This window comes from Bubalus kerabau, chromosome X (assembly GCF_029407905.1).
Source record: "Bubalus kerabau isolate K-KA32 ecotype Philippines breed swamp buffalo chromosome X, PCC_UOA_SB_1v2, whole genome shotgun sequence".
NCBI classification, from domain to species: domain Eukaryota; kingdom Metazoa; phylum Chordata; class Mammalia; order Artiodactyla; family Bovidae; genus Bubalus; species Bubalus kerabau.
In genome coordinates, this window is record NC_073647.1 from 74,998,475 (window position 1) to 75,142,653 (window position 144,179).

Sequence of the window (144,179 nt, forward strand, 5' to 3'; positions counted from 1 at the left end):
CACTATAAAACTGGGCTATGTGCCTTATAGATGGTGGTGCCAATATATAATTTCCCTGGAAGATAAAGATTCTACAGAGCAGACTAAGTCAGATGACCTGAGATATACTGGGTTACATCTAATGGAAGTGCTTAAGTCTTACTTGTGACTTTACTAATACTGCTGGCTATGTTATTTGTATTTCACCTGTTTTACAAAATTGCTATTTCTTACACTGTCAAATGTGTGTCTGAGGCCTCTAATAGAATAATACATAGTCCCATATGAGACCGATGATGGTAACAGTATAACTCTAGATATGGGAAGAAGCAACAAGAGGGAATATTTTCCTGGACCAAGAGGCTAGTAAGACAGGTGGTCCAGAGAATTTTCATACTGTTTTATGGCCTAGTCCAGTAACAGCACATTGAGTGGCCTGTCAACAAAATCTTTGCCAAACCTGAGAATGGACATTATCAGCACCATGGGATAAAATGGTCATGAAAGGCACCCCTCAAAATCATGGTCAAGTTTATGAGCAAAAAGGGGCCCTGCCAACTGAAGACTGACATTTGCCATCTACATCTACAAAGATTAAATCATGGCCGCTGCAACTGCTGACTTTCAATGCCCCTGAAAAGAGTTCAGGGTGAAAATCAGGAATGAGGCACTCTGTGCTCTGGGAAAAACTGGCAGAACAGGCCTTCAGATAGTTAGATCTTTTCAGGAGAAGATTTTATGAGTCCCAATTCTTGCATCTTTTCATACCTAGAGAAACACTGACGTCATTAACGGTGAAATCTGCTTTGGCTATTAAGGAAAAGTTTACAATTAAAAGTCAAAATAGAGTAGCTATGGTTCAGATATCCTGGGAAATAACTAGGTGATGCTATGGGTGTACTTTCAGATTAGACCTTGTATTGCTAAACACTTGAGTTTTCTGAGTCGTGTCAGGCTTGGATGCCACCATTCTCAAAACAAGGTCTGCTGGAAGCTAGTAACTGCAAACTTACTTTTTATAAAACTAGGCACTGGCTACAAGTCTCCCTGAAGTGCCAGGTCCAGACTGGGTTTCAGGCCTATTCTTCTAAAAAGAAATGAGATTTATTTTGTCTACTAAATTCCAGTTATCACTCCTCCAACTACTTCTAATTGGGTCTGTTACACCAAAGTGGCAGACCAAGGGATTGAGATTTTAATCATACAAGACTCAGATCTAGAACTTGGAACTCAGAAATACTTCCAATTCAGTGTCTACACTCCAAGCTGAGGCAGACCTATGCTCCATTTTGACAGGAAGTTATCACAGTCATAGTTGCCTAGTTCCCTAAATTAAAACTGAGTAGAACTCTGTGGGGCTCTGGAGTAGAGATCTGTTCTGTGTTCTCCATTTCTTGTCTGTAGGAATATAGGCTTCATTCAGCCTCCTTGATCTTCCCTGAGTTCCAAAGGGTGGATTCAAACAATTGCTAATCAGGGAAGGGAGGGGATACAGAAACAGGAGAAACAATCAAAGTTTGGTACAGCCTCCAGACAGAGTCCTGGTTCCTACTCAAAGAAATATGCATAACAATGTCTTTGAGCCCCCACCCAGGTGGAGGATGGCAACTTCAGACAGAACACAAGATTCCTGGAGCACAGCTCTGTTCCCTCAGCACCAACCAATCAAAAAGGGTCACAAACCCTGCAATCCTCACCCCAAATGTTGCCTTCTGTTTCCGGGGACCAGAGATGACCATCCTGTTAGGTCTTCTGTTTGGCCCCTGTCTATTTCATCTCTGAGAAGGGCCAACAGTTTCAAACTAAATTGCTGTTATTATAAGGGTGAATGCTGGTTTCAGGCAAAAAAAAATACCTTGACTTAGATCTGGTAGAGAGAGACTTCTGCTCTGCTAGGCAGCAGGAAGAAGTTACAGAAGAAAGAGACCTCCGCCCCAATTCCCAATAAGTATCTTGAGTATGAAGTCTCTCAGGGGGGAGTTGTTAGGGGAAGCACACTGATTGAAACCACCCACCCTGGCCAGGCACCATAGTAACCATTTGCATGAGTTGTTTTATGACAGGAGATCCTGATAAGGAATACGAAACTAATAAGCCACCACCAACCGGAAGAGTTTGGGAAAGGTCGAAAGGAGACACTGCGTGTCCGTCCACTTCCCAGAATCCCTCTCACTAGCATCCATCTTAGCTGAGTGATGCGTGCACCACCAGGAAAGACTCTGAATTAGAATGATTGGCCAAAGACCACCCGGAAACTAATCCCATCACCGTAAAACCCAAGACTGTGAGCCACGCGGCAGAGCAGTTCTCCTGGGTTCCCTTACCCTACTGCTTTCCACCCGGGTGCCCTTTCCCAATATAATCTCTTGCTTTGTCAGCACATGTGTCTCCTCGGACAATTCATTTCCAAGTGTTAGACAAGAGCCCAGTTTCGGGCCCTGGAAGGGGTCCGCCTTCCTACAACAAACTGATTTGAGGTAACAACGGTGGCTAATATCCCCTTCACCAAGCCAAATGGCACTGTCACTGAGAACAGCTCATCGTCACTAGTTAGTCTTGGGTAAAAGATAAATTAGAAGTTTCCACTTCTCAGCTCCAATTGCTGGGTTACAGAAAACTTAGTTCCATCCTCCCTTCCAGACACTTACTAATTTTGGAGAAGATGGAAACCTTTGCTGGTGAGAAACCCCAATTAGAAAGATAAGACAGTCAAGCCAGGAAAGGAGGGAGTAGGGGGAAGAGTGGGACCAGAGCCTGAAAGGAGGAAATCACACCCACACCAGAGTCCAGGCAAGGTTTGTAGTTCCCACAAAGAAATCAGAAAACTCAAAACAGGAAGAAAGAGGTGAGGTGCAATCCAAAAAGCCATCAGTTCACTGACATTTTATTTATTTTTACCTGGGGGAAAGGGGTGTGGGGGAGGGGTTGGAGCGCCCAGGCTGACCCCAAGCAGCTGCAGCTGCTATAAAGGAAGTGGGTGTTTGGGGGAGGGGAAGAGGGGACCGGAGTAGGGCGGCTGGCCAGGTTCCTTGCCCCCAGAGGAGTCCCAGAGCATCTGAAGGAAGGAACCTGAGACTGTGTGAAGCCCAAGAGACTGAGAGATTTTCAAGCCTCGCAGAAAATAAAGCGGCTCTCCACGGACACAGAATCTATCCCAGTCCGAACATGGCATCCCAGAGGAGGCCTCCCCGCCCCCACTGCCTTTTGACTGCACTGTTGGTCTGGGCCATTTAAAGTGCGGATGAAGGCAATGGAGATTCAAAGGGGGAAGGAGACAGAAACTGTGCCAATAAAATATACAAAATTAACTGCAAACAAGACTTTCCTGGGATTTCCCCCCTGGTCTTATAGCATCTGGTTTCATTTCTCCTCCCTGAAGGAATAAAAGAAAAGGAAAGGAAAGGAAAAAGGATTGGGGGGGGTGGGGCGGGGGCCGCGGGAACATAGCACATATGTTTTCAATGGAGCCCTTTAAAACATACACAGGCAGCTGGGAGCCCAAGCCCTGAGGTGGAGCTCTTGTTGCCCCCAGAGCCAATGCCAGCCAGTCAGGAGGATATACAGGACTCTGAGTTGTAAAGAACTTGCCTGCCAACGCAGGAGGCAAAAGAGAGGCAGGTTCCATGCCTGGGTCAGGAAGGTCCCCTGGAGAACAAAATGGCAGCCCACTCCAGTACTCTTGCCTGGAGAATCCCATGGACAGAGGAGCCTGGCGGGCCACAGTCCTTAGTTTTATAAAGAGTTGGACACGGCCGAAGCGATTTAGCATGCATGCACGAGTGGTCCTGAGTAAGTCATTTCACTCTGTGTCCCAGCTTCTGCCTCACAAAATGGACAGTGAGACTTTTAAGAGAAATAACAGGAGAAAATATACTGACAGATATCATAACACTAGCCTTAACATTTTTTCTAGAAGCTTTACCCATGTTTTCTCATTAATCCCTGCAAAATTCAGAGTGATTATCTTCATTATTGTTGTTTAATTTTATAGATGGGGAAACTGGATAATAAACAAATTGACTTGTTAAGGTCAAACAACCAAGTGGAGGGATTTGAACTCAGCTGTACTGACTCCAGAGCTTTTAGCTCCTACCTTATATAAGGTAAGACTGTTGGTATTGTTACTAAACTGTACACTTCATGGTTTCTGCAATTTGTCTGGAGGAAATGTGCAATCTGAGTAAAATTTTCTTATCTAATTTTTGAGCGGTGAGGGGCTGGGGTACTTCTGTCTGTAAAGTGGGAATTGACACCTCCCATAAGGCATCCTGGACTCTGGAGTATCAGCTAGTCAAGGAGTACTTTTGCTAAGTACCCCTGTTCTCAACCTCTCTGTAATCCAGTTTTCTCGTCTATAAAATAGAACAATAGTAGTACTTATTACATCTGTTTTGGGAGGAATTAAATGGAAAAAATGCATGTAAAGTTCAGGAAACTTCTAGACAATGTTAGTGCTGTATTATTGTCTCCTGGCACTCAAGAGTACCATCTACTGGCTGCTTCCAACTACACTCTCCCAAAATCCAGGATGCATGGGAGAAGGAATATGCCCAGTGGGTATGGAAGAGTGGACAGATCTCTAAAGTTGAGGATGAGATCTCTGAGTCCTATCTTTGCCTTTCTCTAGCAGTATGACTATAGGCACGTCACCTGCCTGGAGGTATATGGGGTTAATCATACTTGTCACTCATAGAGTCATAGCCCAAAAGAGAGAGAGTGGTACAAACAGAAAGTTCTAGAGTTGGTGCTGTAGGCCACAGTCTTGACTCTGCCTTGTGATATTAAAGACTGAGGAAAGACTGTGAGAAATTGAAAGCAGTATTTTACCAAAGTGACACCATTATTTTTAATTGGCATGTCACACCATTTTTCAATGAAGAGATTAATTTTCAGCTGAACAGAAATGGGCCCCCTTCACTTCCTAAATTTTAAACATATGTCTGGGTGGTTGCTGAGAGAATATGATGATCAGAGCCTCAGTAGAGGAGAATGTGACCAGCCAGGAAATCACCCTGGAGAGTAAAAATACAACTCTCTCTTCTGGCTACGGGCTTAGCAAGTAAATATGAAAAGGGAGTGAGAAGTGGGAGACAGAAACAGATAAAGGAACAGAGAGGCATAAGGCAGGGTGAAGGACAAGGAGTTGAAGAAATCCAGATGGAGTCTTGGGCTTTAACACATCCTGCAGATGCTTGACCTGGAGCAGACGTGGAAGGGTGTACAAATTTTTAATTTCCTCTGTGAAGAATACAAAATAGGCCTTTGGTTCCCAGGAAGATAGCTTGTGATTTCTTTTGTCATCAGTGTTTGCCTGAGTACAGACACCAAAGGATGTTTGTCTGCCATGAACTGACTCGACTCCTGCTCCAAGGTTTTCCCATTCCCAGTGGGGCTTTGTGTGTGTGTGTGTGTGTGTGTGTGTGTGTGTGTGTGTGGTGGGGGGTGGTCTTAGAAGGTATTGAAAATCCTGGGGCTGGGGGCAGAGAAAGGGAGAGAGATTCAAAATTGAGGTGAGCTGGATAAGAAGGGACTTTCTGGCCTCTGCAGTGATTCCCTGACTGGCCAACAAAGCCAGTATAGTGTAGTTGTGACAAGTATTGGCGCCAAAGTTGGCCAAAGCTGGGCTGGAAGTTTGCTTCTGCCACTGGCCAGATACGTGTCCTTGAACTCTTTGCTTCCTCTCTGTGCCTCAATTTTCTCCCATGTCTTGTAAACATAATAATCACTTCCATCTCCCCATGTTATTGTGAGGATTAAATGGATAAGAACACATCAGAGGCCTGGCGTGGGGCCTGGCACATAGTCGCAGGCACTCCATAAATGTTCAGCATGACTCTCATAATTCGGAACAAGAAAGAGCTGCCACCTGGGCCATATATTTCACAGACATGTCTTGTCTCATGCAGAGTGGTTGCCAGAACTGGACTAGCCCATAACCTCCACGTTTTTTCAAATGCTTTCTCAAAATACTAAAAAGGTTTTTCTTTTATCAGTTCCTCTCTCTCGCGCCCTAGTGCCCTCTCGGGCTCTCTCACGCTCTCTGATGCTCACCCCCTCCCCCACCATCACCAAAGAAGTCCCCAGTGCTCCAAAGAGATATAAAGATGTGACAGTGCACAGGCCTTGTCTCATTTGAAGCTGGGGAGACTTGTCCAAAAAGGATGACAATGTTGCTTTTGTTTCTCAGACCCTAGAATCTCCCAGAAATCCTGAAGTGGACATTCCAGCGCCTCTTCAGCCCACTCCTAGCTACTTGAGCCCCGGCTCTCAGGAATCCAACAGTGCCACCTTTAAGGCCTCACTCACAATTCTGACACCTGCATCCTGGCTCCTATAGAAACTCCTTCCCTCTTCTCAATGTATGTGATGTTGAGAGAACTGCAGGATGAATGGGGAAGGCATAATCATAATGTTAATGGGGCTTTTAGACATGCAAATGTATGTTCCTAGCAGGGATGAGCTGAACAAAGTCAGGATGGACAAGTCTCAGAGCCCCAGATGTGTGATGTTGGGAGGAGGGGGCCAAGAAATGATGAAAGGAAACATAAGGGCTATTTAGAAAAAATGGGACATTTGAAGGACCCAGTGAGAGGTGTGTCAATGGACAGACAGCATGAGAAAGTCGGGAAAGAAGTCTGAGTGCCTGCATAGTTCAGAGAATTCTTGAAAACCAGAGAGCAGGAGAGGAGCCTGGGTGGGGAACTGCTCAAAGCTGGGGGCTTTGTGTGCTCAAAGAGCTTCAGGACAGGAGGCCATGGGAGCCTGGCTGATCAGGCTGTCAGGTAGATTCTAAACAGTTTCAACCTGGGACCTAGCACTCACATAGAAATCAGGCTGAAAGGATCTGGCTTCCCATTAATGAGTTAAGCTGAAATGTGAACCTAGGCTTTTGCTATGTCTAACATTTGAACCTTGCATTTCTTCCCACTGTAATAATGCATTTCACAGAGCTAGCTAAAAATCCTGGCAATGTGAACCCCAGGAGACTCAAAGGACATATGAACAGCCCTGGTTTTGTGTCTAACCTGCATCAGTGTCTACCTAGGCCCCAATAAATTGCTCTTCTCTTAACAGTGTTTTTCAATCTATCTATGGACAAAACCAGAGTATTGTGTCACTGAAGATGAAACAATATGATAGTCTTTCCCCCAAATTTTTTAAGAAAGAGTAATAAGCTGATAGATAGAATATGTTACATAAATTTTGCTGACATCCTTGGTGTCTATACTATAACATAAAAGGTAGCATGGGATTATATTGGTAGATATTTTATAATTTAGATACAAGTATTTTGGATTTTCCACAAAGAGCTCTATAATTTTCAGTGTTATGTTACTAAAACAGCTTTAGAGGCTCTTGAATTAAAGGTTGAGATTGTTGTCTTTATTTTGCATAATAGTGTTTTCCCTTTCATGTTTGCTCCCTTCCAATTCATTCTTCATGAAGTAGTGAGAATGATGTTCCTAACATGTCAACCAGATCATGTTATTTTCCAGCTTTAACTTTTTTAATGGCTTCTCATTGCCCTTAGACTAAAATACAGTCTCCTGACCACAGCCCCACTCTGAGCTGGCCCCTGCCCACCTGTCCACTATTATCTTGCTCCACTGTCCTCTTTGGTCACATTATTCCAGCTACATATGATTTTTAGCTCCTCAAATATGCCATGCTCAATGCCAAGCTCATTGAACTTATGCATGCTATTCCCTCTGCCTGTAATATCCTTTCTATCTGTGGTAGGTAGAATTTGGGCCCCTAGACCCTTCAGCCCCTGATGTCACATCTGTGGTTATGTAATATTACATAACAAGAGGAATTATTCAAATATAATTATGGTTACTAATAAGCTGACCTTAAGATGGAAAGATTATCCTGGATTAATTATCCAAATAGGCCTAATGTGATCACATGAGCCCTTAAAAGCAGACAGATGCAGAAAAGAAAGTCAGAGAGATTGGACGCATGAAGATTGAGATTGGACTCAAGCCACATTTACTGACTTGAAGATGGTGGGAGGCCATGTGGGAAACATGAAAGGGAAATGAGCATGGAAGTGGATTCTTCTCCAGAGTCTCCACTAAGGAATGCAGTTCAGCCTACACCTTGATTTTGATCTTGGAGACCCTGGGCAGAGAACCTAGCTGAGCCACCTGCCTGAGCTACTGACCTCTGGAAATTGTGAGACAATAAATCAGGGTTGTTTTCATTCACTAAGTTTGTGGTGATGTGTTACAACAGTGATATAAGACTAATACATCATCCTTCCCCTTTCATGCTTATCTCTTTCCCATCTTTTGGATCTCAGCTTAAATGTCAGCATATTCAAAGCACGGCCATCCTACTAAAAATTAATCTCTTCTCTGCTTGCCCATTTTTCTCCCTCTCAGTCCTTATTGTTTGCTTCCTGCATGGCCCTTATCATAGTTTTCCCTATTGCACTCCTTTGATGTTTTAACATAAGCACCATGAGAATAGCTTCCCTGGTGGCTCATTGGTAAGGAATCTGCCGGCCAATGCAGGAGACGTGGGTTCAATCCCTGGGTCGGGAAGATCCCCTGGAGAAGGAAGTGGCAACCCACTCCAATATTATTGCCTGGGAAATCCCATGAACAGAGGAACCTGGCAGGCTTATAGTCCATGGAGTCACAAAATAGTCGGACATGACAAAACAATAATAACAGCAACAACCATGAGAATAGGGAGTTTTATTCACTGCTGTAGGTCTGGAACACACAAGAGCAACTGGCACAGAGTAAACATTCAATAAATATTTGTTGAATGATTGAATATTTATTGAGCACCTATTTTGGCAACTCAAATTAGGCACTAGTGTTTTCCCCATTTTATAGATAGGTGATGCTCAGAGTGGGTATGTCCATTGTTCAAGATCTTCCAGCTAGTAAATGGTAGAGCCAGGATTCAAAGCCAGGTCTTGCTGACTCTCAAGCCCATGTCTTCTTCTACTGTGCCACACTGACCCCAAGCATCAGCACAACTGACACTTAGGCCTGATAAGACCTTTGCAAGGGGAAAAAGAAAAATGTGCACACATGCACAGGCAGCTTTGTCTACAATTTCAGGGAATTCAAAGAAGTCATAAACCTCAGGTTAATTTATGTGCTACCTGCTTCGAACAGTCATCACACTTAAATAAAATAAAATACAAATAAAAAAACAATAAATTCACATTGGCTGAACAAATAATTAAGAATGTAAGACATTGAGGCTTGAAGTTACTTTCTTCAAGATGAAGAACTAAGCACTTACGAAATGGAAAAAAAAAATAGAGGTTAGCTGGCTTTGATCAGATGAACTTCAGATGCCCTTCTAGTTTTTAGATGAGTGTTCCTGAAGATGGGAAAAAACTTTAAGACTCAAAAACGTTAAATGCCAATAGTAAGATGACAGACATGGAGGCAGCCAGGAATTTAGGGACTGAAAATCATGTGTCCTACTGCAAGACCTGTAGGACTATAGCAGTTCTTCAGGTGTAACCTCATATTTCAAGTCCTTGTGAAGTCACCAGAGATTTGAAAATAGCCTGAAGCAAGGCTAGGAATGAAAGCTCACCGCAGAGTTGTGAATTTTGAGGGAGGGCAGGATTTCTAACCAGCCAGCTCCTATGGTTCAAAGTCTGGGAGCTGTGACAGCTTTCCTTTCTCCAAAATCCCCCACCCAGCCCTGGCTCTGAGGAGATTTCCAATCCCCCTGTGAGCACTATTTCATCGAAACCAAGTATTGACATTTCATCTCAACTTTGTGCAACACTTGAAATTCCTTCCAGATAAACAACAAGATAGTGGCCAACAAGGAGCCCCAAAAGAAGTGAGATAAGACCGTGAGGTTTGACTGATGATGTTGAGTTTCTGAAGGCTACTCATACCCCGCAGTGATCAGTCAGCAGCCGGCAGACTTCTGTCTTCTAGCTTCACTGCCACCATCCTAGGGTCTTCCAGGGCTCTTCTGGTGCCCACAACCTTGGAACGCCACTCTCCTTTTCCCTACCTCCTGTCCCCTTCCTCATGGTGAGTCATGAAGGCCCTAGACTCTCAGGCTGGGCTTTCTGAGGGCAACTGAAAGTACTCTGGAGCAGGCAGCAAGGAGAGCATCAGTACACCCATTTCACATACAAAGCTTGCTTGTTCTCCACAGAGAGGGGCCACCCACAAAGCCTGTGTTCTCTTTAAGAGTCTGGACATGTTCCGGCTAAATGGCCTTTACTCTTCTAAATGACCTTCTTGACCCCCATAACCTTCCCTAAGGTTTCAGTTTCCAGTTTGGAAGGGGAGAATATGATGGTGAAGAATTCAGGCTCTGGAGCCATGCTGTCTAGCTTCATATCCAGCTCTACTACTGCTTGCTAACTGAATAGTGTGGCCTGATGCCAGTTACCCAATGTTTCTGGGCCTCTTCCTCCTCAGTAGAAAGTATAGTAGAGTTACTATGGAGATAGTAACTATCGCCCTGAACTCTTGGTGTTAAAAGGATTCAATGAGTTAACACAAGTAAAGCACTTAGAACATTGCCTGGCTCATAGTTAGCACTCATCATAATGTTAGCTATTATTCTCTATCTATTCTGGGAGGCAAAGAATCCTCTTGTGTATCCATAGCATGAATAGATACCTTACCTGCTGCTTTCAAGGCCATTGCTATGCATCGTATAGAGCAGGGGTTCCCAACAACCTCCCTTCCCACCCAGGCCACACAGCAGGAGGTGAGAAGCAAGAGAACAAGTGAAGCTTCAACTATATTTACAGCTATTCTCCATCACTCGCATTACCACCTGAGCTCGGCTTCCTGTCAGGATCAGTGGCAGCATTAGATTCTCATAGGAGTGTGAACCCTACCATGAACTGCACATGCGGGGGATCTAGGTTGAGTGCTCCTTATGAGAATCATCCCGATACCATCCTCCATCCCCTATCCATGGAAGAAGTGTCTTCCACAAAACCAGTCCCAAAACCAGTGTCAAAAAGTTTGGGAACCACTGATATAGTGCAATGTGTGATGGCCTTAACCTGGGTCTGTGCATTGCCCCTCCACATTAGTAAAAACAGATACGACTTCCTGAGCACTTACTACATCTCAGGCCCTGCCCTAAACACTTTACATAACGTTATCTGGATGCTGTTGTTGTCCTCACCTACCCCATCCAAGCACAGAGAGATGAAATAGCTATGTAATATAAAATATAAGTGAGATTTGTGCAAGGGGTGATTGTCACAGGCTGGGGCAACAAAGGAATGCTCTATGGAGGATACAGAACTCTGATTTTGGATCACAGATCCCTAGATCATTCAGATGAGCAAAGGGGAAGAGGAGGGAGAAATCCAAGTAGAGGAGATCAATGAAATGGAAAGTGGACACGACCCTGGCGTGTATAAAGGGAAAAGACTGTTCTGACTGGTCCAGAAGCCAGTGATGGACAAAGATAGGAACTCAGGCTGATAGCATTAGCCTTCCCACCTCACAGATTGAGTACCTGAGCCTTGCCAGAAGCAGCAATCTTTTGCTTTTCTGACCTCATCTGTCCACTTTAGATGATCAGACTTTCTAAGTCATCCCTCTGGGCTTCCCCTGCCATGGGATCCATGGCCACATGAGTGTCCAAGGCCAAAATCTCTCCTTCTCAGCAGCTCGACTGAGATTTAGCAAGATGTGTAAGCCAGGTCAGGAGATTCAGCCTTGGGAAGTCAGAGCTAAAGTGGATCTATTCCCTACTTTAGGATCCCAAAGCAATTCAAATCCATGCCAGAACATTACCCCACCCCTATTTCTGCCATCATTTAAATTTCTTGCTTCACTGCTGACCATGGTAGGGAGAACCTTTAAGAAAAATAATAGTTGCTTTTGTTACAAAACCTTGTGAATCATTCATGTCAGACTGTTGGTAGAATCAGGAGACAGGAAGGAGAGTTGGATTTCTAAGAAAGGAGATACAGCCAGAAAAAATTTTTCCAGTCCAGGAAGGGTTAATGGCAGCACAGTGTTTTATATGCAAGCAAAATGCCAATGAAAAGAGAAGCTTCTCCCCTCCTTCCCTCCCTCCCTTCCGTTCTTCCTTCCTTCCCTTCCTTCACCTTTAAAACGGAGGATATTGCAAACTGGAAGAAAAGAGTGTGTCCACCTTCTTATCGCCCCCCAAGCCTGCCCTCCCCCACCCCCAACACTTGACAGTTGGAGGCCCATTTTCTTGGAGTGTTGGATCTCATCTTGATGAGGACAGGCAGTGTGTGAGAATTCTATCTTCTCCCTTGAGCCTGAAATGCATGCCCAGATGTTGCTATGGTAACTTGCTGGTACTCAGGCTCCCATCTACACAAGCATGATGCTTCTCTAGTGACCACCAGTTCCCTAGCTTTTATTTTGGTTTCACCTTCTCTAGATATAAATAACATGTTGGAGTCTTAGCAGATCACAGGCTAGTCTGGGAAACATATGTACCACCAGCAAACACAAAGGGAAGAAAAGTAAGCTGAAATTGGTCTGTAAGGTAGAAGACCTTATGTGAAACTCTGCATTAGTGAGCTATGTAACTTAGCAAGATGTTTCAGCTTTCATGATCCCCTCATTGTCCCTTCCTAGTATACAAGGTAGGGGAGTGGGCTAGCTGATATCCAAAGGCTTTTCTCTCCCCGCAAATGATTCTGTGCATATCTTTTAGTATGCACAGAAATGTCAGTGGTAACTGTTTCTAGAACATCAGCTGGCATCCTGAGAATTTTAAAAAGAGGTTATTTAATGAAAGGTCTGTGAAAGGAGTGGGAGAAGGGAAGTAAGTGGTGGGTTGGGGACAACTGAGAGTAGGAGACAGATTATAACTTTGTACCCTCCAGTTTGGTGGAAGAACACTCAGAGTCAAATACAAGTGGGAAATGGAGCCAGCCCTTCACTCCTTTGTCCTTTTTACCTTCTGGGTAGGTGGTATCTATCACGTAACTTAATCTCCCAAATTTCTAGATTGCACGAACTCAGTCTCATAAACTTTCTAGATCTCACAAACTTTCTTGCCTTTATGTAGTTCACTTTCCCCACCTGAATTCCCCACCATCTCTGCCAACCAAATCCTGTGTGTGTGTGTGTGTTAGTCACTCAGTCATATCTGACTTTTTGCAAACCCATGGACTGTAGCCTTCCAGGCTCCTCTGTCCATGGGGATTCCCCAGATTACTGGAGTGGGTAACCATTCCCTTCTCCACGGCATCTGCCCAACTCAGGAATTGAACCCAGGTCCCCCACATTTTAGGGAGATTCTTTACCGTCTGGGCCACCATGGAAGTCCAACCAAATCCTACATCAATGCAAAGTCTTAAGCTCCTGATATGTCACCTCTTAATTCTTATCATAGACTGCTCCTTCATTTTAGCCATCCTTACTTTTATCATTTTAAATACACTCTTTTAAAATTTCATTACTTTCATATTGATTTTAAATATGGAGAGATGCAAAGAAGAAAACAGGAATGAGCTGTAATCTGTGTTAAATTTTTTTTGGTAAAAGTAGTACCCATATAAAGGTTAGAAAATTCAAACTATGGAAAGGTTTTACCAAATGAAAAGCAAAATTCTTTCCCAAGCTGCCCTGGTCTCTTTCCCCAAGATCACTATAAAATACTCCAAATGATATTGTCCATAAGAAAACCAACATTTGTTGTTGTTCAGTTGCTAAGTCATGTTTGACTCTTTGCAACCCCGTGAACTGCAGTACACTAGGCTTCCCATACAGCATACATATGTATATCTATATTACAGAGCATAATCCTTTATCCTAAACCCTGGAGGCCAGAAGTATGTTGGAATTCAAAAATTTTAAGATTTTTCACATAGTAAGATAGTGCTTGTGACATTTAGCACATCACTCCCACAGTGGGGTTGGGGAGCTCAAAGACCTAGATTAGACGTGTTCAATATTAAACACATTAAAGCTTGTCACACGCTATTTTGAGATAAATGAAGATCACAAATAGCCACATGTCAGTTAATATTAGGTTCTATCCCAAATGAATTTATGCCAAGTTTTGGGGTATGGTGGGGAATGTTCTGTTTTCAGAGGTTTTAGGCTTAACAAAAAGCAGATAAGGGATTGTCTTTTATTTTTTTTTAATTTGGTGGCACTGGGTCTTCCTCATAGCTTAGGGCTTCCCTCATAGCTCAGTTGGTAAAGAATCCACCTGCAATGCAGAAGACCCCAGTTCAATTCCTGGATCAGGAAGATCCTCTGGAGAAGTGATAGGCTACCCACTCCAGTATTCTTGGGCTTCCCTTGTGACTCAGCTGGTAAAGAATCTGTCTGCAATGTGGGAGACCTGGGTTCGATCCCTGGGTTGGGAAGATCCCCTGGAGAAGGGAAAGGCTACCCATTCCAGTATTCTGGCCTAGAGAATTCCATGGACTGTATAGTCCAAGGGGTCGCAAAGAGTCGGACATGACTGAGCAACTTTCAATTTCACTTTCTTTTCCGGATTTTACTTGTGGCATGCAGGGTCTTAGTTGCAGCATGTGGGATCTAGTTCCCTGACCAGGGATTGAACCCAGTGCCCTGCATTGGGAGCACAGAGTCTTAGCCACTGGACCACCAGGGAAGTCTTGGGGATTGTCTTTATATTCATATTCATTCTCTGTCTCTGCCTCTCTCTCATAACACACAAACACACGGTACTATATACATACTATTCTGCCCTTGCCTCCTTTTCTCCTGAATAACTTATATTAGAGGATTTTAAATTTCAGCCGATACAGGTCTAACTTATTATTTTTGTTATCCCTCAATATTCCAAGATATGGTTGCACAAATATTTACTTATCAAGTCCCCTGCCAGTGGACATCTTGGTAATATTCTGCTTTGGGATTTTGATTTTGATTGATTTTTGTTGGTGTTTGAGGGGCATTTATTGCAATTACAAAGTTGCAGGGAATATCCTTCTTCATATTTTTTAATGAACTTTTTGCAGTCTATCTGTAGGGGAGATCCTTACCAATAGAATTCAGTACACTTTTATGTGTTTGGATCTTGGGTTTTTGAATAAACTGCAAGCTCCAAAGAACAGAGTTTGTTTCTTTAAGTTCTTTGTTATCCACCTCAGAGCTCTGACATATAGTGCTAGTAAATATTTTTTTAATAATAAAGATAATGAAAAAAGATGAGATAATGACCATGGACATGAAGGTCCTCGCATAGATCTTAAAAATAAGACAAAAATATGTAGCAAGAACTTGAAAATAGCATACCATTCAACCCTATAGTGCTACCTCTTAGCTGTTTTTTTCCCCCTAAGGAAAGTATTTTAAATGTAGATTTTTATGAATAAAAATATCGGTTGAAACAGTAGTCATAATAGCAAACCTTTAAGAATGTCTAAACACTGAACCCTGCTGAAGTTTGCAAAATGATATAGAGAAAATTTTAAGATCAAGTGGAGAAAAAAGCAAGGTAAAAGTTACATATACAATTCCCAGTTATCTAGAGGTGTTTTAAAGGCACTGGACTAAAGCATGAACAATGTCTACATCTAGATGAAGGGATAATCAGAAATTTTTTTATCTGCTTTGAAACACTTTTCTATATTATGCTTATTATATCTCTATAGGGAGTTTATATTGCTTTGATAATTAGGACCAAGACCTTTGCCCTAAAATTAGCTAGAAGGAAAATATCTTCATCTATTTGGGCTGTTATAACAACATACCATGGACTGGGTAGCTTGTAAATAACAGAAATGTATTTCTCACAGTTCTGGAGGCTGGGAAGTCCAAGATTAAGGTGCTGGCAGATTCAGTGTCTGGTGAGGGCCTACTTTCTAGTTCAATAGACAGTGCCTTCTCTCTGTGTCTTCCACCACATGGTAGAAGGGACCAGGGCTCTCTCTGAGGTCTCTTTTATAAGGCATTAATCCTATTCACGAGTGATCTGACCTCATGACTTTATCACTTCCCAAGGGCTTCACTTCCTAATACCATCACATGGGGCGGGGTAGGATTTCAACATATGAATTAAAAAAATATATATTTATTTGGCTGTATCAGGTATTAGTTGTGGCACTCAGGTTCTTTAGTTGTGGCATCTGGGGTCTAGTTCCTTGAACAGGGATTGAACCTGGGGTCCTTGCATTAGGTGCACCGAGTTTTAGCTGATGGACCACTAGGGAAGTCCCAACATATGAATTTTGAAGGTATGCACACATTTACTCTAAATTGGGAAGGATTGTCATTTTCATCTCCATATGGAAGTATAGGGACATTTCTTGGTACTTGCTCATACTTTCCTCCACTTGATATCCTAGAGAATTCTCTCAAGGTCCCCAGGATGCATTGCTAGCCATATAGTATGCTCTGTCATGTAACTGTTTTATAAGCTCCAGCCCAGGTTGAATCATGCCTTCCTCAGAAAGCCTTTTTCTCCCCATCCCTGGCTCCACACATACCTACCCTTCAGACTCATTCTAGTTTACATTAGTCAGGTTGACTACTTAATGATTTTTAACAGCCTTTTCATTCTTTGTATATTTTTCAGAAGGGTTGGCTGGCATCTCTCTCTCTCTCTCAGATGCTTGCCCACTTGAAGTCCCCTAAGACCTAGGGAAGTGCTTTCCAGGTGGCATGAGTGATGAAGAACCTGCCTGCAATGCAGGAGACATAAGAGATGCAAGTTGAATCCCTAGGTTGCGAAGATCCCCTGGAGGAGGGCATGGCAACTCACTCCAGTATTCTTGCCTGGAGGATCCCATGGACAGAGGAGCCTGGTGGGCCACAGTCCATGGAGTCGCAAAAAAGTTGGATGTGACTGAAGCGACTTAGCATGCACGCACACAAGACCTGGGGAAGAGTCATGCCATTAATCAGGAGGAGGAAAGCCAAAGATGTTAACAAGAGAATCTGCCCAATTTGAGTCATTGTCTGCCACCAGCTTTCTTCTTCCTGAGTGGTTTCAGATGGATATCTCTTTCTGGGTTCTTAATGCTTGCCTTATTTTGGGGACTTCATAGAGTGGAGGCTATTTATAAAGCCAGGTCCAAGTAATATCCCACCTCTATCCATCCAAAATTATGTTCCCAAGCCAGTCTTGTCTTGCTTATGGCCATAACCATATTTTCCCAGCTGATTTGCATGATTACATATTCTGACTGGTGGAAGGGGGCCTCTGATTCACATGCTCCCATCATGTTAAACATTGATTCCTTAGGGCTGGCAGACTACAGCATTTAAGTCTAATCTGCTAAAGCAGCCTGTTTTTGTGTGGCCTGTGAACTGCAAATTTTTAAAAATATTTCCTAATGTTTTAAAAATAAAAAGAATAATATTTCATAACCATAAAAATTATATGATATTCCAATTTTAGAGTCCATATATAAAATTTTATTGGAACACAATCATACCCATCAGTTTACATGAATGCTTTTGCACTATGGTGGCAGAGTTGGGTAATTGATACAGAGACTGCATGACTTGCAAAGCCTAAAATATTTACTATCTGTCCCTGTAGAGAAACATTTGCTACCCCTTCTTGTAGTGCATTCCCATCTATTAATTGCTAGTGTTATCCCCAAATTCTATACCTGGAAAGTACCAGGCTATTGAGATAAAATAATAAACTTGCCTGGACATCAAGTGATAGAGAAGGTTGAGAGCACAGTGTCTATGTCAAGATGACAACCAAGTTTGCAATCATTTATGGTGCAGACTCAGCTTTGCCAAAGATTTTAAGTTTTCAAGAGAAGACAGAAAATCCAGATTTTTATGTGAACTCTACTGGTTTATGTTGGCAAACACTGCTCAGGTCAAATATACGCTATCTGCCAGCTACCACTTTATTATGACTCCTTATAGGACTTCTAACATGCAAGTTTAGGTTGTAAAAGTCAGAGCCCCACATCCCACCATCCTTGCAAACCAAGGATGCAGGCAAGGGACAAGTGAGCTCATGGTGATAGGCTGCTCCACTGCACATGCTTCTCCACTGCACACACTGCAGGACTTGAGGGTGAGGACTAGAAATGAAAACAAGGAGAGAAGTCCAGCATGTCCCTCTACTGCCTTATTTATGTGACTTCTCTGGTGGCCTTAAACATCGACGACCCTTCTCTGCTTGGAACTTTCCACACTTCCTCCTCCATTGCTGGCCTGTTTTACAATTTCTATATCTGGCTCCTCTTCTCTAGTCCACTTTCTCTCTCCCATTAAACCGGGGTCCTCTCTCGCCTATCGCCACTCTTTTAGGCATCTGGGTCACAGAATCTGCCCTTGGCTGTGTTGTTCTTGCAGCATCCTTCAGGTTCTACCAAGAGAGGGATAAGTTCTAGAAGGGGTTGAATTTCTTTCTTTCTTCTTTTTCTTGCATTTGCGTGTATGCTCAGTCATGTCCGACTATTTGCAGCCCCATGGATGGTAGCCCACCAGGCTCCTTTGTCCATGGGATTCTTCAGGCAAGAACACTGGAGTGGGTTGTCATTTCCTCCTCCAGGGGATCTTCCTGACCCACGGATTGAACCTGCATCTCTTATGTCTCCTATATTGGCAGGCGGATTCTTGACCATTAAGCCACCTAGAGATCCCAGGAGTTGGAAGCCCTAGTTAACCCTCTAACCTAAGCTATGTCATTCAACCCAACTTTCCTAGAGAACCAAGCAGTGAATTTTAAGCCTTTTTATTAAAGTGATGTTTTGTTCCCCATTTGCCTACTGTTCTTTCAGATCTTTCCCTGGGAAATCTCATGAGGATAAAGGCTAATTGGCAACAAAGAAATTTCAACATTCGCAGGTACTATAGACATATACCATTTAAATATGAACAAAATTTCACCCCAATTCCTAACAGAAACCTTCTCTCTTCATTCTCTTTCTTTCTCTTAGTCTGTTTTATCCCAGGTTCCATGATGAACACTTTTTCTTATGCCCACCCTTGACATGCTGCTGTGACCTCAAATTCTTTCTTGCTCCTTTTCCATTCACATTCTGTGGTTTCTTCCTACACAATCTCAACCACTCCTGTGGCCTTAAATACAGCATCCAGGCTGATGAATCCAAAAATCTTTATCTTTAGTCTAGATTTCTCTCCTGAGCTTCAGACTCATATATTCATCTTCAGACTCATATATGCATCATCACCTTAGCAAGGATACCCCAAAGGTACCTCAAATCAACATGTCCCAAGTTAGACCTATTATCTCTACTCTTTCCCTTCAAACCTTCTTCTCTTCCTATAGAGAAGAGGGTAGAAGAATAAGGGTGTCTTACTGCATGGCACCCTTGTTCCCCAAGACACTCAAACCAAAAACCTGGGACTCATATCAGATTCCTTCCTCTATACCTCTCTCACATATTCAATCACTCCCTCATGTCCTGTGAATGTCACTTCCTAATTATCTCTGAAACCCACCCCTCCTCTCCATTCATATTTCTAGTATTTGCCCTAGTTCTGGCACTTATTACTCATCAAAAAAGAAAAAAAATTAACTATGGGAATAATCTGCTTCAAGTCTAACCCTTTCAATCCATCCACCAGGCTGCTACCACAGTTATTTTTCTAAATTGCAGAGCAGATCCTGTCCCTTTTCTGCTTTAAAACCTCTAACTCTGTAGAAAGTCGAGTCTAAATCCCTATGTGTGGCATGTAAGACTCCCTGTAAGTGACTTCTGCTTGTGACCTGTGTGTGTGCTCAGTTGTGTCTGACTCTTTGCAACCTCATGTACTGTAGTCCACCAGGCTCTTCTGTCCATGGGATTTCCCAGGCAAGAGGAGTGGATTGGGTTGCCTTTTCCTACTCCAGGGGATCTTCCCGACCCAGGGATCGAACTGGCATCTACTGCATTGGAGGCGGATTCTTTACCACTGAGCCACCTGTGAAGCCCTCTGCTTTGGACATTATTCTTCAAATATGCCCTGCCCTGGGACTTCCCTGATGGTCCAGTGGTTAATAATCCATGTGCCAATGCTGGGAATATGAGTTCAGTCTGTGGTCTGGAGGATTCCACATGCTGCAGAGCAACTAATCCCCTGTGCCACAACTGCTGAGCCCACGCACTGAAACTACTGAAGCTCATATGCCTAGAGCCCATGCTCCACAACCAGAGAAGCCACCCCAATGAGAAGCCCACACACCACAACTAGAGAGTAGTCCCCACTTGCCACAACTGGAGAAAGCCTGTGCAAAGCAACAAAGACTCAGGGCAGCCATAACTAACTAACTAAATAAAAAGTTGAAAAACATTATGTCCTGCCTTAGTTGTTTTGAGCACCTTTCATTCCTCAGTTCCAAATACATCATGCTATTGGATTGGCCAAAAAGTTCATTCAAGTTTTTCTGTGAGATATTATGGAAAAGCCTGAACAAACTTACAGTAAAGCTCAGATGAACTTTTTTGGCCAACCCATTATTTCTGACCTTCGTGCCTTTGCCTAGAATGCCCTACTCCATACTCCCCACCTCAACAAATCCTACAGCACAGCTTGTCAGAGCTTTGCTAGGTGACAGGCTAGTTAACATCTGATAGACATTCATACTGAGATGGCTGGTGGTGACTTCTTGTCAAAAAATAATATTTGTGCTTACCATGTGACAGGCATTCTTCAAAGGGTTTTCTTGTGTTAGCAGATAATCTTCATGACGGCTTTATGAGATAGGTGCTACTGTCATCGTCATTTTCTAGATGCGTCTTAATCAACAGTTACAACAGGTCGTAGGTGGTAGAGATACAAACCCAGGTCTTCTGGCTCCAGAGTGTGTACTCTTAACCACAGCTCTCTTGTTATCAACGCCTTAATTATGTCACAGCATTTGGGAAGGCTGCGTGGGCTCTTCAGTCAGAGCTTGTCGAAGCTCTGCCACTTACTAGCTATTTGACCTTGAACAAGTGAATTAACCTGATTCTCAACTTCCTGTTTGTAAAATAATAATTCTTGTAAAGATTAAACGAGGTAATTAATAGGTGCTAGTGTACAGTAGTACAGAACCGGATCCATACTAAGTCTTTAATAAATACTACGATTGTTGATTGTTCTAGTGAATAAAAACAATGACTCCAGTGGTGGAGATTTCAGACAGCAAAGGGAAGCGTATATAGAAAAGTAGTTAAGAAACGACCTTTGAATTCTAGCTCTCCCTCTTGAGAACTGAGTGATCTTAGGCAAGTTACAAAGTCTTTCTGTGTCTCAGTTTTTTCATCTATTAGATGGGGTAATAATAGTCTCTATTTCTTAAGATTATTTTGAAGATGAAATGAGTTAATAGATATAAAACTTTTGGAACATTGCCTACATGACTGTTGGGTTATGATAACAAATATATTTCCTTGAGGCCCTTGCCTCTTCTTCCCATGTATATGGACCGCCAAATATGCAACTTTGTTTTGGTAACATCTGTGCCAGACGGCTGCTGCCTTTTTTTTTTTTTTTTTTAATCATTAGTGTCCTTAAAGGAAGAGGCTTAACTTCTTCAATATATCCCCAAAGCCAACATAGTTTCTGGAGCATGGTCTGATGAATGAATGAATGGATCTGAATCAAAACATGAATAAATAAACATAAGAATGAAAAATAGGGTTGAAGTTCTGGGGCTGATATCAGCAGGTATGACCAATTTTTCTGACCAAACAGTAGAATGGAAAATTCCTTCCTGCCCACTCTGGGGACTTATTAAATATTTAATAAACGGCACTTAAATAGCAATATGCAAATGGCATATTCCATTTCATTTAACTCAGTGTACTACTTCATAGTCCTTCATCTGAAAGCAAACACGACATATCATTCATTTCGCTTTACTCAGCCAGCATCAGCATGAAATAGCTGCCTTTTTTCAAATCATGGCAGCCTGAGGGTCTGCAACTGATCTAGCTGAGGAAAGCTGAGTTGCCTTTTGTGGTTATGTCCACCTCTTAATTTTGAAGGCCCTCTAAGGCAAGGATTTTCAATCCTGACTGTGCATCAGGGTAACTTCAGAATTGATTAAATGTGTAGCTGCCCAGGTACCCTAAAAGAACTACTTAATCATATCCTCTGGGAACAGATGTCCAGGGCCTTGCACTTTTAAAACTTTGTACCAATTAAGTAGTGCTTTAGAGATAGTCGAGTTTGGCCAGTAGATGTCACTGAATCCTTCCTAGGCTCTGTCACCCACCTGTCTTGTTGTCTTAACCTTTACAAACTTACTTGGAAAACTGTCTAAAGCAAGTAGCTGAGACCATACCCCAAAAGCATCCATAGCTGAGGTCACATGGACCGTAAGAGAGAACAAGGGCCCTGTCATATACAGCATCTGGAAACCAAATGTTTTCCTGGTCAGCTTGGTGAAGCAAGCCTGGTGAAGCCTACACAGGAAGCAGTCTCTAAGCCTGTGGTTTTTCATTCCATCTTGATGCATTGATGGCTAAAGTGATATAGTCTGAAGGAGCCACTGTTACTTTGAATGCCTGGGAAAAAATAGATCCCTGAAACACAGCACAGAATCAGAAGCAGCAACTTCATTTTCTTTTCAAATGGAAGAAAAAGAAAACATGTAATTCCTAAACCTACTTCAATTTTTAATTTTTCTAGTTCTGAAGAAACTGGGCGGAGGGATGGGGAAGTGCAGCAAAAGAAGGTGCAGAAACAACCCCATCTGCTACAGAAGGCCTCTACAGAACTTGAGCACTAAAAAAAGAAACAGACCGTGGCTGGCTTCAACAACTCAGCCTCTCATGGTTCAGTCGAGCCAGTTGTACCACAGAAGGATGCAGGGATTTGCTCAGAAATGTGGCTTTAGTTTAAAACACAAACGACCCCCTGCTGGAAAACAGTTGTAGAGCTCCTTGTCTGGGAAGGCAGGCACCACTCATTCACATACCACGCACTACTGCTCGCTCCCTAAGTTTCAGGGCCTCAGATCAGGGTGGGGTTTCCTCTTGGTTTGTAGTCCTTTCCTTCACAGCCATCATGTGCACATCTGCATGTGCCTGTAGTGTGCTGGCAAGTGTCTTAGTCTGCATGGGGCGCCATAACGAATACCATAGACTGCATGGCCTCGTCAACAGACGTTTATTTTCCCACAGTTCTGGAGGCTGGGAAGTTCAAGATTAAGGTTCAGCAGGGTTTAGTTTCTGGTGAGAGCTCTCTTCCTGGCCTGCAGACAGCCCTCTTCTCACTGGGTGCTCATATGGCCTTTTCCTCAGTGCTCACCCATGGGTAAAAGACATTTCTGCCTCTCTTTCTCTTTTTATAAAGCCAAACACTTTATTAGATTAGGATCCCATTCTTATGACCTCATTCAACTAGAATTACATCCTAAAAGCTCTATCACCAAATATTGGGGGTGAGAGTTTTAACATAGAAATTTGGGGATGGAATGGGGGACACGATTCAGTCCATAGCAAGAAGGCAGTGTAAGAAAACTGAAAACAGACACTTAGACCTCCCTGCAAGCAGCTTCTGGAAAGGTCTACCAGGAAAGAAAAGCACATATCAGATGAGGGAAAGAGCCCATACTCAACTGCCACTGAGTCAGTCTGCATTCCCCAAATTCCACCCTCTACCCCTAACACCACCCTGTTGCCATCTCTAATAGCCAGCTGTATACACTCTGTGAAGGAGTATCTGCTTTAACTCAGTTTTCAACAGGTACACCATTTATACCTCTGAGGCTCAATTTTCTTCCCTCTAAGCAGCAGCCCCCAACCTTTTTTGGCAGCAGGGACTGGTTGCATGGAAGACAATTTTTCCATGGACCAGGAGAGGGATGTGATGGTTTCAGGGTGATTCAAGTGTATTACATTTATTGTGCAGTTTATTTCTATTATTATTACATCAGCTCCACCTCAGACCATCAGGCATTAGATTCCACAGGTTGGGGACCCCTGCTCTAAGGAGAAGAAATTGGATAAATTTGGTACCACTTATCAGCATGATAAGAGAAATGAATATTGATTAGGTATCACAAGTGCAGAGACATGAAATGCTTGCAAAATGATAATCATAATTGCATTTGGACTAAGCACATTCTAGTACATTACCTCATTGGATCAAAGTAAGTCAGGAGTTGTTATTCCTATTTGACAGATGAGGAAACAAATACAAATGAGCTATGACAGTGCCAGGATCACAAACCAAGTTACTGTTGAAATCAATACTGTAGGCTAAAAGAATGTAAGCAGTCATTGATAAATTAACAGGGCCATCCTAGCCCCCTGGGCACAAGAAGTGCTGTTATATAGACAACACCACACAATTTAGCACTCAATTTCTTTCCTTTTGTTTCATATTTCATTCATCTGGTCTTCTTGAATTATTAATTTCACAAAATCAGAGACCTAGGTTTGTATATTATTGAATTACCTGTAAGGCTTTGCCTAGGACTAGGCCAAGAGGGTGAACTCACTGAAAATACTTAAATGTTGGTATAGCACTTTACAGTTTGCCAAGGGCTCTTGCATAGATTATTTTATTTCATCTTTATGACAACTACCAGAATATCATTTTAGGAAAGGTCATTTTGTCTTTTCATTCTCATGATGCTTATTTTAATGCTTTTGTTTTGGGAAATATTCACTGAGAACTTATCATTATTTTATCGTGAATAACTAACACTAATTGAATACCTACTGTGTAACAGGCATTGAACCAGGCACTGAGCCTAAAATGCTGAGAATACAAAAAGTAAATTGTGTGTGTCCCTACCCTAAAGCAGTCTTGTGAATACATAAATGATGAAGTTTATAACAATGTAGAGATAATCTCAGGTGAAAAGCAAAGGGTCTCAGCCATACACATACATGTATCCATTGTCCCCCAAAGCAACTTATCTCATTCTGTTTTCCAGATAGTTGTGATAGAGAAGCTCTTCATCACCTTGTATATTCTTTGCTTCCACTCCTTGCTCTTAGTCGTAGTCCTGGGGTTACATAATATAAAATTTCTTTTCACTTGACATCCCTTCAAATATTTGAAGGCAACTGTTATCGTCAGTCACCCTCTCCTAAGCTTCCCTGTCTCTGGCTCTGCCTACCCTGGATCCCCCAGAGCTGGGCCCACAATTTACCCCAAAGGACTCAGCCCTTCCCTCACGTCCAGAGCAAGGGAGGCTTGAGGTCAGAAGCACTCAGGTGGCCAGCCTGAGCCTCCTCCATTCCAAATTCCAATCCTTGAGGCTCTGCATTAGGGCACACTCCTTGTTTTGTTAGTTTCTGAACCCCAGCCTCTTTCCCACCTGTACCCTTGTTTGTAAAGCAAGAGATGAACCTGCAACTCCAGCATGTTAGAGGAGAGGAGAAACTAAGGAGGAGAGGAAAGGTTGCAGATAAAATAGGGGATCTCATGGGTGGAACAAAGTCCTCAAGGAGATAAGGGTGAAGTCCAGAACAAAGGTGAAGACGATGTATGCATGTGTGCTCAATTGTGTCCGACTCTTTGTAAACCCCATGGACTGTAGCCCTCCAGGCTCCTCTGTCCACGGGATTCTCCAGGCAAGAATACTGGAGTGAGTTGCCATTTCCTTCTCCAGGGGATCTTCCTGACCCAGGGATCGAACCCAGGTCTCCTGCATTGACAGGCAGGTTCTTTACCACTAGCTCCACCTGGGAAGTCCAAGGAGATGATGGGATGGGTCTTAATCTGTAAGAAGGATGCCCTATCTTCAAAGACTTAAGCAAACTAGTGAGTTGAATGGAGCTGTTGGTAAACTTGCTGTTGGAGAGGGCTGGAAGTTGAAATTGTTCCTGAAGCTGATTTTGAGCTGGTTGACACCAACATGAGGGCTTCCCAGGTCCCTCAATGGTAAAGAATCATCTGCAATGAAGGAGATGAGCGTTCCATCCCTAGGTCAGAAAGATCCCCTGGAGAAGGAAATGGCAACCCACTCCAGTATACTTGCTGGGACAATCTCATGGACAAGGTAGCCTGGAGGGCTACAGTCTATGCGGTCTCAAAGAGTCAGACATAACTTAGCGACTACACACACATGCACACACACAGCTCCAACATGACGATATTCCTTGTTAAAGCTGAAGTGCTTTTTGAGTGAGAAAGGGTAGTGCTCTACCTATTGTTATATATTTTCTTCCAGTTTTGCTAAGATATAATTGACACACAGAACTTTGGAGAAGGCAATGGCACCCCACTCCAGTACTCTTGCCTGGAAAATCCCATGGATGGAGGAGCCTGGTGGGCTGCAGTCCATGGGGTCGCTAAGAGTCAGATACGACTGAGCGACGTCACTTTCACTTTTCACTTTTCACTTTCATGCATTGGAGAAGGAAATGGCAACTCCCTCCAGTGCTCTTGCCTGGAGAATCCCAGGGACGGGGGAGCCTGGTGGGCTGCTGTCTATGGGGTCGCACAGAATCAGACATGACTGAAGCGACTTAGCAGCAACAGTATAAGTTTAAGATGTACACCATGATGATTTGACTTATACACATCATGAAATGATTACTACAATAGGTTTAGTGAACATCCATTGTTTCATATAGATACAACATTATGTTTATCATGTTGCAGGACACATCCTTATACCTATTGCTATGTATTTTTAATAATACCCTTGGATTCCCAGTTGAAAACTCATATTTCACACTGAAGTAGAACTTAAGGCTGTGAGGGAGGGAGGCAGGTAATTACACGCTGTGGGAGAAGAGAGCCATAGGTAGAATACTTGCTGAGGTGAATAGGAAACTGGCTGAGGGCAAAAACAGAAGTTCTCAGCTGGAATTTGAGCCTCTAGGTGTATAGTGGCATCAATTTTCTTATCTTTCTTCAGCAGTCACAACAGCTCAGATACATGAATGGAAAATGCAGCTGTTTTCATTCATTTATCAAAAAAACATTTAGTAAGTACCTACTTTATGTCAGGTACTATTCTAGGCTCTAAGAATATAATAATGAACAAAAATAGGATCACTTACAGTATCAATATGTCTGCATATGTCAGCATTTTCCCTTTCACTTGCTAGATTATGCAAGAACAATGAGAAGAATGGAAAAATGCCCTCCAAGCTCCACTTATCTACTAAGACAGATATAATCTCCAGATTCCAAATTGCAGCTGCTAAAAGTATTTGAGATAGGGGCCAAATGGAAAGAAGGCATGGGAAATGAAGAAGCATTGGGAGTGTAGAAAGAACACATAGATCTTAGGAAGCTTAAGAAAAAATATACTTCCTGAAGTTGACTGGTACATTCTGAAGTATGAAAGCTAATTCCATGGTTTACAGCAACAGACCCAAGAACTGGGATGAGTAGAGCAGGGGCAGATACCCACGTAGACTAGGTTTGATTCAGAGAAGCCAATAAAATGGGACTGGACAAAGAACCTCACAGAGGAGCTATATTTGCTGTAAGACAGTGGTCCCCAACCTTTTCAGCACCAGGGACCAGTTTCCCAGAAGACAATTTCCACAGACCAGGGAGGGGGCGGGGAGGGATTGTTTGAGGATGATTCAAGTGCATTACATTTGTTGTGTACTTTATTTCTATTATTATTATACTGTGATATATAGTGAAATAATTATACAACTCACCATAATACAGTCCCAGTGGTGCTAGTGGTAAAGAATCCGCCTGCCAAAGCAGGAAATGTAAGAGATTTGGATTCCATCTCAGGGTTGGGAAGATCCCCTAAAGGAGGGCATGGCAACCCACTCCAGTATTTCTTGCCTGGATAATCCCATGAACAGAGGAGCTTGGCGAGCTATGGCCCATGGAGTCACAAAGAGTCTGACATAACTTAGTGACTGAACACGCACACACACGCATGAGAGGAGCCTGGTGGACTACTGTCCATGGGGTCACAAAGAGTTGGACGTGACTGAAACAACTTGGTACCATAATGCAGAATCTGTGGGAGCCCTGAGCTTGTTTCCTGCAAGACAGTCCCATCTAGGGATGACAGAGAGCAATGGGGAATGGCTGTAAACACAGATGAAGCTTTCTCACTTGCCCACTGTTCACCTCTTGCTGTGCAGCCTAGTTCTTAACAGGTCACGGATCAGTACCAGTCCATGGCCAGGAACCTGCTGTAAGATACCCATCTGTTTACCTGCAAGGGATAGAGCTCTGGGAGTGTGAAATGTGGAGGGCTACCCTGGTCCACTTTCCAACACTGCAATTTCCTGCAAATAACTGAGACTGAATAATCCAAATCATTCAAGGATGGCTAATAAAAAAGGAACTGACACAGTATTGATAAAAGTATACTATCTTTTAAAAGGTGGAAATGTGCGACAGAAACAAAATGCCATAAATAGTTTTACCACTTAGTAGATGAAAATTTTTGCCCCAAATTCCTCCAACTACTTAAAAAAATAATGAGGTAACCAACTCTCTGAATGAAGAATACAAAGCAGAGATGAACAAATTCCAGAAGAGATAGTGATATAACAAGAAAGTGAAACTAGCAGAACTCAGGAGAAGTGATCAGATTATGGATATATTTTGAAGATGGAACTGATGGTATTCACTGATGGGTTAGATGGGGAACATGAATTGCATGAGCCCATTCCAATGACCTCAGAGAGTTTCTAGCAATGTGTTCATATAGTAGTGTGTTTCTATATTTACAGGAGACAAATAGGAAACAAATATATAATAGGAGAGCTTAACCTATTAGTTAACATTGGTTAAAGACTTCTATGATCATTAACTTTATGTGCCAACTTGGCTAATGTGGCCAGTTGTTTGGTCAAACACCAATCTAGAAGTTGCTGTGAAGATATTTTTAGATGTGATTAACATTGAAATAAGTAGACTTTGTTTCAACAGATTACCCTTCATAATATGGGTAGTTCTTATCAATCAGTTGAAGGCCTTATGAGCAAAGACAGGTTTTGCAGAGTAAAAGCAGTTCTGTCCAAATATTTCAAAATTGATAACTTCTTAGTATCTATCTTTCTCTCTGTGTCTCCTTTCCTCCCTCTCCTCCCTCTCTTATATTTTGCTTTTCTGGAGAACCCAAACTAGTATAACTGCTAGCTTGATTACACTCTCATTTCCCTCCCTTACACTTTCTCTCATGTTTGAGATCCAGCAAAGGGAAGTTCGGTGGCAGATATACTTAGTTTGTGTTCAGTGGCATATTTATGTGGTTTTCAGTCAGTCCTGTGTACAGATAAATCACTGCTAAACCATTGTGGTAAAGGAATGACTTCCAGAAATACCTCCACTATTCCTTCTGCTGAGCTATCCAGCATGGTAATACAAAGGGGCAAAGCCAGAGGTCTTATTACTGTATGAAAGTGTCTTATGATACTTGGCACTGAAAGTGTGTGAGTACCGAGGTAAGGTTTGTATGTATGGATTCACAAGCTAATCTGAGGAAATTTTCTTCAGTCCCCTGATGTGCAAAAAAGTAAGCAGGGCATTCAGTTCTCACTAATGCCTGGAGCAGAGGAAGTTTTGTTCTGTTAAAAATGTCCTCAGTAATACAGTGTATACAAGTATGCAACTACTTTTATTTATTCTGTGATGGGATTTGCATAAAATCCAGTTATCAGAATTCTTAAGTGTATAGCACACAAACCTGAATCAGTTCTACAAGCATCAGTTCTGCTTCAAGTGTGTGAAGTCGTGTGCTTTAGCATTCCAACTATCAATCATAATGATACATATTGATCAACCATGCTAGTGGAAAGAGTAAATTATCTTCCTATTTTCTAGATAAGAAATGTTATTACAAAACCACTGTCATATGAAGAAACCAACAAAAATATGAAGCCAAGAGTGTAGGGAAAAAAATATTGTAGACATGTCAGACAGTTAATTCATAAAAATAATATACTGTATTATTTTTCTTTTCTATTGTTATGTATATGGTATTTGTCAGCTTGTAAAACTTAGTAGTTAGTTGTGATTTCTCATTCTAAATAAGTATATTCATATCTGCTGGTACATTTATAATTAAAAAAATTCTTTTTCATAAAGAGGACCTTTCTCTTTCTGACTTACTTCACTCTGTATAATAGGCTCTCGGTTCATCCACCTCATTAGAACTGACTCAGATGAACTCCCTTTTATAGCTGAGTAATGTTCCATTGTGCATATGTAGCACAACTTCCTTATCCATTTATCTGCCAATGAAGAATAGCATTGAAACATATACATTACCATATATAAAATAGATAGCCAGTGCGAGTTTGATGTATGATGCAGGCGTGCACCCAAAGCTGGTGCTCTGTGACAACCTGCAGGGATGGGGTGGGGAGAGAGGTGGGAGGGGGGTTCAGGATCGAGGGGACACATGTATGCCTATGGCCAATTCATATTGATGTATGGCAAAAACCATCACAATATTGTAATTATTCCACCAATTAAAGTTTCAAAATGCACATGATGTGGATTTGCCTCTGGGTGTGAAAGAAAAGAGTTCTAAAAGATACGTTCTTTTTTTTTAATTTAAACTTCTTTTTATATATAATTTATTTATTTATTGACTGTGCTGCCCACGGACTTTCTCTAGTTGTGGTGTGCGGGGTTCTTGTTGCAAAGGCTTTTCTTATTGCAGAGCACAGGCTCTAGAGTGCACAGGGCTCAGTGGTGGTGGGCACACAGGCAGAGTTTCTCTGCAGCATGTGGAATTTTCCCTGACCGGGGATCGAACCCATGTTTCCTGCATTGGTAGGCAGACTCTCAACCACTGGACCACCAGGGAAGTTCTAAAAGATACATTACTTTTTGTTTCTTGGATCTTTTAGCTTTGGTTGTTGGGAAGAATACATATGTTATGTATTTGTCACACAACTAGTTTTTAACACCAAGCCCTGGTGGTTCAGCGGTAAAGAACCTGCCTGCCAGGCAGGAGACACAAGTTTTATCCCTGGGTCAGGAAGATTCCCTGGAGAAGGAAATGGCAACACTCTCCAATATTCTTGTCTGGAGAATCCCATAGACAGAGGAGCCTAGAGGTCTACAGTCCATGTGGTCACAAAGAGTCAGACACAACTTAGCAACTAAACAACAACAAGTTACAAGAAATTTATTTCTCTTTCTTCTTTTCCTAGCTCTAGTTTGTCCCATGGGTGTATCATGGTGGCTTAGCTAATGCCATCCTTCTCTTGGCCGTCTTCTACAACATGACATGTGCCTTGATTACTTCTTCTTTTACTCTCCCTTGTTTGTGCAACTTAGCCCCAACAACTGGATAAATGCAAATTACCTAGATGCATAGCTTGAAAGTAATGTAAACAATCCTACCTTCCCTCTGTTTTGATCTCAGGTTTTTCTAGGAAATTTATTTTTGTGGATATGTCTTCTTTGGAAAATAATATGTGTAGTAAGAGAATGAAGTAGGTATAGGCAAAATGGGGGAATAAAATGTCAAGTGTAGGCAGAACGAGGGGGGATTATTGAAGTCTGATGAATAGATTCTTAGGCCTGTAGTATATTTTCAATATATTTAAAATCTTTTATCTATGCCACATAGCCAATTTTGGATCCATGTGAAAGAATTTATGACCTGGAAGGTAGTATTTAGTCTCATGGAATCAAGGGATAGAAGAATCAAAAGGGACATCAGAGATCAAAATTCAGTGACTTCATAGTATAGAAGTCATTGAGGCTAAAAGAGCTGACCAAGATCATAAATATGGTGGTGGTGGCCTCAAGGACCATAAACCATGTAAACCAATAACAAAAGTAACCAACATGTCTCGTTTGATCAGAGCAATGACTCCAACCACTTAAGAGTTTTATCTGGGGAGAATGGGCAGCTATTTCACCATAGGTGCTAAACGTGAATGAAGAAAGTAAAATGCCTTTAAAAAGAACAAAATAATGCTATTATCAGTAACATGGATGGACCTAGAGATTGCCATGCTGAGTGAAGTAAGTCAGAGGAGAAAAATCGTATGACATCCCTTACATGCAGAAAATAAGAAATGATACAAATGAACTTACTTACAAAACGGAAACAGACTCACAGACTTAGAGAAAGAACTTATGGTTGTCAGGGTGAAGGATGAGGGGAAGGAATATTTAGGGAGTTTGGGAGGGACATGTACACTCTGCTATATTTAAAATGGATAACCAATAAAGACCTACTGTATAGCACATGGAACTCTGCTCAATGTTATGTGGCTGCTTGGACAGGAGGGGAGTTTGAGGGAGAATGGATACATGGATATGTATGGCTGAGTCCCTTTGCTGTGCACCTGAAACTATCACAACATTGTGAATTGGCTATACTCCAATACAAAATAAAAAGTTCAGGAAAAGAAAATGACTGCTTACTGAAGTAGGGGTGTGTGTGATAGCTCATGTTCAAATTGGACTTATTTAACTGTGTGCAGTTGAGAGTCTATTATGTAGCAGAGGAACTGAAGAGGGGAAGGGAAGTAAGATAAATGCCAGGAAATCCTCAGCCAATGTTTCTCAAAGTATGTAGTCTCAGAACAAACTACATCAAAGTCTCCTGGGAAGCTTGTTAAATTGCAAATTCCTGGGTCTTATCCTAAAACTACAAGAGAAGTTCTCTGGGGCAAAGCCAGGGAGAGTGCATTGAATAAACGCCTGCCTGAACTGATTCTGATACAGATGGTTTGGATAGGACTTCAAGAAGTACTCTTCTAGATTAATAGATTAATATCAAAGTAAATAATGATGTGATAGCAGTACTGTCCTATAAGAAAAAGAAAACACTCAGAATAAGGCATGATAATGATTCTACTGGAATAAATGTCCAAGATATCTGAGTTTTAGTTTCACATCTATCAACAATAAAATTTGGGGTTAGTTGTTTAATTCTCACCATCTCATTTTATTCACTTTGCAAAGGGAAGTTTTTGAAAGATTTTTAGCAGGGGAATGACATGATATAAGTTATATTTGTTGCTGAATAAATATAAATATTCATGCTAAATAGATATAATAAAGGGGTAAAACAAGAATGAGCATGACAGATCAGTTAACATTATAAGGCAAGTATACTCCAACAAAAATTAATAAAAAAATAAAATGAACTATATACTTTGAGGAGATATTTGCACTCTATAAAAATAACAACAGATCTCATTAAGAAATTTAAATAATTCCCTAAATTAAGCATGAAAACTAAACTTTTTAAAAACACACACAAAAATTATGCTATTGAACCTTTAGACCATGAAATTTTTTGTACCTTGTTTTATATTCTTTGATATATTCCAGTGTCTCCTGGTTTATAGTCTATGGGAACTTTAGTAGAATTTGTATCCTGCTGTTGTGTGAAAATTGTATAAATCTTAATTATGCTGAATTGATTCATAGTGCTTTTTGGGTTTACTATATCCTACTTTTCTGTCCATTCATTCTATTAATTTTTGAGAGTTTGATATTGAAACCCTAACTAAAAATCTTACTTTACTTTAAAAAAATAATCGTAATATATAGAGGAACTATATGTAACTTTGTTCTGTATTTTCCAAGTCTCCTCTAAATGTGTTATCATACTTTCATAATTTAAAAAATAAATATATAAATTATGCTATTGAAATAGCATGATAATGAAGGATTATGATAGCTTGAAATAGGTTGCTGACAATAGAGTTGGAGCATGGTGAATGAGTTTTGTTATTTGTGAGGATCAGTGATGAACTGGCTATCAGCTGTGAGGGAGAGGGGCTTCCCACGTGGCACTAGTGGTAAAGAACCCACCGCCAATGTAGGAGACTTAAAGAAAGTGGGTTCAACTCCTGGGTCAGGAAGATCCCTTGGAGGAGGGCATGGCAAACCACTCCAGTATTCTTGCCTGGAAAATCCCATGTACAGAGGAGCCTGGAGGGCTACGGTCCATGGGGTCACAGAGTCGGACACGACTGAAGTGACTTAGCACTATGAAGGAGAGAGAGGCTCATGGATGACTCATGAGTTCCAAGCTTGTGATGAATGATTGATATTTTAAGGGGATATGAATGATTTGAGGGTTCAGGTGATTGAGCATGAGGTTCAGATAGGTCAAAGTAGGTCAAGGCTAAAAGCCTAGGAGGAAATAGGGACATCTAAAGACTTTATGGTCTCTTGGAAGTCAAAGGGCAGATAGAGTGGGAGTAGGGCACTGGGAGGATGGGAGACTGTAGCCAGAGAGTGAGGTCCTCATGTATGTGATTTCCACAGTGGAAGAGTTCTGCAGGATGCCAAGGTCTGGGTTAGCGGTAGGCACAGTGGACTCAAGTGGAATGGATGTGGCAATCTGTGGAGCTGGAAAGGACAACTGTGATCCAGGGACTAAAGTCATCATCGCACTTAGGATAGTGACCAAATTGGTAGATGAGAGTAAACAAGGAATAGCTGGATGACAAGGACTGTAAAGAACTGGAGATTTTTCTATGAGTGAAGGAGGAATATTAGCTTAGAACCTGCATTGGGGAGCCTTTAAAGAAAATATCTTCCCTGTGCACTTGAAACTATCACAACATTGTTAATCAGCTATACCCCAATACAAAATAAAAAGTTTAAGAAGTACAAAAACCCCCTCCCCCATTCGATTTGTGAATTGTGGGAGAATGAACCCCTTACTTTTGAGACTTTTAAGTGTCAGTTTGAAGCAGGAATTATGGGATCAAACAGACAAGGTTTGTAAAGCAAAGAAGCACAAATGTCGTATCATTTTGTTTGTTTGGTGGGTTATACACTTTGGTTCCAGGAGTAGCACTTTAAATTTTTCATTATTAAAAATTTCATCTTATGCATATGAAAATATTTTGGGATGAAATGCTATGATGTCTGGGATGTGCTTCAAAATAATATAGGGTGGATGGGTGGGAGTTAAAAATTAAGCAAGATTTGCCACATGTTGATAATTGCTGAAACCCAGTAGTGGTGATGTGGAAGTGCCTTCCACTATTCTGTTTTTGTGTGAGTTTGAATTTGTCTTTGATAAAAGTTAAATAAGCTGCCTCATCTTTATAGATTCAGCCTATCCTTTTGCCTTACCTGTTCCCTATAGTCTCACTTTGTGAAGCTTTTATCCCCTCTCTAGGAGACCCACAGGGACAAGTATTCATCTGCATTTTACTGATAAATTATTGCATTTAACTTCTCTGATCCTGTTAAGGGATTTATCCAAAGGTAAACATCTGTTTAGCAGCAGATTTAGGACTAGAACTCCATGTTCTTTTGACTTCTGAACTAGTATGTTCTACCACCTAATTAAGTAAGTTTTTAAATTTCCATTAAGAGATTGTTAAAATTCAGAGGAGTTCTCTAGGGACTTGGATCTTGGAAACATAGTCTTCACTTGGTTGCAGGTCTGACAAAGTGAGATTGCCTTTGTACATGCTATTTCTTTTGCACTTAATGTTTGTTCCCACCCTCTAGCTCACCAGGTTAACACCTGCACGTCCTTCAAAGCTCAACTTACTTCTTCCCCCACACATATACTCTTTGTTCCATTACAACAATCATTCCCTCCTTTGCACCAATTTTGCATCTTGTTCAGTTTTTGTATTTCATATATCACAATGAATTGTAAATGTGTGTGTGTGGTTTTCTCTAATAAACTAGAATCAGGCAGTGTTTTATGAAACTTTAGGGCCTTGTACATAATGGCAACATCTAACTCATCTCAAACACTAGTAAAGTAATGCTCAAAATTCTCCAAGCCAGGCTTCAGGAATATGTGAACCATGAACTTGCAGATCTTCAAGCTTGTTTTAGAAAAGGCAGAGGGACCAGAGATCAAATTGCCAACATCTGCTGGATCATCGAAAAAGCAAGAGTTCCAGAAAAACATCTATTTTTGCTTTATTAACTATGACAAAGCCTTTGACTGTGTGGATCACCATAAACTGGAAAATTCTGAAAGAGATAGGAATACCAGACCACCTTACCTGCCTCTTGAGAAATCTGTATGCAGCTCAGGAAGCAACAGTTAGAATGGGACATGGAAAAACAGACTGGTTCCAAATAGGAAAAGGAGTACGTCAAGGCTGCATACTGTCACCCTGCTTATTTAACTTATATGTAGAGTACATCATGAGAAATGCTGGGCTGGAGGAAGCACAAGCTGGAATCAAGATTTCCAGGAGAAATATCAATAACCTCAGATATGCAGATGACACCACCCTTATGGCAGAAAGTGAAGAACTAAAGAGCCTCTTGATGAAAGTGAAAGAGGAGAGTGAAAAACTTGGCTTAAAGCTCAACATTCAGAAAACGAAGATCATGGCATCTGGTCCCATCACTTCATGGCAAATAGATGGGGAAACAATGGAAAGAGGGAGAAACTTTATTTTGGGGGGTTCAAAATCACTGCAGATGGTGATTGCAGCCATGAGGTTAAAAGATGCTTACTCCTTGGAAGGAAAGTTATGATCAAGCTAGATAGCATATTAAAAAGCAGAGACATTACTTTGCCAACAAAGGTCCGTCTGGTTAAGGCTATGGTCTTTCCAGTAGTCATGTATGGATGTGAGAGTTGGTCTATAAAGAAAGCTGAGCACCAAAGAATTGATGCTTTTGAACTGTGGTGTTGGAGAAGACTCTTGAGAGTCCCTTGGACTGCAAGGAGATCTAACCAGTCCATCCTAAAGGAGATCAGTCCTGGGTGTTCATTGGAAGGACTGATGCTGAAGCTGAAACTCCAATACTTTGGCCACCTGATGAGAAGAGCTGACTCATTTGAAAAGACCCTGATGCTGGGAAAGACTGAAGGCAGGAGGAGAAGGGGACGACAGAGGATGAGATGGTTGGATGGCATCACCGCCTCAATGGACATGGGTTTGGGTGTACTCCGGGAGTTGGTGATGGACAGGGAGGCCTGGCGTGCTGCAGTCCATGGGGTCACAAAGAGTCGGACACAACTGAGTGACTGAACTGAACTGAATATGTAGTTATTCAGCAACTCCCACATGCCTAAAACCAGTGGTAGAGGCAATAGGCAAATGAATGATACATGGGAGCCAAAATAAATACCCTGGGCTTGGCCAGTTTGTGCATCTGAGGGGTGAGTACTTGGATGTGGTATGAAATGGTGGTGCTGTGGGGAGCATTTTTCTCTTTAGAAACCAAGTCCTGTTATTCAGGGATCTTCATTTAAATATCAGAGTGATTGCCAATCCATGTAGAAACTGTCCCAAGATCCAGTCACTTACACTTTTTTTTCTCCAATAAAAGCCGACCTGTAGGATCAGATGGAGGTGGTCAACGTGAGAAGCAGGTGTTTTCTTCCTGCAATGTGTAACTAATATAGATAAAGCGGATTGCTTATCATGGTGGAGGTGGCCCACAGGATGGAAGGTGCAGTACCACACAGATAAGAGGACTTTATAATACTGGATAATAAAGCTGCTGCGTAGCACAGGGAACTCTGCTTGGTGCTCTGTGATGACCTAAATGGGTGGGATGCGAGGGTTAGGAGGGAGGCTCAAGAGGGAGGGGATATATGTATACTTATAGCTGCTTCACATTTTGGTACAGCAGAAACTAACACAACATTGTAAATCAATTATTCTCCAATTAAAAAAATACTGATATGTATACATACTCCTACAATGTGACCTTAGTCACTTTTGAAGGAACACCTGCTTTTTCTGTCCACAAATGACTGCTCATTAAGAACTAGACGTAATATATTTCTGAAAGGAATGCTTCCCAAAGCTTTGTAAGAAGGTGTGGTTAACTTTAATACTATATTCTTTGTCCTGAAAAAGAGAAGTGGGTTTTCACACATACAGTTAATGATAACCCTGTATGTGAGACAGCAGAAGAGACACAGATGTATAGAACAGTCTTTTGGACTCTGTGGGAGAGGGAGAGGGTGGGATGATTTGGGAGAATCGCATTGAAACTTGTATAATATATATGAAACGAATCACCAGTCCAAGTTCGATGCATGATACTGGATGCTTGGAGCTGGTGCACTGGGACAACCCAGAGGGATGGTATGGGGAGGGAGGAGGGAGTGGGGTTCAGGATGGGGAACACGTGTATACCTGTGGCGGATTCATGTTGATGTATGGCAAAACCAATACAATATTGTAAAGTAATTAACCTCCAATTAAGTAAATAAATTTATATTAAAAAAATAAAGTACTCATCATAAATATAGAGGGAATTCAGCCCAATTTAATAAAAAAATAAAATTTAGAATTGGAATGAATTCTATACCTTCTCCCTATCCATTCTGCACCACTCAACATGCCCAATGTCACTGTGAAAACTGCCATTTCAAAGCCTGTGGGGATCTTATCCTCCCAGGTCAGGCTGGGACTCGACGGTAAACAGGAGGCACAGAGAGAGAAGTGTAAAGGCAGCTTTAACATTTTCAGTGAAAAGAGCCAACTTGTTTGTGGGTTTGATTCGCTTTTAATAACAAGCTCCCTCAACCAAAACTGATGAATTGGCATAAGAACAAGGGTACAAAAGGAACATCAAGGGGCCTTCCAAAATGCTAACCCAAGGATGAATTCTCTGCTTTGGGTGGCCATCACTTTATCCCTTGGAACCAGGAGATAAAAAGATGCAAAGCTTTTAATATATGCTGCCTGAATATATAAAGGAACCAGTTAGACCATGTGGCCCATGGTGATGTTGTCTTAATACTTTATAATCACATTCCATACTTTAAACAAATGCAAAGTCTGCCACATGCTGCCCTTCAAAGGCAATTTCACTGGATACAGAATTGAAAGTAATCACTGATACAGCATAAATAAAGCCTCTTCTGGGTAAACACCAAAGCATTTTCCACACAGTATTACATTTTAAAATAGCTAACTTTATTATCAGTGAAAAGATAGGCACAAAGTGGATTCAAACCTGCTTAACTTTATTGGAACTAGCTCAGTTGATTACAGAACAGGGTCTCCATCATTATGGGGCCACATACATTTTAAATCAAAGGTGATTTCTGTCCAGCCATCTGCCAACCTCAGCTATCCATTCTACAAACACATGCCATCAATCACAAGGGAGGCCAGAAGGAGTTCTGATGGCTCCATGTAACCCATCGTTGCTACCAGAGAAAAATAAACAAACTCCCAACAGTTGTCTAACTGATGATGGATGGTACTTGGAAGATATATTTCCAAGGATCATGGCGGGCTGAAATTGGTGGCAATTAGCCCATAGCTGATGCCTTCCTTTGAAAACATGTTCAACAAGACTGCACACATTTTAAGTAACACATTCCAAATGTGAATGAGCAATTGAGATAATGAGATTGCATGGCTAACAGACAAGAGAATATCATTTATAAAAGTTAGTGCATATGTATACACTTGAAGCTGCCGGATTATGAGTGGTTAGGCTCTTGATAAAAAAGTAGTCTGCACAATCAGTTTGTTCGTTTCTCAACTGGTGTCCCCACCCACTCTGTAACAAGAAAAAGAATGCACGACTGGGCTCTTGGTGTGTTTCCCATGGCAGATGACATCAGATATTTTAGGTTCCCACTATCCTGTCGTCCTGAAGCTCAAAAGCAGCACTGAGAATAAATCCTTCATTAAAACAATAATCCGATACATGGTCTTAAAAGACAGCTCAAGCTAGTTTTATTTAATAAAAAATTGTTAATAGGAATTTTATATCAAGTAATGTTTATTTTAATGAAGTTTTTCTGTACATGGGACACTGGTATACAACTGACTCAGAAGGTCCCCAGAGACCACCAGGCAGTACAAGTTAAGACAACAAGGTCACCCTCCTGTCCTGAGGTGCCAGTAAAATGCATAGATAAGTGGGAGTCCAGAAGAATCCCCCAAATGTTATTACTTCGACACAATCATGAAAAGGTGGCTAACTTGAGATTTCTCTCATAAACCTGAATTTTTAAAATGACACCTATTAGAGATTTTCTGAAAAGGCTGGATCTATCCTCCCAGTAAACAGAAAACACTGACATGGACTTCTTCCATCTCTTAGATGTTCCATATTACTTTAGCAAATTACCTGGGATTAAAAACTGAGCCAAAAGGGACTCCCTCTGGTGTGAGGGGGCAGAGAAGCTGTGAAAAGTTCAAAATAGTAGTTGGCCAAGAACTTCTTCTTTTCCTCAAAAAATAGGAGTCTAAAGAGATGGCTGCCACACAGTGTGGAATGTATGACATTTGTCACCTTACAAAATGTGATTAAAAGGACGGCTCCCAGAGCTAGCAAAAACTTGGCAATGTGTCATAATCATGAAAGGAGTAGATGAAATGTTGGTTTCTTCTTTTTCTTTTCTATTTATCTGAATAGAAAGTAGCAGTCCTGAGGTTTGCTACTTGTTGGTTCTATTATGTGAGGGTTTCCCCCCATGACTAAAGGGTAGTATGAGTGAGTAGTAACACAACTGCACTTTTAATTTCTATTTGGGATTCAGTTGATGACTGAGGACTTGTGTAGGATGATCATTTCATTTTTGAAAATTTCAGTCAAGACTGGCTTAAAAGTTACATCACCTTCCCTCCTGTCTCCCCCTCACCACAGACAAAACAATTCCTTTCAGGAACAATACAAAAATATTGTTAAATATGCCATTCCTACATTAGCAGAGAAACCCTGTAAAATGATCTGATACCCAAACCCATAGCAAGAGAAGAAGTGAGGTTGATTTCTTAGGGGGATGTTTCACGTGACTCTTTTGAAATAAGGATCAGGAAAGCAAAAACCTTGCAAAAGGCACTGCAAGAGAAACAAGGAATTCAAAACGTTGGACAAATTACTCAAACCAGGGACACTGTCCAAAACGCATGTGCCCTGGACTATGTTGGTGTCTCTTCTTAAACGGGAGCATTTTGTATAGAAAAAATGTTTCCCAAAATAAGCATGGTAACTGGCAGAGTGGAAAGCTGTAGTGTGGTCTTGAAAAAGTCACTTAACCTCTCCAGGTCTCAGATTCCTCATTACTAAAATGAGGGGGAAGGGCTATATAGCTAAAGTTCTTCCAGCCACTATGCCTCACAATGTAATATATCAGGCCTACTCTTCTATTAATCTGGTTTCTATCTAACACATCCCCAAACCCCTATGCCCCCCACCCTTATCTAACACCTCCCTTCCTTCCCTCACCCCCCACCCGATACCCCTGAAAACTGATCTTAATGACATTGTCTGTGGATCTGTCACCTTAATGAAGGGCAGAGAGGTGACACAGAGCAGAGACCTGTGGCAACAGACAGCCCTTCTGTGTCCCTAGAGGCAGCCCAAAGCCAAGCTTGGGGCTATGGCCTCGTTGGTCCCTGCCCACACGTGTGCTTCCTGCTGCTCTCCAAAGGTGTTCCAAGATGAAGTCACTGGCAGTGCGAAGAGGTAGCTGAGAATAGTGCTGCAGCACCCTCTCCCCCGACTGCAGCAGAGTACTTTGGGCTTCTGATGCTCTTCCATCGGAGGTGATAGCCAAATTTGTCTTTTAAGACGTATGTGAAGAATTTGGGAAAACAACACGAGTTATTTCAACGCAGTCACCAGAAATTCAAAGCCTTCAACCTGTCAACAAAAATGCTTCCTCATTTTGCTAATGATGAGCAGTTTGAGACTGGTGACACAGCCAGTGAATTTGTGCTGGAGAAGAAATAAACACTGAGCAGCTTGGTCTCAGGAAAGGCAAGCAAGCTGTGTTCCTGGCTCCACACAGACTACACAAGTCTGTATACAGCACCTCATGCAACTGTCCGTCAAGGCCTCAGGTGGTCTAACTCCCTAAGAGAGAAGTTGTGCATCACTCAGCTAATTTACTCTCCTAGCATCTGAAAGCAATATATTAATTATCCAAATGCATAAATTACTCCAGAGTATATATATGAATGTATGAACCTCCACGAGGGGAACCAAAAGAACCCACTTCCAAAGCACCACTGAAATAAAGATAAACACAATCTCCTGGCCCAGGGTAGCTGGGAAATTGGGAGGGGTAAATTAATTCCAGCACCCTTCTGCACCCCAATACTCCCTACCTTTTCTCCAGTTTACACAGCTTCTAAAACTATTCCCTTTCATGAGCCCAAAGCAAGAGGTCTCTCTGGATGCTGCCTAGGTGGTAACCATACAAAACAGCACACACCTCAATCCTCTCTGGCTTCCCACTTCTGAACTACATGTTACACACGGTCTTCTAAACATACTGTGCTCTTCTATAAAAGAATGATCTGGAATATGGAAATGAGAAACAAATTTCACCACGTTGAGAACACTGATGTATATCCAGCTATTAACAGTCCTAGTAGTTGTATAAATCCAAACAATAAACTTTAGAGCACATTCAAATGGATCTGGCTTTAGAGGTACTCCCTAAGGGTACCAGAACAGACTGGAGTTCATATGGTATTACCTAAGTACTATGTTGATTCAATAAAAAGTTCCTTTAAAAAAATCCCCTCCCCCAACCCTTGTCCTCACCCTCAAAATAAGAACAAACAAAAGGGAAGAATGATTAAAAGCATTCTTGCTGATACACTGCAGCTCTTGATTCGACCGTTTAGATGAGATATTCCACCATCTCTGTATCAGGCTCTTGTCCCAGGATCTGAATGGGAGTTTTTCTTTCCAGAGTGTTGGAGTGGAAAACAGAGCCATCTAAATGGAAATAAAGGTTTAGAAAACACTTAGGGACAAGGTGACAACTCACATTTTATTCTCATTTAAAAAATTATTTTATTTATTTTTAATTGAAGGGTAATTGCTTCACAATATTGTGTTGGTTTCGGCCATCCATCAACATGCATTAGCCATAGGTATATATACTCATTTCTTAAAAAAAAAAAAAAAAAAAGCTTTTGGCCACACTGTGTAGCATGTGGGATCTTAGTTCCTCTACCAGGGATTGAACTCACACCCCTTGCGTTGGCAGTTCAGAAACACTCAAAATTTGAGAAATGGCTTTAGAGCCCATATTTAAGCCTATGGCAAAGTAAGACTGGCCCACTACCTTCTGCATCTTGCTCACCCAAGCATTTACTGTTACTTGGAAAATGACCTTGCCTCATCCCCATTCCTGTCCTGGAGAAGTCCTCGACAGACTCTCTGCCCTCATCTCTTCTGATGAATCTGCTTTAGCACTTGAAAAGTCCGGCCCACATGACCAACTGTGCCTACACATCAGGCCAACCCACCAATCCATAATTGAGGGCAAAACCCCGAGCTATCTGACCCAGAGAATCCTTACCTGGCTTATCCGGATTGCAGCTCAGGCTTGGTGTAGACAAACGACGTGGTCCAGAACCGGTGGCTGGACTTGCAGGAGCCTCAGACTGAGCCAAAGCTGGAGCTGGAGTTGGAGCTGGAGGAGCAGCCGCAGCCGGAGCTGGAGTTGGTGCCTGAGTCTGAGCCGGAGCAGAAGCCTGAGCCGCTGCAGGAGCTGGAACTGGAGTTGGAGCTGGAGCTGGAACTGGAGCCGGAACAGCTGGAGCAACCTGAATGGTGGCGGCAGCAACAGGAGCAACAACAGTAGCAGTGACAGCAGAGGCAGTAGCTGGAATTGGAGCTCCGGTGGCAGCTGGAGAAACGGCAGCAGCCAGAGTAGCAGCAGCAGTTGCTGGAGACGGGGCGGTGGCGGCAGCAGTGGCCGGAGCAGAGGCAGCAGCGACAGCCACTGGAGCAGCAGCTACCATGGTGGTGGTGTTGGTGGCAGCGGCGGCAGTGATTGTGGCAGCAGCGGCAGCAGCAGCAACTGGAGCAGGAACAGAGATGGGAGCTACAGCGTTGGTTTTGTTGGATTCTACTCCCCGTTCCGTTTGGGTGCTGCAGTCCCGGCTGCCTGTCTTGGAGTGAGCTGACAGCAGGGGAGTTGAGGGCGGCACAGGTGAAGGGGTGGAAGGAACTGACTCAGCACGGTAGTCTCCACCCAGGAGGATACCTACCAAAGAAAGAAGGAGAGAACTTAGAAAACTACAGGCTATTCCAATAGACACCCGATGACCTCTTCTTCCTTGCAGGAGGTTCAGGAGGAAATAGGAACAGTTCCAAATTCTTTCCTTGTGCCTCCAGAGAACCCAGGAATTAGTTTGTCAGGCACCTCCCACCAGGGCTGGCTCAAAGTTTCTTTCAGACGGGGCAGATCCCTTCTGGTTCTCATTCTCTAACCCCCAGCACAACATATTAAACCTTTAAGTGTCCTGGGTATTTGTTTTGATTTATTTTTCCAATGGTGATTGATTTCCAACAAGCTGTCAGAATGCTTCTGCTTGGTTCCACTTGTAACCAACACTAGCTATTAGCAGACAGCTGAAAAGGACTGAGGCAAGGATTCTGTGGTTGCAGATGGGTGTGATGGTAATTGTGTGATCTAAGGCTCTCATCCTGACCATGGTCCCCCAAATACCTACTCTAACCAAAGGACAGTGCAAGTGTCAGAGGACCAAGAGAGGTATTAGAATCAACAAAAAGAGCTAAAATAAAAAAATATAAAGAGCTTGTTTCCTCAGGCTCTAAAAAATGTGCCTTGTGGTATCCACAAAAGTTCTGGGGTTTTGATTAGAGGGGAAGGAATGGACAGGAATGGAATGAAAAAGTACATTCTGTTCTCAGAACATTCTGGTAACAAAAACCTGCCACCCAGCTCCACTTAGGTTAACTAGAACTCTGTGTCCTCCTATTATATGGGAGAAAAGAACACAGAAAAAGCTGGAATTTTGAAATGGTGAATGACACGAAAGCCACATGGGCTTTGGACAAAGACAAAAGGTTCCATGTGGCAAAAGCCAAAGCTGAGGATTTTTAAGAGGAAATTGACGTTATCTTCCTTCCCAAAGAGAACTTGGGATTCTTATCAGCCTGTGGCTTTAACCAGTGTTTTCTCAGTGAGACTTCACACTTTCTGCTAAATATGCCGTCAGCCTCTCAGGATGACAAAACTGAACCTGGTGTATCTTCCTCTCTAAAATCAGGACCATCACTCCTTCTCATTGCCATGTGGGCATGTATCCAAGTCAGGGTTCTCTCTAAACATGTCATTTTTTTTTTAATTTTATTTTTTAAACTTTACATAATTGTATTAGTTTTGCCAAATATCAAAATGAATCCGCCACAGGTATACATCTGTTTTGTTTACCGTCATTACCTAGGCTCCCCTTCCAGCTCTTGTCATCCCGCTTCTCTTCCATGATGGGGGTGCCAGTCAGGGTTGAAGAATGGGAGAGCAAGCCTGATCCAGCATTGGAAATGGACATCAGCGACTTTGCTGGCCGCATGGATGACAGCTGCTCTGTCTTACTCGGCTCCTTCCGGGAACGCTGCTGGAGCACTTTGATCATGGCATCCTTCTCAATAATCTGGGCATGGAGGGTCTTAATCCTAAGAGCCAAAGACAAAAAATGTATAAAACATTGCTGCCACCTCTAGGTTCTGATCTCACTACATGCGTGGACTTGAGCTTCTGTTTTCTTTTTCTAAAAAATCTTTTTGGCTGGCCGTGCTGCCATGGTTTGGGGATCTTAGTTCCCCAACCAGGGATTGAATCCGTGGCCCCTGCAGTGGAAGCGCAGTTCTAACCACTGGACAGCCAGGGAGGTTCCCCATTATCTTTTCAACTAAGGGGTGGTCTACTTATTTCTGAGTTGTAAGACAAGAGACAGTGTCTTGCAACAATTTTTAATGCACACCCAAATGGGCACAGCAGATCATCCAGGAGTTATTGCTTAAACCTTAGGAAGCCAAAGAAAAAGTATCTGTGAAAAGAAAGGCTGTATGTGAGAGAGTAAACTGATGCAGTGGGTACCACAGATAAGAATCTGAGTCAATGGAAATGATGAGTCAGTCAATGAGAACTTCTATGAACGGGCTACAACTTGGGCTAATAAGTAAGTGACCATGAGCTTATGAGAGACATCGGATACCCTATCTCCCAGTTTGAGTGGATGCTCTTTTGCCAAGCACTTTACTGTACCACAGAGTTGAGGTGCAATCCTAGAAAGAATACCCCAGAGTGCAAATACTAACAATTCAGTTCTGGCAGAGGGCCTATGGAAAGCAATTACCAAGGACAATGAGGAAAGCAATATTACTTGGAATTCCAGAGTTAGAATAATCAAGGTAAAGGTCATTCCATCTCAAATCCTAAATAACAGGCTGGGAGCGGGGAAGGGGTGGAGGAGGTTGCCTTATCAGGTGTCCCTGTGGTGAATGAAGATGCTTGCTCTTCCCTACTGACCTATCTGGTGTCTCTGCACCAACTCTCAGATCCACCAGAGTCCAGATCAGCATTTTACCTGCCCTCCATGTCAAGGCAACGCTTGTTAGCCATCAAGATTTCTTCTTCCTCCTTCTGGATGCGAGCTTCTAGAGCCGTGTCATAGCTGGTATTAGGAGAGTGACTGATGACTGTTGTGTCCCTGGGAAGGAAAATGGCAGTGATGATGATGGGAGGGCAACAAAATTGATGAACCCTATCTTCCTCCTAAGTCAAACGTATTGTCAGAAAGTCCTAAACTAAAATCAAACTTATCAGGAATGGTGGCTTTCTGGGTGACTTACTGGTAAGAATCAGTGATGGATTCTATGAGAGGTGCACAGGCTTGCCTTCAGAACTACATAGTTCTGCCAAAACCTCTGGCAGAAAGTACCTTCAAGTTTTTAGATCATGGCCAGGCAATAGGAAGACATTTATTTTTTAACTTTATATTATTTATATTACATATGAGAAATGCCCATTTTATTCTCATGACAGTCATGGAGAGGAAAAAACTAGACTTTGAAGTAAGTCAGAGAATGTACCAAATAGCTGTTGCTACATTCAACAGCAGTAACTCTACCTGAGTGTTTGCTAAAAATGAACTCTAGACATGTCAACAGACCAGTTCAGGTAGGGCATGGGAACTGAGTGAGAAGCAGAGTCTTTGAGTCAGTGCCACTTGATTCCTACTGAAGCTACATCTGAAACATTCTAGTGCCAAATCAGTGAGTCCCCCTCAACTGACTAGTCTCCTGCCCGAGTCCCAACTGCCTGAAGGACCATCATGTTCCATCTGAAAGTGTCTCAGGCCATTAACTCAAAGAGTAACTAACAAGGAGAAAAGTATGTGTGTGTATGTGTATGTGAGAGAGGTGAAGGGTGGGGGAGAGACATGGAGAGGAAGGGAAAGGATGTAACCCATAGACAAGGCCGATGTTTAAACAGCACAAGTCAAAGACACATGGGAATCCTATATCCTCCTGATAAGTGATATCATGCATCTTTCTTTAGTTCATTTAGAACTAGTGGTAGAGAAGAGAAGGAAGAAAACTGGATCTTACTTGAGTAACTTGGAGGGAAAAAAAAGGGATTAGGAAGAATGTTATAATAACATTGGTTTTAAAGAAAACCAGACAATGGGCTGAGAAAACAATGACCGGCACTGCTGTGCGATACTTCCTCTGAGAATGAGAATCTGCAGAACTCCAGGCATCTTTTGTGCTGGCAGCTAGTTACGTCCTGTGAGCTTAGAGACTGTGACCAGTGCAGATGGCAGTGAAGGGGCAGGGGAAGGAAGAGGCAGAAAGTAGGTATTAAAGTTGGGATACTTTGGAGAGCTTCTGCAAAATTAACAGTTCCCCCAAATGCTTGCCCCTTATACATGAGGTGGGAAACAATGTACCTGAATTGTGAAGTAATAGGAGAACAAGAAGGGAAAGGACCACAGTGGCTTTCATCATTTGCTAAATTCAAAGTATTTTAGCATCTCAGAATTCGGAGAAGGCAATGGCAACCCACTCCAGTACTCTTGCCTGGAGAATCCCATGGACAGAGGAGCCTGGTAGGCTATAGTCCATGGGGTCACTAAGAGTCAGACACGACTGAGCGATTTCACTTTCACTTTTTACTTTCATGCATTGGAGAAGGAAATGGCAACCCACTCCAGTATTCTTGACTGGAGAATCCCAGGGACAGAGGAGCCTGTTGAGCTGCCGTCTATGGGGTCGCACAGAGTTGGACACGACTGACATGACTTAGCAGCAGTAGCAGCAGAATTCTACATTTGCCCTACTGCAGTTCACTTGCTTGTAATCCTACTTTGAATGGCCCCTGTGTCCCAAAGTATGCAAAAGAAACCAGCGTTGTGTAATGTTGAGAGCACAGACCCTGACTGTAGACCCGGTCAGGGTCAAGTTCCACTTTCCCAAGTCCTCTGCCACTAACAAACTCGAAGAGCTCAGGAACTGGTTAACTGCCCTAAGCCTCAGTCTCTTTGTATGCAAAACTGAGATAATAATTATACCCATATCTCATGGGATGGGGGAGGGGAGGGATAAAATGAAAGTATGCATATAAGCCATGCAGTGCCAGGCACAGGAAAATCCCTCAACAAAACTATCCATTATTAAGAGAGAAAAGTATAGGTAGAAAGAGAATTGCCTACAAGAGAGTATGAGTTGAATGAATTCTAGCTCTAGGTATGACCCTAGAGGAGTTGCCCGCAGTGCAGAGTTCCCATGTGATGGCCTGGCTCCGACACTGGGGACTTGAGTTTGCGGTCTGTCACTGGGGGAGCCAGTGCTGGCTTCCTGCCACTTTCATTGCATAAAAGACCATTTTGGGGACACACAGCCCTGCCAGCTAATTGATATGGACACTGTGAACTCCTCAGGAATGGAGCCTGAAAATGTGGGGCACTTAGTGAATTCCTACAGAGCTGCCAGGATGGCCTTCAACATCAATCTTCCTTCTAGACCAGGGCTACCAGGCCAGTGGCTTAAGCCAAAGCAAGTGGGCACAGCGCTGGAGGGAGCAACTTGACCTGCTAACTTCCAATACTCTGACCATACCCAGCAGAGAGATACTGGACTTGAAATGACAACCTACAGACCCCAAACCCAGATACCTGAATTTACTATCCTGCATCTCAAATTCTTAAGTAAACTGTTTCTGGCAACTATCGTTCCAATCATCTTCTCTCTCCTTCCTCTGTCTGACAAAGTTATCCCTGTCACATTACTTACATTGCTTTCTAGAATATCACCCATGACCTCCTAATTAAAACATCTAGCAGCCTTTTAAACTTCCAGGCCATCTTTTCCTATCAGTAGCAGCCTTTTGTTTATTTAACATGGGAACTCAACCATGAGTGGAGCACTGTGTTTGAAGTTCCTGGGAGGCTGGAGAGTGAATGGACATGGATAAGACTAGTCCCTGAGTGCAGGGAACATGCAAGGGGAGGGGGAAAAAAGTAAAGAATTAACTACTACAGAAATGAGTTTGGACTTAATTCCAATAGGCCCCAAAGATTATTAGAGCTTTTCAAAGGGAATGAAATAATCCAGGCTGTGTTTTAGGAAGATAGCTTTATCTCTGCTGAAACGTGATGGAGAGATGAAAGGAACCATAACACTAGAATCAGGCAGGCCAGTCAGAAAGGTTATAATCCCAGCAACAGATTTTGAAAATGGGACCCAGTGAAGTGGCACAGGAAATGGAAACAGGCTACAGGAGGCAGAATTGCTAGAACTTGGAGACTATTTAAATGTGGGTGTTAGGGAGATGGAAGAATGAATGAGGACTTTGTTGTTTCTAATTCAAATGACTAGAAAAGATGGCATACTGCTCTATTTCTGTGATAGGAAACCAAGAACTTTTCTCTCTCTTTCTTTCTTGGAAAACGCTATGAGTTTTGATTTTAGTTACAGTGGAGTTACAGTATCTTATTGAATAGCCATGACAATATACAACAAGTTGTTGAAAACTCTAACTTTAATCTTAGAGATGTCAGATTTGAAGCTAGAGTAGTCACTTCAGTTCAGTCGCTCAGTAGTGTCTGACTCTTTGGGACCCCATGAACTGCAGCACGGCAGGCCTCCCTGTCCATCACCAACTCCCGCAGTTCACCCAAACTCATGTCAATCCAGTTGGTGATGCCATCCAGCCATCTCTTCCTCCATCGTACGCTTCTCCTCCTGCCCCCAATCCCTTCCAGCATCAGAGTCTTTTCCAATGAGTCAACTCTTCGCATGAGGTGGCCAAAGTACTGGAGTTTCAGCTTTAGCATCAGTCCTTCCAAAGAAATCCCAGAGCTGATCTCCTTCAGAATGGACTGGCTGGATCTCCTTGCAGTCCAAGGGACTCGCAAGAGTCTTCTCCAACACCACAGTTCAAAAGCATCAATTCTTCAGTGCTCAGCTTTCTTCACAGTCCAACTCTCACATCCATACATGACCACTGGAAAAACCATAGCCTTGACTAGACAGACCTTTGTTGGCAAAGTAATATCTCTGCTTTTAAAAATGCCATCTAGGTTGGTCATAACTTTCCTTCCAAGGAGTAAGCGTCTTTTAATTTCATGGCTGCAATCACCATCTGCAGTGATTTTGGAGCCCAGAAAAGTAAAGTCTGACACTGTTTCCCCATCTATTTCCCATGAAGTGATGGGACCAGATGCCATGATCTTCGTTTTCTGAATGTTGAGCTTTAAGCCAACTTTTTCACTCTCCTCTTTCACTTTCATCAACAGGCTCTTTAGGTCTTCTTCACTTTCTGCCATAAGGGTGGTGTCATCTGCATATCTGAGGTTATTGATATTTCTCCCAGCAATCTTGACTCCAGCTTGTGCTTCTTCCAGCCCAGCGTTTCTCATGATGTACTCTGCATATAAGTTAAATAAGCAGGGTGACAGTATGCAGCCTTGACGTACTCCTTTTCCTATTTGGAACCAGTCTGTTGTTCCATGTCCAGTTCTAACTGTTGCTTCCTGACCTGCATGTAGGTTTCTCAAGAGGCAGATCAGGTGGTCTGGTATTCCCATCTCTTTCAGAATTTTCCAGTTGATTGTGATCCACCCAGTCAAAGGCTTTGGCATAGTCAATAAAGCAGAAATAGATGTTTTTCTGGAACTCTCTTGCTTTTTCCATGATCCAGCGGATGTTGGCAATTTGATCTCTGGTTCCTCTGCCTTTTCTAAAACCAGCTTGAACATCAGGAAGTTCACAGTTCACATATTGCTGAAACCTGGCTTGGAGAATTTTGAGCATTACTTTACTAGCATGTGAGATGAGTGCAATTGGGCGATAGTTTGAGCATTCTTTGGCATTGCCTTTCTTTGGGATTGGAATGAAAACTGACCTTTTCCAGTCCTGTGGCCACTGCTGAGTTTTCCCAATTTGCTGGCATATTGAGTGCAGCACTTTCACAGCATCATCTTTCAGCATTTGAAATAGCTCAACTGGAATTCCATCACCTCTACTAGCTTTGCTCGTAGTGATGCTTTCTAAGGCCCACTTGACTTCACATTCCAGGATGTCTGGCTCTAGGTGAGTGATCACACTACCGTGATTATATTGGTCGTGAAGATCCTTTTTGTACAGTTCTTCTGTGTATTCTTGCCACCTCTTCTTAATATCTTCTGCTTCTGTTAGGTCCATACCATTTCTGTCCTTTATCAAGTACATCTTTGCATGAAATGTTCCCTTGGTATCTCTAATTTTCTTAAAGAGATTTCTAGTCTTTCCCATTCTGTTGTTTTCCACTATGTCTTTGCATTGATCTCTGTGGAAGGCTTTCTTATCTCTTCTTGCTATTCTTTGGAACTCTGCATTCAGATGCTTATATCTTTCCTTTGCTTTTCGCTTCTCTTCTTTTCACAGCTATTTGTAAGGCCTCCTCAGACAACCATTTTGCTTTTTTGCATTTCTTTTCCACGGGGATGGTCTTGATCCCCATCTCCTGTACAATGTCATGAACCTCCGTCCATAGTTCATCAGGCACTCTATGTATCAGATCTAGTCCCTTAAATCTATTTCTCACTTCTACTGTACAATCATAAGGAATTTGATTTAGGTCCTACCTGAATGGTCTAGTGGTTTTCCCTACTTTCTTCAATTTAAGTCTGAATTTGGCAATAAAGAGTTCATGATCTGAGCCACAGTCAGCTCCTGGTCTTGTTTTTGCTGACTGTATAGAGCTTCTCCATATTTGGCTGCAAAAAATATAATCAATCTGATTTCGGTGTTGACCATCTGGTGATGTCCAGGTGTAGAGTCTTCTCTTGTGTTGTTGGAAGAGGGTGTTTGCTATGACCAGTGCGTTCTCTTGGCAAAACTCTATTAGTCTGTGCCCTGCTTCATTCCGTATTCCAAGGCCAAATTTGCCTGTTATTCCAGGTGTTTCTTGACTTCCTACTTTTGCATTCCAGTCCCCTATAATGAAAAGGACATCTTTTTTGGGTGCTAGTTCTAAAAGGTCTTGTAGGTCTTCATAGAACTGTTCAACTTCAGCTTCTTCAGCATTACTGGTTGGGGCATAGACTTGGATTATTGTGATATTGAATGGTTTACCTTGGAAACGAACAGAGATCATTCTGTCATTTTTGAGATTGCATCCAAGTACTGCATTTTGGAGTCTTTTGTTGACCATGATGGCTACTCCATTTCTTCTAAGGGATTCCTGCCCGCAGTAGTAGATATAATGGTCATAAGAGTTAAATTCACCCATTCCAGGTCATTTTAGTTTGCTGATTCCTAGAATGTCTACGTTCACTCTTGCCATTTCCTTTTTGACTACTTCCAATTTGCCTTGATTCATGGGCCTAACTTTCCAGGTTCCTATGCAATATTGCTCTTTACAGCATCGGACCTTGCTTCTATCACCAGGTCAGGGGTGGCAGCCAGGAGGAGCTACCCCATGCCCGAGGTCAAGGGCGGCGGCCAAGAGGAGCATCCCAATGTCCAAGGGGCAGTGGCTGTGTGGGTGCAGGAGGGCGGAGAGGAGCTACTCCACGTTCAAGGTCAGGAGGGGCGGCTGTGAGGGGATACCCCTCGTCTAAGGTAAGGAGCAGCAGCTGCACTTTGCTGGAGCAGCCGTGAAGAGATATCCCACGTCCAAGGTAAGAGAAACCCAAGCAAGATGGTAGGTGTTGCGAGAGGCATCAGAGGGCAGACACACAAACCATAATCACAGAAATCTAGTCAATCTAATCACACGGACCACAGCCTTGTCTACCTCAATGAAACTAAGCCATGTGGGGCCACCCAAGACAGGAGGGTCATGGTGGAGAGGTCTGACAGAATGTGGTCGACTGGAGAAGGGAATGGCAAACCACTTCAGTATTCTTGCCTTGAGAACCCCATGAACAGTATGAAAAGGCAAAATGATAGGATACTGAAAGAGGAACTCCCCAGGTCAGTAGGTGCCCAATATGCTACTGGACATCAGTGGAGAAATAACTCCAGAAAGAATGAAGGGATGGAGCCAAAGCAAAAACAGTACCCAGTTGTGAAGCTAGAGTAGAGAGCAAGATAACTAAGATAGAAGGTAGAATGAGAGGAAAAACTGAGAAAGGAACTGGAGAAAGGTCTCCACAGTGCAAGATTAGATAGACATGCATAACAAGCGTGACCAGCTTCTACCCTCTGCTATCCATTTCTTTACTTCCCTCTTTCCCAGATGTACTTGGTCCCAAATAAAAGTGAAACACTGCACATTTGGAGAACAGTAACAACCTGATTTAGTAAGTGCAAAGAAATAAGTTACATGGTTGGTCAGGTGTGTTATCTTTTTTTCTTTTTGCTATTTAGAAATAGATCACCATTTGTGAGCTGAAACTAAAAATCTGCATTGCCAAATTGGTTCTTAGATGAACTCCTACTTGCTAGTAATTTCCCTCATCTACATTAGGCATCTAGAGGGGAATCTTTAGGAACACAATAATATGAAGTTATAATATAGGCTATGTTATTGAGATTATTTATAATAGACTAAGAAACTAAATAAATCTCAAATAGCAACTCTCAAAAGGGGATAATCCCTATTTCATCACCTTTGAAATCATCCTATATGGGGCACAGCAGAATATAGCAGTTAAGATGTCAAAAATGCAGATTTAAGTCCTGGTTCTTCTGTTTTTTAATAGTTGTATCATCTTGGGGGAAGTATTTCATCTGTCTGTGCTTCAGTTACCTTGTCTATAGAATGAAAACTAGTACTTTGCTCAAAGAATTATCATTAAGATAAGCAATAATTGTAAAGCACTTAGAAGAGCATCTTATAGTAAACACTACATGTGATTTCTTGCATTGACAGCTTTCCCTTTGACAAGAGATGTTTCATAGAATCAAAGTGCCACAATGAGTATAAACAGAAAACCTTATGTCTTCTCACCTGAGAAAAGACAGATGTCTATTTTTGTATTAAAAATCTGTATTTTATTATTCACAGTGGCCAAACGCTGGAAACAATCTCAAAATCCATCATCAAATGAATGCATAAAGTGTGGTACATCCATGTGATGGAACACTACTCAGCAATAAAAAAGGAGCAGACTATTAATATACACATTAATTTAGAGGAAGCTCAGAGTAATCATGCTGAGTGAAAGAAATTTAAAAAAACAGTACATACTATATGGCCTTTTTAAAAATATGACATTTAGGATTTTTTTGCAAAAACAAACAAGCTTTTTGGCCAACCCCATGTTGGGCAATGTTGCAAGTTTGCCAATGGAAAAGGCAAACTTACAATGACAAAGAACAGATGTTGTCTGGGGTCAGGCATAGGAGGAGGGGTTCAAGTTAAAGGGGCATAAGGACACTTTAGAATGCGTCCTCTATTTTGATGGTGGATACATATACAATAATATCTTACATTATTGTATATCATTACCAACATTCACCAAATCAGACCCTTAAAATGAGTAGTTTTTAAATATGTAGCTTATACTTCAATTGAAAAAAATTCTGCAACTACCATTGACACCACCAAAGCAACATTTCCTAATCATGAAACCTGTTATTTACCTATGAGCTATTATTTTAGGAATATATTAAGTTTGGGATACTAGCAGAATACACAGAAGAAACCAAGAAGGCCATTACAACGTGACACTAGATTTAAGGATTTAAATTGTAGAGTGATAAATAATTTCTGTCCTTCTTTCATTTCTTTTCTCCTTCTTTCATTTTTTGTCCTTTCTTTCTTTCCTTTATTACTCAAACGTATGTTGAGCACTTTCTATCTGCAGCCAATAGCCTAGGCACTTAAAAATTATTCTGAAAGAAAATAATATATAAAGGCTTTACTACAGAAAGGGGCAAAGAGCAGAACCTTGGTCAATACATTAAGGATTGGGAGGAGGGAAAGTGAAATCATTGGAGAGAAAATAAATGGCAAGAGAAGTTGAAAGGGAAGGCAGAAAAGCACACAGGTTCTGAAATAAAGTTTTCTGAATGCCAGTTTCCAAATCTGAAATCTCATAAAGAAAGAAAGGAGGAAAAGGAGACCAATCTCCATGGCAGAGCATAAGATGCAAATATTTGGAAAATAGTATAATCTTAGCAATAGAAGGGTCTGGAGGAATCACCTAGTCCAATTCTCTCATTTTACAGGAATTCAAATACAATCTCTCAATCTCTCATGTGGGTTGTATTAATAGGCATGCAAAAGGTACACAGTCCAGATATGAAATGTTTATCCAGGGAACTATTACAAAGTGTTCCTACTAGGGGGGAACTGGCCGCTTTTTATAATTAAATGATAAGCATGCCCATTTTACTGAAAATAGTAATTACATGGAAACTTTATACCTGGTGATTTAAAGGAATTCAATTTAAATTAAATCTCTTTTACGGGAGCCAACAGACTCTGGAAAGAAATCCATCTGAAAGGGGATTCTCCCCATATTCTAAACTTTCCAGGGAGGCAGGAAAGGGGTAGTTTCTTTATATAAGGCCCCAAATGACAACCTCCTACCATTCCTGAATTTTGACCTGGAGTCTATTCTGAAGTCAGTTTCAATAGCAAACTTCCCAGCACCAACATTTTCTCACACAGCACACCTTCATGAGCTCTAGCTTTCTAAGTTTCTGCCCAAAGATGACAAAAATGCCCTCATCTCCCTTTCATCGTTAGGGTTTCCTGAACAACCTCTGAACAAAGAGTGAGCACAGGTGTTTTCTTGGGAACCAGCAGCTAAAATTATACTTCATTCTGCTTCAAAGCTGCCTACAAACCTCTTGACCATCTTCCAGCATAGCTGGGGCTTCTATGCACTCTATTACTACACTGGCAGGTACTGAGCATACTGTTCTCAGAAGAAGAAAGAAAAAAGACAGGTAAGCTTAAGCCCATGAAGACCTCAAAATCAAGACACAGGCAATTTGTTTAAGGTTTATAGGGGGTATGTGAAAACAGACAGATCACATTAGAGAAATGTAAGCCATCTTCCTGAAGCACTGGGAATAGATTTACAAACCACCAGTCCAGCTTTTAAGCACTGACCTCCCTCTGATTTGGCAAGAGAAGGACTCAAAAATAAATGTATCCACCGCCCCCTCTACACATATTCCAGCCCAAGTCTGGCAACCACTGCCAGACTCTGCTGGCTTACCACATTTAGGAGAATGCTAAAACAACACCAGGATTTTTAATAACTTTCTGTGTAGAGACCTATCTGGGTGCAATATGCTATAGCCTGCCTTAGCTACCCAACTCCAGACCATGGCTCTGTCTTTATCTCCAACACGCACCATTCAAATTTAGTTTTCGTTTCTTTCCCAATGGATGATTACAAACAGCAGCAAGACAGACAAACTGGATAAGAGCACAGTGTCCTCCAAAGACCAATAATAAATGTTTATAACGAGAAGAGGGGAAACACATAAAAGGCAAAAAAACAAAAAAGAAAAAGCCTCCTGCCACTTTCTCTCCTTTACCAAATGGAATGTGACTGCTTACATGCAATGAACTCAGGGACACTGAGAATGCGGGCTTCAAATATAGACCTTCTCAAAGGGCACAGACAGATTCGGGTTCAGTACAACCTTCGGCATACCTTGGAGAAGCCAGAGCTATCAAATGGCAGTAGCCACTCCTGAGTGACATTTAGTTTTGGAGTGGCATTTCTCTGGAGAAGCTTTCATTCCAGTCCTGGGGCTAAACAAAGAAACCTACACATGTGGCTCAAAAAGCCTGAGGCCCTGGGGAAAGAGATGTACACAACTTGATCCGGTCTGCAATTGTTTAGGCTCCTGAGGAAAGCTGAACTATGAGTCTAAAAAGTTCATCAGTAACTTGAATTTTCCAATCCTGTACCCTCAGCCCCTACAGTCATTCAGTCTCTGCATGTGCTGTGCGGTGCTAGTTGCCCAGTCGTGTCTGACTCTTTGTGACCCCATGAACTATAGCCCACCAGAATCCTTTGTCCATGGGGATTCTCCAGACAAGAGTACTGGAGTGGGTAGTCCATCCCTTCTCCAGGGGATCTTCCCAACCCAGGAATCAAACCAGGGTATCCTGCATTGTAGGTGGATTCTTTACCAGCTGAGCTACCAGGGAAGGCCCAGTCTCTGCATTAACCAGATTAAAGAAAACTAAAAACCACACTTAAGCAGAAACCGAGAAAAAAGAAACACAACATGATGGGGGGCAGGGAACACTGGAAAAACTATCACTCAGTCACTTTTCTGTTCTCCCCACCACCCCTGCCCTTCATGCCGAGATTTTACCAGCCAACTACTTACCTCTGAGCAGCTACAGTGGCTGCAGCATCCAGAGCAAAATGTCTCATCACATTCTCCTCCAAGTACTTCTGCTCCCACTTAGTCATGTCAGCTTCCAGGGCCAGGATCCTTTCTTCCTTCTCACGAAGGATTTCCATCAGTGCAGCGGCATTGTATTCTGAAACGTTGGTGGGCTGAGAGTTGCCCTGGCGCTGTTGGGGGAGATGCCAAGACCTCTGACGTTAGTGAGTTAGGACCATGGTGGGCCGAGTCCCATTTGAAGAGTCCTTATTTTTGGACAGGATTACTGCCCAAGCCACTGCAGTTTGGACTCCAATTCAGAAGCTAGGGAAATTCCTAGGACTTTCTACCTTAGGCTTGAGTATGTGACTCTGAACCACAAAAGGAGCCTGCCATATCAAATTGTCATGCTGCTCAGAAAGTGGATCATAGAAACAGAAATTAAAAATCTGGGATTTCATCTCTACCTTTCCCCTAAACTTGTGTGATCTTAAGTGAATCATGCAACCTTTCCTGGGTCTTGATTTTCTCTCATCTGAAATTGGGGAGATGGGGGCACTTCTCTGGCAGTCCAGTGGTTAAAACTCCATGCTTTCCACTACAGGAGGTATGGGTTCAATCCCTGGTCAGGAAACTAAGTTCTAAGATGCCAACCATGGGGCCAAAAAAAAAAAAAAGTGAGATGTATGGCTAAATGACTCTAACGACCATTTCCAATCCTAAAATGTCCCAAAGTCTGTTTGTATAGCATCTTTACCTCTTATAAGGCATTAAGGATTGTGCTGCGCTAGGAAGCTAAGGAAGCCGACTATGTCTTTACAACTGGGAGCCGCTCTGGAGTAAGACCAGGTAGGGCAAGAGTATATTTTTCGTTCTCATGTCAGACACTATCTGACAAATGGGCGATCAGGAACCATCCCACTTTCTGGAAATTGTCCATACCTGCTGGATTCGGAGGGATTCCAGTTCTCTTTCCAGTCGTGTCCGGAGACGGTGCTCCAGCTGCTCTCGCTTTTCACATGCTGCCTGGAGCTGTACAAGAGCCTGCTGCATCTTTTCCACCTTATCTACATACACTTGCTTCTTCTTTAGCTGAAAATCCAGGTTGGGCGAATTGCAAGATGGAAGGAAAAAGAACAACAGGGTCAGTTATATAGAGCCCTCCAAATCCAGCCCTGTGTTTACATCTCTTCCTGTCCAGCTCCAGGAAAGAATGAATAGCAAGAAGATCCTTCATGAGTAGCAGGCTGCCTTGTGTTGACCATACATAGATGTCTCAGCAGTTAGGAATTAGGAGCTCCTTTTTCATCTCTCCCTCTATCTATGTTTCCCCCCAAGTCTATTTCTATCAAGAGAGTCTTTGCTAACAAGCTCCTAAGATTCCCATCTATAGATGTCCTCACCTCTTCCCTTCTTTAAACTGCAATATTCTGGGGGAGGAATATCTTATTTTGGTCCTTATATTGGGGGGAATGCTAAAGAATGAAAGGGGGATCCCCAGGGAGAAGAGTTTAATTTGGAATGGAAAGGAAGCCCCTTTATATAGCAGTCTCCCCTTTAAGTAAGAGAAAAAGGGTGGTCAACAAGGAGGCCAGAATTGTCTTTCTGAACTCTACAGTCCTAGTAATTACTCAGTGTCATCACTGCTGTGCTCCTGGAACATTTCTGCCCCTCAAAAGTGAAGGTGCCATGCAATGGTTCAAAAGTCTTTAGTCTCTTCATTGACCAGCACTGTCCCACCAGTTCTATATTAAAAGAACACAGGTCATTTGCGACTTCTGCCTCACTCATGAGCCTGAGTTGATAACATTGGACTGTAATCTCTTAACTTTCACTCTGGGACCTTTAAAGATATCTAAAGATGCCAAATAATGAATCAAATCTAAGACTAAATGAGATCACATATAATAATTCTTTCTCTTTGCAAGTCTATGAACCATAACCAAATACAAAAGCTGAAGCAGGCTGGGACTCAGAGTTTGAGTTCTTTGTACCCTTGTAACTTCCAAGGCAAATTCCATCATGGCAAATCCCTGATTCCATTGGAAGGAAGGAATGAAGAGAATTCCAGAGCTTTTAAAAGAAGGCATACACACCCTGGGGGCTCAGTGGTAAAGAATCTGCCTGCCAATGCAGGAGATGCAGGTTTGATCCCTGGGTCAGGGAGATCCTCTGGAGAAGGGAATGGCTACCTACTCCAGTATTCTTGCCTGGAAAATCCCATGGACAGAGGAGCCTGGTGGGTTACAGTCTATGGGGTTGCAGAAGAGTCAGACACAAATTAGTGACCACACTACCAACAACAACAACATATTTACTCTCAACATCTAAGAAGATAGAGGAAAGTACAACTTTCCCAAATTGTTAGGAATGCACAGATGATGCTCCTTAATACTTAAAATGCTTGTGGGAGTGCCTCTCTTGCTAATAAAATCAACTCATGGACTCTTTCTATAGCAGAAATTCTTACCAGCTGGTCACATCTGTTATTATTATTTTCCTAAAATCTCACTACAAAGACTTAAATGTGAAGATATTATTGATAACATGGTCCAAAGGAAATTCAAGAATTCAGCTCAACTCTAACTTTCCAACAAATTCCCAAGCCCTTGAGATACCTAGGTAGACAGTTGCAATGTAAGAGGTTACCCACTTTACCAGCATTGCCCCCATCCATTTAGCTGGAGTAAAGCCAGCAGAACCAACCTGACTCCCTCATCGCAGAAACCAGGCAACAGATTCAAGGCAATGTGTCCAAATCAACTGCTCTCTAGAATGTCCAGTTAGACAACGATGGTATATGCCAACTGGGAACCTCTCCTTGTCTTTTACCTGCTCTCTCTCCAAATTAGAATTGCTGAACTTTCTCTATGTAGAAGAGAACTTCTATTTTCCTACCAGACTTGTGTTATGCTTTGCCTAGGTGACTGGGAAAACCTAAAAAATTTGCACTACATGTCTTGACATTTCCTTTCATTCCAAGGCCTAGTTCAATCTAGCCTTGTAAACCAGCTGAGGCAAGTTATAAGTCTAAATGCTTTTATCCATTAGACCTTCGCCTAGGAAATAAAAGAAACAAAAATTGCCATTCTCTTTCTCTTAATAAGCTTAAACCTTTCTTTCCTGGGATATGTGACTATTTGTAATAACATGGAGTAGGGCAATCGAGACCTTTAAGCCATGGACACCCCTGCCTTCTTATTTGCTAAGCTTTGAATAATTGGAGAGCAGAAAATATCCTCTATCCCTCACCTTTTGGGTTCCATAGTCCTGATGAGCTATTTAAAGCTGAATGCATTTATTTGTGAATCACTCTGAAAACCCTAGGGGAGCCATGCAATGTTAATGCAGAGAATGTTAACTATAATTACTGAGGCTTACAGCAGTTATACTTAAAGGCAATTAAAGTTAGATAGCATGCAGTTCTTGCCTTGATGGTAAAGTACTGCAATGTAAGGTCAGAGAACTGAAAAATAATCAGTCCAGGGCTAGGTGTCTTTCTCCATGCCTTGTCTTTCTTCAGAAAGGTACCCTCAATGTCTTAGCTAAGGAATCCCCAGCAGTAGAAGTCACTGAGCTAACCATCTGAAAGGGAAAAGCAATAAAGGCCTAGAGTTTTCTGAGTTTGCTGAAGACAGTTACACAAGTCAGACAACTTCCACAAGCAGGCTAAGAAAAATCCCATTATGCTTTGCCACTGGGATGGTTTTCCACAAGGTACCAGGACCTCTGTTGTTGGCATAACTCTTCTACTTTCTTTAAAGAAGAAACAGTGCAGCTCAAACATAAACACCAAGAAAGTGAAAGTGTTAGTTGCTCAGTCGTGTCCAACTCTTTGTAACCCTATGGACTGTAGCCCATCAGGCTCCTCTGTCCATGGAATTCTCCAGGCAAGAATACTGGAGTGGGTTGCCATTCCCTTCTCCAGAGGATCTTCCTGACCCAGGGATTGAACCCATGTCTCCTGCATTTCAGGCAGATTTTTTACCATCTGAGCCATCAGGGAAGCCATATAAATACCAAGATCACCTAGTAAATGCTTAACCCCTAGATAATTTAGGATACAAAAGGACAACTGTTACATACTACCAGTGGATACTACCAGTGTAAGACCCTATAAAGATGCACTCAATGAAGTCAGCAATCTTCAAGGTTATATATTCTATGTTTTCTAGGTCTCATCTATACACAGAAAATAACACAGGTCTATTAGGCTTATTAACTCCTCTATTATCCTAGACTTTATATGTTTCATTTTTACCTTCATCATGGTAAATCCCCTTTTATTTTCTGGCTCTCTTCTGTAAAACTATCTCATATGCTAAGCTCCTCAAATGTTAGCTCGGTAATTAGGACATCCTGAGTCCCCAACTTCACGTTTCAATGCCATCAGAAATGTCAGTGGTTCCTTCCAGGTAAAGAGAGAGCCCATAGAGGAAAGTAGTTAAGGTCATGGGCTCTGGCCTCAGGCTACCCAAGTCCAAATCTTGGCTCTCCCGCTTACTAATTGTATGAAATCTGAAGAAAGCTACTTAATGTCCCTAAACTTCCATTTACTCATTCATCAGTAGCATAGAGATGATGATAATTTGATATACCTCTAGAAGGAAGAAATGAGATAAAAATGAAGTGCTTAGTAGAGTGTCTGGTACAAAAAGTACTCAGAGTTGTTTTTCTGTTTTAAAGAAAAAGTTAATGCCAAGTCGCACATCCTCTAGTCCTCTCAACTTGGAACATTCACTCCAGATAGCCTTGACATGGTTCTCATTATCTCAATAAGTCTAATTATCACATCAATTAAGGCATTAAAAACACAGCCATTTTGCCCCAGGAAGGCATATAACAAGGAGGCCTCAAACCCCTTGTGCAACAGAGCTTCACGTATCTTTAGAGGGCAAGGCCTTTTTTCATTGGAGATACAATTAGAAGCTGTAAGGACACCATATTCTCTCAAAATAATACAATTTGGAGGGCACTTCTGCTTTATGAGAAATATTTTTGTTGTTGCTTAGTCACTAAATAGTGTCTGACTCTTTGTGACCCTATGGACTATAGCCCACCAGGCTCCTCTGTCCATGGGATTTTCCAGACAAGAATGGAGTGGGTTGCCATTTCCTTCTCCAGGGGATCTTCCCGATCCAGGGATTGAACCTGAGTTTCCTGCATTGGCAGGCGGATTCTTTACCACTGTGTCACCAGGAAAGTCTGAGAAATACTTTACCTATAGTCAAAGGTACTGTTTAAATAAAGACTCTTAGGCAGACATCATTCCCTGCCCCACCACACACATTTGTACACACACATCAGAAATTTCCATTTGACAGTAAATTGAAAGGTAAAGGAGCAAGGTGGCAATCAGGAGACTTGGGTTCTAGTCCCACCTCCACTCTTAATGGTAATTTCCTTCCCTGTTCTCCCATTTGTAAAAAATGAAAGAGGTTTTCAGTTCAGTTCAGTTCAATTGCTCAGTCGTGTCTGACTCTTTGCGACCCCATGAACCGCAGCATGCCAGGCCTCCCTGTCCATCACCAACTCCCGGAGTCTACCCAAACCCATGTCCATTGAGTCAGTGTTGCCATCCAACCATCTCATCCTCTGTTGTCCCCTTCTCCTCCCACCTTCAATCTTTCCCAGCATCAGGGTCTTTTCAAATGAGTCAGCTCTTCGCATCAGGTGGCCAAAGTATTGGAGTTTCAGCTTCAACATCAGTCCTTCCAGTGAACACCCAGGACTGGTCTCCTTTAGGATGGACTGGTTGGATCTCCTTGCAGTCCAAGGGACTCTCAAGAGTCTTCTCCAACACCACAGTTCAAAAGCATCAATTCTTTGGTGCTCAGCTTTCTTTATAGTCTAACTCTCACATCCATACATGACCACTGGAAAAACCATAGCCTTGACTAGACGGACCTTTGTTGGCAAAGTAATGCCTCTGCTTTTTAATATGCTGACTAGCTTGGTCATAACTTTCCTTCCAAGGAGTAATTGTCTTTTAATTTCATGGCTGCAATCACCATCTGCGTGATTTTGAAGCCCCCAAAAATAAAGTCAGCCACTGTTTCCACTGTTTCCCCATCTATTTGCCATGAGGTGATGAGACCTGATGCCATGATCTTAGTTTTCTGAATGTTGAGCTTTAAGCCAACTTTTTCACTCTCTTCTTTCACTTTCATCAACAGGCTCTTTAGTTCTTCTTCACTTTCTGCCATAAGGGTGGTGTCGTCTGCATATCTGAGGTTATTGATATTTCTCCAGAGGTCTTGGGAGCCAGCAAACCAAAATGGTCAGCAGTGGGCCAAATTCAGCCATGCTCACTCATTTACATATTGGCTAGGGTTGTCTTCCTGCTGTAATGGCACAGTTGAGCAGCTGCAGTTGCAAAAGAAACTATATGGCTCACAAAACTGAAAATATGTACTCTCTGGCCCTTTACAGATAAGGTGCCTGCCCCCAGAGTGATTTTCAAACTGTTCCAGAGTCCTAGCATTCTAAGGAGTGCTTCAGAAGCCACCTGCAATTGGTGAGTTGTAGCAAGTGGCTCCTCTTTTATTTATTTTTGGCTGTGCTGGGTCTTCCCTTTCTTTCCCTAATCCTATGATCTCCTCATGGGGTTCCTTAAATCATTCTTACTTTCTGCCTTGATCTTTTAGACCCACCTTCTCTTCCAATTTGTCACTTCCTGCTGTACCTCAAAGGTCCAATCTATGGTAGTTTACTCTTTTACCTCTATACTAATGATTCTTAACTGGGGGTGATTTTGTCCCCAGGGAACATTAAGTGTGGAGACATTTTTTATTGTTAGATCTGGAGGTAGGTTGCTATTGGCAACTTGTTAGTGGAATCCAGGGATACTGCTCAACACCCCACAGTGCACAGGACAGCCTCCCCCATCACAATCACCAAAGAATGATCTGGCCCCAAATGTCAATAATGCTGAAGTTGAGAAACCTTGCTCTCCACTTCAGCACTACTGGAGATTTCCTTCATATCTCTCTTAGGTTCTAATTATAGTTCATTTTTCACTATACTGTTGGTGACCAGTTAATATTAAATAACTGTCAAATACAGGAACAAAAACGAGCATAGCATAGCTTAGCTATAACGCTAAGATACAAAAACAATAAACACATTCACAGATGTATTGACTTTGCTTGGAAAGTCAAGATAAGGGCTTCAAATCATTTCTATTAAGAGTTAAGTTTTTAGAGGGGAATCATAAAATTGGGGGGAAGAATTGCAGGAAGGCAATCTACTGAAGAATAGGGCAAATACTCTTGAGCTCAATCAATCATGTTTTTTCATCACACTTCTACAATAATTTGAACCCATTCCCAAGCATTTGGCAGATCTCTTAACCCCCTTCTGACTCAGGAAAATCTGATCCCTGCAAATGAATACCACGTGATGGCATCTATTCCCTCCTTCCAACAACTGCAGATGTCTTTCAAATTTATTTTTTCAAGGATGGCTAATTTTACAAAGTTACATCTAGGGCTCCAAAAGCTACCCATTTGTCTCAGTCATTTGTCAGAAAGTGATTTCATCATCAACCTTCTCCATTTATTCACTGGTAGACAAGGCATAATATGGGATATTTTGGAGTTAAGAGATCTGAGTTTTCTTCTAGATGTATTACCAACTATATAATCTGTCTGCACTTTAATTTCCTAATCTATTGAAACTTTCAAGGTTCACAGTGGGGATATAGTAAGTATTTGGAAATACTTTAAAAAGGTTAAAAAAATACATGGGGGTAGGGGTGAACAGGCAGAACACAGGATTTTTAGGGCAGTGAAAATATTCTATATGATACCATAATGATGGATATGTGTAATTATGTATGTTTACCAAACCCACAGAATGTACACTACCAAGAGTGAACCCTAATGTAAACATTGTACTTTGGGTGATTATGATGTGTCAATGTAGGTTCATGAGTTGTGACAAATGAACCACTCTGGTGGGGAATGTTGATAATGGGGCGGGGGAGGCGCGGGCTGTGCATGTGTGTAACCAGTGAGTATATGATGAAATCTCTGTACCTGTCCTTCAATTTTGCTGTGAACATAAAACTGCCCTAAAAAAAGTAAAGTCTTAATAAATAATAAAAATATATATAATATGGATAAGTAGAGGGGGTAGACTATTATGAGCTAGATGAACACCAACATATACACACACCCAATGACCAAAGAACATTCAGACTAATGATACAGCACTAAGTCCAGTGTCACAGAGGTCATCCTTCATTATGTCTTGATTTTCATCTTCCCTTCTACCTCCCAGAACTCCGAACACTCACAGTACCATAAATGTCACAACTGAAATGTACTTTCTTTGTTCCTCTCCTTCATACAACTAAGTTATATGTTGCATGTTGCTCCATGAGCCTCCAGTGATTTGATCTGATTTAGTCTTACACAGGAGCACATGGCTCCAAGTAAGAGTTCCCTCTGAAGCAATTTGGTAACATTACCCTGGTATTAGCAAGTTGCCTGTGTCCATTGCCAAGAAGCTGTGGTCCACTGGTAGATATTAAAAGAACTGCAGAGTAAAAAATAAAACCACGTCTAGAAACTTGCTACCAAGGGAATGGAGTTCATTCTGTTAAGGAGACTAAAGAAAAATACACAAGGCTTTTCATTTGGGGATTTCAAATGCCAAAATCAGGAGAAAAACAGAATATCAAACTCTGAGAAGTAACTTTACCTATGTTGGGAGCAGGGACATAATTTCTCATATTGAGTGGAGCTATACCTACTTTAAAGAAAACATGCTGCCCGTAAATATGGAAAAAAGTCCTCTTTAAATGAAACACCCTTCAAATGAGTCAACAATTCATCAGCAGAGCACTCAAGATTTCTTGCTATATACATATTTTATCTGAATTCCTATCTATACTTTCAATGCACACATAATTCGTACCCTCAGATTTATAATCCATTATAACCACTGTATGAATTTTACATATCACAGCAAAATACTGTTGTTTGAGGATTATTTTGGATGAGACATATAAATGTCTATCCCTAGGACATCTTCCTCTAATATTGGGCAAGAAGGAGACAGTTAAGATGCCCTATGGATATGTGATAGTGAAAATTATGTCTCTCTAAAGTCAAAGACAAGTCAAATAAGTGGCAGGGGATCGAGAAATGAGAAAATATGAGCCATGAAGAATGGTGGTGGAAATGAAATGAAACAATATGGATTTAGTTTTGGAGAACTGAGAGGAGTGGCAAAAGGACTCTGGAAAATGCACCACCGCTAAGGGTTTTCACTGCAGTGTCTAAATATCTGTACCAGACATTGCAGCTGAGAAGAGGTTAACACTTGGGCCCTTTTTGCCCCTGAATCTCTGTGGCTGTCAATCTAGCCTAAAGCCAAAGAACAAGGCTCACTGGCTCTTTCTGCCAGCCCTCCCACATTCTACTCTATCCCTTCCTGTGCATTCTGCTCAGTAAGCAGCCCACCCGCAGCATCTTCCCTCTTTGATCTTGCCAGGGCCTTTTCCCCACCATCCCTGAAACAATTACCCAAGCAGTAGCTCCGCTCTGGATCATCATAAGACAGTAGCCGGCCAGAAGCCTGGGCTGCCTTGAGCCTTGTGAGTGGATATGCCAAGCATCTGTCGAAACTCTCCAGTGAGGTCAAATTAGTGGTGGGCAGAGGGAAGTCTCTTTGAATGTGAGAATACCCTGGTTGCTGTAGGACACAGAGTTCTTTTGACTTGGAGCTTAATGAGGCTCCACTTCAATAGGACCTATGTGTCCTGAAAGATAAGGGCAGGGATGAAAAGACCCCATTTACCTCAGCCAGCTGCATGCTGCGTAAGCAAGCAGGATTATAGTCAATCACCAAAAAAACAGGTCTGCTCTTTAGAATGATATCCCCTTCCTAGCAAGATACCATATCCCTCGATGTCAGCAGAGCAGGGTTCGTGAGAAAATCTGTGCTGAACTTGGAAGAGGAAGGAGACTGTGATTGCACAAGAAAGTTCTCTGTAAGGCCAAGGCACCCTTTCTGTATAGAGCTTAGAGCACAGTGAATGCTGAGTGTCATGGGCAAGAGAGTTAATAGGATTAGAAAGATGGAAAGGATTGCAGGGAAAATATCTAAATGAGGATGTTATAAAAGAGAAAGACATAAATAGATGCAAGGGTCTTCAGACCATCAAAGTAGTCATCATTGTTCCCTAACCATCTTTATTTTTATTTGTTGTTGTTGAGGTGATAAGTCATGTCCGATTCTTTGCGACCCTGCCAGGCTCCTCTCGCCTTGGGGTTCTCCAGGCAAGAATACTGGAGTGGGTTGCCATTTCCTTCTCCACGGGGTCTTCCTGGAACATGGATCAAACCCATGTCTCCTGTACTGGCAGGCGGGTTCTTTACCACTGAGCCACCTGTCAGTGGGTTCACAGGGCTTCCTGTCACTTCACTTATCTACACTTCAATTTTCACATCTGTAAAGCAGGTGATATCATTGAGATATAATTAATTTGTAACATTACATGCATTTCAGGTATACAACATTATGATTCAATATATAATATGTGTCAACCTGACCATCTTGATGCAATGCTGAATAGGTAAACTTGAGTGACCTTGCACTTAGTAGGCTAAGAAAATATTCCCTAGGGAAAAAAAAAAAAAGCTTAATTTTGGAAAATTTCCCTAATTCTCATTTACAAAGTAGACTAGAGAGGTTTTCTCTGAAAGAACTTCTAAGGAAAATTCATGGTGTCATTTGTAAGCCATGACTAAATTATCTGTTTCTATGAGCCATAGACAGGCATCTGCAATATCCCTCTGCCTTCCAACATGACCTGACTTCAGCCACCTCCAACAGATAGATATATATTTTCTGTTTGGGAATACTCTTCTTCATTTAGAAATGTCCACCATTTTTGTGAAGAAATCACAATCAAGAACCCTTACTAGATTAGTTCCAAGGCTACTTACATCTTAAATACCTCCCTAATGTTCTACTTAAAATTTTTACCCCAGGAAAAATGAGACCTCGTGGGGGCTGAGTCACAGCAAAAACAAGCAAAACTTCAGTTATCAATTCCTGTCTTTGAAGATAAGGAAAAGGAATGTTTTCCTTTGAATACAGTGGAGGAGATACGTCAAACATCACCCAGGAGCAAACTTAGCCCTTACGGGGTACTTAAATGAAAAGGTAAACAGGAATCCATGGATTTTTTTCCCTGAGATGTGGTTTTAAGCCCTGACATGTGCTAGAGGTGATCTAGCCTGAGATTCTGGAAGACATTACATGGCCTCTACCTCTGCAATTCTGCCAGGTACAAGGCTCCCAGGTTATGCTTGCTGTCACATGTCCTGCCTCCTTTAGCCACAGCAACTCAGAATTTCCCAATTACTAGACTCTGTGTGAGACAACCAGTTGGATGAAGACTAAAAAATTAACTATAATTGATGAGCTTATGTGAGATATCTCTGACTACTAGATGCCATCATTCAATTCTAGCCCAATATTCAGAGCTTCTTCTTTAAATTGTAAATCCACATATTTTGGAGTGGGGCCCTGGAAAATGACAAAAATCTCTGGAACAAATGCCCAGAAAAGCCTCAGAAGTCTGAAGCCAGAAATGTATTTCAGGCAACTGTTTCAGTGAGGGCTTCCCAGTGGGAACTACAGATTAACATCGTCTCCATACATGTATGTTATTTCCATGATTAAAAGCCAGTTACCACTGAGCCCTCAGACACTGAAAACCAAGATGGCTGCAGAGTCTTTATCCCCAGTTTATCTCCAATTAGATGGGCATCCTTCCTGGAGAGGCAGTGGGCTGTATATATACCCTAATCTCAAAGCAGTCTGGACAAGCTTCCCATAGTCTGTTGAAAAAGAGTGGCCCAATGAGTAAAGCAATTATTTTTTTTAATTAAAAGATGCAGAGGTTTACTAAATCTGAACAAGCGCCCACATTTTCTTTTTGGGAGTGGAACCAAGGGATGATTCAGATGGGGAGACAGGCAGCAGGGTCTAGGGAATGAAGAGTCATGAGATTCCAGTTTTATTCCTGGCTCTGTTAAGAGTTGCCATGTGACTACCAGCAAGCTACTTCTCAGTGGGTCTCTCAGTTTTCCCTTCTCTAAAAGAACACAGTCTTAACCCTGTCCTGTAATTTACTCTGTGATCTCCTTGCAAAAAGGGAATGGAAGGGAATATATGAGTGTGGTGAAGGGCTAGCTAGAGGGAGTGCTAAGCTCCTAAGACCTGGAGACCAGGCACGTACAAGTATCCTTCATTTTCAATAAAGAAACTTGGCAGTATTTCTGATCTAGACAACTGATGAAGCAGAATATTAGCCTGACTTGATGCAACCTGAAGTTTAACGATTAAACAATTCAGGTTAAAGGACATCATAGGTTAGATGGCACCATCTATTAGAAAAGTTACAAGCCCACAATGCAGCTCCAACAAGCATGTTAATGCCCACAAAAGAATTCAAAGGGTATTTATAAGTCAGAAGATCTTTAAGAACTAGAACATTCTTACTGAGGGAGAGAAAGCAGTCAATGAATGCAAGTAGGAGAGGCATCTCACCTATAATAGCCAGAATGGGTAAGGCTTTATAACTGAACACTTTCTTTTTTAATCTCAAGTTTGTAAAGATCCCAACTTCTTATAACGGAGGCTATTTTTTTCCTACTAATTCCAATTTCAGAATAGACAATCAGTGAGATATATATATACATACATATATTTGTATATGTATTTTGTGTATATATGCACACACATACACATATATGTGTATGTATATATACACAAAATACAAATATGTAAACATATACACACACACATATAGATATATATGTATATCTATCTATATCTATAGATACAAATATATACACAAAATCTGTCATTAGCTTAATTTAAGGCAAGATTAGCTATCAATACTTAGAATTTGGAGAGGGAGGGTAGTTAGCTTATTATATAAATGAGCAAATGAAAATCACTCCTTGACCTTGGTAACTTTCAATTCTGAAGCAAAAGGAAGGAACTTGAAGAGAAGAGACAAAAAAATCCAAGTCCAGTCACATCAGTACACTTATAACTAGAAGTAGCAGATAGCACCTTCCTGTCAGGGAATGATGCAGCTGCCAGTTTGCCAAAATGGAAGACCCCCCAACCCAGTGCCATCAGTTTCTAGCTCTTCTACCCTCAGGCTCACATGCCACCTGAGGAAACTACACATACCTCTTCTTCCAGCTTTACCACCTTGGCTTGGGCATTGCTCAGGGCCTGGTCTCGGATTTCGATGTGTCGCCTTTGGTCCTCATTAGTAGAACGGGCAGTGGCCAGCTCCGCTTCCAGTTTCTCCTTCTCACGCTGGCTCTCCTTATCTATCAGGACATGAAATATTAATACTGCCATTCCAGAGCTGGCTCAAAACCTTACCTGAGCAAAACTGATAGTCATACCCATTCCTGGACATTTTAGTGTTCTAACACCCAGCGACAAGAAGCAGGATGCCGAGATCTGGACTCTTACCACTGGTTCTACCACTAAATTGCTGTGTCAATTTAGAAGTCACTTAACAATGGTGGTTTGTGCAGAAGCAATGAGGAAACAGATGTCAAAAGTATTGTGAAAAATATTATACAAAGGTGAACACAAAAACACATACAGACACACATATGTCAGAAGAACAGGTAGGCTTGTCTCCTCCATTTTATTTTTTCAAACAGTCTTGTATTGGCCAATGAGCCATTGAGCCTCCACAAATTTTCCCCATCATTTCCTCAATAGACAGTCTATTAAATCAATTAAAAAATCGATATTAAATCGATCAGAAAAAAAATGGTATTTCATAAAAATGCATAAAACTGGCAATGTCACCCTTTATTCACTAACATAATTTTCAAACTGAGGTCAATCTGAGATCACACTGTAGGTACAGATGACCATGACACACGTAGTTATGCCCCATGCCTTTCTAGGTCCCTCTGCTTTTAACTCGGACAGACCTCACACAAAAACTCAAATGAGCAGTTTTGATTCTCAGTGGCAGGAAGAGTGCCCTTCCTCTCAAGACATGGATACTTAAGTCTTTAGGAGAGACTATTTGGCTACACCACAGGCATGGCATGTGGGCTCTTAGTTCCCTGACCAGGGATCAAACCTGCGTCCCCTGCCTTGGAAGCTCAGAGTCTTAACCACTGGACTGCCAGGAAAGTCCCTGTAAGAGAGACTTTAACTGGGCAACCTACCTTCCTTCCCATCTTGACTTTACATACCTATTCAGATGTACCTTGGGAAGAAATAAGTATTTGTTGAATACTTATTGCATACCAAGTATTGTACTAACTTAATCCTCAGAACAACCATACACAGCAGGTGTTGTATTATTCTCTTCTCCATTGTGCATATGAGAAAACAGAGTCTCTGAGAGCTTGAGTAATTTGTACCATGTCCCACACCCTTAAGGCCAAGTTGTTCTGAGCTCTTTGTACTGTACCAGACTGCCTTCTCCTAGGATTAGGTTGGTCTGGCCTGTCTAGGGGGGCTTTTCAAGAGTGTTTTCTTGGCTCCTGCCACACTTTCAACCATGTAGCACCCTGCGGATGCCCAAAGGCAAAAGAAATGACAGAGGCACACAAGTCATGCCCTCTTCCCTACCTACTAGGCTCCTTCCAGGACCGTTTGACAGCCTTGGACCCTGCTGCTAATACAGTTTGATCTACTAAATGACCACATGAGAAACCAGCAGCAGAACTCTCAGGACACCTGAAATACCATCTCCACACAGGGAGAAGTGTGAAGTCACAGATCCAGGGCCAAGAACCCATACATTCTCTGTGTTTTAAACTGGGAAGCCACCACCATCTCCACCAGCAAAGTAGCTTCCAAAGGACACCACAAAAGCAACTTCACAACAATTTACACTAAGCACTGATGACACCAGAAAAGCAACATTCCTTCCTCTAAGGCAAACTGACAAAAGAACAGGAAGCTCAGGGAAATGAGGAAGGAAAAAAAAAAAAAAGCCCCAGTTCTGAAGCCAAAGCACAAGAGAGCAACCCAGGAAGGGAGGGGGATATTGTAAGTGAAGATCAAACAAACTTGTAAAAGCTGACTGGAAGCTGCATGGAATGACTTGAAAGGGTCATGTGGAGGCCCAACAAAGATGTGGCCTGATGGATCCCCACGAAGTACTTCTCCAGCTGAGAACCACACTGGTGGAGGCCGAGGGTAGCAGCCACCAAGCCTTGGGCATCTGCAGAAGTCAGAGGAGATAATCTATTTCCTCCGGACTTGTCTCTCCCTATGGACTCAATCCACTGTGTAGTTTTTTACTGCTGCTTTTACTGCGGCAGTTGGAAAGAATGAAGCATTGTCTAGCTGGGTGGAGTCCATTAGGGACCCGATAAAGAAAAAGATTAATTCATTGTCCTGGTCCTAGGAGTATTTCCAAACAAAGGAAACACTATTAGGAGGAAGACATAGCTCTGCCTTCCCGCACAACCTCCAACTCCACACTAGAGTCACTAGTTGAGGCCTTAGCTGTGGTCTCCCTCTAGTTCCCCTTGCAATCCTCCAATATGGAATCATATGATATAAGAAGGGTGTTGACTGGAGTCCCAGGTACAGGTTAGGTATTCTAAGCACTAGTCTCAGTTCTATGTGGTAATCTCATCTCTTCCAGAACCAGCAGATGCAGCCTTCAATGATAAGTCCCTTCAATATGAAGGGACCCCAAGTTTACCGAGGTCCTTTTCAGCTAGCTATGACAAAAAGCCAGAATTCCAAGGGGCTTCTCTGTTTTAATACAGGAGTTATGTTGATGTGACTTGATGTTATAGCAAGCAGCCTTCGTGGCCAGAAGGAAAAAAACACAATCTCCCAACTTGATGCTTGAACAGGAAAAAGAATCCTTAGATGACCTTCACTCTTCCCTGGCTGTTTTAGGGGGCTATATAGAACTGCATAACCTTTTCATACACCTCACTCCCACTCGTACATGAATACCTGCTGCTGAAGCTTTCAGACTTACTTTTTGCAAAGAGCTGAGAGATGGTTTTTCTGGTATCTTCTGACCCCTCATATTCCTTCTCTGCAAGCTGCTTGTTGGCCGTCTCCAGACGCTCTGTGGAATTTGGAGACAATCAACAGGGCCCTGAGGACAAACTTCCAAGCACAAGCTATTTGCCCTCTAAATACTGATCTTGATCAAAACAAGCCTGTCTCTTCTTATTACACAAGAAGGGGTGACACAGACAAAGGTTTGCAAACGTGGATCCCAAAACAACACTAGACCATGAAGGGAAAGTCGGAGGCAAGTACTTTAACACTTTCACTCCTCACTGACAACACCTAAGTCCAAATTTCTAGATTCTATCCAAGAAATCTGTCCCTGAATATATGATATTTTTAATTCACTGGGAAAAAAGAGCACCAGAGTTATTATAAAATGTTTAAATTTAAATGTTTATAAAATCTTTAAAGCTGGAAAGGAAGACAAGTAGCATAGACTATGGGGGCAGGCCAACTGGGTCCAAGAGACCTGAGAGGAATACCATCTGATTTACACATCAGTTCATCCCCCTTTGATTAAGAAAGCTTAGGAACAGATATGACTATAGTTACAAAAACCTAGCCTGTCTATGCTCTGCAATTTGCTGACCATCCCAGTGCGCTGGACAAGACCTAGAAGCCTTACCATGTGTTCCTTAGCTTAGCCCTTCCCTTCACCACCCTTTTTTAAAAATTGAAGTATAGTTGATTTAATTGTGTTAATTTCTGCTATACAGCAAAGTGATTCTGAGATATATCTATATACACATTCTTTTTTATATTCTTTTCACTGAAGTTTATCAAAGGGATTTTTTTTTTTTTTTTGACTACTAGAGGTACTGGTAGGCTCTGACCTCCCTTTCTATCATAGGATATTGAATATAGTTCTCTGTGCTATACAGTAGGACCTTGTTGTTTACAGTAGGACCTTGTTGTTTACAGTAGGACCTTGTTCCCTTTAATGTCTTGACTGATGCCTTTCAGTGATTCTCTCACCTCTCAGATCCCTGTTGAAGTCATGCATTCTCCGAATCTCGCCCTCAAGCTTGTTTCTCATTGCTTTCTCCAGGGCCTCTCTTTTGGAGGATGACTTGACAAGGTTCTCATATGCCTCTGAGACTCGCTGGATTTCTGTCTCCACCTGAACAACAACAAAAATGAAAGACAGTGATGATGGTAGGAAGTGGATGGGGGAAGAAGATCTGAAAACACATATGCAAATCCTTAATGATAACTTCTCCCAGGGATTTATGGATAGGCAGGAGGCAATCATAACACAGTCAGATAAGAAAAGTTTCCTGGAAAAATTTCTAAGTTCAACCTCAAGCTCAGTAATTAACTCACCAGTCCCCAAGATTTCCTTAGGTTAAAAACAAATATGTTTATCTGTCTTCAGAGAAGGTTGTAGGAGAGGATAAATTTCATAAGTATAGTTACAAATGATTTTCCTTTCCTTTCTTAATTTAGAAAATAATAATGTATATAGTTACTGCAAAGCATTCAAAGGGTTTTTATATGTTTATTTTGATCTGGGCTGATATTGGCCTACACAAGAGTACCTCTCCCCCATTTTAGGAAAGAGAAGACTGAGATGGCCTTTTACTAGAAGGCAGAGGCAGAGATCAAAACTAAAAACCCTAAGACTCAGCCTCATTAGTTAGTTCAGTTCAATTTAACAAACATTTACCAGGGGCCAAATATTAGAGGAACTCTTTAAAGCACTGTGGGGTGTGTAAATATGAATAAGGACATTACAACTGCCCTCAAGAAGCTTTCAATCTAATCAAGTAAAAGAATACCGGGAAAGATATGTTATTAAGAAAAGCTGGAGTAGTGTTATAAATTGTAGGGGAGAAAGAGGTTGTTCCTGTTTGGGGGTGAAGGGAGAGGAGAATTTCAGGGAGGAGGTGGCATTTACAGTCAGATCCTGAAAGCTGGGTTAAATTTCAACGAGCAGAGGTGAGGGGAAGGGTATTCTATTCTAAGTGAGCGAATGCATTCCCAGAATGACCAGTAGTCTCATTTGGCTGGACACTGTGGGGTACACAGGGAGAAGCTGGTAAGATCTGGCTGCAAAGATAGATTGGAGTCAGATCATAAAAGGGCTTTAATGCCAGGCATTTGGACTTTATCCCATAGTCAGTGGGACACTGTAACAGATTTTTTAACAGAAATTCATGATTAGAGTTGTGTTTTATGACACTCCAGCAAATCTTCTAAAAGGTAAACACACACACACAACCTCAAAGAGAAAGGATCCCGCCCTGAATCAGCCCGAATTGGGAAGAAAATAAGAAGTCTGACTCCAGAGTCTCTCTGGAACCAGTAGAGCTTCACTGTACATATCACAACCACAGAGATATTTGCATATGATTTGTATAAGACAAGTAAACCCCATTGCCTATTAAGTAATTTTCAAGTTAAATCTGACTCCTGCAACCATTCTGCATTCCTTCTCAGCTTTTCACTATCCTCCTTAACAAAGCTCAGGCTACTTTAGGGGGAGAAATATTAGCACCACCCCCCACCCCATGGGAGACTCAGGGAAAGGTGGGGTTACCAAACAACTCTGATTGCACCTGCCCCAGCTCCAGCATGATGCCTGAGGCGGGACTGCCTGCAAACAAATGAAGCTTACACCACAGAAAAGAGCAGACTTGAGAGTGTTTTTTTCCTTGCAGATGGTACCAAGATAGCAGCACAGAAGGTGAAAACTGGTGAATGGCATTTAGAGACAAGATCTGCAAGGCCTGAGCCCAATAAAGCTTTTGCATGAAATTCAAGTGCTTGGTAGAGAAAATAAACATTTCTATTTGAAAGAGCAGGCTTGGTGCTGGTCTGTTCTGGGCTGTCTTCAGAGTACAAGGTTTTCTAGTGCCCCACAGAATGCCACACCTGGAAGGCAGTCCCCTTTATTTATGTTTTTATGGAAGTATATTTGACGTACAATATTGTAGAAGTTATAGGTGTACAATATAGTGATTCCCTATTTTTAAAGGTTATACTCTATTTATAGTTATATAAAATATGGGCTATATTACTCATGCAGTGAAAGTTGCTCAGTCGTGTCTGATTCTTTGCGTCCCCTGGACTATACAGCCCATGGAATTCTCCAGGCCAGAATACTGGAGTGGGTAGCCATTCCCTCCTCCAGGGAATCTTCCCAACCCAGGGATCAAACCCAGATCTCCCACATTGCAGGTGGATTATTAACCATCTGAGCCATCAGGGAAGCCCAAGAATACTAGAGTGGGTAGCCTAACCCTTCTCCAGTGGATCTTCCCAACCCAGGAATTGAACCCAAGGGTCTCCTGCATTGCAGGTGGATTATTTACCAGGTGAGCTACCAGGGAAGCTGGCATTGTGTAATATATTCTTGTAGCTTATTTTATACCTAATAGTTTGTGCCTCTTATTCCCCTCCCCCTATGTTGCTCCTCCCTCTTTCCCTCTCCCCACTGGGTATCACTAGTTAGTTCTCTGTATCTCTGAGTCTGCTTCTTTTTTGTTATATTCACTAGTTTGATGTATTTTTTAGATTCTTCATACAAATGATATCATACAGTATTTTTTTTTCTGACTTATTTCACTTATCATAATACCCTCCAGGTCCATCCATGTTGTTGCAAATGGCAGAATTTCATTCTCTTTATGCCTGAGCAGTATTCCATTGTGTGTGTGTGTGTGTGTGTGTACACACACACACCACATCTTCTTTATTCATTCATCTGTTGATGGACACTTAGGTTGCTTCCATATCTTGGCTATCGTACACAATGCTGCTATGAACACTGGGGTGCATGCATCTTCTTGAATTAGTGTTTTTTTTTTTTTTTCAGATGTACATCCAGCAGTGGAACTGCTGAGTCATATGATAGTTCTATTTTTAGTTTTTTGGGAAACCTCCATACTCTTTTCCATAGTGGCTACATCAATTTACCTTCCTACTGGCAGTGTATAAGGGTTCCTTTTATTCTGCATCCTCATGGAAGGCAGTCCCTTTACTCAAGTTGTTCAGAGTACTATTTCAAGTCATTGTACCAATCCTTTCCCTATACCGTTTGTAGATACTGCCCCCACTAAAGGGGCAAGTTGTACATCTGTCAAAAGGAAAAGGAGTCAGAAGGGCATATCCATCCGTTTGGTCTGTGGTGGGAGGTGAGGGGAGAGAGAGGATGGTGGTGGGTTTCCAGGTTGATTCTATCTACTTATTCCCCTCATGAGCCTCAGGCCTTCTTATTTTTTCCAGCACCAGCTGACATCTACCTTATTCCCCTCATTTGTCCTCTTCTAACCCACCTGTGCCTCTAACCCACTGCAGCATTGGGTCAGCTTTCACTTCTCCCAGCACTCAAGCTGTCCCAATTATACTTGGTTGAGGCATCTTTCCCCATAATGGAGAACAAAACAACAACCCAGACTCTGTTCTGCTCCACTTCCCTGCCACCCATCTTCCCCCTCAAAAAAAAAAAAAAAAATTTCACTATCCTCTAGAAAAGAGAGTCTGTAGAAGATCTGGGTTCACCCTTCATTTACTACATCAAAGATGGGGCCAGGGCCACCACAAATAAGAGTTTAGGGAGCAGTGTCAACTGTTAAACCTAATCAGCCAAACTGGACCTGTCTGCTTATAGTGTGTGAGTATCAATGTGATGGAACAGGGGCAGGTATGAGAGAAGAGGGAAAATTTTAAAGTGGGGGCAAAGCCAGGAAGAAACATTTCTCACTCAACAACCCCCATCCATCCAGACTTGGGAACATTAGGTGCAGTGAAGGCATTTTTTTGTTCCGTAAAAATACTTAGCTGATAATAAGCCCTCCTCTCCTTTAGGACTCAGATCTGGTGTTTACATAGGCAATGGCACCCCTCCAGTACTCCTGCCTGGAAAATCCCATGGACGGAGGAGCCTGGTAGGCTGCAGTCCATGGGGTCGCTACGAGTCGGACACGACTGAGCGACTTCACTTTCACTTTTCACTTTCATGCATTGGAGAAGGAAATGGCAACCCACTCCAGTGTTCTTGCCTGGAGAATCCCAGATGGGAGAGCCTGGTGGGCTGCCGTCTATGGGGTCGCACAGAGTCGGACACGACTGAAGCAACTTAGCAGCAGCAGCAGCTTAATTCAGGCCCCTGAAATTTCCACTCTTGGGTGTCTCCTGAGGATCGAGTTACTGAACAATACCAGGCAACCTCCCTTCCCTCCTCCACCTTCATCCTCACATCCCTGAGCAGTCTGCATTGTCTGGGAGATCAAACCAAAGGAGCTCCACAATGACAGAAGTTGCAAAGAGGCTGCCAAAGGCAGAACCCTATTCACCACCAGCCACAGGAAGCCAAGAGCTAAGGTTCCTAGCTTAGGGCACTCAAGACCTAAAGTCCCAGCTGCAAAAGACTCAGGAGGGGCCCAGGGAAGAATGTGAACTTGGGACATACACTCCTTTTGCTACTTCCTTAGCTTCAGGCTGTCACCTGTTACCCATCTGTGGTGTGCTAAACCCCTCCTGCCCCCCACACACACCAGAGGAGAGGAGATGTTTCATTTGAGCTGCAAGGAAGGACCAACGCAAGAAGGGGGGAAAGGAAAGGGGATTGAAAAAGAGTTACAATGAAAACTACCACTTGGAAAACTCTAGGCCCTTTCCAGAACAAGGCAGGTCAGGATCTAACTTCAATGATGAGATTTTTCTGGGAACTATGGATTTATAGTTAAGATTCAAATTCAGTATTTTGTATTTGGGAAAATATAATCAAAAGGAAAAGTCTTTATGCTGGCAGGTACTTCTCCTACACAGCCCTCTCCAGTGTTCTTGACCTTCTGAAGCAGTTTCCCTGCCTTTCGTAATTCTCAAACACTCAGTTGAGCTTTCTTGGTGGCTATGGTTTCTGTGAAATGTTACTTCTAGATAGAGAGGCAGAAGGTTTTTCTAAAGTTTGCTCCATCTAACCTTCAGATATAAGAATCCTGAAGACTCGCCCATAAGTCATACAGGGACCCACAAGTGGACACTTCTATATCAATATTAAACAAATAAGATTTCAAAAAGACTCAAATAGCCCCATATGGAGATCTCACCTTCTGCAGTCTCGCCACCTTCTCATAGCATCCTTCCAACTCCTGCCGCAAGTTCCGATTCTCATCTGAGAGAATCTCAACCATCTGCTGGGCTCTGGAAACAATGGCAAAAGGGTCGGCTGGCATTGGCTGATATGAAGCAGACGACTGCTGAGCTCGTGGCATAGCGGAATAGCCTTCTCCTGGCTGCTGCTGCTGCTGGTGATGGTGGTGATGGTGTGGCTGTGGCTGCTGTGGCTGCTGTTGACTCAGGCCAGGCTGGGGGAGACGGTAATGATCCCCCTGGTGAGCTTGGTTAGGGAGGAAATGCTGCTGTGGCCTAGGCAGGTGAGCCGAGTGGTCTCCTTGGTTGGGGACCAAGGGGTGTTGGGCAGGAGACAATCTAGTAGATGGTGGAGACTGCAGCAAGGGCAAGGAACCCCCAGATGTGAGGGAAGAAGTAGGGCTGTGAGGCTGAGAGTTCCGGGCTGACAAAGGCAATGAGATGTCCTGTGTTGGCCTGGAAAACATGGAGGGTGTACTCAGGTTAAGCTCCCACTTGAAGGCACAAGAAAGGGAGATGTGGAGGCTCCCGGGCTCCCCCAGAACAGGTGCAAAATGAGGAGCAGGCAGGGTTGGACTACAAGGTCTCTGCCGAGACCTCTCCAGTCCCTTCCACGCCTGGCCTCCTCTCAATACCTGACCCACAGAGGTGTGATCCTATGGAGGACAGATCAGATGATCTCAGCTTTGTGAAAATCAAAGTAATGCATCCTTATACACTTGTTTCTCAATTCTAAGCATTTCAAATGCGTCTTTGACAACGTAATTGTCACCTCATGATTTTAAACTAAGCTTTTTCTGGCATACTGTATGTGGCCCTGCACACAGAAAGGGTCACAGAAAGTTCGTTCCACTTGCCCAGAAGGAAAGAGCAAACCGTCATCAAATCTGCCCCTCATCTTGTTATCTGCAACTCTCTTGGATAATTCATATAGTCAGAAATAACTACCTGAGGATATACAGGTACTTACTACATTAGAGACACCAAATAATTATTGTCGATGACAGTTGTTAATAACTGAATGATGCTTTTTAGCAGCAATAATTCCAAGAGTTGGAAGGGATTACAAGTAACACTATCATACAATTTGTGATGTACTGAATCACAAAATGTAAGGACTGGAAAGGCCTTAAATAAATCATTTAGTCCAACTCTGTCAGTGGACAGAGGGGGGAACCGAGGTCCAGAGAGGAGAAGTATCCTGCTAAATATTACAGAGTGAGTTAGAAGCAGTGCCAGGGTAGAACCTAAGTGCCATTTTCAGGTTCTTTCTACTACTATTAAATAAAATGCACTGATTTGTAGTGATGTTCAGATTCCCAACCTATTACTTATAGAAAGTTCCAGATAGAGAACTTTGGCACATGGTTTAATGTGACTTTTCCATTTTGGTACCTAATACTGGACTATGAGCCATTAATGGAAACAGTGTATGCAAATGGATCATTTCCACCATTGCCACAACCAGGAAGAATATCTGTCAGTATACACCAAACACACACAAATAATGTTCACCTCCCTGCCCCTGCCCAGTTAACCTAATATACTCCCACATCCAGTGGATGCCTGTCCTACAGTTGGTATTTCTCAATCCAGGGAAGACAGATGGCTAAGAGCACAGGATTTGGATCCCAACAGAGTTTGGAGACCTTTCCTACTGCTTACTAGCTGTGTAACCTTGCTCAAGTTACTTCATCTGCATGAGCCTATTTTGTTCCCGAGGTCACAAATGAATTACTAAAATACTGGGCTCTTCTCAGTGTTGAATTACCAACAGTCTCATATCTACCTCCCAATGAGAATGGTTGACCCTGTTAGTGATTTTACTTATGGGATATCCACTTAATCTTTGCACTAAATTGCATAAAATTTGTGGTGAAACTGGGACAAATCACCAGGAGCAATTAACTTTTAACTGGCATTCCTGAAGCTAAAGCACATTCCCTCCCACACATACTCCAGTTATCATTACTGTTCATTTATCTGTCGCTACAAGAGATCCTTACTATGACGGATTTTTACCGCTACAAAACCATTCCAAACACTTGCTCACACATACCCAATAACCCAGATGTTCACCAGAGCCCTCAAACGTATTCAAGTTGAAGGTTGTTGCTCAGCCCCATCAGTGCCTCTGGTATACCCACATTCTTCCAATTTCACATATCTGTCAGTATAAATAATTGCTGAATACTAAAGTGGGCAAACTACTACTTGTGGACAGAAAAATTTACATGGTTTTCATGATGACAACTGGAAAGTTGCTACCCTACATAACCCTTATGTCTGAGAGTTTAAAGCACTCATGCAATCAGAAGCATGGGAGCTGTTTATAAACTTATGTGGGGGGAGTCTGTCTCCATTTTTCATACTGTGAATCTTTAGTTTCCTCAAAGGTTAAATGATCTATGTACTCTCCTTCCACTTTAAGTAAGAGCTATTATAAATTGGGTTGGCCAAAAAGTTCATTTGAGTTTTTCAAAACATCTTACAGAAAAGCCTGAATGAACTTTTTGGCCATCCTGAGTTAAAATATGGCAGCCTGGGATCTGTTAGGGCTTATGCCTCAGGCAGAAAAGAGGGGCTGAAATTTCATGTTCTCTAATCCAGCCCTCAAATTTTAAGGAGAAAATGACCATATTAACGTTCATCCTCATTGCCAGGATGTGTAAACCCAAGGCCTGGTAGGTGTTCTCTTTTAAAGACTGAACGCCCAGCTGTGAAGTGGGCTTCCTCCCCTCAGCTCCCCTGGGTCCTACCAGCAACCTAGACCTCTCTCTCAAACAGAATAGCCACTGACCTCTCTCCCACCTGTAGACCGAAAGGCCTCCCCATGCCCTGGACAGAACATGGCCTCCCAGGGGCCTCATGGAAGGGGTGACCACAAGGTGCCTGGAAGGAGGCTCCAGAGTTGGATAAGCCCAGGATGGCAGTGACCATGGCCACGACTGTGGGCTCTGCCTAGAGATAAATGGAGAAGAGGCAGCTGCCCTTCACATTTCCCAGACTGGAAAAGGAAGCAGATTTCCATGCACCGTGCTGTTGGTAAAACTGAGGCAGTCCGACCCTGGCAGGTTTGCAAACACGAAGCAAGGCTTGGGCAGTTGTAAAAGAAGAGAAAGCCCTCCAGCCAACGAACTCCATCTGGATCTCAGCATCCGCCCACCATGAAAAAGCAGGACAGTACTAATGCTTGTGTGAATTTCCCCCTGAGAGAAGGGGACTGAGGAACGACGGGTGTGGGAGAGAGCTGGGGGAATGTCAGAGGAAGCAAACCTACACTCAAGATAGAGTAATTGTAATAATGGTAATAAGGTGTCAGCTGGATGAGCGACACTCTCCCCAGCTCCTTCCACTGACATATTAACCAGAACAACAAGGCGCATGCAGACAACAGAATCACATGATCCCATGGAAGCCCTGACCTGCATCCCTGCCCCTTCCCTCCCTTTGTCCTTCTCCTTCCTAAGACAACCTGGGCCTCCGGTTCTCTTGGAAAAGGAGACCTGACAGACATATGGGACAGAGGCCAGGGACCAAAATCAGCATCTCCTCGAAGCCGGGGAAGATCCCCACCCAGAGACAGCTTGTGAGGACACAAATGGAAAGCAATCAAGCTGACACTGCAACTTATACCCTGCCCCCTCGCTGACCAGAGCCCCCACTCTTCCCAGACTTATGTCACCCCAACCCCCCATCCCAGCCCCCAATGCACGCAAGACAGTCCTAGCCTACACGTATGCAAGCTCCCCCATACACCCTCTCACCAGATCAGGTGCCAACAGCCTGGAACCCAATTTATTCTCCCCACAGAAACTGCCTTTCCCAGGCTCTGTGATGGTCACTCTCTGAAGTCTGGAGAGGGCTGCAAATTCCTGATTGTTTCTCTTGCACAACCAACTCTGCTCTGAGCTACAGAGTTAGGTCACCCTTAGATTCCACTAAACAAGGATTTCAAGAAACCTCAGATCTGGGCACGATATCAACAACTGAAAGGAGGTGGCTGCTTTACAAACAGAAAGGATTTGATTTTTAAAAGCAGTTGATAAATGCATAAACCCCGGCTGCAGAAAAGGCTCAGCACTTAGACAAAGATTCAACAAACTTTTAATTCTTCAGATGGTTTGGCCTTGTTTCCCATCTGGAGTTCAGGGCATTCAAGATATTTATTTTTTAAGTGGGGAGGAGGGGATAGGGAAAATAAAGTAATAAAAAAGACTGTTTATAACATTGTGTTCATCTTAACAGCAAATCTCTAGCATTTCACAGCACCTCTAAAGAAGAAAATGGCAACCCACTTCAGTACTCTTGCCTGGAAAAATCCCATGGATGGAGGAGCCTGGTGGGCTACAGTCCATGGGGTCACAAAGAGTCGGACACAACTGAGCATCTTCACTTCACTTCTGAAGGTCAACAAAGGTTTTTTTGGACAACAATTTGCTCAAAGAGCTTGCTCTGAATCTTGATCTGTAATTTGTGGATTAAGAACTAAGTATTTTGTCTTCTAATTGTTTGGTACTAGCAGCAGTTACTTGGAAAGGTACTCACAAACTGTCTAGCTAGTTGGTTTAAAAGAAATAAAGGAGGAAAAACGTGCCTCCACCTAAAATGGTACACTTACGGAAAGCCATTCAAGGTCCTCCCCTTGGCAGGCATTCGTCAACATGTGCCACACCCTCACCCCAGGCTCTGCAAAAATTTTATTGCCAGTTTTTCTGCTGCAGACCCAAAACTCACAAAGAGCATCTTCTGATTAGGATTGTTTTAGGCTTGACTTTTCATTGAGCATGGGCTTTCCAGGTAGCTCAGTGGTAAGGAATCTGCCTGCAATGCAGGAGGTGCGGGTTCAATCCCTGGGTAAGGGAGATCCTCTGGAGAAGGAAATGACAACCCCCCAGTATTCTTGGCTGGAGAATTCCATGGACAGAGGAGCCTGGCGGGCTACAGTCCATGGGACTGCAAAGAGCTGGACACAACTGAGCATGCAGGCACATTCATTGAGCATATCAAGCACCCTATTTCTCTCCCATAGAGGGGGAAAAAAAAAAACACCATTTCTCTCCCATAGAGAAAAAAAACAAAACTATTTCCGCAAACCCGTGTGTTAAAATACTGCTCAAGAGACGATAATCAGCGTGGGCTCTACTGCTTTGGGAAGCAGAGCAAGAGATCCATAGATAACATAGGAGGGAGGAGAAAATACAAATCTCTTCCGGTTAAATATATGCAACTAAGTTTCTCTGGTGGTTTAATCAGTATGGAAAGAAAAAAAAAAACCCTCTTTGGGCTCCTTAGTATTTATTTAGGCAGATCAAAGGGCTTTTCCATCTAGCTTCAAACGCTGTGGGAGTCATTTCAGATCGCAAACAATACTCCTGAATGAGTTCTGAAAATAGCTTTCCTGGGAAGGCGGGCCATGTGCTAAGCGGGGCTTGGATTCTGCTCCACACCCCAACCAACACATTCCCCTCCCACAAGGCAATACACACACATCCCATCCACATACAGGACGGAGTCCCCCCAGACTCTTCCATGCTGATGAGAAGAGAAAAACAAAACCCCCCAGCTTCACTGACATGTTGCTGGCTTGCATGGGTCTGCACTAAGCTAAGCAGTCCAATGGACCAACCCCTCCCCGGGTCTTTTACTGGGCAGATGGGAATCGGATTCTTGCTCATTTAAACCGGAAGGGCCCTGTCCCTTACCCCATTTCCTGTTCCAAGCCACTTATCAGAAGTTAGGCTCCTGCCCTTTGAAAGCTGCACAGCAGAGGTTGAAAAGGGTTAGGAAATCAACCTGAGTTAAGGAAAGAAAAAAATCCTAAACTAGCAAAGTTAGGAGTGGAGCCCAAAGTGAATTGCCTCTGGCTAAAAAACAGGACCTGAAGGTGAAAAAAGTAAAATACCAGGAAATGCCAGGTGCATTCTCTTACCTTCACCCTACTCCACCCCTTGACTGCCTTCTTTCTCTCCTGAGTCACCCACTATACTTCAAGCCAAGAGACTCTTTCCCAAATGAGTAAGAGGGGACAGGAGACAAAAAGTTAGACATCAAAGAGATCATAGGCCTGGTCTGGGGGCTGCCTATAGAAAAAAGCCTCCCATAATTACCCATGGTAATCAGGCAGGAATACCACATATAACTGTCATCATTTTTGTCCAACCCTGAAACCTTCCCTCTGTCCCATACGCTGAAATACTCCTGACTGGAGACATGGCCCCAATAGGAACAATGAACAGAATCAAGGAATCGTAAGGTCTAGTTGATACAGCAATAAGTCAACAGGCCCTTGAATAATTCAGAACTATATTTAGGGATTAATGAATATTCAAAACAGTCCTCCTAAACAAATGGCAAGTTGTACAGAAGCCATGGGAATATTTTTTCTTCTGCATTTTAGCATTTGACCAAAACTTCTATACAATATGAGGTGAATTTAACTTAGATGTTTAAAAACGTCACCGGCAACTACTAAACTCACTACATAAGAAAGATTAAGCAGCCCAGACTTCGTGAACTGCGAGCAAGTACAAGGCTAGTCACGTGCTGAACCTGCACATATAGAGTTCTCCCAACAATAATATCCAGATGTTTGTTTAGTGTCTGAGCGAATCATGGTAATTCTGCAGAAAGATTTGTTTGCAGAAATTAGTGAAAAGAATTTTTTGGAAGAGAATAAATGAAAGTGATAGGATAATCCAGACTCAAGTGCAAGATAATTTACTTGCCCTCAAAGGAAGGCTTAATAATGCACAAGAGGAACACTGACTCTTCCTTCAATCTCCCAGGAGACTGGACAGTGAAACACTACTGAAATCAAGACTTGTGCTCCCGTTCAGCCACTAGGCAGTTGAGGCCATGCTCAACCTATAAAGTCAAGGATATGTTAATTACAGGACTAATGATGTCTGAAGAAGGGTACACGTTCAGGTTGGCAGGACATTTACTAAGCTGAGGGCCAGCCATGCATTGCAGAGTTTGTTACACCAAATGCCTGCCCATTACTTCCCTTAAGGTTCCCGACACAGCAGAAGCTGGTTGGGGATGAGGTCAGGGAATGACAGAAAGGGAACTGTCTTACCTGGCTGCTCCATACTCAGGGGGATGCTGATACCTCATCAGTTGCCCCTCTGTTCTCCCTGGCTGGTTCAGACGATGCTCACTATAGTAGTGCCCTGGCTCTTGGGGCTTGCACACTACAGATTGGGGTGGCATGCCCTTGAAGGGATACTCTGGTGGGGGGCCTCGATGTTCCATGCCCTTCAGGCTATGCTGGCTGGGAGGTGGCCCTTGGGCCTTGTAGAAATCACTGGAACTTGTGGGATTCTTGTACAGGTCATTGGGTTGTGGTGGGGAGAGAGGAGCACTGGTAACAGGTGGATGGGCCTTAACTCCGCTGGTAGCCAGTGACATCTGCATGAGTCGTTCACTCAGGGAGCGAACATGTCCTTGCTTAAGATCTCTGAGTCCTTCATCCTGGTGCATCTTTCCAGGATTGAGCCGCTGAACTGATGGGCGTCCCTCAGTCCTCATCTTCTGGTTGGTCACGCCAGTGACATAGAAGGCAGCTCCGACACTGGCATGCTGTTGGCCCCGAAAATACTGGGACTGGACCTTGGCTTCCTCATAGGTCGGGAGTTCTTCATTATTCTGCATCCGAGGAGACAGCTGTTTCTCCATGATGATGTTTTCTGACTGGATTTCCTGCCCCTGAGGTTCCTGTCGGGCAGCATGAGCCACAAGCTGTTGGTGGTGGTCTTGAGGACTCAACACATCATTCTGAGGGCCTGGGTTCCCACTGCCACTGGGGAAAGGAGGGCCGTTCCCTGTGGCTTGTTGGTGTATGGCAAGCAGGTTGCGATTCTCATTGGGATTACCATAGCGAAGCTGCTCTTGTAGCAGACGCTGCAACACCGTGGTTCCTCCACTTGGCTGTTCATCAGAATTTCTCATCTCTATTGCTGGTGGTGCCTTGTGAAGAGAGAGAGAAATTGGGCACCTGGGCTGCCCTTGACCTGGGAAGGGGAAACAGGAAGCTTAACACCCAGTTGATGGATAAATCAGTCCTCTAAAGGGGGAGAAAATGAGTATTTGGGGGGGGTGAGGATTTCTCTGCAGAGATCAAGTAGAGAACTGAATCTAGACTTAATCAGTTAATTGTTGACCACTTCTGGCTCTAGCATTGACAGGAGGAGGAACTTGGAGGCATACGAGCCCTCTGTTTCCTCTTTTACTTTTAGCCTGGGTTAAGTATTCATTCTTAACTCCTAAAAGGACTGGGGAAACCTGAAGCAGTCAAGTGAGGTTGTCAGAGAGTGCAATTTTCCTAGGCGCTTATCAAGTTCATCTCTCTGTATTCTATCGAAATGAAAAATTCAACTCTTAAGGTTGTGGCAGTGGGGGCAGGAAATTACCCCATAGGCAGGATCTGTAAAACAGTTCAGCATGTGGAGGGAGCTACAAAATGTCAAATGATAACTAAGATAAATAAAAAGTGATGAGAGAGCTTGGTAGTACCAGATAGAAATGATCTCTGCTTGATGCAAATCTTTTTCTCTGATCTCATAGAACTCTGAAACATATCTTTTTTTTTTTTTATTAATCCTTTTTGTATTGTCCATTTTGGATGCTCCTTGGCTTAATAAGAGAAGAGCTTGGGATAACTGTTATTGACAAAGTTTCTCTTTCAGCCATCCAGGAATAGTCATTGAGCATTTGTTGTTGTTGTTGGGTACGAGGAGTTTAAAGGGGAAGCCCTCTTTCATTTGAAGTGTGCCTCTGATAGTAGTATAGTATCCACAAATTCATTAGAAGCTCATTAAATCTTTGGACAGAATCTGTCTGTCATGTTAAGTCCTGCAATTTGATACTAAGCTTCAGTAGTGAAAATTTTCACCTCAAGGATCTTAAGTAGTGTTGGAGAATGGACATGATGTCACACCAAGTCACAGTTAGGTCAACCTAATCAGCCTCAGGTTCCTAGAGGAGAACTTTGGACTCCTGGCTTCCAGGTCCTGATTTCTATGATATGAAATAGTTTCCAGTGTCTCTGGAAACATGATCCCCTTTGCCTTCAGTCTTACAGGGACTGACCCAGAAGGTGTGTGGTAGCTGGAAAAAGGTCATCCCCCTTCCTTTTCTACTTTTCTGATTACTGCTACCTGGTTTCTAATTGTTCTATTGAGCAGTTTGACTCCACAGTTAACCTTCCAGAGGCCCCCTTTAAATCCCATTCATCAGATTCTTGGGGAAGTATATACCAAGGGGCTGAGCAACCTGCCCTTAAGTCCCCTTTCCCTCCCTGCCAATGACCCTCAGGGATTCCTGTATTTCAACTGTCAGACTGAGATTTTCTATTAGGCTGACAAGTATAACATAAATCTCTCTTGGTGCCTCAAACTGGAAAGATGATTACCAAATTACTTCTCCTCTGTCAAAAGAAAAATAGAAATGGGAGTGTGTATGGTTAAAACAACACCACTCAGAAACCCCTTCTGCAAGGCAGGGAGATCCAGACAGTGAGCTGCCCCAGACTCTAAAGAGCACACCACCCCCTCCCACCCCACAGCCACCCCACCCCGGACACACACAGGTTCACACACACACACCGGCACCCATGCATACTGATGGTCCATACCTATTTCTGCTTTCTTTTAGGCTTAAAGCCTTGCTCAGGATAGGGAATTCTTGCTTATGAGCAGCTCCAGAAACCGCAACAGTAGATTCCCTCTGCCCTAACACTCAGGTTCAGGGTAAGCGTCGCCAAGAGTCCAACCACTGGTCACTCTGAAATGGTCAGGAGGGGGAGGGGGAGAAACAAAAATGTCGTTTCTATTTTGCCACCAATGGCCAACAGTTAACCAAACCAGTTCTTCCAAGGGGATGACTTCTCCTCCCGTTTTGGGTTTTGTTTTTTTTTTTGTTTTTTTTTTTTGCCTTTTATGTGAATGGCAGAGTCCATTTCCACAAGGACAAAAGGCAATCTCACTCTGGTGGCTGTATTCAGGAGGCCAGCCAGTCTCCTGGAGATAGAAATGTGCAAGATGGCTCTGTCATAGCCTCACAGCCCTCAGGAGCTGTTGCTCCCATTCTGAGTTGGAATGGTAGTTTAATCACTAAGTCATGTCTGACTCTTGCGACACCATGGACTGTAGCCCATCAGGCTTCTCTATCCATAAGATTTTTCAGGCAAGAATACTGGAGTGGGTTGCCATTTCCTTCTCCAGGGGATCTTCCCAACCCAGGTCTCCCGTATTGCAGGCAGATTCTTTACCAGCTGAGCTACCACGGCGTTGGAATGGTAGGTGATGACAAAAGCTGTAACTACCATCACCTTGAGAGTGCGACCTTTAAACTGCTATCAATAGCAGGGGAGGTGAGTGGGGCTCACTGGCCCACATCCCAGAAGGGAAAGCAGTCATCAGAAGGTAGATTTTAGTCAAAAAAAGAACACTTGGTGAAGCTCCTGATTAACGGCTACAGCCTCAGAGGGCCAGAAGAAAATCCCAACTTCTTGTCAACCAAGCCATTAAGTATTTGTTGCATCCTGGCTATGCCAGATATTTGCCAGCCTCGCGCTAGACACAATGAGGGATAGAAATGACACACAATATATAGTTCCTGCCCTCACAGAGCTTACAATCTGATCAACAGTCCATCCATTCTTACTAGAGTAGCAAAAGTGATGGCCCTTCTCCACACACAGCAGCAACTCTTCTCTGAGAAGATGGCTCCACTTGCCTTCTCAGTGCTTCCACTGCCCCAGTATCTCCACGCAAGGAAACTACTAGACTCACATTATAGAGACTAGATGCAAATGCCCACCAGATATGGATTTGAGATAGTCCTCACTTCGAATGACTCCTTTGACCCTCAGCAAAAAGCCCTGCAGGTCCAACCAAAATGGTTATGAAACTGAGGGGTTGAGGTGAGAGGCACATGATCTACATTCCTATTTTCTGCCCTGGACTAGCCATGACTCACTCATATCACTTAAAGGAAAGACTTTAATCTGCACCAGGGACGCCATTTGAGAAGCAAAGCAATGCAAAGGAAGCACACCCGCGTCCCCGTGCTTTGGGAGCATGTCCAAAACATCCAAGTTGGAAAAAAAAATCTACAAAACCGCACGGTGATTAATTTAACATTATTTCCTTGCAATGTTGCCAAAAATAAAGTGAACAGTTATAGAGTGAACAAACACGGATATTTGTCTTTCCATCTTGTCTTGGTCCAATATATAATGACAATCAAAAAGCAAAATCATCTCCAGTATGCAAGATAATTGTTTTAGGGTGTCTCCCCTAATTTCAAAAGCAGAGGAACAACTTCTAATTGGAATCAAAGCTGGGCTGCTAACAGAGCTATGGTAAATAACTGCTGTGTTTCTATTGCCCAATTTTGAACAAAACAGTTGTCTTTTTTTTTTTTTAATGAAACACACAGAAAACAGGGTTTTAAACTTGAGCCCCTGGTGAGAAACCACCACGACTCTTTTCCAGGACTATTTAGATTCTTCATGCTGATTTTGACTGGCTTGCTCCTAACACCCAGTTCCTCACCAAGAAAACTTATCCAACATCTTGCTCTCTTCCTTCAATTTTGTCCCCTCTCCTCCATATCCTTTTCAAAACCCAAATCACTTTGTGTCAACCAGACAGACTGTCCCTTCCCAGGACACCGCCCCCTGGCCTTTTTGTTTCTGTTTAAAAGAGGAAAAGAAATCAGTCTAAGAAAAAAGCTTTACTGATTCCTTTCCAGTTTACTGATTTTTTTCCCCTACAATACTTATGTTCATCTACATGTTCAGAGTCACGTAAGAAGGAAAACACTACTCCATTTATTAGAGAAAAATAAAATGCAAGTCTTGTCTCATGCGCAAGAACTAAAATAGTGTGAACTCTGCAAACTTTTATCTGCCCACAGCTTTAATCATGCCACTTCCAGGGGTCTGACATCATCTTCAATCAATAAAATAACCTTGTTTCTCCTGTACAAACAGACTGTCCCTGAGGATATTTGATAGGGGAGGAAAGGATTTCCGTGGTTCTCTCTTTAAAAATGCAATTTGAATCTATATATTCAACTCTTTTGTAACAACAACAGGGCAGCAAGGCCAAGCTAAGTTCTCACTGCATTTGCAGTCATCGGCCACTCCCAGTGTACCTGAGAGGGTGAGCCAAAATGAAACAACCAAGGTATTTCCCAAGCTAAGTCCCAGAAAATCAACGTGGCCAGGACACACCAAATTCCAACCCTTCACATAAATTTTGAAATCTGCCTATAAGATCTTCTTTCTATCCCTTCTACCTCCTCCTCCAATTCTGCCCTCACCCCTCACTCTACCAACCAGGATGAAGAATCTGAGTCTAGGGAACCTGTTTCTCTGCTAAATCTTGGTCAACTTGTTTCATACCATTTTACTTCCAGCTAAATGGAAGGAAGCCAGTTGAAAGTTTTCCCTATATCTGTGTGCATGTATTTGTGCATAACACACACACAGACATACAACCTCCCACATAAAGATGCCAAACAGGCCATTGAATTCTCTCATGTCCTCTCACGTTGGTCCATATTGTGGCCTGAAGTGTTCTAGAGAACGCCTTTCCCAAGAGTCTTGAAATGCAAGCTACTAATTTGCTTCCTTTGGGAGGTAAGAAACAATGGTCCCTTTGCAGGTTATCCCTAAAACTTTCAGTGGGTAATGGGCAGGCAGTATAAATATCATGATTAAGAGCCTGGGTCCAGAATCACACTGCCCAAATCCAAATCCTGGATCTATGGTTTACTAACTGACCTCACCCATGTCTCTCAGTCTCCCCAAGTCTCAATTTCATCATCTGCAAAATAGGGCTAGCGGTGTTCATACCTCATATGGTTGTTATAAAGATTAAGGGAAGTAGTCTATGTAAAGTGCTAAGCTCAGAGCCCAGTACATTGTAAAGGCTCAATAAAAGTTAGCTATTACTATTACTATTTCAAAGTGGTCTTTTTCTAGCATAGTACAGTTATTTTATGAAGAAAGTTTTTTTTTTTTAAACCTTTTATTTGCAACTCAAATCTTCTATGCCCACATCCTTAAATAAGTGAAGGCCAGAACTAGAAAGACTCTTGGAAGACCATCTGGTAGTCTAACCCTCTCTTTCTAAAGATGAAGATATCAGAGCTTAAAAGTGATCAGAGCCCGGGCCAGAATGCAGGTTTTATTATTCCCAGGGTAACAGCACTTCCACTACAATATATGGGCTTCCCAGGCGGCACTAGTGGTAAAGAACCCGCCTGCCAATGCAGGAGACATAAGAGAGGTTTGATCCCTGGGTCAGGAAGATCCCCTGGAGAAGGAAATGGCAATCCACTCCAGGATTCTTGCCCGGAGAATCCCTTGGACAGAGGAGCCTGGTGGGCTATAGTCCATAGGGTCACAAAGAGTCGGACATGACTGAAGCGACTTAGCATGCACATTCGCACTACAATATATTATGTAGTATATTAGCTTGTACATTGAAGATGCTTAATAAATATTCATTAAATTGAATTGACCCTGGTTTTAAGAGATTATAAATCTGGCTTAATGCTACCATCAATTTTCCAATTCAACTGGAAGTAAAATGTTAATGGGAGGAGGGAAAATTCAAAGACCTAAGAGGGATATGTTTAGCCAGAGGTATGGCAGAAGGACCCGGCAAAATCTCTCCTCTTTAGGCCATGATATGCAGGTAGGTTGGAGAGTAGTAGGAACCTCCACTGATCAATATTGATCAATATTTCCAGGCCTCTGTTCCAGGTCTTGTCAACATCGTACCAACTTGGCACTTACTGTGGTTTAAGTCTAGCACTAGTTTAAGAACAGGTTATGAGTTGGCCCCACCTCTTTGCTTCTATCTCTACTTCTATCTAGATTAGGTTGGAAAATTATTTTAAGAATCACAGCAGGTCCTTGGCATTTCCAAATCTTAGGATCAGTGTCAGTTATCTGTTTCTCAAATGGTAACTCAAGGCATGGTCAATTTGGTAGCAGTTTTACTCTTCTAGATTCTAAAACAATCAACTTGAACAAGGTAATAGTCAACAAAGGTGATTAACCCTAAAGAGTACATGAGCAGTGAAACACTAACAAGGAGAATCCTGATGCTACCACCCTCCACTCCCCTCCACAAACACCCATTCCAAGGGAGGAATAGATCACACCATCACATCCCATTTCTTCTTGCCTCAGAAAAAGTATAAGCAGTCCATGGAATCAGATTGAGCATAAACTGTGAAAAGGTTAAGAATATACCTGAAACTTGCCAGCTTTACCAATCTTCTATTTTCATTGGCATACTACCCATTTTTATTTTACAAGTATAATAATATAAGCACAATATGCAAATACTGATAACAAAGAGAAAAAAAAACACTCATAATCCCAGCACCTCAGCCCAAGCATTGTTAGCATTATAAAATATTATCTGTAGTTTATTTCTATGTGGTTTTGTATTTTTCACAAAGCAATGAAATATTAACATACATATCATTTTGGCTCCTCCATTTCACTTAATCATAAGCACTTTTTCTATGTTGTGACATAGACTTCTTAACAAACAATTCAATGTCCATTAAATGAGTGCATCAAGATTCCCTAATCCATTCTCCAATCATTAAGAGATTTAAATTGCTTTTTCACTTTCTGCTAATTTAAATAATGCGACAAGATCATCTTTGTGATTTAGCCTTTTTTCAATATGTTGGATTGTTCCCTAATAATAGAGTCCCAGAAGTAAAATTAATGGGTCAAGGAACATGAATGTTTTCAGACAACTCACTAAAAAAATAAATAAAACTAACAAAACACCAAAGCCCCATGAAATCTCTCCTTTATTTAATGAAAAGTTCTTCTGCTCCCATTTTTCCACCAGGGCAGAGCAGGACTCCTGGGAGGGAAAGAAGCCAGTGTAGTATCCTAGTGGCTTGCGAAATGGCAGAGTGGAATGTAGGTTCCCCTGTGAATCCAGCTTGCACGCACTTGCCCCAAATTGCCACTCAGCCAAGAAGCTAATTAGTAAAAGCATCAGGTGGGTGAGAACAGGTTCATGGCCTATAATGGCTTATATCATGTTTCATTTTTGCCCTTGGAAAGATCTGACAGTTCAAAAACATTCAGTTCCAGTGACCCAACATGGTACATTCTGAGAAATAAATCTGTTAATTTTCAGAACCAATCTTCAATATATTTTAAAGGCTATTTTGCTATATAGAAATAAGTGCACATGACCAATGAGCCTGTGTGTGTACTTCTATTTTCAACCACAGTTAAGGAGGCACATTTAAGGTCAGTCTTGTTTAATATTATATGACTAAGTGGCACCTGTCTTACATGGTCAATGTGTTATAGACAGAGGTTTATTTGCAGATCCAACCATAAAAGTCATCCAGTCTTAAGACAGAGGAGGCAACAGGGCAGAGATGCCCCTGGCTTAGCAAAAGCAGACACAACAAGCATTTCTTTCTGGGCTGCTCGGTCAGAGCTTTCAGAAGATGGCAGTTGCTCTTTCCATCTTCTCCTTGAAGAATTTTCCCAATCCATCTCCATCTTCCCCTTGCCCCCCAACTCTGCTAAATGTGGAAAATTAATTCTCTCTTCTCAGTCTCCCCACTGGACTTTGGACACATCTCTATTACAATACTTATCGCACCATATTTTCCACAAACATTTATTGAGCACTTACTATAGCCAGTTTCCCTCCTGGCTCAGCTGGTAAAGAATCCACCTGCAATGTGGGAGACCTGGGTTCAATCCCTGGGTTGGGAAGATCCCTTGGAGAAGGGAAGGGTTACCCACTCCAGTATTACGGCCTGGGGAATTCCACAGACTGTATAGTCCATGGAGTCGCAAAGAGTGGGACACGACTGAGCAACTTCCACTTTCTTTCACTTTACTACAGCCAGGCACTGAATAGGCCCTGCTGCTGCTAAGTCACGTCAGTCGTTTCCGACTCTGTGCAACCCCATAGATGGCAGTCCACCAGGCTCCCATCCCTGGGATTCTCCAGGCAAGAATACTGGAGTGCGTTGCCATTTCCTTCTCCAGTACATGAAAGTGAAAAGTGTAAGTGAAGTTGCTCAGTCGTGTCCGACTCTTTGCGACCCCATGGACTGCAGCCTACCAGGCTCCTCTGTCCATGGGATTTCCCAGGCAAGAGTACTGGAGTGAGTTGCCATTGCCTTCTCCAGAATAAGCCCTAGAATGGATTAAAAAAAAAAAAAAAAAGAAAGTAATACAGAGTCTAGTCCTCGAGGAGTTCCCAGACAAGCAGAGGGGGCACAATTCAATGGGAGACCAGAGGTATGAGCAAATAGCTCAGGCAATGCAGAGGATGCTGAAAAAAAAAAAAAAAAAAAAAACTCTGGGCCACCTGAGCAAAACTTCCTACAGGGAAAAATCCCATGAGCTGAATAGGAGAGGTGGAATCTGATAACCAATGTTGGGGAAGTTGAAAAGGGAGGAGTCAAAGATAGGTTGATATATATCTTCCAGAGTCATTAGCATATGGTAAAAGCTAAGGTCAAAGAGTGGGCTGGATCATACAGAATAGAAGCAGAACAGAACAAGGATGAAGCTAAGGATAGACTCCTCAAAAAAGTAATCATTAAAGAGTCAGGTGCTTTGCAAATGTGGGAGTGAGAGAGAAATTCCCTTATGTACTGAATGGCTTTTCCCCCATATACCTTTAATCGAGACCTTGCAGTACACTGCTCCAGGGTCAGAAGTCCCCACTTGCAATGCAGAGAAAAGAAAGTTCATTTTTATTCTTTTATGTTTCTAAGTATCCAGGTTGAAGTGAAGTGAAAATGTTACCCTCAGTCATGTCTGACTCTTTGCGACTCCATGGACTGTATCCCACCAGGCTCCTCTGTCCATGGAATTCTCCAGCCAAGAACACTAGAGTGGGTAGCAATTCCCTACTCCAAGGATCATTCCCAACCCAAGGATGGAACCCGGTCACCTGCACTGCAGATTCTTTATCACCTGAGCCATCAGGGAAGCCCCAATAGAAACCATTATGATAGGCTAAGCCAGAAATGGAAATTGTGATCTTAGAGGGCAGGGGCTGAGTGCATGATTTCCTCTATATACTTCCCAACACCTAAAACATTAGGTGCTTAATAACTGCCTATTGAGTAAATAACTTTCCAAACACTCTGCTAGAGGCAACAGAAAGAGAAGAAAAGGAATGAAAGACACAGAATAGCAATAACAATAATACTCTTACCTTAAGTTTCTCAGCCTTTCTTCTAAGGAGACAGAAGCTTTTACTTCTGTTATCTTATTCGTCCTTCTCCGCAGCTCTGTGAGGAAATAAAGCCTGATGTAATTAATTCCATTTTATTAACAGGAGAAGCTTAAGTCCAGGACAGATAGTTTTTGATAATTAATTTGACCAAGGTTCCACTCTGACTTACTCGTGGGGCCAGGATCAGAACCCAGGTCTTGTGACTTCCTGCCCCATGCTGTGTGACTAGACACAAACTTCTACAGAACTGACTCTCCAATTAAGATGACAGTTCCCAGGAGAAATTCATCAGGAAAGCAAATTCCTCTGGGACTTCAACAGTCTCTTGAGCAAGCCAGTGCACTGCACCTATAAGAAAAGATCTAAGACGTTTCCCCATACCAGCACTGCAATGGCTCAATGCAATCATTCACGGTGGTGCTCCGCTAACATAATCAGGAGCTCTCCGTTCTGTTGAACCCCTTTTGAAGGGAGCTCCATTTGCCTTCAGTCTGTTTTTTCTGAGTGGGGCTCAGGTGCTGACTACAGGTGTGGCATCCAGCAGGTGCATGGACAGAAGCCAGCATTTCGTATCTTCATACCAAAGGGCCTGAGTCACTCCCCAAAGGCAGCCGCTTCTCCTCCCTCTGATTTACAAGCCCCAGGAACCTGTCTTCACCGAGTTGCTACTGAAAAACAAAATCTAGACCCTGATTTCTCAGGAAGGGCTAAGGTGGAATCAATTAAACTACAAATCAGATAACCCAGCCAATGTCCCCACTTACTCTCCGAAACTCGTGCAGGCACAGGTCACAGGCATACAGCATCAGGGAATATATGTACAGAATGACTGTCCCCTACTAGTTACGAGGGAAAGGAGGACCACAGCAGACCCATATTACATATTTATTTAACTACAGGACACTTATTCTATTGCAAATGGCCTTCAACCCTCAGAAGTAAGGATTCATTTCCCTAAAAAGATGGAGTACAGTAGAAAGAACATGCTAGAAATTCTGCACTCCAATTCCCATCATAACCGCTCTACTTCAGGCTGCCATGGGAGAACCACTTAGCATACTCACAAAAAGTACTAGGTCGGAAAAATCATGACAGTGTCCTAATGGAAGCCAAGCTGAGAGCCTGAGGCAGACAAAATGTTCTAGGGAGTAAGGGGGGCGGTCATCAAATTTTTCTTAGCTCCAACATTTTTTTTTCCTAAGAAAGCAATTTGCCTCCACCAAACACACACACACACAGAGCAAAGAGAAACTAATTGTAGGAGAAAAGAACACAAATGTTACCTTAATAAAATGGTTTATTGTCATTTGTCGTATTTCTCCAATTCATATGGGAAACTCAAACTAATAAGCTTTGGTTTACAGCCCATGATCCACAAAGTAAAACTAGCTACTAAACTAAAATGTGATCACTGTATATAACCAGAGTAAAAGAAAAATCTGAACTGAAAACCTAAATGTAATAAAGAGGAAATTCGATTTCTTCAAAATAGGCAATCTAAATAATTTTCCCCATCTGTGATTTTTATCTTACTTTGCTATCACATGGAAAAGAATGTCATTAATTCAATGCAAATCCATGCCCCTTGAAAACAACCGAAATGAGTAAGTGATGTACTAATTAGCTTCCTAATGGGGAAGGTTTTATTTAATTGAGCCATTCTATAACAACCTTCATCAAAGTTTCCAGGGCAACTTCATAAAAGGATGTCAAACCTGGCCCATATTTTTATCCCCTTAAAAATAATTCTCAATGCACAGAAACACAGAAAGCTTATTTCTCTTCAATGCTGTTAACACTCAGGCCACTACATTTTCTGATGTCAGCAATCTCCTTCCCACAAATATTCCAAGTATGCACCACCGTCATTCTCCTTTCAATTATGTGGTTTCTCTGCTCCTTTACTGATTGAGTCCAGGCCTCTCGGATAATGAGAAGCATGTGCAGGGAAAATATGCTCTTAAAAAACACATACATCAGTTTCATCTGCATTATGGGTGGGGGGGGGGAATCATTTGTCCATATCAAAAGGATCAAAATTTGAAGCATGCTACAGGATATATAAAGGGAAAAAATAAAGATCAGCATCAATGCCTAAGGTTGGGAGGCAGTTATTGTGATCTGAAGCAACATCAATAAGGATAAAGAGGACTCCCCCAATCCACCCTTTCTAGCTTGGCCACATTTATATTTAATGTTATCTTAATGTTGCTTTGGGGGGTATTTAAGTTCTGACATACACATGGAAATGAGCCACGAATTGTGCAGCAAGCATAAATATTCCATCATTAATAAAAACCAGCTGTGTATAAAACACTACAATGGCTGGGTTTCAGTTACTGGCTATCATCAGTATGTGTCACAAGCAAATATTACTCAAAACTTTCTCCCTTAAAACACACACACACACACACACACACATCCACACACAGAGATACATGCAGAAATTTTCTTTACTCTTTTTAATTTTTTGTAAGAACTTTGAAGAACTCAATGATCTCCATGGCACATTCCAACTAATGTCTCTTTTTGAAGCTATTTTTCACCACCCCAGCAGATGCTGGAGTCCTCTGATTAGAACCTCAACTTATCATATAAATGACAATGTTGTAATTTTTTTTATAAAAGTCAAGAGGACGAATAATACAAATGTTTGGACAATCAATTATAGTCAGTATGGCAATTGAGGCACCAAAGGGCTCTGGATGTTATAAAAGAGAAAAAGCTCATTAAAAGTGAACACCTGCTCAGGACCCTATAATAAGCCTGCTCGGCCATCATGCAGACACCTTTCATCCAATGACCTCAAAGCATGTGCCCAATATGAAGCATGCCTAAACACCTCTGTGAAATATTAATATCCTTGCTTCCCAGAAGGGTAACTGAAGCTCAGACCAGCTAATTCATTTACCCTTGGTCACATGGCAAGTCAAAGGGTTGGGCAGAGAAACCCAGAGCCTGGCTTCAAGTCACGCAGTCTAATGATATTTCATGAGTTGGGGCAATAGTGAAAGTGACTTAACAAATGTCAAGGGCAGCCTACAGAGTTGTTTTTTTAAGCAGATCTTCAAAAATCACCTTAGGAGATGTTAGCAGATATATCCATCTGCATTTTCCCCATGAACACCTATCATTAAAAAAGTTCCTATATTTGACTTGGTACTTTCTGAGTACTAAAAACCCATACTTCACTTTCCTATTCTGGTTAAATGAAATTTAATCTAATTTATGAAGAGCCTATCAAAGGAAAATTGAAGGACCATGTAACTGAACTGTCACTGTATAGTAAAGCCTCAAACGAAGAACCTCTTATGTGTGGGTCATCCTGCTTACTACCTATGTCTTTTATTTAATTATCTAAAGCCCTTAGTTTCCTTACTATTATTTATTCTAGTTTAATATTGTTTTTAAAGCTATTAAAAAATTTGTGTTCTCTTGCTTTTTCTTTCTTGTTTGGGAGATTTCATAGTATACCCATATTTGTACTCTCCTGAAGGTATATCATGATACAGTGATTTAAGAACCATTGCTAATGATTTAGACAAAGTAAACAGTGAATGCTAGTTTTCCTTTTGCTTAAAAAGAATGGGAGAAGGGTACTAGGACGTCAAGGGAGTACACTTAAACGCCTTACTAGATACATGAACACCCTAAATTACAGAAATGGATTAGGGATTACTTATTAAATCTGTTAGTTTCTCCTGGCATTTGATTCCTCACATATACTCAGATTCTGACTTCATTCCTCCACGTGGGTTTATAAAGCTAAGTCTTAGGTGGGCTCTTTTTTAAAATTTAAAAGCAACAGTGTACATTTCTAGGACTCTTACTCTGTAAAACTCATAATAGTACAGAAACAAGGACTTGAAAGGAACTACAAAAAATGAAAGCAGGTGATCTGTTAGGATGATGGGATTCTTGATGAAGTTTTGGGTAGGGTCTTAGCTTTTTAATTTGACATGTTGCTAAATACAAAACACAATGCATTTATATCAATATATTGATTATTGATATATCCTTCGAGTGTTTTTCTTAATATATCCATGTGACTACATGATTGTATTTCTAACAAGTGCTGCACCTCATTTAGTAGGAATCATTCACATTCACATTCACATCAGAAATCGAGGCCTAAGTAGAGAACCCTAAACTTTTGATAACTGGTTCTCAAAATCATCCTGTCTGATCCCCCACAATTTACAGAGGAGGAAACTTGCTAAGGGTGGCAAACTTAAAAGTTGGGCTCAGAACCAAGTCCCACTCACCAACAGGCTCACAAGGAAAACTTATTGTGCATTTTTTTATTTAAAATGGCATCAGTTGCTATTATTTTTGTCAGCCTTACTAGATACATGAACAGACTACCAGAAAAAAAATTTCCGAATCCTTGGGTTATTCAAATACAACAACTGGAATTTAAATCTTCTACCTATATGGGATAGAGGCCCATTTAGACTTCTCAAAATCCACGAAATCTGATACTGTTTCAGAAAGTCATACTAGCTTTCTTCTATGAGTGGATGTACGGTGAGGCTAAACGTGGCCAGCATTATTACAAGCCAGGATGATTTAGACAGTTAACTCCATCCCATGTAACAAAAAGATTTCCAAGACCAAATAATGGCCTCACTTATTCAAGCAATAATCATTACAACAAAATTCTAAAACCTTTATGCAATAAATGTGTTTCTGAGCAGTCTCAGTTAGAGTGAATTTTTACATATCAAGTCATAGTTCAAAGGCACTAACTAGGAAAGCTAGTTCTTTCAAAGAAAACTGTAGTGGATTCTTTTACAAAACAAATGACCTCCTATTTTCCTTCTTTTTCCTCTTTTCTTTCCTAGTTCAGATTTCGTGTATGGAAGGGGAGACGGCCCTCCTTTCTCTGTTTTAAAAGGGGTCAGAAACCCACCATGGAGAAGAGTAATGCCATATGGGCAGCTTGTTTAATGCCCCCCTTAGTTCCTGGGACCAAATTCTAACCTTTGACTTAGGGGTGGGACCCTAGATTTTGGACCAAAGTCCACAAAAGGAAGCAAAGAACCAAGAAGTAAGCAAGACTAAAGACAACACGTCATAGCAAACCAGCAACAAAAATTCCTGGTGACAGGAAATCAATGGAGCACAATTCTAAACAAATTGGTTTAGTCCCAAGCTAATTAACTTGTCAAGCAGATCTCCAAACCCCCTGAATCCATGGGGGAAAGAGGTGATGTAATAGGAGATTTGGGAACATTTACCCATTTACCATCCTAAAAGGCTCAGCTACGACCACACACACCTCTCTCCACCCCTTTCAGTGGGTTTAAGCTGGGCTTAATGGGTGCAAAGGACAATTTCTTCCAGACAGCCCCTAAGAATAAACTGTTCTCATGCATTCCAAATGCTCAGTCTCCATGGAAGAGGCTACCTGGTCACAAACATTTCTCAAGAGGGACTATATCGTCAACACCTCCTCATTGGTAACACCCCCACCCCAACAAAACAAAACAATTTCTAGCCATCCTGAGATTTTTGGGGCACTTTGGTGGGGAGAAAGGAAAAGAAACCTTAAGAAGGGAGTAGGAGAGTGTGAGAAACAACTCTTGTCTCCAAAATGGAAAAAAAGGCCTTAAAAAAGCTGATCAAAGGAAGAAAAGGGGGATGGGGGAGAAGGGCTGCTTAATTACAAAGACACCCTTTTAAAGAAGGCACAGGCCCTGGGAGAGGGCTCTTAGGAGAGGCACAGAAGCAGATGTACCCACTTAGAATTCTGGCACTCAATGGAACCTCAAGGTCATAGCATCCATCCCTCTGCTTTCTGAATAGACTGTTCCTAAGGCATTCTAGAAAGAGACTGATTCGGTCTTTACAAAACTTCATAAAAAGCAACTCCACAAAACGCCTTGGTAATACATTAGTCTAATAAATCCTACTTCATAAACCAGAAATGAGATTTCAATTTCCAAATCCAAAACAGTATTGAATGTGAATTTTTAAATTCCCTAAAATCTTTTACATAGGTAAACAGATCCGCAACTTTCAAGCAAAAGTTACTTTACATATAAGCATGGTTAGAGATTTACTTCATATCTAGACTATGAAGTAAGAAAAAGTGCTTTCAATTTTACAGAGCCACAGACTTTTCCAAAGAAAGAAGTATCTTAAAATGAAGTATGATGTAGTGCCAGAAAGTGTCTGTAAATGACACTGGATAAACCCATACAGAATAGCTGGAACCTGAGTTATCATCTGTAAATAGATGCAACTACTCTACAACCACCTGGCTATTAAAATGTCCCAGGCCAGTTATAAAATGTAGTTTCGTCAGGCCAACTTTTCCTTCTCAGTTGATCTGAAATATGATAGCCTTTAAAATTGTCACCCTGTAGCATTCCTTCTCTCCTTCCTGCTTTCTTTTCCCCCACTGAAATCAACTAATGAAATCAGGTAAAAATATAAGAAAATAATTTGTTCCCCAATAAGCAATATGTTGCAGACATCTTGGTAACTGGTCTTTGAACACCACCATTCTTATAAGTTTGCCATGCTTGCTAGATTGGAGGTTAGGTGGGAGATGGGTGAAGATTTATCTAGCATCCAAAATGGTATTTCAAACTATTCTTAGCTACTAAATGAGGGTGCTGAAAGGTCTAACTCAGAAAGCTTCACAAAGGCTGTTCTGAGAAAGGACTTTTCACAAAGCCTAGTTCAAGGAGACTTAAATACCCTTAGCCCCACATTATGGAAGATTATGGTGACTAATTATCTTTCTCTCTGAATGGCAGAAGAGGGTTATATTTTTTAAAGCTTTAATCTGCCTCCCAACTTCCACTCTTCATCAGGGTGAAGGAGGACAGGGAAGAGGAAGTAAAACTAAATCAGATACTCCAAGGTATCAGAAAAATCCCTTCTAAAATACATGTCAGAGATTGGAAATGCCATTTCTCACAAACTGTCCTTTCCTCTCTCATTTAATCGTATTTAGTCCTTTGCTGCAAATTACTATTATATTATTACTAGCAGCAATTAACCAGGGATTGCTCAGTCTACAAAGACTGTCACTTTGTCTCTCAATTTTCTTTTCATTGGCTTACCCTGATAAAGCCATTCTGCTGCTGAAGCATCTGTGTACAGCGACCCAGCCTTGGGACCCTCAAGACACCTGCACAATCAGGCAAAACTAATTACTAACATCCATAACGCAAATAAGGGGCAACCCTTTCTTCATGACCACACACCTATACCTAAAAGAACCTATACCTAAAAGAGTATAGCACTGTAGATTACTCCTCCAGGCTAAGATTTCAAGAATTCACAGCCCCGGGGAAGAGGAGTGTGAGCTCCCACCCCAACCCCAAGCATTTAGGAAAAATGCATCTAACAATCTGAGATAAACCCAGACATTCCAGATGATCTAAACGTAGACTTCAAGTTCCCTCTGCTCTTTAGTTTCTTTTGTGCTTAATTACCTAGAGACCTACAAGGACCCCAGGAGGCAAGAAAGTCAAAGTGCCATCAAATAGTGGTACCCATTCGCATCTCCGTAGGACGGGGAAAAGAGCGCACACTCTTTAACCTATTTAACTTACTGCACATCCCGGAAAACTTGTGGCCAGCTGCAAAGAAAGTAGAACACAGGCATCCCCACGCAAATCTAGATCGACTCACTCACGCTGAGGTTATGATCAAGTTCATGCCACCATGGATTCCTGCCCCAATTCCCCGCGAAAAGTAACCACGCGTCTCCTACCCCTGAAGGAAACGAAGACACGGTGACGACTCTGCTGGCGCAAGTGGCTTCGGTCCCGGGCCAGAGGCCAGGGGTAGGCAGGAGGGAAGCCCCAGCTCCCGGCTGCTCCCCTCCTCACGGCTCCGTCCGGTCTCTCCTTGGTGGCAGTGGACAGGCAGGATACCGGGCCGGAGGGTGGAGCAGCGGATGGTCGGAGGCGAGACAGACTGGAGGTGGGGGTGGAGGGGGCGCTGAAAACTAAGAGAAGATGAGGCGAAAGGGAGCGGAGATGGAGGAATAAATCAGGGGGTCTACCAGCTTAGGCAGCTAGAAAGCTCCTCGGAAGGAAGGGGCGTGACTGCGATGAAGGCAGCTCCTGGGCAAAGGAGCTGGGAGCTAGGGGAGGGGGACGAACGGGTGGCTTTTCTTCTTGCGGTGAGCGGCTAGGACCGCCCAGGAGCCGGGGGGTGGGGCGGGGAGCGGGGTGGACTAGGCAGTGGGGCGGAGAAGAGGGCGGGGAAAGAAAGGGGGGAGTCGGCCAGGACCCCGGGCGGGGGGGGAGGGGGGCGGAAGAGGGGCGGGGCTAGGGGGCGGGGAAGTTCAAACAATTGAACGCCCGGGTCCGATAGCTCCGACGAAAGCGGGGACGCTCACTCTGGAAGCCCACGAACGTGGCACGATTCGGTTATAGTAGCCCCGAGTCTACGCAAGGACTGGCTGGGAGGAAGGAAAGACTTGTGCAAAGACTCCAAAAATAGTGTGCGGCAACAGCGGAGCGGAGTCGCGTGGGAGAGCTAGTGCCACTCCCCGCCCCATAGCGGGGGGAAGAAAAACAAATAACAGAAATGCTGAAAAGCAGCTTCTCGAGAAGCTTGCTTAAAATAATTCAGGAAGGAGCAGCGATCCTTAGTTTTCCTTCCCCTCTTGTTTCCTATGACCAGGAGGCCCCCACCCAGGTCACAGCTACGCGAGACACCCTCCTTTCTTCCTCCACTCCCCCTAGCCACCCCTTTCCTCCCCCGCGCCACCCTGCGTTCCCGCCCCCCTCCCGGCGGCGGGCCGCGCTGGCAACAGGGGTGGCGTGGGCGGGGCTCTTCCGAGTCTCCGCCTCTTGGGCGGGCTGAGAGGGCCGGTCTGGGCGGGGCCGGCCTAGAGGAGTAAATTCCGCCCACCAGTCTTTGACAGCTACCGGTTGGCGAATCCTGGCCCAAGGTTCTCTTATGATTGGTCACGTGCGTCGTCGCTCGGATTCTTTGGTCCCACCCTCCCTCAAAATTAATAAAACTAAACAAGAGGCTATTGTCCTGCTCTCGGTTCTCTCACAGCTACTGCCGAGAAAAGAAAGATGAGACGCTTGGTTTTTCCGTCTCCTAAGAGAGTACGACAGTGTGTCGGCTGGATCTGGTACACCTTCCCAGCCCTCCGGGAATAGGTAACTTTTCTTCCCCCTTAATTCATTAGGCCCAGAGGGGGAAAAAAAGTATGAGAAGTGTCAATGTGGTGTTCATATTTCCCGGCTGCGAAAAAATTGGTATTGCTTGAAAAACACAGCCTGGTTGAGAACAGCTTCCTGGGACACTGAAAATCAACCATTTTAAGCCGGGAAACGAAAGCACAAAGAAATAGCAGGAAAGATGGAATTCGGAACTAAAGGAAGAACTCCTTCAGACTCAAGCACTCATTAGCTAGTTGTGCGACGACTTCGGTTAAATTCCTTAATTTCTCCGAGCCTTTATTTTCCTATCTGTAAATAAAGGCTATGAGACATGTCCTGTTAACCTAATGGCACTGGTATATGAAATATAAAACGAATTGTGTGTGAAAACTCTGTAAATCACAAGGCACTCCACACGTGTATATGTTCCTACTTGTTTCTGTCACACGTGGAGATTCTCCACATGTGTTTGGGAATCAAATATTCAGCTCATATGCTTTAAGCATTTATAGCCAAGGTGTGTAGGTTTTGTGGCTTTATTTTTTTTTCTTTTTCTTCCTTTAAATTTATTTTTAATGGGAAAATTGCTTTACAATGTTTTGTTGGTTTCTGCCATACAACAATGCAGATCAGCCATAAGTATACATATATCACCTCCCTGTGGCTTTATTTCTTTTGAAAGTCAGCTCTTTTCCTACAGTTTTCAGGGTGGATATGAAAGTGGCTCCCTGCAGTTAGCATAATAAATTACTACTTAATCTAACCAGGGTAGGTGAGATTTCTTTTTTAAACAGTTCTGCAGTGGCGCCACGACCTAAAGTCTATTGTGATGCTGGTACTAAAAGAGGAAATCATACTGTGTATCTCTGAAGAGCACTTAAGAAAACAAATGTGAGGGAACATTTACCATGGAAACCACCATTCTCTACAGATCCATATTTCCTAGAAAATACTACAAGGAGGAAGTTAGTCTAAATGTAAGGCCTTGACAATGCAGAGCTATTACAAAGAACTCATGCCAATGAGAAAATGACACCCAATGCAAGCCTGCCTAATGGGAACCTTCTGAGGTGCCATGGACCAACATGCAAGAGAAAGTGTGCTCCAAGGAAATACCATCTCACCATGAACAGGGTCCCAGGCTGTAACCAGCTGCAGAAAAAGTAGTGAGGTACCCTCAATGTGCAGAGGGTTCTGCTAGAGCTGCTGAAAGATTCAGAAGCAAGCACAGGGGCAACAATGGTTTCTTGGTATGATTCAGTTTATGTGTGTGGTGAAGTTATTTAGGTGATTTTTTTCCTGGGAAAGGTGAGATTTTGAGTGTTCAAGACGTGGAGACACCTGGTTTGTGAAGCAAAGGAAGATTATTCCAGCCTTGCTTGGAGGGGTGGACAACAGAGCTGGATAGGGTGGGTATATGCTGCAGATGACTGCTGATCATAATGGTAATGGGATACTTGCTAAAATTAACAATGCTGTTAAAGTGGGAAAAGTAAAATATGCACATGGTAAAATGAAAACAGTGCTGAAAGCAGGACCATAAAGGGTTCCTCTCTAGCTCTGTTCTCATTAGTCCCTTTCTCTCCATACCTAGGTATAATCTTCAAAATATATTATTTGCACACACACACACATTTTTCATTTCTTTACTCAGCAATGTCTCTTAAATATCCTTCCATATCAGGGTAACTTCCTTTACCTCATTCTTTTTAATGACTGTTCAGTGTTCCATTGCATAGATGTGCCAAAATTCTTTTACTCATGCCCCTCTTGAGAGGTGGTTTAGGCCGTTATGGAAAATATTGGAAAACAAACCCTGGTAGCAAAGGCCTGGTGACTGTTTGCAGAATGCCTGACCCCAGGCTTGAAGTTGTCCTTCAGAGATTTTTTTAAACCTGCCTTCCTCACAGCTACTGGGGTGTTCATACAGTGGAAACTCCTCAAACACTTATTTCCTTTAACACTCCCCATCTCAAATCCTACCTTGGGCATTACTGATCTCCTCTGATTTTGAATTTTGATGTGGTAGAACAGAGCACAGCTCTGAATCTCATGGTGGATCAGGCCCTGTGTGAGTCACTTTCTTAGCCTGTGGCTAATAACAGGTTTTTCACTACCTCCTCTTCGCCCAAGTCTTCTAAGCATCTTAGGTGTTCTTCTGTCCTGCCACGCAAGATTTCCTTCTGTTTTTACCCTGAGAACCCTTCAGCTTGTTTAAACTGAGTTTCAGTGTAAAGCTATGCTTTGCCTGCTCTACTTAAAAGGAAGGGGGGAGGGGGGCAAACATCAACAACATTGATGGAGCAGCTATTATGGACAAGACTGAAAAAACAAAGAGGGATGAAACTTGGCTCCTGCCTTCAAGGGTATATACAGAAAAAGACAACTAACAAGCATATGATAAGTGCTAAATGAGTGTGATTGACAGTAAAAGCTGTAGAAGTTGAGAGCAGGGAGCGAATACTAGTTCCAGAGAGCGAGTTTATACAGCCAAGTTTGCCACACACATTTAACTAATCCCTGGAGCATCCCTGTGTCTTCATATCCTGACTATATAGAGAAGCCTCTGGGGGATACCACAAGAATTAACCACTAACTGTAGAACACCTGTGTAAAGACACGGGCTTGCCTGAGTACATGAACAATCTCCACATATTGATAATAGATGTAACGAACATTTTAAGCTTAGAAGTCAAGAATCTCCATCCCAAACTACCTGTCCTATTTGACACTTTTTTTTCTCCAATAAAATGCAAATCTTCCTTTAAAATGCAATAAAAATCAGGAGTTTCCTGGTGGTCTAGTGATTATGACTCACCGTGGCCTGGGTTCAATCCCTGGTCATGGAAATAAGATCCTGGAAGACATGGGGTGCAGTGCCCCGCCCCAAACACAGTAAAAATCAATGTCAACATGCTACTTTGGCCACCTGATGTGAAGAGACAACTCATTAGAAAAGACCCTGATCCTGGGAAAGATTCAAGGCAAAAGGAGAAGAGGGCAGCAGAGGATGAGATGGTTAGATAGCATCACTGACTCAATGGACATGAGTTTTGAGCAAACTCTGGGAGATAGTGAAGGACAGGGAAGCCTGGCATGCTGCAGTCCATGGGGTTGCAAAGAGCGAGACATGACTTGGCAACTGAGCAACAGCCACATGTGCAAGAAAAAAGCAATTAAAAAATCAAGGTCTCCCGTTAAAATATTACGCTAAGCCAAAGAAGCCAGATACAAAAGGACAAATATTGTGTGATTCTGCTCATCTGAGGTACCTAGGATAGGCACTGTTCACAGACACAGAAAATAGTAGAGTGGCTATCAGGGACTGAGGGGAGGAAGAAATGGAGAGTTGTTGCTTAATGAGCAGTTTCTCTTTGGAATGATAAAAAAATTCTGGAACAGGATAGTGGTGATGGTTGTACAACACTGTGCATGTATTTAATGCTACTTACTTGCTGCTGCTGCTGCTGCTAAGTCGCTTCAGTCATGTCCGACTCTGTTCGACCCCATGGACTGCAGCCCATCAGGCTTCTCCATCCATGGGATTCTCCAGGCAAGAACACTGGAGTGGGTTGCCATTTCCTTCTCCAATGCATGAAAGTGAAAAGTGAAAGTGAAGTCGCTCAGTCGTGTCTGACTCTTAACGACCCCATGGACTGCAGCCTACCAGGCTCCTCCACCCATGGGATTTTCCAGGCAAGAGTACTGGAGTGGGGTGCCATTGCCTTCTCTGCAAGAAAAAGGCAGGACCCCTCTAAAGGGGGTCATCACCAGGGGAAAAGCAGGCCCAATTTGGCCAGGACTTCTGTTTTTCAAGAGAAAGTAGAAGTCAAAGGTTTCAGTGTAAAGCCTCCTGGTTTTTAATTTTGGCAACTACCAAATATTTTAATAAAAAAAATCTGCCCTTTGCACACAATATTTCCCCCAATGTATGGGAAAAGTAGGAAGGAGAATATGGTTTATAGTGGTTTATAGTGTATTCCTCGATCCCTGGCTAGGTTCTTCTAGAAGGAAAGACCACAAAACCATAGTGCCTTGTATTGAATGACATTCTCCCCACCCATCAAGTCAACTGGGAGTGTGAAATGAGCACATCTTCCTCTAATTGCCTCGTGAACAACTCAATCATTTGAAGGTATTTAGAAACAAAGTAGAGGCAAGCACATACACCAGGGAAAATAAATCCTAAGGATTTATAGCTCCACATGACTCTTGCTCTTGCCCCAACTCCAGGAAAACACACACACACACACACACACACACACTCTTCAGATATATTTGACAAACACTGAGAAGCAGCCTTCCCCAGGACACCTCTTAAAGTCAGTCTCTCATTTATTCCCAAGAATACTATCCCTTGCATAAACAGAAGCCAGCTGAATAGATAATAGCTGCTTTATCTGAACAGGAAAGGATCAAAGGAATATATATGCAGTACAAGCACTGAGCTAAATTCTCTTCCTTTTAGCTTCCCCTCCTTCTCCCTATCCACCCTTCCCAAGCATATAACACACAAACACACACACAAACACGTGAGTGTGCACGCATGCACACACACACACACACACAGTCCAGACAGGAAGTTTGAAGCCTGATCTATGCGTGGAAAACATCAATGTGGGAATTCAGGAAACAACACAAGAACTGTGCTCCAAGGCCAAGACCTGCTCCAGCATTTGGGAGCCAAGTTACTCCTGGGGTACTTGTGGGCCCCAGTATTTTGGAAGTCAAACGACTGTAGAAAAATAAAGCTGACTGCAAGTCTATTCCCCAAGTACCTCCTAGGGTCCTGTTTGAGTAACCTGGGTTCACCTCTTTATGATTTATGCAGGGCTTCATTTCAGCTTAACTAAATATCATATCTCCCTCAGCAGCTTGAGTTTCTGGAAAGGCCCAGACTGTCCAACTTCTCAGCAGGGTTTGTTTGCAAAGTCCTGTGTTAGATGGTGCAAGAGGGAGGTAGGGAGACCAAGAGGCACACATCAAAGTCTGCACTTCTGAAAGGTGGTGGGATGAGAGGAAGAAGACGATTTAGTCAATGATAAAGAACAAATCGCTGAAAGCAAGTTCAGAGAGAAATCACATTCCTGAGCCAGTGAGATGTTGAACTGTACGAAGTTAACAGGATTTAAAGGAAGTTCATCCTCTGACATTACACTTTACACATAAACTCTTGATTGATTCAGAGCTTTCTCTGTTTCTGTAGTTGCTAGAGTTTCTTAGAGTTGTTATCCCAGTTGGAGAAGAGGGCTGTGACTGGAATAGAGATTTATCTTTGTTGGCACGCTGCCCCACCTCAGGAACTACAGGGAGAGGGCAGGTCAATGCCATTCCAGTGTGATTTAAGGCAAGCTCACCTTGCAGCCCCCAATTAGCCTTCTCTTCACGTTCGCCATGGTCCTGTGAGATTCACACAGGAAAGACCCTTGTTAAAGTGCAAATATGTAACCTGTGAAGGGTTAAACATTAAGCCATCTTTGGTGTACTGTGATGGAAAGGGTGTAGACTTTTGGAGTCACTCAAGCCCGGATTTCGGTCCCAGCTCAAATACTTACCAATGAGGTAATTATTTAACCATGCTGGGCAACAGCTCCCTCATCTGTAAAGTCAGGGGGATGGTAATAATTTCTCCACCATGAGGGGGTTGCTGTTAGTATTCCATGAAATAACTCATTGAGAGGCCTTGTCACCATGCCTGGCTTTTAGTAGTCACTTAACACTGTTTCTTTCTTTATGCCTCTCTGTTCAATGTTCTTAGGGAATTCCAGGGGTTAGCACAATGGGTTTGCTTAGGGGCCTGCTGGGATTAAGACTCTAGTTATCACTCTTCCGTCCTAACCCTGCTCATCCGGGCAGTGTGGTACTAAGCATATGGGCTTCAGCACCAAGGACCGAGTATCAGAGTCTTTGTTCTGTCACTTACTAGCTATGTGACTTTGGGCCCATTTGGAGCCTGTTTTCCTCATTTTTTTCCTCATTGAAGGTCAGGAAGGGCAGCAGTGAGGAGATACCCCTCGTCCAAGGTAAGGAACAATGGCTGCGCTTTGCTGGAGCAGCCGTGAAGAGATACCCCACACCCAAAGTAAGAGAAACCCAAGTAAGATGGTAGGTGTTGCAAGAGGGCATCAGAGGGCAAACACACTGAAACCATACTCACAGGAAACTAGTCAGTCTAATCACACTAGGACCACAGCCTTGTCTAACTCAATGAAACTAAGCCATGCCTGTGGGGCAACCCAAGATGGGCGGGTCATGGTGGAGAGATTTGACAGAATGTGGTCCACTGGAGAAAGGAATGGCAAACCACTTCAGTATTCTTACCTTGAGAACGCCATGAACATTATGAAAAGGCAAAATGATAGGATACTGGAAGAGAAACTCCCCAGGTCAGTAGGTGCCCAATATGCTACTGGAGATCAGTGGAGAAATAACTCCAGAAAGAAAGAAGGGATGGAGCCAAAGCAAAAACAATACCCAGCTGTGGATGTGACTGGTGATAGAAGCAAGGTCCAATGCTGTAAAGAGCAATATTGCATAGGAACCTGGAATGTCAGGTCCATGAATCAAGGCAAATTGGAAGTGGTCAAACAAGAGATGGCAAGAGTGAATGTCGACATTCTAGGAATCAACGAACTAAAATGGACTGGAATGGGTGAATTTAACTCAGATGACCATTATATCTACTACTGCAGGCAGGAATCCCTCAGAAGAAATGGAGTGGCCATCATGGTCAACAAAAGAGTCGGAAATGCAGTACTTGGATGCAATCTCAAAAACGACAGAATGATCTCTGTTCGTTTCCAAGGTAAAACATTCAATATCACAGTAATCCAAGTCTATGCCCCAACCAGTAACACTGAAGAAGCTGAAGCTGAACGGTTCTATGAAGACCTACAAGACCTTTTAGAACTAACACCCAAAAAAGATGTCCTTTTCATTATAGGGGACTGGAATGCAAAAGTAGGAAGTCAAGAAACACCTGGAGTAACAGGCAAATTTGGCCTTGGAATACAGAATGAAGCAGGGCAAAGACTAATAGAGTTTTGCCAAGAAAATGCACTGGTCATAGCAAACACCCTCTTCCAACAACAAAAGAGAAGACTCTATACATGGACATCACCAGATGGTCAACACTGAAATCAGATTGATTATATTTTTTGCAGCCAAATATGGAGAAGCTCTATACAGTCAGCAAAAACAAGACCAGGAGCTGACTGTGGCTCAGACCATGAACTCCTTATTGCCAAATTCAGACTTAAATTGAAGAAAGTAGGGAAAACCACTAGACCATTCAGGTATGACCTAAATCAAATCCCTTATGATTATACAGTGGAAGTGAGAAATAGATTTAAGGGCCTAGATCTGATAGATAGAGTGCCTGATGAACTACGGACAGAGGTTCGTGACATTGTACAGGAGACAGGGATCAAGACCATCCCTATGGAAAAGAAATGCAAAAAAGCAAAATGGCTGTCTGGGAAGGCCTTACAAATAGCTGTGAAAAGAAGAGAAGCGAAAAGCAAAGGAGAAAAGGAAAGATATAAACATCTGAATGCAGAGTTCCAAAGAATAGCAAGAAGAGATAAGAAAGCCTTCTTCAGCGATCAATGCAAAGAAATAGAGGAAAACAACAGAATGGGAAAGACTAGGGATCTCTTCAAGAAAATCAGAGATACCAAAGGAACATTTCATGCAAAGATGAGCTCGATAAAGGACAGAAATGGTATGGACCTAACAGAAGCAGAAGATATTAAGAAGAGGTGGCAAGAATACACAGAAGAACTGTACAAAAAAGATCTTCACAACCCAGATAATCACGATGGCGTGATCACTGACCTAGAGCCAGACATCCTGGAATGTGAAGTCAAGTGGACCTTAGAAAGCATCACTACGAACAAAGCTAGTGGAGGTGATGGAATTCCAGTTGAGCTATTTCAAGTGCTGAAAGATGATGCTGTGAAACTGCTGCACTCAATATGCCAGCAAATTTGGAAAACTCAGCAGTGGCCACAGGACTGGAAAAGGTCAGTTTTCATTCCAATCCCAAAGAAAGGCAATGCCAAAGAATGCTCAAACTACCACCCAATTGCTCTCATCTCACACGCTAGTAAAGTAATGCTCAAAATTCTCCAAGCCAGGCTTCAGCAATATGTGAACCGTGAACTTCCTGATGTTCAAGCTGGTTTTAGAAAAGGCAGAGGAACCAGAGATCAAATTGCCAACATCTAGTGGATCATCGGAAAAGCAAGAGAGTTCCAGAAAAACATCTCTTTCTGCTTTATTGACTATGCCAAAGCCTTTGACTGTGTGGATCACAATAAACTGTGGACAATTCTGAAAGAGATGGGAATACCAGACCACCTGATCTACCTCTTGAGAAATTTGTATGCAGGTCAGGAAGCAACAGTTAGAACTGGACATGGAACAACAGACTGGTTCCAAATAGGAAAAGGAGTTCGTCAAGGCTGTGTATTGTCACCCTGTCTATTTAACTTATATGCAGAGTACATCATGAGAAACGCTGGACTGGAAGAAACACAAGCTGGAATCAAGATTGCCGGGAGAAATATCAATAACCTCAGATATGCAGATGACACCACCCTTATGGCAGAAAGTGAAGAGGAACTCAAAAGCCTCTTGATGAAAGTGAAAGTGGAGAGTGAAAAAGTTGGCTTAAAGCTCAACATTCAGAAAACGAAGATCATGGCATCCGGTCTCATCACTTCATGGGAAATAGATGGGGCAACAGTGGAAACAGTGTCAGACTTTATTTTGGGGGGCTCCAAAATCACTACAGATGGTGACTGCAGCCATGAAATTAAAAGACGCTTACTCCTTGGAAGGAAAGTTATGACCAACCTAGATAGCATATTCAAAAGCAGAGACATTACTTTGCCAACAAAGGTCTGTCTAGTCAAAGCTATGGTTTTTCCTGTGGTCATGTATGGGTGTGAGACTTGGACTGTGAAGAAGGCTGAGCGCTGAAGATTTGATGCTTTTGAACTGTGGTGTTGGAGAAGACTCTTGAGAGTCCCTTGGACTGCAAGGAGATCCAACCAGTCCATTCTGAAGGAGATCAGCCCTGGGATTTCTTTGGAAGGAATGATGCTAAAGCTGGAACTCCAGTACTTTGGCCACCTCATGCGAAGAGTTGACTCATTAGAAAATACTCTGATGCTGGGAGGGATTGGGGGCAAGAGGAGAAGGGGACGACAGAGGATGAGATGGCTGGATGGCATCACTGACTTGAAAGACGTGAGTCTGGGTGAACTCTGGGAGTTGGTGATGGACAGGGAGGCCTGGCGTGCTGCGATTCATAGGGTCGCAAAGAGTCGGACACGACTGAGCGACTGATCTGATCTGATCTTCCTCATTTTTAGAAAGAGCAATTGTTGTTCAGTTGTTAAGTCATGTCCGACTCCTTGTGACATCATTAACTGCAGCACGCCAGGCTTCCCTGTCCTTCACTAATAACTAATAATAATAATAGCACCTATTTCATTGGGAGAGGGGGAGGATGATGAGGATGAAATGTCAGCCATATGCAGATATTACAGCAGCTGAGATGGTTATTTGCAATATTCTATGCCATGGGCTGATTAGAGTTTACTTTTATACCAAGCAGTTCTAAACTAGTTTTAGCAAGAGTGTTGAAAATCCTTAAGCAATGACAGTGATGTGTTCTGGCTTCTGGGTTTTGGCTAAGGAATTTGGGGTGCTTTTGGAGTAGCTGCAGACATCTCAGTTCAAGGCAATTGGAACTTCTCCCCACCCCTGTGCCCCACAAAGATTTTCACAGTGTTTTCACAGGATATGAGCAAAAGAGGAAGAATTCCTAGGAGGTGTTTCAGGAGATCCTGAGATAATAGAATATTCTCGTTGTGGAGTGTGAGCTGAGAACACTAAGGCCCCCAGCTCTTTGAATCCCACATGTCCCTGCCTTAGATTTCTTGCCCATACTACTCGTTCTGCCAAGAACACAAACACACACCTCCCTTCGCTCCAGTCTTCACCTCGTGGACTCAATCTTATTTCTCAGGCCTCAGCTTAAATGTCACTTCTTCATGGAAAAATTCCCTAAACAATAGTAACCTCTACCCTAGTCTCCTGTTTTTCTTTAAACATTCATGAAAATTGCATATTCTATGTGATAAACTATATCACGAGTGGTTTTAGTATACAAATAATATTTAAATTATTTCATAGGTAAATTATTTAATTTTGTCTTCCAATCTAGAAAATCATTGATTCAGGAAGAAGCTTCAAGCTTATCAGATAGCTTTGTGTACGGCCTGGCACCCTTTTGCTTACTTCCTTAGGAATACCCATGGACTGACCTGAGTTAGTCATTGTTTTAGAGTGCTTCCTGTGCTAGGCAGATGCATTGAACTAGATGATCTTTAGGGTTCGTTGCAACTCTTGACTGCTGACGGTTGTCAGATGCAGACAAGTTTGCCTAATGCTGGCATGGGGAGCTATGTCAGAAGTGTCATCCATATCCTCCTGCCTCCCGGTTTCTTGATCTTGGTGTATAACGGGGAAGTCTGAAGTATGGCAAGGAAATGTGGGTGTGAACTGTTTAAGCACAAGGTGGTTTATTTATTTGGTGGCTAGTAAATAAGTGCTATGAGATCAGAGGGAAGACAGTATAGGCATGAGAGATAGGAAGTCGATTCATTAGAGTGTGACTGACTGGCTGAAGGCTTTTGATGGCAAGAAGATGGTTCCCGATGGGTTTATGAATGGTGTTGCTTCCTGTATTCCCATGAGAACTATAAACCAGGAAGAGTTTCACCCAAAGGCAGCCTAGTATAGTGGAAGAAACAAAGCAGTTTTTCATTCAAACCCAACTAGGTTAAGATTTCTACATTCAAGTAGTTATGTGACCTTGGAAAAATCACTTAACCTCACAAGTCTGAATTATAATTTGTTGGTTGGACATATATGTATTGAGTATCGACTATGTGTTCAGCACTGTTCTAACCACTTGGGATGATTTGGTGAAAAAAACAGGCAACATCCTTGCCCTTACGGAGCTTACATTTTGGAGGGATGTGGGAATGGTAAGTAGATATTTAAAGATCCTTGAAAATTCATGATGTTGTCCACATAGTCCTGAAACATGATAGTATCAGTAAATAATAATAGTAAGTAGTAGTTATTACATTATTGTTATTATTATATTTTTAGCAAAGCAATCAACACCTGTGAAGGCAGGTAGTTTCTATACAAATTCAAATGTCTGTACAAAGCGTTGTTAAAAAGAAAGAAGAAAACTCAGGTGAAGTCAGGTAATTTCTACATAAGAGATTATAGATGGCTTGAACAAAGAAAGTACTTAAGATCCATGCAATTTGTAGTAAAAGGAGACTTGTATGAGTTTATGCTAAGTGGCAATATTTTCTTCCTATTTGAGTTTCCTACATGAGTTTGAGCAAACTCTGGGAGATGGTGAAGGACAGGGAAGCCTGGCATGCTGCAGTCCTTGGGGTTGCAAAGAGTCAGACACGACTTAGCGACTGAACTATTCAGTAGCAGTTCCCTCTGTGGCAAATTTTCACCCAGGGTGTCCCTAAGCCATAGGTTTAACCTCTATTTGGATAAACTTTCATTATCTCCAGGAGATCAAAGAGCATAAATCTGGGATGATGACATTCCCCTCCAACCACTCTGGTCATGCTCCTCCTCAGGTGACATTAACCAACTGAACTTTCTAACAGAGATCCGATGTCCCATCCCTCTTGTCCCATAGTCCCCTTTCTAGAAGCATAGTGTCAGAGTGGGAAAGAAGGGAAGGCTGTTCATAGTTTTTCATGGTTCATGGTTTCTAGCTTGAAAAGAAGAAATTGCATTTTTTGCCTCATTACAGAACAACAGAACTGCAACTTATGTTTACAGTATATGTAGTTCATTTCACATGGTGTCGTGTTTCATGTACTATCCCATTTCCAGCATTTCAATAACACTCTCCTTGGGAGTGGGGCAGGCATCCAGTCAGGGTATGCTGTGGGCGAGCAACACCTCCTCCCTAGATCCCTCCCTCTTTCTCTAGGCTCCAAGTCTTTTCCTAGTTCCTCTCTTTATTAGATTACTTTTCACATTGTCATGTAGCTATTTATACTCTGGATGCCCAGCTAGACTTTAGGTTCACCCGTGGTCATGGACAATCTCTTATTCAGTGCTATATCCCCAAAACCTAGCACATGCTGTATCTGGCCCATAGTGGGTACCTATGAAATACTTGTTGGGTGAAGGAAACATATTTCATAACAATTCCCCATCTTACTTTGTGTTTAAAACCAAAATCAAAACTATTTTTCTCAGCACCTGTGACAACTGAGCAGGCAAAGTCATTTCTCCAGTGTACCCCTCTGCCCTCGGTAAAACCCCCCTGAAGCCATTCCAACCCCATCTTGGTGGCTTTCCCGGGATGCTCTCAATACTTTCAAAACTCACCTCCCCATTTCCTTGGAACAAAGACTCTGGATTCCCAGCTATTTTAATGTAAATGTCTTTTCGATTCCTAGCCTTCTGAAAGCCTGAACTTTTTCCCACAGCTTTACCATCCTCATTTCTCATTTTTCATTTCTGTTTTCACCTCTCCAGCTCCCCAGTGGGTCACCTCTCCCCATGGATGTACTTCTTTGCCAACCATTTCCCACCTTGGTGTTTTGTCACTAAGAACACCAGCAGTAGTGTAAAAGTAGCTTTAGGTATGAACTCTTGAGAGATTTGAGTGTGTAACTGCTAATTACAAGCTGTGAGAACTTGGGCAAGTAGCTCAACCCTTTTGAGCTTCAATTTCCTCATCTATAAAAATTGGGAGAATAATCTCTGTCATGTTTTAGGACCACACTGGCTCGTTGTGAGCTTCAGATCAAACAAGGGTGGTGAAAACACCTTGGAGGCTGAAATATATGGTTATTTTCAGGACATCTGTGGTTAGTGTGGTTACCACCCACACTAACCCACACCAATCCACACTAACCCTTCCTCCTCCCAATTAGGCACCAAGCATTTATTTAGTCTTAAATGCTCCGGCCCCAGGCTACATTTGGGTGGGGGAAGCATTGTTCTTCCTATCTTCTTGACAAGTTGATCTCAGCTTAAGACTTGTTGCCCTCAGGTCTTTTCAGTCAACATCTGGGGGGGAGCCCCTCCCTTGGTTTCTCAAAAGCTGTTTGTCAGGTGTTCTTTAGAGACTAAGTACTTTCTACCTTTAGGCCCCCTTTGTCCTCCCTAGTGAAAAGTGGTTCCAGTAGGGGAAGGGGGAGGGAATATTTCTAACCTCCCCCTCTCCTGCACCTGAACTCCCAGGGTCCCCAGACTCCAATTTTTCAGGCCTAATTTCTTTACATTCATCAGGGTATACCCTATAAGGTATTTTAGACTGATCCCAGGCAGGTAAGTTACATTTTGCAGAGATTTTCAGTTCAGTTCAGTCGCTCAATAGTGTCCGACTCTTTGTGACCCCATGAATTGCAGCACGCCAGACCTCCCTGTCCATCACCAACTCCCAAGTTCAGTCAAACTCACGTCCATCGAGTCAGTGATGCCATCCAGCCATCTCATCCTCTGTTGTCCCCTTCTCCTGCCCCCAATCCCTCCCAGCATCAGAGTATTTTCCAATGAGTCAACTCTTCGCATGAGGTGGCCAAAGTATTTTGGTTTCAGCTTTAGCATCATTCCCTCCAAAGAAATCCCAGGGCTGATCTCCTTCAGAATGGACTGGTTGGATCTCCTTGCAGTCCAAGGGACTCTCAAGAGTCTTCTCCAACACCACAGTTCAAAAGCATCAATTCTTTGGCCCTCAGCTTTCTTCACAGTCCAACTCTCACATCCATACATGACCACAGGAAAAACCATAGCTTTGACTAGACAGACCTTTGTTGGCAAAGTAATGTCTCTGCTTTTCAATATGCTATCTAGGTTGGTCATAACTTTCCTTCCAAGGAGTATGTGTCTTTTAATTTCATGGCTGCAATCACCATCTGCAGTGATTTTGGAGCCCCCCAAAATAAAGTCTGACACTGTTTCCACTATTTCCCCATCTATTTCCTTGAAGTGATGGGACCAGATGCATAGATTTTACTTATTCCCAAAGTGCAGTCCCAGCTGCTTGGTAATTACAAAGCCCAGGACTTCCCCTGCCTTTGTGGTCAAAAAAACACCCTGAGCGTTTGCCTCTCCTTGACCTCAGCTTCCAGACTGTGTTTGGGTCTGCTCTGAAAGCTTATGGGAGAGTTCCCCAGCTTTAATTTGGCCAGATGCTCAGTGTCCTGCTCAAATCACACTCACAAATTTTTTCCACTTTGAGTAGCTTTTGCACAGACTGTTAGATTCACTGAATTCTGGCTCTCTCCTCCAGCTAATTCTTGGTGCTGGGAGTGTTGTCCTGTTTTCAGGCTGAGAATCACTGGTTATTTAGCCTGGAGTTTAGTCTTTTCCTCCTTGAGAATCCTCTTCATCATTAAGTGTTTCTCAAGTTGAAATGGACTTGAAATTTACACATACACACCACCTTCCAGAGCAAGGGCAGACAAACTGCTACTAACAATTATTTTAAGAAGTCCTTACAGAGTTGTTAAAAGAAACAAAGAAGAATGTACAATCAAGACTAGAGCTCTGTAGGTTGCAGAGCCTAAAATGTATTTACTAGCTGACTCTTTACAAAAAGGCTTGCTGACTGGTAGAGTTTTCCTCAATATCCAAAAACAGAGTTTGAAGCAGTTTTGACCCCATCACCTTGTCTTCCAAGGCTACAGGAAATTTCTGACTTATTTTTTTGCCACATTTTACCATCTCATCTCTCTCTGTTATTCAACTTCTACTCTGGTCCTGCAAAGCTTAAAAGGTTTCTCCTCTATCTCCTGAACTCACATTTCATTTTTTCCCCAGGGAATAGATGAACTTCCTTTGGTGAGACTAGCTCCCTCTTCCCCCCCCCTCCTCAGTTCAATTCAGTTCAGTCGCTCAGTCATGTCTGACTCCTGGCAACCCCATAGATTGCAGCACACCAGATGGCCATGAGTTTGAGTGAACTCCGGGAGTTGGTGATGGACAGGGAGGCCTGGCGTGCTGCGATTCATGGGGTCGCAAAGAGTTGGACACAACTGAGCGACTGAACTGAACTGAACTGAGGCCTCTCTGTCCATCACCAACTCCCGGAGTTCACTCAGACTCATGTCCATCGAGTCAGTGATGCCATCCAGCCATCTCATCCACTGTTGTCCCCTTCTCCTCCTGCCCCCAATCCCTCCCAGCATCAGAGTCTTTTCCAATGAGTCAACTCTTCACATGAGGTGGCCAAAGTACTGGAGTTTCAGCTTTAGCATCATTCCTTCCAAAGAACACCCAGGACTGATCTCCTTTAGGATGGACTGGTTGGATCTCCTTGCAGTCCAAGGGACTCTCAAGAGTCTTCTCCAACACCACAGTTCAAAAGCATCAATTCTTCAGCCCTCAGCTTTCTTCACAGTCCAACTCTCACATCCATACATGACCACTGGAAAAACCATAGCCTTGACTAGACAGACCTTTGTTGGCAATGTAATGTCTCTGCTTTTGAATATGCTATCTAGGTTGGTGATAATTTTCCTTCCAAAGAGTAAGCGTCTTTTAATTTCATGGCTACAATCCCAATCTGCAGTGATTTTGGAGCCCCCCAAAATAAACTCTGACACTGTTTCCACTGTTTCCCCATCTATTTCCCATGAAGTGATGGGACCCTCTCCTCCTACCTCTAATTAATATTCCTTTGGCTTTGGTGGACATTTTGGAAAGTGAGAGCTCCTTGCTCATTTTCACAGGGTCTCAGAAAAATGTCCAAGGTAATTTGAAGACAGCAGATATTAAATATGGGGAGATTTCTGAGGGGGACTAAACCATGGAGACACTTAAAATCCCCCTGCAAATGGAGACTAACTCTGTTTCACCCACAAGGTGATTTATTTCCATTGCTCTTAGGAAGAAGACAGGCTCAGTTTACCAAGGCTCAGCTTACTCAGCAGAAGGGCTAATCTCTGTTAAACTGTATTTTCTGCCAAATTTAATCTTCCTCTCATTGATCTTCCTTGTGCACTACCTTCCTAGTAATTGAGGGTGCGTCACACCTAAAGAATGCTGCCAGACTCAAACAAAGAACATTAGTAGTTAGTCCAAACACAAATTCTTACTGAATAACTACTAGATACCTAGCATGTAGTTGGTGCCCTGTGGGGTACAAAGAAGTCTAAACTTGGACTGAGCCTCCAAAAATCTCCAGTGTAGCTATAAAAACAAAATGCTAAATAAGTCTATACGGAGTTCTCTGATATAATCCAGATGAGTATGAATAGCCTCAATTTAAAATAATCTCTCCTGATTGTCCCATAACACATGTATATTTATCAAATTCTCTTTTTATCCTGAATATATGGTTACTGTAACCATGATTGCAATATAATATGGAAGATAAGGGTTAGAGCTGTATGAACTTTGATTGGCAAAGAAAGTACATAGTATGTGTTCAATAAAGATTCCTTGAATGTGTGTGAATGCTCAGGTATCTGTTCAATAAAGATTCCTTGAATGACTGTAGGTAAAGAAGTTAGTACCTGGCATTTCAAGCTCATGGAACAACTCTTCAACTCTTGCATTAGCAAGAGTTAACAATCTGAAAAACTCTGGTTTGTTTTCAGTACATGTGAGTGATAGTTTGGTAGAGGCTAAGAAAACTTCAGATATGTAAGATTGGACTAGATTTTTCAGGAACTTGAATGGCAACTGGGCCTTGCTCTTTTGGAGGTTTGGGAGACTGATGAAAGTGGTGTTTTATGAAGAGTAACTTGGTGGTGGTACAGAATGGTTTAGAAGGTCTATAAACAGGGGTAAGGAAGACTTTACAAAGCCTTAAGAACAAAAAAGCCCCAAATCAGGAGCATACAACCTCTTGTTTATTCTGTCCAATTCTCTTTAATGCATAAATGCTATTTAGTGAAGGACCAAGACCAAGAGATACCACGTTTTATTTTCTTGGGTCATTTTCCACCCCTTGCAGAATATATTAACTACTGTGCTAATCACATTTCACAGCTAAAGTCCACAAACCTGTCCTTCTATCCTGGATCAAGAGCAGCTGGACTGAGTTGGGGGCTGTGGGGTACACAAGGCCGACCAGTGGCCAAGATATTTCAAAGATACCTGGAAGTTTCTCCCACCTTAACAATGTCTCTTCCACCTGCTATTCACGAGTCAGAAGCCAAAGACTTTGTGATCTCACAAAACAACAAGGGCACATGTTGAGTGATTCCAAAATCAGTACACCTGTCATATTTCTTATAAGATCCAGGTATCAAACTGCATGCTGGAATCCCCTGAATGTTTCATAGGCATCTCAAAGTTAACATGTGTAAAGCCAAACATATCATCTGCCTCCATCCTAACCCATAATTCTCATTTGCCTCGAAGGCAATGGCATCCCACTCCAGTACTCTTGCCTGGAAAATCACATGGACGGAGGAGCCTGGTAGGCTGTAGTCCATGGGGTCGCTAAGAGTCGGACACAACTGAGCGACTTCACTTTCACTTTTCACTTTCCTGCATTGGAGAAGGAAATGGCAACCCACTCCATTATTCTTGCCTGGAGAATCCCAGGGATGGGGGAGCTTGGTGGGCTGCCGTCTATGGGATCGCACAGAGTTGGACATGACTGAAGTGACTTATTTTTATTTATTACCATCTCCACGAATACACCACCCTCTACCTTATTGTCTAATTACCCAAGCCAGAATCACCAAAGACCTCAAAAATCTCTCTCTCTCCAGAAATTCTTACCTCCTTGAGAAGCCCTCCCTCAATTCTCTTAGTGTAGGTTAGATGTTCCTGTGCAGCCTCTGCAGTACTATGGTTTTACTTTGAATATAAAATAATGGCATTTGACTCTATTGTAGTAGTCTGTCTTTGCTACCAGAAAATGAGTTTCTTGAAGGAAAATGTCCATGAAATTTTTTTTTCTATCAGTAATGTCTTTGAATAGTACACCCTTCAAAGTATTTGTTACTGGAATGGATGAACAAATGAATTTGAATGTACTCATAGTGATATGTAAAGGTTCAATACCTGATCCCTCTGGAGAACAGGTTTGAGAGGTACAGAGCAGGGAAATCATGATGATTGAAAATATAAGAGGAATGTTGATATATGGAGTATTAGGGGATGCTATGAGCAGAGGAAAAAAATCATACCGAATGTTCCATAGAAACTGCCCATCATTGGAGAGGACAAGCCTTGGCAATCTAGGAATTTATGTGACAACAGAGAAAGAGTGCAGCCTAGTTAGCAGAGCCAGCTGACTTCCTGGGAGGTAGGAGGTCACCAGGATGCTGGAGGTAAACAAGAGACTACTACTGACGAAGGCAGAAATAGATAGTGCTTATAGAAGGAAGAAGACTTTCAGATTTTTAGTTACAAGAAAGCATCTGAATGAATGCATCACCAACTACCTCCTCCTTTCCCCCAACCCCTGAGTGACTCTCTGAAATGAGAGTTCCTTAGACCTGTGTAAGACAATCCAGGAAAGATATTCAAGGGATGACACCTGCCAATGCAGAAGTCCATCATAATATGCTTTGAAGGAAATAGATTTTAAGTTCTTAGAGGGCATGGACATGCTCATTTCTGTGTCATCCCATAAGGCTCAAGACAGAGTCTTAAACCTAAGGAGGTATTCTTTCAAATTATGTTTAATGATACAGAGGGGTATAGAAGAAAGAGCATTGGACTGGAAGTCAGACAGACATTGGGAAGTATTAACTTTTACACATTCTTGCTATCTGACCATGAAAGTCACTTCAATCCTCTGTCCCTCAGTTTCTTTTTCTTTAAAATTGAGATGTTGTTATCTACTGACAACTCACTCCAGTATTCTTGCCTGGGAAATCCCATGGATAAAGAAGCCTGGTGGGCTACAGTCCATGGGGTCACAAAAGAGTTGGACATGACTTTGTGACTAAACAACAACAACAAAATATCTACTTCATAAGGTTGTTGTGAAGAAGACAATGAGCTGAGTGAAAGAAAATGCCTGGTCTGATCAGGGAAAGAACATGTGTTTGATACTTGTCAGCTGGAACTGAATACATGAATATGAGAGGTTACAGACCTCCTACCCCAAAGGATTCATCCGCCACATGTCAGTCCATCATTAGAGCTATATTCTTTTTGGTTCTGAGTGCTCTTTGATTTCCAAGACAGATCTGGTTAAACATAAAATATTTCTCTGAAGGGGTCATACTTCAACCTTATACCTTGTTATCAGTTAGTACCTTCATGGGCAAAATTACCACAGCCAGACAAAGCATGAAATGTGATAAGGACACAAGTAAGGGCACTTTCCTGGGGGTAGGCAGAAGGGAGAGGGTGGAACATGACAAAAAATAGGGGGAGCTTCCCTGGTAGCTTAGTGGTAAAGAATACACCTGGCAATGCAGAAGACATGGATTTGATCCCTGGTTTGGGAAAATTCCACGTGCCATGGGGCAACCAAGCCTGTGAGCCTCAGCTACTGAGCCTCCACTCCAGTGCCTTCAAGCTGAGACTACTGAACCTGCATGCCACAACTAGTGAAGTCTGAACATTCTAGAGGCCGTGCTCTACAACCAGAGAAGCCACCACAGTGAGAAGCCCATGCACCACAACTAAAGATTAGCCCCTGCTCATCACAACTAGAGAAAAGCCTGCACAGCAATGAAGAATAAATAAATCAATATTTTTTTAATGAGGGTCTTTGAATATGGGACTGAAATAAACACAAACACTGCCGACTTGAATTTGACAAAGCCTTGCCATGGTGGCAGCAGGGTCTGGCCTGGGCTCTGTTACTGAGGGTGACATCTAATTGGCCTTAGATTTGCACCCTTCCCTCTGCCATACCACAAACCATTGGGGTGAAGGTTTATAGTATGACATGAAATGAACTGTGTATTTTATTAAATTTGGGGAATGAAACAGTGCCACAGTGTGGTCCTTGCATAGTGTTTCATAAAATGTGTGAGGAACTCCTCATTTTCGAGTAGGAGATGTATCATTGGGAATATGGATACATTGGGAAAGATATGGGCAGGAAACCAAATGTAAAGCTGTCCTGGAACCTTCCCTTTTCCCCTTCCCCACTCTCCTTTCATGGCCACTTCAGAGGGACAGAGAGCTATGTGCATGTGTCATTGGATAAATGGAAATTTCAGAAATGCCAGGAGAAATCTAATCTTTAGAGCACCTACATACTCTCTGTATATGAGCAAATAAGACCAAAAATATGTTTGCCAGGTCACAGGATAGGGAAAGGCATCTGTGGGGCCCTGGAAATTTCCTAATCCATCACAGAAAACAAGTTTGCCTTAAAGCAGGAATGTTGTTTAGTCACTAAGTCGTGTTAGACTCTTTTGTGACCTCATGGACTGTAGCCCGCCAGGCTCCTCTCTTCATGGAATTCTCCAGGCAAGAATACTGGAGGGGGTTGCCATGCCCTCCTCCAGGGGATCGCCCAGATTCAGGGATGGAACCCGCATCTCCTGCATTGGCAGGTGGATTCTTTACCACTGAGCCACCAGGGAAGCCCATATTCTGTATCCCATATCACGACCTTTGGGTTTCTGTAATCAGCCGTCCCTCCTCCTACTTGAATATTTAGCTTTGGGGCCTGCCTGAGTCCCTGGTTCCTGATCAGTAAATGAGAAAATAGGATAAGAACAGGGTTTCTCAATTCCAGGTTCACAGACTCACTGAAACCTACAACATGTGAAGATGTATGTTCTATTAGTTTCCTGTGGCTAATGTAACAAATTTCCGCAAACTTGGTGACTTAAAAACAACAGAAGTTTATTCTCTCGCAGTTCTGGAGGTCAGAAATCCAAAATAACTGTGTCTGGAAAGCCACACGTGTGTGCATGCGTGTGTGTGCGTGTGCATGCTCAGTTGTGTCTGACTGTTTGCAACCCTAGAGACTGTAGCCCTCCAGGCTTCTCTGTCCATGGGATTTTCCAGGTGAGAACACTGGAGTGGGTTGCCATGCCCTCCACCAGGGGATCTTCCCCACCCAGGTATTGAACCAGCATCTCTTATGCTCTTGCATTGCTTCCTCCAGAGGCTCTGGGTGAGATTACGTGACTTGCCTCTTTCAGTTTCTGCTGATTTCTGGCATTCCCTGACTTTTGGCCACATTTCTGCCTCCATCTTCACATCACTTCACATCTTCTGTCTCTTGTGTAGGTTTCTGGTTTTTAAAAATTATTTATTCATTTTTGTCTGTTCTGGGTCTTTACTGCTGCACGAGGGCTTTCTCTAGTTTCTCTAGTTTCGAGCTTCTCATTGCTGTGGCTTCTCTTGTTGAGGATCTCAGGCTCTTGAGTGCATGGGCTTGGGTAATTGTGGCTCATGGTCTTAGTTGCTCTGTTACATATAGGATCTTCCCGGACCAGATATCAAACCCGTGTCCCCTTCGTTGACAGGCAGATTCTTAACCGCTGGATCACCAGGGCAGTCCACTCTGTGCCTTTCTTATAAGAACACTTGTCGTTGGGTTTAGGGCTCACCTCTTTAATCCAGGACAATTTCTTCATCTCAAAATCCTTAATTGTATATACAAAGACACTTTTTCAAAATAAGGTCACATTCACAGGTTCTAGAGATTAGAAAATGAACATACCTTTTAGGGAGCCACCATCAACCCACTGAAGTGTTGTTGTTGTTTCTTGGGACAGTTCCAAAGAGTTTACCAGATTCTTCCTCTCTCTCTCTCTTTTTTTTTTAGCTTACCAGATTCTCAAATATCTGTGATATAGAGTAAGCTTAAGAACCAATAATGCTTAAAGCTTTTTGAAGCCCAGCATTCTGTGGTTCTGTAACTGGTGAAGTAAATGTTACTTGGCCTTAGTAAAATACCTTGCTTGTAAGAAGTATTCGGTAAAATTTTGTACATTTGATTTGACATTGGAATTTTAGAAATACTGATATATCTAACATTATTGAGCACTTACCATGTACTCAGTGCTATTCTAAGTGGAGCATCCAACATCATAAAAAATAAAGAACAGCAGTGGAAATATTCCAGGTTAAATGAGGCTAAAAAAACATTACTTCTAGTTTAAATACCCCATCTTAGACTAGGTCCTGTATTTGGGATTGAGACAGTATGCTAGAGAGGACATTATTAGGCCACTTGACAAAACTAGAAAACAGATGGTAGATTGGATAAAACGTTGTATCAATGTTAATATCACTGAAGTTGTTACCTGTACTGTGGTGCGTAAGAGAATATTCTTGTACGTAAGAAACATACACCAAAGCATTTGGGAGCAGAGGGTCATGATGCATGCAACTTACTCTCAAACGATTCAGGAATGTCCTTAGATTAAAGAGATAAGTAGATGGGGTAAAATGCTAACAAAAAGTGCATCTGGATAAAGGGTATGTGGGTATTCTTTGTGCCTTATCTCTCTCTCTCTCTCTTTTTTTTTTTTTTTTTTTTTGGCTGTGCTGCACGGTTTGCAGGATCTTAGTTTCCTAGCCAAGGATCAGACCTTGATCATGGCAGGGAAAGTGCTGAGTCCTAACCACTGGACCGCCAGGGAATTCTCTGTGCCACTTTATTCTGGCAACTTTTCTAAGTTTGAAATTATCTCCAAATACATTTTTTTTAATGTATAGAACATTTACAGGGGAACTGGATGGCTCCCTTTTGTTAAAATATTTGCATTTTATGCTAAATAAGCAAGTAACATATTCCCTGGTGGCTCAAATAGTAAAGAATCAGCCTGCAATGCAGGAGACACAGATTCGATCCCTTGGTCAGGAAGATCTCCTGGAGAAAGGAATGGTACTCGCTACAGTATTCTTGCCTGGAGAATCCCATGGACAAAGGAGCCTGGCAGGCTACAGTCCATGGAGTTGCAAACAGTCAGACATGACTGATGGACTAACATTATTCAAAGATGCTAATATTTATTGAGTGCCTACTACGTACTACAAAGAGTTAACAAAAATTATTTAATGATTCCCCCAAACACTATGCTATTTATTTCTAATCCTATTTTACTGATGAAGAAACCAATATCAATAGAGGTCTGGTGATTTGCTTAAAGTTCAGGACAATTGTGTGACAGAGCTGGGATGTGAATTCGGCTTCTCTGACCCCAGAACTAAGTCTTTTTACACTATGCTACAGCTACCTCCAATTACATATGGCCCATTTCAACTTTTTTGAACATAGACATCTTTAACTGTTATCAGCCTGACTTTCAGATCCAGTGGTCAGAAGGTCAGTGGGAGGGTTTTCTCCCTTCTCTGGCTGCTAGTGATTATAGCCTTGAGCCCCAGGAGCCAAAAAGGGAGGATCAGTCTAAAGGAACAATGTTTCTGTCCTGGTTTGATAAATGGAATTAGCATTCCCACACGAACAGGAAATGTTGAATTGTTAATAGCCTCCCTTGGGTTTATTATACACACACACACACACACACACACACACACACACACACACACACATATAATATCTACATGCCTTAACTATACCCAGGAGGTATTCAAGACAAGTACTCCCACCTGAAAGTAATGCTGTCCTGTTTTCTGTCAGTCTGTGTACTGACAAGAGTAGAGATTAAACACACTGCTTAATTTTCAATATTACACACAGCACAAACATACAAAGTTAGTTACATGTTGATTGAAACATGCTTGATGATGTAAGTAAGTAAGTAAGTAAGTGTTAGTCACTCAGTCGTGCCCGACTGTCTGTGACCCTATGGACTGCAGCCCACCAGGCTCCTCTGTCCATGAGATTTTCCAGGCAAGGATACTTGATGATGGGAGGGACATAAACCAATCAACATATTTATTGAATGCCTTCGATGTTTATAGCACTGAACTCAGTACAGTGGGGATATATGGTAGACATAGACTAGGTCCCCAGGGCTTAAACTAAATAGGAAAATGAGACATGGAAACAGAAAATATTACTACAAGCCAATGCTTGGGTTATGACTACATAGGCCAAAAGTTCTACAGGTGCCCCAAAGGTAAATAATCACTATGGTCTGAATTCCTTAGGGGATGCTTCTTAGATGAACTGGACTTTGAAGAATGAGAAAGATTTGGATAGACAGAAGAAACACATTCCAACATATAGTCATGAGGGTGAGAGGGCCTAGGTTTCATGAGATAGAATTGAATCAGATTTTAAGGAGCCTTGAAGTTGCTCAATGGAGGCTTATTAAAGGTTTTGAACCAGAAAGTTACATAATGAGAGCAGTGCTTGTAGAAGACCTGACAGTAGTGAGTAGAATAGAATAAGCATTGGTTCACAGTGTTGGATGCCTCCATCCTAACCCCAAGATTTTGTGTGTGTGTGTGTGTTTTTTTAACTAACACCTTTTTTAAAAAACTTTCTATTTTGTATAAGGGTATAGCCAGTTAACAAACAATGTTGTGATAGTTTCAGGTGAACAGCCAATGGACTCAGCCATACATATACATGTATCCATTCTCCCCCAAACCCCTCTCCCATCCAGGCTGCCACATAACATTGAGCAGAGTTCCATGTGCTATATAGTACGTCCTTGTTGCTAACCCCAAGATTCTGATTTAATGGTGTGGGATGTAGCCTGGGCCTTAGGATTTTAAAAAGATCTCTAGGTATTCCTAATAGGCAACAGAGTTTGAGAGCACAGTAATGGAGGAAGGAGAGATACGGGCATGGACATCAGTTAGAAGGCTATTATGTGAAAGTAGCTCAGTTGTGTCCTACTCTTTATGACCCCATGGACTATGTAGTCCATGGAATTCTCCAGGCCAGAATACTGGAGTGGGTATCTGTTCCCCTCTCCAGGGGATCTTCCCGACCCAGGGATCAAACCCGGGTCTCTCATATTGCAGATGGATTCTTTACCAGCTGAGCCACCAGAGAAGCCCAAAATGCAAGCTTAAGACCATGAGTTCTGGGACTGCTGGAATCCTTGAAAAAGAGACTAGATAGGGAGGTTTGGATATGGCTGACATTTCAAAGGAAGAACTTACTGAGCTTTCGGATAGACTGAAGACAGAATGAGAGAGAAGATTTAAAAATGCCAGCATGATTTCTGGGCTCAATGTCTTCTTCCTGGTAACCATCCCATTACTATTTGTTGAAATAAACTGAACTTAATAGAAGAATTTGGAGAGTTGTGCTCCCTTATCAAAAATCAGGGAGGAAAAAGTCAGTTTGGGAGGATGGAGCGGATTTTGTTCCTTAGCCAAGTATGAGATGGCAGTGAGCTATCAGTCACTTTTGAGAGGTGGGCCTAGGAGTCTGAGGCAAAATCAGAGCTGGATACCACCACTTAGAAGCCAGAATCATAACTGATAGTTGAAATTCTGAGAGATGATATCACCTAGGGAAAAGAATCGAGTAAGAAGAGAAACAGTTTGGTTATAAAAGCTTAAGGAAGGCAGGATCAAGTTTTTATTATTGCTTTTACCAGTTAGAAGATCCTGTGCATGTAAGTAAGTGGAGAAGAGCAAGTTAAAACATCTAACTGGAGTAGGGAGAGAAGAGATGCTCAGCTTTCTATAGCTATCCTGAGAAGTAGAAGTCAAGGTCCCTGTCTTCAGGTAGATTATAATCTAGTTGTACAGACAAGCCATAGTGCTGGTTGTATAGTCAGTAAAGCTGCCTTTACCAAATGTGATTGAAATGATCACAGGAAAGGCAGGAAGATGGAGCTTGAACAATGATTGGGTGCACATCTTTTTCTGGGGGGAGACGTATATTTGCTTTACAATGACGTGCTTGTTTCTGTTGTACAACGAAGTGAATCAGCTATATATATATACATATATGCCCTCCCTCTCGGACCTTCCTCCCACCCTACCGCTCATTCCACCCATCTAACTCATCACAGAGCACCAAGCTGAGCTCCCTGTGCTATACAGGATTCCCACTAGCTACCTATTTTTACAAATGTAGTATGTATATGTCAATCCCAGTCTCCCAATTCATCTTACCCTCCCTTTCCCTCCTCATGTCTACACATCCATTCTCTACATCTGCATCTCTGTTCCTGCCCAACAAATAAGATCATCTATATCATTTTTCTAGATTCCACATATATGCATTAATGTACAAGATGTGTTTTTCTCTTTCGACTTACTTCACTCTGTGTGACAGACTCTAGGTCCACCCACATCTCCATAAATAACCCAATTTTGTTCCTTTTTATGGCTAATATTCCATTGTATATATATATATCACCTCTTCTTTATCCATTCATCTGACGATGGACATTTTGGCAGGTTGCTTCCATGTGGTGGCTATTGTAAATAGTGCCGCAGTGTACACTGGGGTGCGTATGTCTTTCTGAATTATGGTTTTCTCGGGGTATATGCCCAGTAGTGGGATTTTTGAGATTGGCAGGAAGGATGAAAAGGTGAATTCATAAAAGTAAAGGTAGACAGGAGAAGTTTACCTCTTAAAAAGCAGGATCCAAGACCCAATATCTTCTCTGTCGCCTTACCTGAACACTTCAACCCATTGCCTACATCTTCTATCCTCCATAGGCCCCACCCTTAATATATCGCTTCCTCTCAATCCCACTGTGTCCTGAGTCAGTAGACAACCAGAGCAGTCTGCTTAATTTGCCTTAGCTTAAGATGTCCCTCGGGGAAATACTTAAAATACTGCATGGGCAACTTTAGTCCATTTCAGAACGACCTGAATTTTTCCTTAAGGTTCATTCGTTAAGTATTTAGTGCATGAATGTGTTCTACGTGTTCAGGATGGTGTATCAAGACAAGATGTGGGAGGGTGGCCCAGACAATTTCTCAACTTCACAGGGTTGCCTTGGGGCAGGCTTGACTGTGCCTCTCAGAATAATTTCAAGTTGCCTACAGTGTAGGCACGACCTGAGACGCTCCCCAGGTTACTGAATCAGCTCATTATTTGTTTAGTGCCCTACCATTTGTTTGACATTATGTAGACACAAGGCTCTATTGAATGAGGAAAATGTGTTCACTGGTAGGGTCATAACTGGGGCCTTGGAATTGCAATCCAAACAACCTGTCACACATTTCAGTCACACATAACAGCAATATAATTCTATTGCTTTGGAAAGAGTTAAAAGCTAGTTTTACAACAAGAAGACAAGTTCTTGAAAACAGGGAGGGGCGGGCTTGGGGTGTGATTGACAGACTGTCATTAATATTTGACAGATATCCATGATTGTTTTTTCTAACAGGAAAATGGTGATTTTTAAAAGCAGTTTTAGATTCCTGCTTCTTTTTTTTTTTTTTTTTTTTTTAAGAAGAAAGACTCTTTCTTCAACTTTTCTGTGTAGTGTCAGTAAATGAACTGTTTCCTCTCAAATCATGCATATTGCCTTGCAGCCTTCAACTGCTTGGTAATATATCACAAACATTTGGATGTGGGCAGGGGAATGGACAGAAATAACCATTTAGGTCATATTGGCTTTCAAATGCATCTGTTTATGCACTGAGTGTCCCTACAGAAGACTGTTTTATTTCAGGGGATATTTTACCCGGATGACAAACTGTAAGTCAGTGAGTCATTTTCATGGTCTGACATTTTGCTGTAAAAGTACTTGAGAGAGGGTACGTTGCTTTTACAGGCTTGCTTGTGTTCTGAAGCAAAATTTCAGGCATTGTGTATGACACACATTGGTTATATAGGATGGAGGAACTTTATGAGACCAGATTAAAATGGAACCTTGCATTTTTCAACTTTATTTCAATTACTTTGTTATAGAATATAATACTAGTTGCAGTAATGGGTCATTTGAGAACTATAGTACAGGATTGGTATAATATAATACCTATAATGTTACAGTTAAGTATAGCCATGATCACTCCCCTCTCCCTGATTAAAACTCTTCATTTTAATACATCTCTAGATTCCCATTGATACATTCACTGTACTTCCAAAAAGAATTCAGGAAGTCCCCAAGTTAAGTTCCCAAAGTTTGTTTTTTTAAACTCAGAAAAAATTTACCCATATAAACAATGTTATAAATTATGGGCATATTCCCAAACTAGTTTACCCAAGGCTATTTAACCCATAATGTGCTTGCAGTAAAGTAGTGTGTGTATCACATGTCAATGAAAAAAAAGTCCAGTTCCAACATGAGAAGACCAGAACATATTTCCCATTTCTTCAGTGACCCTCCCTCTAGTGCTGCCCCATCCCAATTCTGAATCCCTTATCAGTCAGGGCAGTTGGCTCCAAGATTGATATGATTTCCTTAGGGGCAGGAAAGAAGGTATGAGCAGGCAATGGAGGTTTGCTACCCCTTTTCTTCTCTATCATCAGATATTGGATTGCCTACTGCCCTGACAACACAGTCTCTATAAGAATTTTTTCTTTTAGGACTTTTATTGATAGTAGTAGTGGCAGTTCAGTTCCGTTGCTCAGTTGTGTCCAACTCCTTGTGACCCCATGAATCACAGCACGCCAGGCCTCCCTGTCCATCAACAACGCCCGGAGTTCACTCAAACTCATGTGCATCGAGTCAGTGATGCCATCCAGCCATCTCATCCTCTGTTGTCCCCTTCTCCTCCTGCCCCCAATCCCTCCCAGCATCAGGGTCTTTTCCAATGAGTCAACTCTTCACATGACGTGGCCAGAGTATTGGAGTTTCAGCTTCAGCATCAGTCCTTCCAATGAACACCCAGGACTGATCTCCTTTAGGATGGACTGGTTGGATCTCCTTGCAGTCCAAGGGACTCTCAAGAGTCCTCTCCAACACTGCGATTCAAAAGCATCAATTCTTCGACACTCAGCTTTCTTCACAGTCCAACTCGCACATCCATACATGACCACAGGAAAAACCATAGCCTTGACTAGACGGAACTTTGTTGGCAAAGTAATGTCTCTGCTTTTGAATATGCTATCTAGGTTGGTCATAACTTTCCTTCCAAGGAGTAAGCGTCTTTTAATTTCATGGCTGCAGTCATCATCTGCAGTGATTTTGGAGCCCAGAAAAGTAAAGTCTGACACTGTTTCCACTGTTTCCCCATCTATTTCCCGTGAAGTGATGGGACCAGATGCCATGATCTTCGTTTTCTGAATGTTGAGCTTTAAGCCAAGTTTTTCACTCTCCTCTTTCACTTTCATCAAGAGGCTTTTGAGTTCCTCTTCACTTTCTGCCATAAGGGTGGTGTCATCTGCATATCTGAGGTTATTGGTATTTCTCCCGGCAACCTTGATTCCAGCTTGTGCTTCTTCCAGCCCAGCGTTTCTCATGATGTACTCTGCATATAAGTTAAATAAACAGGGTGACAATATGCAGCCTTGATGTACTTCTTTTCCTATTTAGAACCAGTCTGTTGTTCCATATCCAGTTCTAACTGTTGCTTCCTGACTTGCATATAGGTTTCTCAAGAGGCAGTTCAGGTGGTCTGGTATTCCCATCTCTTTCAGAATTTTCCACAGTTTATTGTGATCCACACAGTCAAAGGCTTTGGCATAGTCAATAAAGCAGAAATAGATGTTTTTCTGGAACTTAGTGGTGGCAACAGGGATACAAATGAACAAATCTGTGCTTCTCTTTCTCTACATTCATTCACTCACTCAACAATGCATTAATCAGTTCCTAAGTAGTATTCCAGTTCAGTCTAAACCCTGAGGATACAAACATGAATGAGCCCTTGATCCCCCACCCCAGTCTAACGAGGAATACAGAGACACAAACAAACTATTGCCATGCAGCATGCTACCTGCAACGATCGTGGGCTAGACTTGGTAAAGTGGTGGGACAAAAGGGGCAGTGTTCTGCTTGGTTTGAGGGCGGGGGAGGTTGTCAAAGAAGAGTCCACAGGGCAGACACTGAGGCTAGTCTTGAAGGATGAGGTGTTGGTCAGGGAGATAAGAGACTCTGGGAAGGCATTTTAGGCAGAGACAAGTCATGAAATACTCCATGTTTGAAAAACTAAGAACAACTTGGTATGATTTGGCCAGAGATACATCATAGGGCAGTGTTTGGAGATGGGACTAGAAAAGAGCTTTAGGTGAAGAGCCTTGCATGTCAGGCTGAAAACTGCATTGTATCCTACAGTGGTTAATGGGGGGTGTTGTGATCAGATACACCATTCGAATGACAATGTGAAAAACAAGATTGCATGGGAGATAAAGGGAGGCAGAGGCCTTTTAAGAAGGACAAGAAGAAGGGAGAGAAACATTTTAGTTTAGTTATTTTTTGAATTTTTGACTGCTCCTTGGGGCTTGTAGGATGTTAGTTCCCCAACCAGGGATCAAACCCACTCCCCCTGTATTGGAAGCATGGAGTCTTCATTACTAGACCAACAGGGAAGTCCCTCATTTACTTATTTTTAATCTTTCAAATTTTAATTAAAATTTTTTTGAACTGTGGTAAAATACATATAATACAAAATCGACCCTCGTAACCATTTTTAAGTGTACATTTCAGTGACATTAAGTACATTCACATGGTGGTGCAACTGTCAACACCACGTGATTTCTAGAAATTGTTATCTTCCCGAACTGAAACTCCTTACCCCTTAAATAACAACTCCTCATTCACCTTCTTTTCCTATCCCCTGACAATCACGATTCTGCTTTCTGTCCATGAACTTGACTACTCTAGGGACCTCACCTAAGTGGAATCATAGAATATTGGTCCTTTGGTAACTGGCTTATTTAGTTATTTTCATTTTAAAGGAAGGGAGATGCTTGTCTGTGGTTTTAAAAAATTCCAAATAATATCAAAATCTGAAAAATGCAAAGTAAAACGATGAAATGGCTGGTAGATTTTGTTAAGGAGATTTTCAATGCTCATTTGGGAACTAACATTTGCTAAGTGTATGACATACGACACTGTGTTGACTGCTTTACATGTGTAATGTAAGTTGCCCTGTAAAACATATGTGATTTCATTTATTTGTCATACTTTATCATTTCATCATCTTCAGTCCCTAGGGAGAGGGGTCTGATAAGAACTAGGGAAGCAGTCAGGGTGAGTGCCATATGGACTAGCATATAGAGAAGAGAAGAGCTTCTATGCTGGTGAGAGCACTGGAATACGTTCTGGGAACCAAGGAAGCCCAGCCTTCAACAATGAATATGGCAGAGCAAGGCAGGGGAAGAACTGTTTGCCCAGGTGGGCCTGGAGTTCACAGGATCCTTCTCAGACACACTGATTCTTGAGTTTTAAAGACTTAACAGGTCAGACATGATCCATGGTGAGGTTGATGGTTTTTCATTTGTTTTGATTTGTTTGGGCTGTGGTGAGGCACTGTGGGACTTCCATGGCTGGAAGCTGAGCCCCCCCCACTGTAGAAGCACATCTGGTCCCATCACTTCATGGGAAGTAGATGGGGAAATGGTGGAAAAAGTGTCAGACTTTATTTTTTTGGGCTCCAAAATCACTGCAGATGGTGACTGCAGCCATGAAATTAAAAGACGCTTACTCCTTGGAAGGAAAGTTATGACCAACCTAGATAGCATATTCAAAAGCAGAGACATTACTTTGCCAACAACGGTCCATCTAGTCAAGGCTATGGTTTTTCTAGTAGTCCTGTACAGATGTGAGAGTTGGACTGTGAAGAAAACTGAGCGCTGAAGAATTGATGCTTTTGAACTGTGGTGTTGGAGAGGGCTCTTGGGAGTCCTTTGGACTGCAAGGAGATCCAACCAGTCCATCCTAAAGGAGATCAGTCCTGGGTGTTCTTTGGAAGGAATGATGCTGAAGCTGAAACTCCAGTACTTTGGCCACTTCACACGAAGAGTTGACTCATTGGAAAAGACTCTGATGCTGGGAGGGATTGGGGGCAGGAGGAGAAGGGGATGACAGAGGATGAGATGGCTGGATGGCATCACTGACTCAATGGACGTGAGTCTGAGTGAACTCCAGGAGTTGGTGATGGACAGGGAGGCCTGGCATGCTGTGATTCATGGGGTCGCAAAGAGTCGGACATGATTGAGTGACTGAACTGAACTGAACTGAACTGAATTACAATATTGTAGTGGTTTTTGCCGTACATTGACATGAATCAGTCATGGGTGTACATGTATCTCCCTGTCCTGAACCCTCCTCCCACTTCCCTCTCCATGCCAACCCTCAGGGTTGTCCCAGTGCACCGGCTTTGAGTGCCCTGTTTCATGCATCAAACTTGGACTGGTGATCTATTTCACATATGGTAACATACATGTTTCAATGCTATTCTCTCAAATCATCCTACCCTCGTCTTCTCCTGCAGAGTCCAAAAGTCTGTTCTTTATATCTGTATCTCTTTTGCTGTCTTGCATATAGGGTCATCGTTACCATCTTTCTAAATTCTATATATATATGTGTTAATATACTGTATTGGTCTTTTTCTTTCTGACTTACTTCACTCTGTATAATAGGCTCCAGTTTCATCCACCTCATTAGAACTGATTCAAATGCATTCTTTTTAATGGCTGAGTAATATTCCATTGTGTATATGTACCATAGCTTTCTTAGCTATTCATCTGCCAATGGACATCTAGGTTGCTTCCATGTCCTGGCTATTATCAACAGTGCTGTGATGAATATTGGGGTACACATGTCTCTTTGAATTCTGGTTTCCTCAGTATGTATGCTGAGCAGTGGGATTGCTAGGTGGTATAGCAGTTCTATTTCCAGTTTTTAAAGTAATATCCACACTGTTCTCCATAGTGGCTGTACTAGTTTGCATTCCCACCATCAGTGTAAGAGGGTTCCCTTTTCTCCACACCCTCTCCAGCATTTATTGCTTGTAGATTTTTTGATAACAGCCATTCTGACCGATGTGAAATGGTACCTCATTGTGGTTTTGATTTGCATTTCTCTGATAATGAGTGATGTTGAGCATCTTTTATTGGGTTTGTTAGCCATCTGTATGTCTTCTTTGGAGAAATGTCTGTTTAGTTCTTTGGCCCATTTTTTTGATTGGGTCGTTTATTTTTCTGGTATTGAGCTGCAGGAGCTGCTTGTATATTTTTGAGATTAATTCTTTGTCTGTTGCTTCATTTGCTATTATTTCCTCCCATTCTGAAGGCTGTCTTTTCACCTTGCTTATAGTTTCCTTCATTGTGAAAAAGCTTTAAAGTTTAATTAGGTCCCATTTGTTTATTTTTGCTTTTATTTCCATTACTCTGGGAGGTGGGTCATAGAGGATCCTGCTATGATTTATGTCAGAGAGTGTTTTGCCTATGTTTTCCTTTAGGAGTTTTACAGTTTCTGGTCTTACATTTAGATCTTTACTCCATTTTGAGTTTATTTTTGTGTATGCTGTTAGAAAGTGTCCTAGTTTCATTCTTTTACAAGTGGTTGACCAGTTTTCCCAGCACCACTTGTTAAAGAGATTGTCTTTTCTCCATTGTACATTCTTGCCTCCTTTGTCAAAGATACGGTGTCCATAGGTGTGTGGATTTGTCTCTGGGCTTTCTATTTTGTTCCATTGATCTATATTTCTGTCTTTGTGCCAGTACCATACTGTCTTGATGACTGTAGCCTTGTAGTATAGTCTGAAGTCAGTCAGGTTGATTCCTCCAGTTCCATTCTTCTTTCTCAAAATTGCTTTGGCTATTTGAGGGTTTTTGTATTTCCATACAAATTATGAAATTATTTGTTCTAGTTCTGTGACGAAATACCATTGGTAGCTTGATAGGGATTGCATTGAATCTATAGATTGCTTTGGGTAGTATACTCATTTTCACTATATTGAGTCTTCCAATCCATGAACATGGTATATTTCTCCATCTATTTTTGTCCTCTTTGATTTCTTTCATCAGTGTTTTATAGTTTTCTATATATAGGTCTTTTGTTTCTTTAGGTAGATTTATTCCTAAGTATTTTATTTTTTTGTCACAATGGTGAATGGAATTGTTTCCTTAATTTCTCTTTCTGTTTTCTCATTATTAGTGTATAGGAATGCAGGGGATTTCTGTGTGTTAATTTTATAATCCTGCAACTTTACCATATTCATTGATTAGCTCTAGTAATTTTCTGGTGGAGTCTTTAGGGTTTTCTATGTAGAGGATCATGTCATCTGCAAACAGTGAGAGTTTTACTTCTTCTTTTCCAATCTGTATTCCTTTTATTTCTTTTTCTTCTCTAATTGCTGTGGCTAAAACTTCCAAAACTGTGTTGAATAGTAGTGGTGAGAGTGGGCACCCTTGTCTTGTTCCTGACTTTAGGGAAATGCTTTCAATTTTTCACCATTGAGGATACTGTTTGCTGTGGGTTTATCATATATGGCTTTTATTATGTTGAGGTATGTTCTTTCTATTCCTGCTTTCTGGAGGGTTTTTGTCATAAAGGTATGTTGAATTTTTGTCAAAGGCTTTCTCTGCATCTATTGAGATAATCATATGGTTTTTATCTTTCAACTTGTTCATGTGGTGTATCACATTGATTGCAAATCCATAAGTTCTTTAAACTGCTTACACAGTGCCAGCTTACCACTTCCTACCTCCGACTCCAGTTCCATAACTATTGCTGAAGCTTCAATAAGGCACAACTTCCTAGGCTACATTTTCTCTTACTTAGATCTCTGAAAAGCATACAAATTGATATGAATTTTGAAGGAAGATGAGGAGAAAACCACTTTCCAACTGAGTACAGTCAATGTGAATACAATTTCACTTTTCTCCGTAAAATAGCCCTGAGGTCTCCCAGAGATCTGTGAACATTGAATTTAATCAGAGACTGTAGTAGCATGGGATTATCAGTCTACTTTAGCAAAAATGTGATGTACCCCAGTGCTCTTGCTTGAGTGACTGGAACACCTCATTCTGGATAGACTTAATGACAGCATCAATTCTATTAAAAAAACAAAAAACCAAAAAACAAAACAAAACTCTGGAAATGTCAATTCAAACTTCTAATATCAGGCTTCTCATCCTATAATGAATGAAGATACTAATTACCAAGGTCTATATTATACTCTAAGCATCAAAAATATACCACAAATTATCTGTTGTTTTCAGGTTTCATGGTATATCACCAGCATTCCTTGGGAAGTCTGTGGCATAATGGTAAGAACACAAACCTTGGAGCTGGATAAAGTAGATTTAAATTCCAACTCTGAAAATGAATGCTTCTGATATCTTAGCCAATTATTTTAGATAGAGTAGCAATACCTATCTCAATAGGGTTATTGCCACATAATGTATATAAAAACACCTGGCATAACACCATGTGCATAGTAATAATAATAATGATAGAACCATTAACTGAACACTTAATATGGGTTCATTGTACTAAGTACTTTATCTGCATTATACAAATTAATATATCTAACACCATTTTGTTCATGATCCTTCATAACTCTGGGTGTGAACATGGATGTATCACAACTTTGGAGTTGTGATGCCATTTATTGTCTTGAAACTGGATTCTCTTAAAAATATACACACATATATGCACCCTTAGGCAAATGTCCTACTCCCTATCTTTCCTTGACTATTAAATCTCCAGTTGCAATCCAAGTCTATCTTCTGGATCTGGAGGGCTCATCTTTGACACCTTACTCATGACATCACACTTCTGTTCATTATCACCAGATCTTTGAGAAATGATTCTATCTCTAATTGTGTTATAGCAAAATATACTAGGTAGTAAGGTTTCCTTACAACCTTCATTGGAGTTCTCATGAGATATATATTTCACAGATTACATCTGTATCAAGAATATTCCATTCTGCACCAGATTGGTTTTCACCTTTGTATCTTTCAATTCCAACTATGCCCACTGCTGTCTTCTTTAGACATGACTACATGACAAATATTGTAACAGCACAAATGTTCTTCAGCAAGCAACATTCTAGAATAAACAGTTCCAATTTGTGTCAAGTTCCTGAAGAGCATCTGAATAGAGGTCTGAATCTGGACTCAGAAAATTAGATTATAAGTGCTTGGACACAGTACTGTTACCTCTTGGTTTTTCTATCTGGCACTCACACTTCCTTTGAGAAATTGCTCCTCTTGCTCTCCAATCATGTGATTATGTGCTTCTTGTGAGCGAGTTGCTAGGTAGGCTAGTGCACTCTCTCACTGGCTTCTGATCCAGGCCCTTCCAAACAAAGCACCATTCCTCTCACTACACCAACTGTTTTGAGTTGAGCGTGTGACCAAGCTTAGCCAATTTTAGTCTTTCCTTGAGGTTTTCAATATTGAGCCAGACAAAAGTGGTTTTGTATTTTAGGTCATAAATCTAGAAGAAAGAAGGAAGCTATGAGCCATTATCATCCTTGTCATGAGGTTAAAAACTTCCCTCATTAGAGGAGAACGAGGCCAACAAATAAAGAGAAGCAAAAGATAGAGATATCCCAGATTTGTCATTTGAGTCTATGGTCCAGATATTCTAGATCTACCTAAGATTTCCCAGTTTTATGAGCCAATAATTTTCTTTTTCTCTTCAAGTGACTTTGATTTGGAGTTATGTCATTTGCAAACATACTTTTGCATAATTCCCATTGTCTATCTGATTGCCTGGCTCTCTCCACACTTCAGATATATTCTGTGTTCCAGCAACTCCTTCTCCTTTTGTGTAAACAGGACACCAGACTGTATCTGGCTCTGCCACTGGGTACCAATCCAGCAGTATTAGTCTCCACTGGTAACTGAGCAGACATTTTGGAAGTAGCCACCTAGTCAATAAATTGCTTTTTAAGATCAGGGTAGTGTGAAGTAGAAGCAAATAGTGTTTATGATGAAACAATGGGTCATCCTAATAGGGAGCATATTGCAATAATGAGGAAATTCAGAGATGGGCAATACTCAAAACACAAAGATAAGAAGTTAATGTTGAGCGAAACACGGTTTTTAGGTTTTTTTTATGTCCTCTAGTTATCCTAGCTTTAACTATTTACCTACTTACTCTAGTTGAACCTAGTAACCCATAGTTATTCGAATGAGAATGGCGACATTAGAATTGAGTGGGATGTGTATTTCTGATCCTCTGGCTCACTCTAGTTGTTCTAGTTGTCTGTAGTATATAGCTATTAGTTAGCTTGTTACTCGTTGACTAATTATATAATGCTTCTGTCTCTAGTTTTTTAAAGTTTTCACTCATTCTAATAAACAAGAATGAAGAGGAATGAGTTTTTTTGGCTTCTTGGTTTACTCTAGTTATTGCTAATGAACCCTAATTACATCTAGTTACCAACAGTTATTCCAGCAAGAATGAGAATTTAGAGTTGAGAAAATAAAGTATCATTCTGAGCCTGTTATATTTCTCCCAGTTATTCTAGTTAGTTAGTTACTGGCTAACTTTCTCCTTTTTTTTTCTAGTTTTAAATAGTTCTCACTTATTCTAACAAGCAATAAGAAATTAGATTTGAGAGGGTTTTTCTCCTTAGTTTCTTGGCTTCATCTAATTATCTCTAGTTACCTCTAGCTAACAAGTTACCAAGTTGCACTGACTGTATCTACTTATAAATATTTGTTCACCAAGCTTGTTTACTTTTCTTGGGACACAAACTATCTTTTCCAGTCTTCTTTTGTATAAGTGGAGCTACCTGACTGGTTCTTCCCTAGGCAATGTGAGCAGAAGTGATGTGTTTCTTCTGAGCAGAAGCAGGTAGCTCAGTTAAGTTCAGTCGCTCAGTCATGTCCGACTCTTTGCGACCCCATGAATCGCAGCACGCCAGGCCTCCCTGTCCATCACCAACTCCCGGAGTTCACTCAGACTCACGTCCATTGAGTCAGTGATGCCATCCAGCCATCTCATCCTCTGTCATCCCCTTCTCCTCCTGCCCCCAATCCCTCCCAGCATCAGAGTCTTTTCCAATGAGTCAACTCTTCACATGAGGTGGCCAAAGTACTGGAGCTTCAGCTTCAGCATCATTCCTTCCAAAGAAATCCCAGGGCTGATCTCCTTCAGAATGGACTGGTTGGATCTCCTTGCAGTCCAAGGGACTCTCAAGAGTCTTCTCCAACACCACAGTTCAAAAGCATCAATTCTTTGGCACTCAGCCTTCTTCACAGTCCAAGTCTCACATCCATACATGACCACAGGAAAAACCATAGCCTTGACTAGACGGACCTTTGTTGGCAAAGTAATGTCTCTGCTTTTGAATATGCTATCTAGGTTGGTTATAACTTTCCTTCCAAGGAGTAAGCATCTTTTAATTTCATGGCTGCAGTCACCATCTGCAGTGATTTTGGAGCCCAGAAAAATAAAGTCTGACACTGTTTCCACTGTTTCCCCATCTATTTCCCATGAAGTGATGGGACCGGATGCCATGATCTTCGTTTTCTGAATGTTGAGCTTTAAGCCAACTTTTTCACTCTCCTCTTTCACTTTCATCAAGAGGCTTTTGAGTTCCTCTTCACTTTCTGCCATAAGGGTGGTGTCATCTGCATATCTGAGGTTATTGAT

The 144,179-nt window shown here is 42.2% G+C and overlaps 1 protein-coding gene and 1 long non-coding RNA gene across 13 annotated transcripts; one reads left to right on the forward strand and one right to left on the reverse strand.

Annotated features, from left to right (window-relative positions):
* The first annotated feature begins 2,964 nt into the window (after positions 1–2,964).
* Positions 2,965–7,365, forward strand: LOC129638583 (uncharacterized). Its single transcript, XR_008707921.1, has 3 exons — positions 2,965–3,768; positions 3,971–4,082; positions 6,167–7,365. It is a non-coding gene; the product is annotated as an uncharacterized LOC129638583 (long non-coding RNA).
* A 31,239-nt stretch (positions 7,366–38,604) lies between these two features.
* AMOT (angiomotin) lies at positions 38,605–104,816 on the reverse strand. Of its 12 annotated transcripts, none has more exons than XM_055564733.1 (15): positions 104,403–104,816; positions 96,840–97,018; positions 96,650–96,725; positions 89,035–89,183; positions 86,479–87,412; positions 79,355–79,853; positions 74,277–74,421; positions 73,261–73,353; positions 70,464–70,609; positions 58,182–58,331; positions 57,240–57,430; positions 46,031–46,153; positions 44,884–45,116; positions 42,991–43,680; positions 38,605–42,401 (listed from the first exon to the last, which is right to left on the reverse strand). In XM_055564733.1, exons 5-15 carry the CDS (start codon positions 87,348–87,350, stop codon positions 42,304–42,306), a joined length of 3,240 nt encoding a protein of 1,079 aa, XP_055420708.1. In that variant the 5' UTR covers positions 87,351–87,412; positions 89,035–89,183; positions 96,650–96,725; positions 96,840–97,018; positions 104,403–104,816; the 3' UTR covers positions 38,605–42,303. The 12 variants fall into 12 exon arrangements, with proteins under 12 accessions (XP_055420708.1, XP_055420709.1, XP_055420710.1 ...); XM_055564734.1 differs by lacking the exon at positions 104,403–104,816 and adding an exon at positions 104,242–104,372; XM_055564735.1 differs by lacking the exon at positions 96,840–97,018.
* Between the last annotated feature and the right edge of the window lie 39,363 nt (positions 104,817–144,179).

What these genes read in the sequence shown, in the direction of transcription:
- AMOT (XM_055564735.1), bottom strand. Translation starts at nt 87,350, where the DNA reads ATGAGAAATTCTGATGAACAGCCAAGTGGAGGAACCACGGTGTTGCAG. An exon ending in TGGTAAAGCTGGAAGAAGAG is followed by an intron (nt 58,332 to 70,463) that starts GTATGTGTAGTT and finishes CTGGATTTTCAG; the next exon opens with CTAAAGAAGAAGCAAGTGTA. An exon ending in CTGCAATCCGGATAAGCCAG is followed by an intron (nt 42,402 to 42,990) that starts GTAAGGATTCTC and finishes ATTTCCATTTAG; the next exon opens with ATGGCTCTGTTTTCCACTCC.